Genomic DNA, 144,179 nt, shown 5'->3' on the forward strand with positions numbered 1-144,179 from the left:
ATAAATATAAAAAAAAATATTGTACTTGAAATAATAATTAACAATAATACCTTCTCTGTCGAAAAAAAAAAATTAATTTTACATAATATAAAACTAAGAATTATAATCTTATTAAAAATTTCTGCACAATATTTCCAAATAAGGATTTATAACATTACAATACATTTAATAATAAAACAATGTGAATTAAAAAGATAAATTAGGATTTTGTTTTCATTTTACTTGAAAATCTGATTTTCTGTATTAATTTTAAAAATTATTTACTAATAATTTTATATTTAAATAATTTCCTAATGTTTTTACATAAGATTATGTTATGCCCATATGTTTAGTAGTGACACAAAGTCATAGAAAACGATTCGATATGAAATCAGTTTTAAAGTATATTCTTCTGCAACCTCAAAATGTTAAACCTTGTTCAAAGTTTATAATCATGATCTCAGTAAGACAGGTAAGAGTACAGCCTGTTACTGGAATAAAAATTCATTTAACTTAATGTACAGAACCTTTTCACAGTTGTAAATGACATTTTTGTAATTTCATGAGCTGAATAAATATTTTAGAAGATGGTAAATCTGCGGTTATAAAATGTCTAATTGATAGTATTTGGAATGTAGAGTATGCCAACAAGTCTTTAAGTCTGCCTCATCAATTTCAGTGGATTTAAACATCCAACAAATCTTTTATTTTAAAGAAGTAATTTTCAATACATCAACAACAGTATTCAAAAGAATCAATATTTTAAATATAAATAATATTACTGTAATACAACTCACTTGAATTTACACTGTATTCTTAAATTAATGCATCTTCTTAAGTTAGTTAATTTGCAAATGATTTTTATATTAAGTACCTTGCAGCTTTTTAGTTAATCTTTAATACCATTGATATTTACAAACTGATGAAGATAACAAATATAATTATAATTCGATGAAATTTGCGATTGTCATATGAATCAACTAAACACATGTTATTCGACGATTTGGTTCCTTAATTTCTGAACCCGATTATCATATAATGAAATCTTAACTATAACTCACTCTGACATGATTATCTTATATTTGATGAAATCTGCAAACATATATAAATAGTCTTTTAAATACTTGTGTTAGAATCAAAATTGATAAAATAAACGTAATGGATAATGTATCCATCATTTCCCTGAGAAATGGAGCGGTTATGGAGGTTCAGATTCCTCGCCACCAAGATCACCTGATCTAACACCTTTTAGATTTTTGCGTTTCAGGATGCATGAAAAATATTGCATATAAAACAAAAATACATTCTAATGAGGAATTAATTGTTCGCATTATGGATGCTGCCTAATAACTTAAGGATAGCACTGAAGAACTATGAAGAGCAGCTACAAAAGCAGTACAGAAGCAAGCCAAGAAATGTTTTGAAACTGGCAGGCTTGTTTTTGAATGTTTATTATAAACTGATAGGTATGATCTTCTGTATTGCTTCTAAATAAAATTCTAATTTTTCTAAACTTTCTTTGTTTTATTCGAATTATCTTACACCATTTTGTTCATAATTAAGTTCTCTACAAGTTTTATTTAAAGGTTTTAGATGTTTATTACACATTTAACAAAGTTATTGTACGTCAAACATAAAAACGGGGTTTTTACCCTAATTTATTGAATTTCATCCCAAATTCCTTAAAAACTACTGCACATACAGTTGTGGTAGGTATTTTATTTAATTTTTAAGATAAAAAACCATTGAAATCACTAATTCTGCCCCGTAATCAATGTCCAAAAAATTTCAATATGACCTGTTTCACCGGGGTTGCTGAAGTCTGAGTGAAATCTGTCATTAGCCGTTACTCACAAACGAAGCATTTTAGGGCATACATTTATATGAAATTTTCCATAAATTTAAGGTGTAGAATATGTTATGAAAATCCCGGGAGAACTTTTTTATACACTCTGTATACAACATGATTTCAATTCCTTTTTTCTTCTTTTTATCAAATTTAGCTTCTGGGAATCACAGTCGGGTATTACTTCTGAGGATGATATGTGAGTATAGTCCAGTTCAGTTTTAGGTCGACCATTTCTGAGATGTGTGGTTAATTAAAATCCAACCACCAAAGAACGCCGGTATCCGCGATCTAGTATTCAAATCTGTATTAAACTAACCGTCTTTACTAGGATTTGAATGTTGGAACTCGTGGCTTCGAAATCAGCTGATTTGTGAAGATCGCCACTACAACAACCCCGTGGGTGTAATGTCAATTTCAAAAAAAAAAAAAAGGCAAGTTGGCTATAGTTTCAAACGTGTAAACCTCCTTCTTGAATATATTGTTATGACCAACCATTATTTTTCTATTGGAGCTAAAGAACATATTAATAATATAAAGAAAGGCTGTTTCGATAAATCCAATTATGCTAATCACATTTTATAAAATAAACATAATTACAAATAATTATTATAAAAATAATTACAAATAATTTTATTAAAATATTAGATTTTTCCACCGATTATTATAAAACAAGCAATCTCAAAACATTATTGTAATAACAATAAATTAATAAAGGAACATATCAAATTTGAAGATGATTTTCTATTTAAATTAATAATTATCAAGTTGCCTAACTTATTTCCCTATACAATGACCCGCGTAGGTAGGTGATTGTAGTGTATAATTTTTTATTTACGTTTTTAATTTTAACGTTTTAAATTACAAAAAAATATGTCTCCTGAGGATTGTTGAATAACCCAAAGCCCTAGGGATATAATATGAATTGTTGGTAAGGGTGATTTTTTTATTATAACAAATTATTTAACCTAACTTGCTACTTTATAAATAAATGTTTTTTTTCTGATCTGAATAAATATAAAATTTGAAAAAAATTATAGTTGTATTTCAAGTTCATTTTAATTATTTAATCAAACAAATGAAATAATATTAATGTAAATACATCAATAATATGTTACTACAAAATAATTAACTGAAAATTATTTCGAGCATATACTTATATCTGTACATGTTGAAATGATCGCAGATAAATCATATGTTTGTCCTTTTTTTAATTCATCAACAGAACAATATTGTTTTTGTAAAAGTAAATCTTTTAATTGTAAAATAAACTTATTGTACAGTTACCTTTCTCATAAAGTATGCATCGCTAATGATCTAAAAGCCCATTTTATTTTCTCTTAAAAGCTCATGTTTTAGGAAGTCCAAAAACTGGACATTACACATTATACGCGAAAATATTTAATCATAATATGTATTCATAATGATTACAAGCTTAGTTTTTTGTGAAGGTTCTTCAGAGTAAAACGGTTCACTCCATTTTGTTAAACAAAACCAATTTTATCATCCCACAAGAATTTATCAAATAAAGAACCCAGACATTTTGCTTTACGGACAACAAAAATAGTATCTGTTTCATTAATGGGAATTCTGGACATTCTATCTGCAATGTTATGTTAGATGGTTACAATCCATCTAGTGAATAATTTTTTTATTAAAACATAATTTTAAGTTAAGGCAGAAACTACATGTAAGTGCAAATACACAAATTTTTAGTGGATAAAGTAAATTATTTACTACCGTAATTTGCAGGTAAGTTGCAATTAAAAATCACACCTGAAAGTGAATTAATGATTTAAAGGGTTTTCGTCTGTGTGAGCTTTATTCTCTTAACACTTTGTTCTAGCAAATTTCTCTGAATGCTCTAGCAAATTTTGTAAATTCTGCATAAGAATATCGGTGGTTATAAATATCATTTCCCAACAGTGAAAGTGGAGATGTCACTCTTACCCCAAAAAACATAAAAAACTTTCTCATGAAAATTAAACAGATCGTTAATCTCTTTGGTAGATACATTAAAACCTGCCACAATATGCTTCACCTCTTATATGAAGTAATTTGAAAGAGTTAACCTGGAACTTTAGATGTTATCCAAATTAATCGCTTCATTACTAATATTGTATTGATTTTAAAGACAAATTGTTATTCATACAATGGAATTTAATTACATTCATAAGCCTCTACATAGAGCTAAGCCTTAAATATTATAATAAAATAAATAAAGATTAGTAGAATCAAGAATCGATGAGTTAATCCCAAGTTTTCCTAATTCTTTTAAGTGTTTTCTTCAACTTAAAAAACCTAGAAACTTTTTTTTTTTCTTTTTGCTATAGGCCATCTAATCCTTCCTTACACATGTCTTCCCTTCCATAAGAGCTGATGGACATTCTTAAATGTACATTGATGTTACCGCTTTACTTATTGCATGTTTTATACATTGTAATAATTAAATTGAAAACTCACCCTATAGTTTCCTCCCCAATCTAATTTGATGAAAATGAAAATTCTTTTATGATTAAATTCTGGGATAAAAGTCCTCCATCTGACATTGCTGAAAAAGAAAACTTACCAGTTTAGTTATGATTAAATTACAAATAAGTAACAAAGTCTGTAAGTTGTATTAGTATAATTTTTTGTTTACCAATATTTAGTTAACACATAATTTAATCCGCCTTAAAATGATAAAATTTAACTTTATGCTTTTTGTTATGAAGAAATTTGGTGAATTAAATTATAAGAAGTGTAAAAAATTTCATCAAGACATCTAAGTTTAGTCTGTTGTGCTTTTAATATAATAATTTGCCTCCGATATAAGTCTCATAAGCAGACAGATATCACTCTGTTAAGGGGCCATTAAGAAAGTAGCTATTGCCTCAGCCTAAGAGATAAATCCAGAATTTTATCAAAGACAAAGCTCAAAGATGTAATCGATATTCGTGGAATCTATTTGGGGTATAAGGGATTCTAATAGAGTCAAGGAATCTAGTTGACCAGATAACCTGACATGACATATCTATTTCCAAAAAAACGCTGAACAATCTTAATAAAAACTGAACATCAATAGGCTTTCTGAGGAAAATGGATATTTTAATGGTTTTCCTGATGCCTTTCCCACAAAAATTATTGCATACCAGCACGAAGCTGACTTAACTACAGCTGATATTCAGCCCTGAAATTGGTCCTTTCACTCTGTTCATCACATTGACTGGTTGTATAGTGTCATCATAAATTTAAAGAAATCAACTTTATATGGTATGACTTGTATAGCCCAGAAGTCGCAGATCAGGAATTTCCAATGTAATGACTTGTTCAACCACTTATCCATTCTGTTTAGTGGTAAAGGAGCAATTGATGAAAGACATGATGATATTGCAGTTTCCAACTGTGAGATGTGTTTTGTGATAATTTTTTGTGACCAAGCATACAGTGAAACTAAAATCTGTAGATTATAATCTCATGTTAATACTAATATTATGAGCGACGTAGTCATGATTTTTTTACTAAAGTGAAACTTGGGAGTTTTTATTAATTTGCCCTAACATTGCAGAAGAACAGCTAAACAATGGTTTGTAATCAATAATTACTTAAACCGGATTGATATTTAGATATTTATTTTAAAACATGAAGGCAGGAAATCTTTCAGCTCTACAAGCAACACCTTCGCTCCATTCACCACTAGGACTGGTCGCGTATGAAAATCATTATTCTTAATGAAATAGAAAGCAATTGTACCTCTTACCTCTTTTGCGCTTTATATTCATCACTGCATTGTGATGATGACAGATTATGTAATTCAGTAACCGAAGTTACAACTTCTGCTACGTCACAGAAGATGATTCGCGAAATGTACCTCACAGTTGGGAACAGTAACATCATGTGTTTCATCGATTACTCTTTTACTAGCATTAAATGAAGGTACATGTAATTAGATCATGCATAGCTGATTGGTGTTAGCGCATTATATTCTTTGCTTCTACTTACTAAAAATGTAATTAATTCTTATAATCTAATATCATTGCAGATGTAAAATAGTTAATAAAAATTATTTGTTTTAAATAATTAAATTTAAATAAAACATTGTTTAAATTTAAACATATTGTCAAACGTTGAAATAACACTGTCGATGCAAAATTTGTATCTAACATGTTACACAACTTTCCTCACTGTAATTTGGGTGCTCATCTCCAATATGCCATTGAAATTGTCTTACTATGTAAAGGTTTGACATAAATCATAAATTTGTAATGTTTTTTTATAATAAATTCATTTTGATGGACTACTCGTTACAATTAAGAATAGTTTCTGTATTTTTACTTTTAAACAGTACGCACACATGCCTAATAAAGAAAAAATAAATAAATTATGTTTACATTGTATCATGGAAGTAGATATATATGATATCATACAGACATCTGTTGTTGTCTATTACAGAGCTTAAAATTTTATTCAGTCTAGCTTCTATTGTCTATACTGTTTGTTGTGTTCACACAGTTATTAGTGTTTTGCTATATTTTCATAAATTCTTTATAATACTGAAGAGATTTTTTTCTCATTTTTATTTGCTACATGGCCTCTGTAAAAGTTGGTGAATGCTCAAATCATCAAGACAATTATTGTTACATTAGAGGTAAATGTACGCATAAATCTCAAAGAAAAACTTTTTTATGAATCAATAAAAACTGCCTGTTAATTTTGATTTCGCACTCAGCGATCAAGATAAAATCTGGGTTCCTAATGTTATTTTTATATCGTGCTCAGTAACTGAACGGTTGAACAGGAAATGACGAGCCCTGCTATTTATCATGCATTAGCTGCATGGAAGTCCTTCAGAGACAGTTTGTATTTTTTAGGCAACAGAAAACATGAATACTATGTTTATAGTTAATAAACTGTTTAAAAACTACAAACATTTCGTACATAGGATGTCATTAGAAATTCATTTCCTACAGTCTCACCTAGACTTTTTTCCTGAAAATTTGTGCTTTGTCAGTGATGAGCAGGGAGACTGTTTCTTTCAGCATCACTACCAAGGAAGATGGGATGCTAGAATGATTGATGACTGTTGTTGGTTTTTATTTAGAGAAAGTGATAAAACATGGTAAAGTGAGAAAACAATTGTCAACTTATTTTAAAAATTTAGTTCCAATGATTTAATCGTTTAAAAACTGTATTGAATATATTACAATTCATCTGTATTTGAATAACAAAAACTTAGCTAATTTAAACAAATTATAAATGAATACACAAAAATATTAACTTTTTTGAAATATTGGTATGACACTGATTTTGCATTTATTGGTAAATAAATGGTATGTATCTAAATTATAGTAGTTTTTTTTTTTTAATTTGCTGCATTTTAAAAATTATGTTAGACATTTATGGTACTTACTTTTTATTCAATCCAGATTTGAAACTAGGTTGATAGTCAGTTTAACTAAAATTTTCTTTATCTTCCATAATCATTTTCCGCTTTCAATATTACATTTGAGAATCGGTAACCATTCTTTTTGTCACAGCTTCCATGAATTTAAAAATACTCAGTACAGCACCTACAACTCAAAATCACTTTGCAAAAAGATTAGTAATGCACATAATATGAACTGTTAATTTTTTTTTTTTTTTTTTTTGTTTTGCGTAGGAGGAGGAAAAAGCTGTATCAGCCACCGTCTGCGCCCGCAACAGACGGTAGTGTCGGGCTCTCACCGACTAAAAAACCTCCCCCTTAGGGAGGAGGACCCTATTAGGGATTGGGATCGCAGACGCGACCTAATAATAAAATAATATCACATTGTACCTGAAAAAACATACACAGCATATACAAAATTTATATCTATTTTCATAAAACTTAATTTACACTGCTTATCTAAGTAATTTTAATGTAAAATTTACGTTAAACCTGAAACAGAAACATACACATACACAAAAATAGACATAAAAAATTCCCTACAGGAAAGTTCCTATCAGGGGACCCTACTGGGACTAGGCATTGGGATCGCGGACGCGACTTAACTAACTAATAATAAAATAATATGTACATTGTACCTGAAAAAAAATACACAGCATATACAAAATCTAAATCTATTTTCATAAAACTTAATTTACATTGCTTATCTAAGTAATTTTAATGTAAAATTTACGTTGAACCTGAAACAAAAACATACACAAAAGTAGACATAAAAAATTCCCTACAGGAAAGTTCCTATCAGGGGACCCTACTGGGACAAGGCACCTACCGCGATTTTATAAGAATATTATACTATCAACTTAAAAACTACACAACTTATTTTTAACATGAAAATTTATAATATTAAACAATAATAACAAAAGTAAGTACCTTTAGTAGAAAATTAAACTACAATAAAAGGGGGTACCACAATGTAAGGAGGGCCACTTACATGGCAGCTCTCCCTTAGAATATTAAATGAACCGTTGAGTTACCTGAAACAAAAGAAAGTAAGACAAATTCAATTAGCGGTTGTGAAATTAATATAGATTTGTTTTAGTTATTAAATTTAGTTCATGTATGGTAGCATTGAACTTTTTCTAACAAAAATATTTATTAGGAATGATTACAGGGTCCATTTTTACTCCTTAAATATTTAACCTGAGGTAGAAGTATTTATATAGGCATTTTTTACAGAAATAGAATCGCTAGCTAAGTAGGTACACAAGAAAAGCTATACCCTCTTCCAGACTAGATAGATACAAAGAACACTGAATTTTTTACGGACCCCGCATCGTTAGATATCCATTGAGAAATCATTGAAAAACACCCGTTTAATGGAAGAAAATAAAGGAAAAAAGTGGAGGTTAGAAAGGAGTAATCTACAGAAGATTGTTCTGACAAGACAACTCGTTCAAAAAAATTATAAGCGCCTTTTAACGCAGCAAGGATTCCTCTCGTACAAGATCAGAGCGCTTTACCAAGAATAGATGCAAAAACATTATTCTGAATTAAGGTTCACCGATATAGATGGTAACAGATCTACATCGCATCCAGGAATGTGTGTTATATGAACTTACGTGGCTGAGCTAAAATTTTCAGCTAAGAATAATGTTGAATGGTAACAAAAATCGATACAGGATATTGGTATACTACCTGATTCTTTTACTAATATTTATATATAAATTTTCTTTTAAATCATACGTAATATTTTTATAGAATGAAATGCATCATTTATTTTCTTATTATTTTTTACAATTTTATATAGGTTTCCACTTGCTTTGATTGCTCTGGTATTTAAAATTCATGAAATATTTATGTACCATCTACTTTATAAGTATATTCTACAAATTTTGAGAAAGAGGTGCAAGCATGGTTTCATTCAATTTTCAAACCGCTGTCAGGCAAGAGATTCATTGCCAAAGCAAGCAAAACAATAAAGGACTCAACAGAATTTCCATGTCAAAAAAGAAATAACTTGTGAAACCACTTGTAAATTTTTACACAGTATATCTTCTATTAAAATAATACGTTAAATGAAGATATTGCTTTGTTTCATCTATCAAAACCCATTCTCTATCTGTAAACATACATAAAATTCATTTTTATTATGATTAAAAGTTTGGGGGTATCTAAGTGAAAAGATGACTGTCACGAAAATAATTTGATTCTTATTTAATTTATTTTACACTATGAAACAAAATCAGTTGCTTTTCATGGCTATTCTTTACATTATAAAAGAATAATTGAGTTAAATTATAAGTAATTGTTGCATTTCAATTTTATTAACAATGATGAAAAAAAATCAAATGATGTACTGTTAACTGATAAATACTCAAAATACTATTAGAAAGGTTAAAAAATATGAACAGCCATCTTGAAATATCGTAAGCCAAGAAATGTACATAATAAGCTTATGAATTTTCATTGCTGTAATTAACAAAATTCATAAAAATTTGTATAAATATATATATATATATAAATAACATTATATGAAATATAAACCACCTAAACACAGTAATTAGATTATTTATACTTACCTTATTTATTTCCAATAACCAGTTTGTGCAGTATCTTGCACCTTCACTTGCTATTAAATTCTATCTTATCCTTTTTAATTTATTTGTATTATTTTTGTGTAAATTATAAATATTTTCACGAGTACATTTATGTTCATTTTTTTGTCTTCTGTCATTTGACTGGTTTTTGATGGAGCTCTCCAAGATTCCCTACCTAGTGCTTGTCGTTTCATTTTGGTATACGTTGTACCTGTAGAATAGGATACGTTGTATACCCTATTTATGTTCATATCATCATTTAAAATTTCACAATAGATAACATTATAATTTATCATAAAAAAGAGATATCATTAAAACGAATAACTTTTAATGTAATAAAAATAGAATTTAATACATACTGGAGATGCAGGGTACTGCAAAAAACAGTCGGTGGAAATTAATATGGCAAGTTTAACTTATCTAATTACTGTGTTTTGGTGGTTTATATTTCAAATAAAATATTTAAAAAATAAAAGTAACTGCCGTATCAAAAGAGAAAGTTACCTATCAATGATGTAAACTGGAGTCTAAACTAATGGCCTGACCCTCTTTTTCTGTTTAGCCTCTGGAACCACCATTAGGTATTACTTCAGAGGATGATATGTATGAATGCAAATTAAGTGTAGTTTTGTTCAGCGTCACGTCGACCACTCCTGAAGTGTGTGGTTAATTGAAACCCTACCATGAAACAACACTAATATCCACAATCTAGTATTCAAATCCATTTAAACGTCTTTACTAGGATTTGAACCTTAGAACTCTTGACTTGAAATGACGAGTTAACCACTAGACTAGCCACAGTGGGCTAATGCCGTGATAATGGCTGTTTGAATTCACAGAGCGAGTAGCTCCATTACTTGGTTGCTCTAACTGAAGCTAAACATTACATAAACTGATGGACTCTTAATAAATACTAGTATTATCATGAAATTATATGGTGTAGTAAAGAATTAGTAGTACCTTAATATTTTACCATTTGGCAACACAGCTTTACATTTATCGCCACGACTAATCCAAAGATCAAATCCATCGAGCAGCTGAAAAAATCGGTCGATCTGGTACTCTGAAGAAATAGGATGCAGCATGAAGTGAAGAGTTGATGAGATGTGGAATGTAATCTGGTAATCTGTATTATTTCTAGTCTCATTTTTATTTATAGTTTGTAAATTTTTGTAGTGAGGAAGATAACGTTAATTTCACACTTTGATCTTGATCGCACTTTAATTTCACACTTTATTTACACCAATCACTTATTTCCCCCACAATTTCAAAATATATTAAAGATAGAATAATTACACACTAAAAACCAGGGTCAGTTCATGCCTTTTTAATATGCAAGGCAAATATATTACATATAAAAATGATTAAATCTTGAAGTAATTTGGATTACAGTGTTATGCTAGATGAATTTTTTCACATTCTACTTAAGATTTTACCACAAAAAAATGGTTAATTTTGCAAGTAAGTTAATTTTTTTAATAAAAAAATTAGCGAATAAAGTGAAATAATTTATTATGGCACCTCTAAAATCAGCTGACCCTGGTTTGAAAAAATTAAACTAACATGCAAGCATGCATCTTCTTTGAAGCAGGTGGCTGGCTGAACGTTGATTGGGGAAAGCAAAGGGATATTCAAAATTTAAAATATTTCAAATAAGAGAAAAAAAAAATTTTTTAAACTGTAATTAGATATAAAAATGCTCTAACCTTCAATTTGATTAACACCTACCAAAACAATTTAAGAAAAAACTTATGTAAAATAATAAATATCAAATAAAATAAATATATATATAAAAATAAACATATATCCTACATGAACCAGATTTAAAAGCTGCATTTAATTTAGGAAATTTAAAAACCCACCCATTAATATTTCAAATAAAATTTTATAAAGCAATTTAAACTATACAAAGGAATTTTTATGTGATTAAATTTAAAATTAAATAATAAATTTAAATTATAACATTTAATTTTTTATGAATTTAAATTGATTTAGAAGGAGGACTTCAGCCACTGGTAGCGAAGCGATGAGCTGAAAACATAAAGAAACATAATAAACATAGAATAATTATAAATATTATGAATAAATTTTTCTAACATTATCATATTTATATATCACCCCCCAAATATATAGACACATTTATATACACAGCAACCCCCAACCGAAACCCGATGAACGATATCGGGATGATGAAATACGGTCGCGACGCGGTTGACGCGGTACGAATGCTTTCTGTACCCGGCTATCGCGAAAACTATTCATTGCACACAACATAGATATTTACAATTTCAATATGTAATCAAGAACTATAATTAAAAATAATTGTGCATCTTATTTGGTACCTAATAAGCTAAAATGTGAATAATACACCCTGATCTGTGTAAGAGCACATCGAATTTCGTATCCGTTAAGGAAAAAATTGTAATATACCATGAACTGTGTCACAGCAATTTGCTTTGTGTGAAGAAAAATCTTAAATAATACACCCTGAACTGTTTCAGAGCATATCATTTTTGCTATGTGTTGATAAAAAATCTAAAATAATACACCCTAAACTGTTTCAGAGCATATCAGATTTTCTATCTGTTGAGCAAAAATCTAAAACAATACACCCTGAACTGCTTCAGAGCATATCAGATTTGCTATGTGTTGATTAAAATTTTAAAACAATTCATACACCCTGAACTGTCAGAGCATATCAGATTTGCCACATGTTGAACAAAAATCTAAAATGATACACCTTGAACTGCGTCGGAGAATATCAAAAATTTTCTGTCTGTATAATACTGTGTAATCTGTGTGTTTCTACAGTTACATAATTTGTATTTCTAAAAAAAATTAGTAGACTGAACTAGGAAATATTAACCAGAAGATTTTTGTCTTATAATTTTAATAGAAAAATATTATGGATTTGAAGAAACATAACTTAAGGGATTTTTCTATTATTTTCAATATTAAAAATATAAGATTTTTCAAAGAAATCAATTACTCAGAGAGTATTTAATAATAATGAATTTACTTGTATTTTACATATTTCTTTTTTTCCCTTTTGTACTTGTGTAGGTGTATGCATTACTATCCAGACCTCTTAATTACCCCTTTCAAGATTCTCTTAAGTTCGCATTTTCACAGCATAATATGACCAATCCTGGTTGGAATTAAAAAAAAAGTCTATAATTTATATTATTGAAAAAAAGGTAAGTTGCTAATGATAGCAAATGAAATCAAGTTGTGATTGATGACAATGCAAGTGAAAAGGGGGTATTAAATAATGCAACTACTAAATGTAATGTTGAAGCTACCTTTATCTGTAGGATTATAGAAAAAAATTTAATTTTATTATTCAGTAATCCATAAGGAGGTCTTTTTTCATCAGCAATATGAAATATAATTACAAAGAAATTCTATATGTGAACAGTGGGAGGTGCAGAGTGATTAATAGCAGGCGACAGGTACCGATTACATTTCCAATTCTAATCTCGTATAAGAAAGAGAATGTGCTCGATTTCAGTTTTACATGGTTTTGGAAAATGGTTTATAAAAAATATACATTTATAGAAATAAACTAATAATTTCAGTGGATAACCACCAGGCAGCATATGGCATATACTACTCTAGAAGACTAAAACCAGGGGGTTTATATATATACTTTGCTCGTACGAAAGGTTTAATGTAGTGTATTTTTAGGTTGTAAAAATGATCAAAGGTAATACTGACGGATTCCTGATGGATATACTGTAATAGTTCCTTGATGGTTCTCTGCAGAAGTCCAGTATACTTTCAAATACTGTTTGATGGTGTCAGAAATAGATTTATGTAATGTTAGATGGTTAGGGTGAAAAGTTTTTTTTTAATGAATGCCAAAAAATTGATGATGTGTTGTATTCCTAAATTTGTTTATATGTAGATAATCAATGGGGCATTTTAGAATTAATTTTGTTGTTAAATATGGTTATTTATTTAAGAAATTACTTAGGATAATTATAAAATAAAAGCAAATCCACAAAGAAAATAAGATGTGAGGCTATTTTACATAAACAGATCAAATACGATTGAAAAAAGCCAATACTAGGAATTAGTAAATCACAAATTTCTCCTTATTTAAAAATAATAAATTTTAACAAAACTGGAGAAATTGTATAAACAGCCTTTAAGTGGTTTATGTCCCCTTTTCCTTAAAATCAATTATATTATAATTTAACCTCTTTGAAGAAACAGTTATAATTTAATAATTGATAATCGATTTATATTACATTTAAATTTAGATATTCAACTCAAATACAGCAGAATGAATGATATACATAAAATACCCATCAACTAAACTTAAACTAGTGTAATTAATGTTAGTAAGTTACTCAATGTTAGTAAAACAATTTTTTATGATAAAACAGTTATATTTCTAAGCTACATAAAAAGAACATGCAATTACAAGCCGCATGAAATTACTAGCTACATAACAAGGACATGCAATTACAAGCTACCTAATTATTTTATGTATATTGTTAAAATTACTGTATTTGAGGCAACAAAACCGTGTAAACATAATTTATATACAAAATATACATAGTAAAAACATTTATCTCTCTCCAAAGAGGTTAAATTTAAATATTTAATTAAAAGGTTAGGAAACTAATTCTTATTAATATTTTTGAAAAAATTGTATTGTTTGCATTACATTAAAAAACAGAATTCACATAAAGAACAAGATTATATTGTACTACTTGTTATTATGAAAATAAATGGAACCTTTACAGTATGTGGTCATTTGACTAGTTAAATCCATAAAGGTATGAATATAAACTGGGATTGTATTTTTCTTCCTGTATGAAGTTTTACAAACGGCTATACATAATTAAATAAATTCAGTAAAATAATTGTAACTGAAAAGAAAATACAGAGTAAAAAATTGTAAATGATTTCAATGAAGAAATTATTTGAAATAATTGGCTAACTTTTTGATATGAATGTAGCGACAAAGGAGGTATAGCACATCAGTACCTTAACCACCAAAGTACCTAATCAAACAAAGTTAAGAATTACATAAAAAATATATTAAAGCGTAGACTAAAATTCATTTAGAAGAAAAATGAGTAATTAAAAAAATTATGTGCTTATTTTTTTTCTACCTAGTCATCTGTATAATCAGAATAAATAAAAAAATTGCACCTGCTTGAAAATAATTAAAAAATACGATAAAACCTTTTTGATTGTATTACAGTATTCAGAAATTTGTGTGTCGGTTGGCAAATCACTACAAATGGTAATGGATCAAATGAAAATGGATTAGAACAAGTATTGAATATTCAGTTTTTATTTATTACAGAGCTGAAAAACATTAAAATAAATTTAGCTAAAACAGGTTTGGTTGATTACACAATAAAACACCTTTACAAAAGATTTCTTTTCCAGGTTACAATCGAGAGACCCAGAAATGAATGCAGTTAACTACAACTGATGTCCAGGAAAAATTTAGAAATATGGGAAACAAAAATAAATTTTAAATTATCTTTAATTAAGATAAAAGATAATTTCTTATTATTATAAACTCTTGAGAAATAAAGGAAGAATACCTCTGCAATAATGGAAAATATTTGTACAAGTGATAATTGGCTTTTATTTCTAGAACTTTCTAGAGAATTACTGAAAAAAGAAATTGATAACATAGATGTGAAAATGTGAGGATGTCCAATAAGATTTGGTTCAATGATTTTGTATGAAAGAAGATTAAGATTGTTCAAGCGGGGAAATAACACAATTATTATGATCTGAAAAAAACTAAAAAAGAATAAGAGTATTTTAAATATGATACATAACTGCTCATTATTGTTTTTTAATTCAAACTACAATCTTATCTTAATACAGTTTCTAAAAAATATTTCCTAATAATTAAAGTGTTCGATACATCAAACAATAAAATTTGATAGTTCCTGCAAGGTATTCATCGTACCAAGGTATTGTACTTGTTTTCAGTAGACATTAAAGGTAGCCAAGCGCAAGAAAAAACATGTCTATTCAGTACATATAAATTACACATAACTATTTGTACAAGTATCCAGATGTAATATAAAAATTTGGCAATTCCTATAAAATTATTGAAAATATTAATACATTTTATAGCATTTTCTTGAATAAAATTCATTTTAGTTCCTACATAAAATTCATCGGTAATTAATTTTATAAAAATTTTGCCATGTTGATGTATCCATTTCAAAAAAAGATTACATCACCCCTCTTTTTTTTTGAATAAAACAAATTTTGTAAAATGGAAGATTATTATTTATCTAGAATAGATTTTAAATTAAAAAACAAAATTTCATAAAAAAAGAAAATCTTTTTTCGTAAAAAAGATCATCATATAAACTGTAGTAACGTGCTTTAAAAAATTTAGGTTATATTTTAATTTTCATTAAACTATAATTAAGAAAAAAATGTTTAATTTAAAACCGATATATTAAAAAAAAATAAAACTATGTTGTATGCAATAAAATAAATGTCCCTCACTTTAAAATAATGTCCTAAATTATGTGGTTATCCAGTCTAGAAGATTGTTCAAGTTACCACATGTACACTGTCCAACGATTTCGGCGATACTGCCTTTTACTTCGTATGAGGTTACAAGATATTGAAAAACAAGTTAATTACCGTACTGCGTTTCTGATTGGTCAATCATATCGGAGAGTTTCGTTACAGACCCGAGCGACTCCCTCGTGACATATCTTATCCGTCCAACGTTAAAATTTTGACAAACAACTTTGTTTGTTATTAGAATAGAAAAACAAGTTAATTACCTTTCTGTGTTTCTGATTGATCAATTGTATTACAGTTGTTTAATTGTTCTAATGAATCCCTCCTGACGTAACTTAGTAATCTTCAATATATATAATCGCTTTAAAATATATATTTGAACTTAAAATAAAAGAAGGAAGAATTTCAAAACGTTTTTTTTTTACTTTTACCTGTTTCAAAATATTACTTAATAAAAACAAATTACGTCATCACAATTGCCGATGTAGTCGAAAATTAACAGACATTTTTTTTCAATAGTAATTTACAAAACTGAACTTTTGTTTTTTGCACCGATATATTTTTTTTCAGTTAAGAAAAAAAAATTTGTAATATTATGTTCTCTAAGACAGAATAAGGTATTAATTTGTTAATTAATATCAGTGAAAATTACTAAATATAAAATGAATTTTGTTATAAATTAATTTCCAGACATAATATTTTTTATTAAATGGGATATATTTGGTCCCGCCTTTGCTAACAGCGAAGGTTTCAAACAAAAATTCTTCCTATACCTAACTTCAATAAGACGATGCACTCAAATCATCGCTCGTTTCGCCTGCGCTATTCGGAATTTTATATCGCTCCTGCTTCATCCATCTTTAGTAATTCTACTTCCCAAATAACAGAATTCTTCTACCTCCATAATCTTTTCTCTTCCTATTTTTTAAATTCAGTGGTCCATCTTCGTTATTTCTACTACATTTCATTACTTTCGTTTTGTTCTTGTTTATTTTCACGCAGTAGTTCTTGCGTAGGACTTCATCCATGCTGTTCATTGTTTCTTCTAAATATTTGTTACTCTCGGCTAGAATTACTATATCATCAGCAAATCGTAGCATCTTTATCTTTTCACCTTGCACTGTTACTTCAGATCTAAATCGTTCTTTAACATCATTAAGTGCTAGTTCTGTGTAAAGATTAAAAAGTAACGGAGATAGGGAACATCCTTGTCGGACTCCCTTTCTTATTACGGCTTCTTTCTTATGTTCTTCAATTATTACTGTTGCAGTTTGGTTCCTGTAAATGTCAGCAATTGTTCTTCTCTACACTTCAACCGTAAACTTTTTAAAATGCTGAACATTGCATTTATACCTTTGTTTTTCCTGTTTAGCCTCCGGTAACTACCGTTCCAATAATACTTCAGAACATGAATGAGGATGATATGTATGAGTGTAAATAAAGTGTAGTCTTGTACATTCTCAGTTCGACCATTCCTGAGATGTGTGGTTAATTGAAACCCAACCCACCACAGAATATTCAAATCCGTGTAAACATATCTGGCTCTACAAGGACTTGAACGCTGAAACTCTCCACTTCCAAATCAGCTGATTTGGGAAGACGCGTTCACCACTAGACCAACCCGGTGGGTTTGCATTTGTCCCTTTCTTTCTTTTTTCCTGTTTAGCCTCCGGTAACTACCGTTTAGATAATACTTCAGAGGATGATATGTATGAGTGTAGTCTTGTACATTCTCAGTTCGACCATACCTGAGATGTGTGATTAATTGAAACCCAACCACCAAAGAACACCGGTATCCACGATCTAGTATTCAAGTCCGTGTAAAAAGTTACTAGGCGTTTATACCTGGCGATTATGTTCGGTACTTTCATTATATGCCACCCAAAAATTCTTTACCAAATCACTCAAAAATAATTATCATGTTAAAAACCAATTTTAAGTCTAGAAAAAATGGAAAAAATTTTGTCAACAATTTTTTTCGATTTTTTCTATATATTTTTTTTTTAAATTATCGGAAGGTAAAATTATAATTTTACATTTAGACCTTATATTGTAACAATCGGAGGGGCTCTACCCCCATCCCAAACCTCCTGAACAATCATTATATTTCCTTGATTTTGGGCATAAAAATAATTTAAAATGAAAAAATATTATTTTACTCGCTAATCAAGTTTGAACATCTTAGTAACTCACTCAATATAACAATTTATATTTTATAAATATAATTTAATCAAACTTAACGTACACTCGCTTCGCTCGCTAACCTTGTCTAATTAACACAGTAATGTTTTGAGTATTTAAATAATAAATTCAGTAATTATGGCAATTATTTATTATTTAAATAATGAAAAAATTTAATGAGAAAATGACAGATGATATAATTTGTTGTTTCATTGTTAATTATTACTAATATTACAGCATTGCTATTGTCTGCATTATGAATGGAAAATGCAATAAAATTGATCATGCATCCATCGTGTTTTATTATTAACACTACTTATCCATCGTTCCAAATTTGAGTGCTCCACAACGAAGGCGTTAACAGAAAAACGGCGTTCAACACTCTTTTTCTTGTAAAATTTTAAAGCGAAATGATGTGTCATACGTCAACCTTCCTATTTAAAAAATTAAGTTTGATTCAATATAGCGGAAAAATTTAAAAACCCACCATAATGCAGATTTTTTTAACTGTGATGAACCCCATTTCATTCTCCCTCCAAAGACCTCTCAGATATGCAGTATAAGCTGTTTCCATACTTAAATATAACTCTGTATATAACACTTATAACTGCATTTCACATGCTCTTTCAATCTTGTACAGGAACCGTAATATTGATCTATACATGTGTGCGTGCGTGCGGACACGCTTTTTTTCGAACTATAATATATTTACACATTTTTTTTTTTTGTAATAAGGATTCGGTGATTATATTTCTTCTTCGCTTCCGTCGCCCCAATTTTGCGAATATACTAGATGCAGAGGCGTGCCTATGGCACGCCTTCCACATCTAGACCCTCCAAACGGGTTGCCCTGGCGTACGGCGTCTCGGAATTGGATTATTAGGTGTCCAAAATTGATTACCTCTTGGGTAAAAATATTTTTTTTGAATGATGAATATTGATATAATGAAAGTTAAATAAGAAATCTAACTCTAGAAATTGATACTAACGAATCAGGATTTTCCGCTAGTGATCGGTACATTCCGGTGCCTACATTTTGGTTAGAGTTCATTACTTTATGAACATAAATAAATAAAAAGTATGTAAAAAAAATGTTTAAATTACCACTCTTAAATTAAACGCACTAAAATATAAAAAATTATTTTTGGACGGTATCTTAGAATGGATTTGACAACAAGATTTGATGCAAATATCTAAGATTAAAAACCGGGTTGGTCTAGTGGTGAACGCGTCTTCCCAAATCAGCTGATTTGGAAGTCGAAAGTTCCAGCGTTCAAGTCCTAGTAAAGTCAGTTATTTTTACACGAATTTGAATACTAGATCGTGGATACCGGTGTTCTTTGGTAATTGGGTTTCAATTAACCACACATCTGGAATGGTCGAACTGAGAATGTACAAAACTACACTTCATTCACACTCATACATATCATCCTCTGAAGTATTATCTAAACGGTAGTTACCGGAGGCTAAACAGGAAAAAGAAAGAAGATATCTAAGATTATGTGAAAGTCATAGCTTCCAATCAAAAATTTGGTGTTTTTGCCAATCTTTTCTTACGCGTGTTTTAATCCCACTCTTTAGGCTATAAATGTAAAACCATCTTGCAAGTTACCCACTGCATTAAAATGCAGTCTTAATTTTTTGATAGCTCTTACGGTAGTATCTCTTGAAAAAAAAAACAGTGGAAAATGTTCATCTTCTTCCTTTCTTTTTCCTGTTTAGCCTCCGGCAATTACCTTTCAGATAATACTTCAGAGTATGATATGTATGAGTGTAAATGAATTGTAGTCTTGTACATTCTCTGTTCGACCATTCCTGAGATGTGTGGTTAATTGAAACCCAACCACCAAAGAACACCGGTATCCACGATCTAGTATTCAAACCCGTATAAAAGTGTAACTGCCTTTACTAGGACTTGAACGCTGGAACTCTCGACTTCCAAATTAGCTGATTTGGGAAGACGCCTTCATCACTAGACCAACCCAGTGGGTTTTTCATCTTCTTCCTAGAAAATTACAACTTTACTCATTTAGAATTATGGCTGTAACTAATTGTTTGCACAATTTAAAAAAATACTTTTTTAAATTTATTATCACCACATAGGAATTATTTTCTTAAAAATTAATTTTACCCGAATGCTTCCTCTTGCAGGTGCCCCGAAAATGAAAAAAAATCTTTTGTTTAACAAAATACATTTTGAGCGTTAAAAGATTTGAATTATATAAAGAAGATTTTTTTTGAAAATTACTTAATACCTCTGCCTGATGGGGAGATCCAAAATAATTTTTTTTTTTTTAATTTCGGTTTTAATTCATTTAAAATCAATTTTATTCAATATTATAATCATGAAAGTATTTATAACGAATAACTATTTTTGAAGTCGGTGTCAGCCAGCACAAGTTAAACATAAAATTATGTAAAGTTAGTACCTCAACCGACCGCTAGGCAGCTAAACAGGATTCCCACATGTAAAGTGGGATCTCAAGAGCATATAAAAGAGAGCATCTTACGACCATACCTCATCTTGAGTTCGCTAAGGCAAATGTACTTGCTGACAATATAAGAGGTGCGACAATAAAGTAATGAGACTGACGTGAAATAAAAAATGTTGCTTACCGTTTTAGTCATGTTTAGTGTTGTCTCCTTCAAAGTAGTTCCCCTCTGATTGCACACATTTATTCCAGCGCTTCTGCCATTGATGGTAACATTCCTGGAACTCATCTTCTTTAATATCCTGCAAGACCCTCGTCACAGCTTTTTGGACATCTTGTATTGTTTGAAAATGGTGTCCCTTGACCGCCATTTTGACTCTTGGAAATAGAAAAAAGTCGCACGGAGCGATATCTGGTGAATAAGGTGGCTGTGGTAGTACTGAAATTTGTTTTGAGGTTAAATATCGCTGTACTGACAGAGCAGTATGGGATGGCGCATTATCGTGATGCAGAATCCAATTATCAGCAATGTTGGCACGGACACGAAGAACTCGTTTACGAAGTCTTTCTAAAATTTATTTGCAGAAATATCGGTTAACTGTTTGTCCAGGAGACACCCACTCTTTATGAACAATTCCCTTGGAATCGAAGAAGCACACAAGCGTGCGTTTCACTTTTGACTTTGACATGCGAACTTTTTTTGGTCTGGTTGATCCCTTTGAGCACCGTTGCGAACTTTGGCGTTTTGTCTTCTTCTTCTTTTTCCTGTTTAGCCTCCGGTAACTACCGTTTAGATAATTCTTCAGAGGATGAATGAGGATGATATGTATGAGTGTAAATGAAGTGTTAGTCTTGTACATTCCCAGTTCGACCATTCCTGAGATGTGTGGTTAATTGAAACCCAACCACCAAAGAACACCGGTAGCCACGATATAGTATTCAAATCCATGTAAAAATATCTGGCTTTACTAGGACTTGAACGCTGTAACTTTCGACTTCCAAATCAGCTGATTTGGGAAGACGCGTTAACCACTAGACCAACCCGGTGAGTTTTGTTTTTGAGTTTGGCGTTTTGTCTCTGGATCGTATTTAAAAAACCAACCTTCATTACCAGTGATAACACGGCTCAACAAATCTGGATCGATTTCCGTTTGTTCTAACAAATCGGCTGCCACATTTTTCCGTGTTTCTCGCTGTTGTTGTGTGAGATTTTTGGGGACCGTTTTTGTACAAATCTTTCTCGTACCAAGATCTTCAGTTAATATTAGACGAACCGTTTCTCGATCGATGTTGAGTTCTTCTGCGATCATTTTCACGGATAATCTTCGATCAGATCGTACGATTTCACGCACCCTGGTCAAGTTGACATCTGTCCGTGAGGTTGATGGTCGTCCACTGCGGCCTTCATCTTCAACATTCGTTCTGCCTTCACTAAAAATTTTATGCCGCCGAAAAACTTGAGCTCTTGACATAACCTCCTCTCCAAAAGCCTTCTGAAGCTTACCGTAAGTTGTCGTCGCGTTTTCATTTTCACCCGATTTAACGCAAAAAGAAACGGCATACCGTCGCGCAATATTTTGCGGTTTCATTTCTGTGACGAGAGAGATACAAACACGTGTTCATTTATTACAGCATAACTCACGACCGAGCAGTTGCATCAATGTGCCGCTTGGACTAGAAGTAGCTTATAGACCAAGGTCAAAGATGGTGTGCCTACGCAAGCTGCAAGGTTGCCACATCTTGCAAAGAAAAATCAGTCTCATTACTTTATTGTCACACCTCGTATGTACCTAAGCATCTATAAAGTATTCTTATAGCATATATTTGTATTGCACATATTTTTTGTTACATTTCTGTAGATCTCATTTTATTATAGTAAAACTTATAATACCAATTTTGCACTGTTTCAAGTAGTACTTGTATAATATAGATCATATGTTGTTTTTTTTTATTTAACTAGCGTTAGCTGGCACCGACTTCAAAAATAGTTATTTGTTGTAAATACTTTTTACTTTAGTTAATAAATAAAAATATAATTATTTGTAACATTTTAGTACTATTGTTTTTTAAAGTCAGCTTTTATTTTTACTTTTTTATAAATTATTCTACTTCACAATTTTTAGTGGTATCTAGTACATATATGTATTATACTAGTTCCCTGTCACAGCTTTGCCTGCGCTATGTAGTTATTTGCGTTTCCTGTGGCGGTCAATCTTCTTGTTTTGTTTTTTAGTCAAGCAAGTGCAGCCAATCACACATACATTAACGGTGGCAGTGGCTGTGTTGTTTGAGCCACAGCACCATATACCTACGCACCCCTGAAAAGAAATGAAATTCAAAAAAACACAAAAACGGTTTTTAAATATTTATCTGAAGAGTATTTCCAAGCCCAAATGTACTGAATATCTCATTTAATATGGTCACGATTGGGAAAATTTACAATCATTGTTCAAACATTTTTTTACATTTCTTCACTCCTTTCAAGGTCGAATTTAAAAAATCTAGTAATGTTTTATTCACATGAAGATTATACACTCATTCAAAAATTAGGTTGATTTATCCATTTGTTACAGAGATATTAAAAAATAGCCAAGGTTTAACAAAAATTCAAAAAACCATTTTAACCCTTGAAACTCAGAATTTAAAAAATCTAGAAATTGGTTTTTAGATATTCACATGAAGATTACGCAAAAAAAAATTAAAGCTGATATCTTCATTTTTTACTGAGAAATTAAAAAAAATTGTAAATTTCATTGTTACTCCATATCCCCTTAAATTCAGAATAATTAAACCTCAGATTGTAAAAAAACTTTTAAAATAATTAATAATTCATTAATAAAAAATCAGATTAATAAAATAAAATTTTATGTACTTCTTTTAAAAAAAAAAATGTGAATATGTAATTTAATAGGCATACAAAGAATTCATGTAGTGCCCACATCAGATTTTTATTCGGTTACCGAGTGATGCAAATATTATAAATTTGAATTATATTGAATTCATATTATTAAACGCTTTATTCGTGGTCACTACATGAAGAATTTACTAATATTAAAAATTATTCTACAATAAGCATAAACTGTACAATAAATAATATTTTTTACATTTTTCTTTGCATGGAATATTTGACCATTAAGATTTATAATAATGTCACACGCATCCTTCTGGTATTTATTTAACGACGAGAATTTATAAATAGGCGAGCCAAAAATGGATGTATTCGTTAAAAACTCAACTTCTTCTTGTTTTAAAACAGCTAGCGATTGTGAAGAAAAAGATACAAAAAAATAATTCCAAACGTCACTTAAAAAAGAAAAAAGGCCTGCGAAGAACTGAAAGCCGTCTTATATTAAAAATAAGTATCATTTTGAAAAGGATATAAATGAAAATTTACAACTGGATATTAAAAAACTGAAATGATTAATCATGTCTAAAAGATGTTTAACTTTGAATCTCACCGCAAGTCTGAAAATGAGAAACTAAGGAAAAAGTCAGGAAGCCTAAAAAAGTAGTCGAAGTTAATAAAAGTAATTCTCAGCTAATAAAAAAAGTAGAGAAGTTAAGTTCCGATTTATTGGCTAGCAATAAAAGGTCGGATGAATTACAGGAGCAAGTATCATTATACAGAACTGTTACGCCTGACTTACACGCTTGAATCTTATCACGTGAAAAACTAATTGATGAAATGAAAGCTGAACGAAAAAAGATATCTTGAGTTTTTCACTGTGCACAAAAACTGTGATGAAATAAAATACAGGTTAGAAGAATTACGAAAAATAATATAATTCTAAACCAGGAAAATGGAATTATAAAGAATTATATTAATAATTCACATAAAGAGATTGCTACCGGTGAAAAGTTCTTTTTCAATTTAAGAAGACTTAACTATAATGGAAATAAATCATGAATAAGTTCAAAATACAAGAAGATTTAGAGTTAAGCTTTCAGCTGCACGATCAGGTTTTCCATCCAGGCTATCCTGACCTCAAAAAAGTTAAAAATACTGTTACAGATTCATTTACCTTTGAAGAAGATAAATCTTCTGATTCAGGCTTCGAAGAAGATATTCATTTTGATGCAAGCACACCTAACTTCAAAGAAAATAATAATTCTGATCCAGGCTCACCATTCGTCATGTATTAATTTTTGTAAATAGTTTCATTTTGTTTTCTTATTTTAAAATGAATAAAAGAATACTTTCCTGATGTTTCTCAAAACAAAAAAATAAAAAAATAGATTTAAATAAATTGTAAATACAGAGGAAGAGGCTGAACACCAGATAGAATCATTGGCCTCTATCGCAGCGAAAATTGGACTTCAGATCTCGTACAAGAAGACAGAAGCAATGTTCACTAGAAAGACACAGCAGAAACATTTGGAAATCAATGGTCGCAGAATTAAAATAGTATGAAAATTTAAATATTTAGATGAATCCATCACATGGAATCTAAACGAGAAAATAAAGAAAGGCAAGAAAGAGCACACAGACTAGTAATGGCACAAGTGGTCACACGAAACACCTATAACAAGAAATGAATCTCCAAACAAGCCAAGATAAGACACGATAATACGGTGATCAAACCGGTAGTAATGTATGGAAGTGAAACACTGGGACAAATCAAGATAGCATCGAGAACTGAAAAATTAGCCAAAATAGAAAGAAGAAGGATTGTAAGGTCCTGTATTGGCGGGGTAAACTTGCTGGAAGGAAAGTGGAGATTACTCCCAAACCATAAAATCTATGAGGTCGTTACACCAATTACAGAAGAAATAAGAAAGAAGAGAAAAAATTCTTTAGCCACCTGTTGCATTTGGAGGAATCAAAGAAAAGTAAACTCTTGGAAAGATTGCTAAAGCTAAAAACACAACCAGTGTGGCTCACTGAGGTGCTTGAAGACATCAAAGAAGCATGCATTGCACTGCAAGATCTCAGAACAGGATCTGGAAATTATAACAACTTGCCCGGTGTTAAAATTTGCAGAAAAGCCTAAAAAGAGAACGGGGACGGTTTGGACAGAGGAATGGAAAAATCTTTATTTTCCTGGAAAAATCCCGACTATTGGAAGATAAGAAAGACTAAACATAAATGACTAATTGGTCCTTCTGGCAGCAAAAAAAAAAAAAAAAAAATTGTAAATCTGTGAAAAGAGTAACCAAAAATCAATGCTCTAAAATCCAAAAAATAATTTTTGTCAGACGGATGTATGGTATGTATGTATGTTGGCCTGTAACATATATCTTTTAACTCTGAAGCCGTGTTGACAGATTTTCTTTATAATTTGTAAACAGGTTTTATCCCCTGGAGGCAAATATTAAATTTTTGCAAAAATTGGGAAAAGAGGTGGGGGTGGGGATTGGTGTTTTGACCAAAATGTTTATTGTTTTCCAAAAATATTCATGTAATATGAATAAAAAAAAAAATAAATGACTAGATAAATCATATTTCAGAAAAACGTTTTTTGCATCTATTATATCGTAATCCTTCAAACCACTATAAAACATTTTTTCTCAACCCATCTCTAGTGGTCGATGGATTTAAATTTAAAAAAAAATTATCTTGCATGTTACACACTGCATTTAAAATTCAAAATTTTATTAGTCAAAACTTATCAACACTTTTTTATTTAAAATTATGGTTGTATCTTTGTATAAAAATCTTTTCTTAATTTATTATCATCACTTAGGTATTACCTTAAAAATTATGTTGAGTATGGTGGCCCCTAAAAGAAAAAATGTCTTCGCAATTTCAGATTTTTTTTAATCCTGACTTTTTTATTTTGTTTCAGCTTACTACGGAATGACATTTAACACTTTTTCTAATGTCCTATACTCTTTCCTTTTCCTGTTAAGTTTTTAACTGGTCTTTTCCTTGAATTATTCTGTTACTACTTTTATTTTGTTTTCTTCTTCATAGAAAACTTCTTACAGAAATTTATAATTTTTCTTGATTAATTCCTGATTTTTTAATTCCAGAATTTCTAGTTTTTTTTTTTTTGTTTAAATTGTGTTGACTGGCACAGACTTCAAAAATAAATATTTGTTGCAAATACTTTTACTTTAGTTATATATTTTATTTAATATATTTAAGTTACAATATGTTTTAGTGGCATCTAGTACTTTATATTACACACACACATTATGTTTTTATATATATATAATTAAAATAAGGGTAAGCCTACTAAATATGCTACTCAAATGAGACGACGTTTAAACAAAAGTTGCCAAGAAGGAATGATAGTTTAAGGAAAAATAGAGAAAGAAATGCCGTGAATATTTCCGCACAAACTTCTCAACAACAAAAATGTAGATTCTCACAAATGAGAACGTACAACAGTCGATTCTTATGAAATTAAAATCTAGAAAATTGTGCTTATCATGTCAGTTTAACACAAACGTTTGTCAAATGAAACGCAAGAGAAATGTTCTCACTGCCTTAGCTTTATATAAGAGGAAGGAGAGTTAGTCATAAAAGAACCCATTCAGTTCACTTCTGATATTCAATTGTAAGTAGGGTGGCGGCCCATCCTGCTGAAAAATTAAACCTCGTGTACCCTGTTCCAGATGATGGATTTCTGTGGACTTGTACAAAAATTTTGCATACACTCTACACTTTTCACTTATTGGTAAATGGCTGGTTGACTTTCGCTTATAGATGTATCCCCTTGCTTTAAAGATAGAATATCACTCTTACGGATACGCAGCTCACTGGATGCATCTTCACCAAACTTCCTTCTAAAATTGTTGCAGAGTGATAACAGACTAGTAGATGTGAAAATCCAGTACACAATCTTCCTGTATTCATTGGCAGCTATTTTCTTTCTTATCATCCTAGTAATGAAATTGATAACTACACTACAACTGTACCAACCACTGGAAATTTTTGACTTTTCCTTTCCATTGATGCTACTTTCATGTGTCAAGTGTTATTAAATGTAAATAATTCAAGTTTGTTATCGGAAATATCATTTGTAATAATCCTGTACTAAAATTAAAAACTTTGTTTGGTTATTCCTTGCTTTTGTTGAGCATCTTGGCTTTAAAATTTAAATTTAAAAGGTTTAAGAATAATCAAACAAGTAATTTTAATTTAATAAAGATTTATTTTTAAAAAACCAATAACATTAAAATTTCTTACAATAACTTTTATAGCTCTTGAAAAAGAACAAAAACATAAAACAGTCTCAACGTTAAACTTTTCACATGTATAAGCAATCAGTTTTTTGTATTTAACTATAAAAAATACTTTTATATAAACATATGAAAAAAAATTCATAATTCTGGTTATGTTTATCAATAAAAAAAAATAATTTATTGTAAAAGTATAAAAAATAGAGCTTAAAATAATCAAATTGACTAATGTAGCTAGGAAAGTTATGAAATTAAGCTGGGAAATATTTTTATTAAGAAAGTTCAAAAAATTTTCATATTATTTTAAAATTGATGTTAACAGCTGGTATTCACATATGACTTTGAATTATGTTAGAATTCAAATTTCTAAAAAAAGAAAAGTCAATAAAAGGTTGTAATATTGTTTAGATGTTTGCATAAATGTTCAACGGAATATATTTAATTTTTAAAACTGTGATTTTTCATGTGATATTCATTTGAATGATATTTCACACTTGCAATCATAAAATTACACTTGAAATATGGAGTATCTTTTTATGAATTAATGATTCACTATTTTTAGAACTGATTTAAACAAGCGTGTGTAATAAAATTTACATTTGAGACTTACTTTTTAATTAATTTTGTTCTTTTCTAAGAAAGTTATTGATCGGGAAATAATATCATTTACACTTATTAAACATAAATGAGGTCTGTAAATAAAGTAATGAGACTATTTTTTTTTTTGCAGCCAAAATAATAACACTGTCAAGTGTTATCATTAAACAAATGGTTATATTTACAGCTGATTTATTTTTGGTTTATTGTTGCCACATGAAGATGTAAACAAACTTTTTGTGAAACAAGGTTTTGCTGTGTGTTACAAAAATGATTGACACTAATTATGAGCAACGTTGTGCAATTAAGTTTTGTGTTAAACTCTGTGAGAATGCTACTGAAACTTTTTCAAAATTGAAAAGTACGTATGGAGATGACGCTTCGTTAGGAGCCCAAGTTTTTATGTGGTTTAAAGTATTTTCAGATGGCTAGGAATCAGTTGCGGACGATAGATGCTCTGCAAGACCATTAATGTCAAAAAGTGATGACAATGTTAAGCGAATCAGAGACTTGATACGGTATGACCGGCGATTAACTATCAGAATTATTACAGAACAACTGAATTTGTTTCTTAAGTACTTATGTACAAGTACTTAAATAAGTACTTACTTATAGTACTATGTACTTATAGTACTATGTAAGTACGTATGTACTTACAAGTACATAAGTAACGAGTACAGGTTACTTACTAACAAGTAGAACAAAACTAAATAAGTAATTCTTAAAAACAAAATTTAATAATACTGTACATCAAATAATACACTAACTTCATACAAACATTTAAAAAACAATACAAACACTTCTTCTAAATTTTATACTGCATACCATTAGTAAATCTTATAAGTTATATAAGTATAAACTATTATGAAGAAAATTTTACAGAAATTTCTTCTTTATGAACAATAACATGTTTTTCTAATCTATCTTTTCTATTAAAAGACTTTTGACAAAAATCACATGTAAATTTCTTCTGTCCAGTATGAATAGAAAGATGTGACTTCAGATGACAACTCTGGTTAAAAGACAATTGACAAAAATTACACGCAAATTTTTTCTCACCGGTATGAATGGAAAGATGTGCCTTTAAAACATGATTCTGATTAAACGACTTTAAACAAATATTACATGTAAATTTTTTCTCCCCAGTATGAATTATAAGATGTTTTGTCAAATTGCTACTGTTATTAAAAGATTTTAAACAAATATTACATATAAATTTTTTCTCTCCAGTATGAACTGTAAGGTGTTTCTTCAAATTACTAATATTATTAAAAGCCTTTAAACAAATATTACACGTAAATTTCTTCTCACCTGTATGAATTATAAGGTGTTTCTTTAAATTACCATTATTATTAAAAGATTTTTCACAAGTGTTACATTTAAATCTTTTTTCACTGATATGAATAGAAAAATGTCTGTTTAAATCACCGCTTCAATAAAATGACTTTTGACATAATGTACGATGGTAACTTTTTTCCCGATATGAATATTATTGTGATGCATCAGATTATATTTTGATTTGAATGTTTTTTCACAATGATTACACGTATATTTCTTAGCGTCATTAATATTTTGTTTATTACACTCCACTAATCTATCGCTTACATCATTATTATTAATTCTTATATCGTGTTCAAATTCTAATGTTTTATCATTATTAAATCCATCACTACTAACGCTGTCGATTTTATTGAATATTTTACGTAGGCGATTACGTAAAACGTTATCTTTACACTTCCTGAGTCATATATTTCGTATTCTGAATATTATCCTCAACATTTTCTAGAACTGAATCGTCAATTGTCTTATCAGCAAGATCCTAAAATAAAAGATATATATTATATTCAAGAGAAAAAAAAAGTAAAAATAAGCAATGAATAACACAGAATAAGATGAATCAATCTAAATTAAACTTACTGTAAACACCAAAAATAAACAGAAAAAGGACATCAAAAACTTTTATAAACAGTACCAAAAAGACTGTTAAGATGATAAAATTCTCCATTAATCATCTAAAAAGGAGATACAAACTTAATTTATGCACATAATGTGTGTGTATTATATATATATATATACTACACACACATTATGAGAACAAAAAAATTAAATTATATTTCTTAAAATATTAAATTTATCTGTTATGCACAAAAACTTAAATAACAATGCTTAATTAACTTATAATTCCACAAAGTAATACAAAACATAAGATTTTCCAATAAATTATGCTTGTATTATTTTTGTTCGATACAAGGTTGGGGAGGAAAAATCAATTCAATTTGTTAATCTTCAATGTCCAACAACATTCCTAAATATAGACAAAACCCACCACTCTTGCCAACTTACTACTCTCTTCTCAAATTTATATTAAAAATTTTACATCAATCCACATAATTTTCAGCACTTCATATTTATAGGAGTGCAGCATTGTACTCCACATCAGATTTTTAAGAATAATTTTTCAGTTATTATAAAATTAGTAGCTTATAGTATTATATACATTAATTAGAATAAATATGTGATTTTTATGGATGCTACCTTTTCAGGAGACGCTGTAGTTTGTTTGATATCAGAAATTAATTCCCAAACCGATACACTAAAAAATATTACATCCACAAAAATGTTCGCTGCAATTCCCAAAGAGGAGGGCGGCATTAAATTTAATAACTTTGCGATTAAAAATGCAGAGAAAAAACTTGCCGAAATTAATTCCCAAACTGATAAACATAAAAGTATTACAATCACAACAATGTTCGCTGCAATTCCCAAAGAGGAGGGCTTAAAATACAATTACTTCGCGATTAAAAATGCAGAGTTAAAACTTGCCGAAATCAGTTCCCTAACCGATACACATAAAAGTATTATATCCACAAAAATGTTCGCTGCAATTCCCAAAGAGGAGGGCTTAAAATACAATTACTTCGCGATTGGTAATTGCAAAATTACCGAAAAAAAAGTTGCAGAGATGTATTTGAAATCCGAGTCCAAAATATATGTTATTAAACATTTGGCCGAGCAGAGAAAACGTTGTCCATTTTTTCTTTAATAAATCGTATTCGTTTTGTAGCAACTTCAAATATACCTTCATGAATGCTTTTACCTACATCAATAGCAAAAATGATATGCTAAATAGAATTTTACGTAGACCTCTTCCGCCCAACTTGGCTCTTAATAAAACTTTTAAATTAGATCTTCTCCCTCCACCAATACCTGTGACTCTACCTCCACCCCTCTCAAAAACCCCCTCGACCCACCTCTATACACAATATTCTCCTCCAGCCGCTCCTCCTCTCTACCCGCCTATCACTCCTATTATTCAAATTATTAATATAGACCCAGAAGAGGAAGACATTCATCCGCACAAGAATCCAGATTTTACATCGATTTTCATACCGCAACAGCCAAACTTACCAGACACATCTCATTACATCGACATTCATGACCCCGCTAAATTTTATAAGAAGGTAAGAAATTTATTAATATTCTACTAATTTAATATTTATTCCATAGTATTTTTCGTTTTACACTTTATTTCTTTCTGTAAATGTGTAATTTTGGATAATATCCCAAGAATATTTTATACATCTCTCCAACGCGCATAAAAGTATGTTGTGCGCTGACCTTTTTATTAATTTTATTAAAACAGTAGGTAAATAGGGGGGTCAAATTTCGACCTCCCTATTCAAGTTGTGTCTTTTGAATGTCGATTGACATATATCCTCCCTTTCTAATGTTCAAGGTACATGTTGGTAAATACTGGTTCTTCTGACTCAGAATGAATTAAAAGAGAAAGTATTACTTGTATATTGAACAGAGAGGACTGGACTAAATGAGTTAATTTGTCCAGGTTGCATTAAAATTAGGTGGCAGTAGAACGAGAAGTTTAAATGTTTAATTAGTAAAACGTAATATTTTTGAGTAGCCTGTCTTTGGTTTACGAATTTCGGAGAAAACTAATAATGTTGAACATTATTTAAGATTAACTTAATTCTTTTATCCTTGCGTTCATTAAGCCAACTTGGCAAACCCGCTCAAGGTCTTGGAAAACGTGCGGTAGTATTTGTAAGTGAATTTTTATACGTTAAGTTTGTTACAATTCTAGTTTTTATGGATAAACGCAAATTATTTTACTTTTAATCGTGTTATTCTGTTTCTTTTACAGGGCAAAAAGAATCGCCGTTATCAAATGCCAAGGAAATTCTCTGCTATGGACTATTCAGATTATATGTTCTTATGCTTCGTTATAATATACATAATTGCATTTATAACACTGACATTTTTTCTTTAGAATCGGCTAGGTTTAAAGATCAGGGGTGAAGTCACAAGTCAGGGTCAGGTCACAGGTCGGGGTCAGGTCAAACCGGTGACACGAAAATTTGACCTGACCCCAATGGAGCGTAAATTACGGTTTTCGGATAGATGACAGCTTATATAATCGGTTTCCGAGGCCGTGAGGTCGCGAGGGGTGGTGGTTTAGTCGGTAGGGCGCAGGAATACATACGCACAGTCTGTTACAGCTTGCGGAACCTGTTAGCGAGCCCGACACTGCTTTGGCGCCCGTAAATGGGGTTCCCCACCTCTATAAAAAAAAAAAAAAAAAAAAAAAAAAATGCATGATAGGTAGACTACATAAATTACCATTAAAGAAATTAGCATATTAAAAATGTTACACAAAATGTTTCATATCGCAGAAAATAACCGGTAAAAAAAGGAATAAAATGGAAATAAATGAAATTAAAACTACAAACTATAAAGAAACCTTTAAATGGAGTAAATTAACATTTACTGGGAACGAAATTTACCTGATTAAACAATTCTTTAGTAAATATAATATAAAAATGGCTATAAATTCAAAAAATACGCTAAAAATATTTTTAATAGTAATAATCCCTCTATGAAAAATGAATGAGACCTTGCCGTCGGTGAGGGAGCTTGAGTGCTCAGTGAAACAGAGTAGCTGGACCAAAGGTGCAACCATATCGGAAAGGTATCTATTGAGAGCCAGACTAAGGAACGATTCCTGAAACAGGGCAGCAGCTGCAGCTGTGCACCATCTGCTCTTTGACTGTCCAATCTTTGAAACCATCCGACAAAACTTAGACCCGGGTTCAGAATGAAATTTCTAATAAACCCGAACGAAGGGGTAAAACGTCTGTTGCGTTTCCTCTCCTACAGTAAAATGAAGAATACGATTTAGTGAGTTTTGTGTTTTATGTATTTATTGTTGTTACCTGTCTATGTTTATTCCTTATTGTTCCTGTTTTTTTATAGTTTTATATAATACTAGACGATAGTGTTACTTTATTCGCTAATGACTATAGTTGTTGATGCGCCTGTAAAACAAAAAAAAATTATAATTAAAACATATTTTATCAATTTGTTTATCTAATTTTAATTTCCGTTTACTAAAAATGATTAATTCATAATAAAAGTAGTACTTAATATAATAATATTTATTTAATATAATATTATATTAAAAAATAAAGATAAAATAATTGATTACATTACATCACAATAATAATTACTAATTTGTGGAGGGATATCTTACATAATAATAATTTTGTATATTATACAATCATTGTTATTGGGTGGTTAAAACTACTTTTTCTTTATAATTTATAAATATTTTAGAATACTTTGGGCCACATTACATAAACTGCCACGTATGTAATAATAAATATTTTTTATAAAACTTACAAGACTAGATAATATAATAATTATTGAAAATTTCATAATTTAAAACTAATTATCATTAATTTAATAGATTACTTTCAATTATCACAATGGAAAATGCTATTTTTAAGTATTTATTCACGTTTACAAACTGTACTTGAATGAGAAAATGATTTTTACTTCTCTATTTTCTATGTAACTGTTACCAGTAAGAACTAAGTGAATTTAGTTGTTTAGTAATTAGTATTTATGGTATTGTTTACGCCGTTTAGCGTAAAGTTTCTGTTATTTTCAATGAATTCCAAGCTAGGGTGGGTCCCGTTGTTTTGTTACAGGAATGTTAAATTTCACTTTGTTTCGTATTTTGGGCTAGTCATTTGTACCTGTTTTATTATTTGTTCTCGTGTTCGACACTCCCTCCGTCATCCTTAGTGACCGCGTCCATTCTTCTATCGAATTATTTTTGACTACCCTTATCATACACCCGTTATTCTTTCGTTCCCAAACTACTACATGCACACATCTCTTGTTTTTTACACACACTCTCTCCTGTCCACTACCTGGATCTGGTTTCCCCCTTTTTTCTTTCACGCTATCTTTTCGGCAGAGTAGATCCAACATCTCACCAGTGCAGTCGCCTATGGCCATACTCTCCTGCAAACTTTGTGGTAATATTCTCATCCAAGCAGAATCTCAAAACTCGTCACTACACATCTGAGATTCTACGCATCATTCTACCACTAAACCACATCACACCTCTGTATTCCTGATACACCAGTGCGGACTACGCCCAGGATTACTGTATGTATTCATGTATCTGCATTCACGAGTTCGTCTCTTGATATTATTTATGTGCTACAGGCAAGTTCAATTTTCATTATTACGTTAAACAGTGATTTTATCATTGAAATTTGTGGAACATTCAGTTCATCATACCTTATGCCTTACGATTTCAAGTTTAGTTAAAAGAACTAAGTTGCATTCATGATAGGTGGCTTACCTATTTTACATGTTTAATTATTACGATTTGTTATTGTAATTAACTCTTAATTTATTTCTGCAACTTGTTGATTGCCGAGATTAGTTCTTTGCTACTTATGCCCTGTATTCATCATACTTTTCGCAAATCAACCTAAAGCAACTTACTCCTGTATTATAGGTATTACACACACACGTGTGCAAACACAATCAGTTATTACTAAGGTGTCTAAGGCATAAATTATAATGTGTAAACATCTTACTACAAAAATGTTTAAATGCTACCTCATAATATTTAAATATCATATATATCAATATGTTACTGCGATTTTTTTTTCTCAAGATACCAAGTAAAAAATCAATATCTGTATAGCCCTAATATTTTCTATAAATTTTTATTTCTGTAATTCCCAAAATACAACTAGCATTAGAAGACCAATCTTGGGAGGAATCTAATATGATAATTGAAACAGATAATACAATGAACAAACTAGAAAAAATTTAAATAACTTTAACTGGAAAATAAAACTTCAAAATATGTTACATACTTAATAACACAAAAATAATAATTCAAAAATTTAAAATTAGATAAAAATAAAAATCTAAATTGCACAAAACTCTACTAACCTATCACTGGACACAATTATTAAAATTCAAATAATGTTGCAAATATTTTAATACCAAACAAAAAATAATTTAAAAGAACTATTTATATATATTTTAATAAATAAATTTATATATTTTCAATACATTTTGTTAACATTAAATTCATCTGCTAAGTTTGTAACAAAAGTTAAAACACAAGACATAATTAAACTTCAACTTTTATATACACAAAAATATGATCCATTAACTATTAATAAAAACCCTTAACGTTTTTTTTTTAATTTAACTTAAAAAAAAACTATATTTTAACTTCTTTGACATAAAAACTTGAAGATACTGTTTTGAAGTCTTTGTATTGATGAAAAAATGCAACAACTTACATTATTCGAAGTGTCTGTCATAGTTTACATGCCATATTTTCAGAGTTATTTTTAATTATTATTATAATATTCTTAAAAAATTGTTTTAATTATATTACTTTAATCAGAGTATATTATGAATAACCTATAGAAAAGTTTTGATATTCAAATTGAGTTTCCTTTACGGTTTATATCAACTGTGTAGTCAATTAAAGGTAAATGATATTTTAATCAATATTCTGCTACATAACAGAATATTACAATGTAAAACATGTTATGCAGTATTAATAATACAGATTATTTATTTTAAAAAGGTTGTGCATCAAATACTGATAATGTTATCAAAAAGCTGAGCAATAAAAGTAAACCTAACCACTGAAGAGAATCCATAACATATTAAACAAATTATTATTTTAATAACAGTACCGCACAAAGTATAATTGCAGTCTTAGTTAATGTTACGTTATAATAGACGCATCAATGCGATTAAATGAAATAAAATAAACAAATATTGTTTAAAAGGTGCAAGTTTTAAACAATAACACGAATACATATATAATTCCATAGCTAACTAATCTCATCTAATTTTCAAACATTTAAATTTAAAACAAATCCTTAATGCAATACTGAATACAACTATAATGCAATATAATAAAAAACTTATATTTTTAATTTATAATTATTCTTTAATATCAGAATACGTAAACAAAAAACTGCAAAAATATCTAACCAATATAAACAAAGTATTTCAACCAAACTTACTTGACATCCCTTTTTATGATGAAAACCGACCACTAACACGTGCAGAACTGGGTTTTCTACTTTATTATAACCGTTTTCACCCATTTGAATGATTATATTTAATGAAATTCAAATACTATTTGGTATAACATACTTCGCAACCACTTTTTCTCCGCCATTACCGTATGTGAACTGTAATCAGATAAAGAAACGGAACACTTGGTATTCGGTAACAAAACATCTGATATGATCGGTCATATAGCAGGTGTACAAACATTATAGATTTTATGGACAGGTGGTTTAAAATAAAAAATATACAATAATGTATATTTTTGTAACATTAACAAAGTAATAAATAATTGTCGGCGTTTAAATTTAGCATTTCAAAGAAAAAAGTTATAATGTTTAACTCACTTGATTGTAATATAATTCAGCAATGTATTAAAAGGCAGTCATTTCAAAATATTAATGAAATATTTAATTTTGTTTTATAATAATTATACAATGTAACAAATAATTTATAATAGGCTACTCCCGAATTCTTCGTGCATGTTTTTTTATTATACCAAAAACTAACACATATGTTCAACAAAAACATACGTTTTTTTTTTTAACTAAACGTATCCAAACGATTTAATTCTAAGCAGTTGTGTATTGTATTAGCAATCAAATAAAATTCGATAAAGGGTCCTGAGAAATTGTTCATTTAAAAATTGGAGAATTTAATGTACATTAAATGACATAATGTAATTGTTGTAAATTACCTTGATTACCAAAAAAGTTGGTAATCAATTAAAATAATTACTTGTCAAACCCACTTATTTGCAGATTTTGTTTAATGCAACATCTGATACCATAACTCTCAACAAAAAAAAAAATTCGACTACTTCTGCTTCTATCTTAGATACTTCACAAGTACCATATACTACACGTAATGTAAAGTAGCAAATTGATGTACTTATCTGTTTGGGAAATAATGAATTACAGAAGCGTGCAAATTAGACTGAATACAGATGTTATTTAATAAAAAGTAATTTTATTTAGAAAAAAACATACCTATACAAATTGTAATATCTAGTAACTATTATATCCTCCTTTATTTTTTTTATCACTTCACATACAAAATTTGATATTGATTCAACAAGTGTACTACACATTTCATCACAAAAAAATACCAGTATAATTGCTTTAATAAGATCAATTTTTGTGATACAATTCATTTTTGGGTATTTTTAAAATTATCCAAAAATTTTCAGCTGGATTTAAGTCTAGGGAGTTGCCTGGCCATAAAAGTACTTTTAATAGTTTCATTCTTCAATAAAATTTTCCACTCTTAAAAACTTGAGGTGTCTTCAAATCTTCTTCAACACTACATTGCATTGTGGGAATTAACGGTGAAGTTTCATCACAATCCTTTACTTCAGAAAATTGACATATACATCAATTTTCAACAAATCATCTATTGGAAGTAATAAACAAGGGGTTTCAAATGTGACAACCCCAGAACATTTTTTTCTGGGGAGATTCAACTGATTGTTGAAAATGAGGTGATGTATTTTCATCTGATACTTTTGTGATATGTAGAACGCTTTGCCCCTGAACATAAAAATGTAGTCATCAAAAAACGACATTTTTCCTGTTTTATTTTCCAGATAAGATGTGCCTTGGATCATATGAGCCTTTTTTTGCACATTGCTGTGTTAGAAGCTGCTTTTTAGCTGGCCAACAAGCTTTCAAACTGCAAGAAGTTGTCATCTATTACCATTATTATAAATTCAAGACCCACAGAACAAAAAAATATGATTTTGTAATAATAAATGAAATAAACTTTTACAAAACACTATTTAAAACATGAAAATTGTTCAATAACCAAAGGAAAATAATCTCATATTACATGGACAACTTAAAGAATGATATGGTCAAGCATTATAGCCACAACATAGAAATAAACAAAAAATTCTCTGAATTCAGATTAATTTGTATGCTACTATACATTGTTTCCATTCAGTTATAATACTGCTTATTATATTTAAATTGGCCCTATCCACTGATCCATTTTATTTTTGCAGGTTTATACAAGGGTTATTTTTTTTTTCAAGGTCTGGTCGGTCGCGAAGTAAAAACCAGTGCAAAAATCAGATGAACCTTTGCACAGCGTCTCTAGTATGGCCTTCAATCACGCCACATCACTTCGTTTAGTTCTGAACACGCAGCTAGCACGTAAACATGTCTACAAAAATAGGATCTCCTGCCAAGTGTGAAGTGCCGGAATGGAGTTCTCTTGGTGGAATTCATGGAATGTGGCACGACCATCACTGCAGCCTCATACTGCGTGACTCTTCAACGTCTACGAAGGGCAATTCAGAATAAGAGGAGAGGAATGTTGTCATCAGGCATTGTCTTTCTCCATGACAATGCTCGGCTGCACACTACAGCTGTAACAAAGAAGCTCCTGCAGCGTTTTCGTTGGGAACTGTTTGATCACCTACCATACAGCCTGGACTTGGCTCCATCCGATTTTCACCTCTTTGCTCACATGAAACGCTGGCTAGGAGGACAACATTTTGGCACAGAGATTGAGCTGCAGACCGGCGTAGAAACATGGCTGAAAACACAACTATGTAACTATGTATGTACTTGTTACAAATAAAATTTTTTTTATTTTCACTGTGGTTTTAATTTCGTGACTGATTGGACCTTGAAAAAAACCCTCGTATTATTGCTAGTTTCATAATTACAATTTTTATTTATATAAATTTCTTGATAAGGTATTAAATTTACACTGCTTAATGGATCAACAGATATTCTTAATAAATTAAAACAAAGATTCTGTTCATTTTTATTGGTATTAACAACTGCGTTGTTTGTTTTAACTTCATGTTATAGTGTGTTATTTGTTTTAAAATAAAGCATTGATTTTGGAACTGTTTAATATTTAATTTGTTTAATCTCAATTTGAAATTGATATAAAGTTCAATATTTTTCTTGAAAATTGTTAAATTGCAATTCAAGCTGTGTTGCAACAATGACATGTCTTCAATACAGCACCTATTTCATATTTTAAATCTGATTGATGTGAATATCTTTTTACCTTTTTATAATCAATTGAGATAGTTTCAATAAAACTTATATCTTTATTGAAAACTGAAAATAACCTGGCAAAAAATCTTGTAGTATGCATTAGGTTTATTTGATTTTAGATCATTGCTGTGTAACCCATAAAATGAATGTGATTATTCAAATGTTAATAAATAATTATTTGGCATACTCGTGTACAAATGATAGCTTTAACTCAAAAGATCATAAACAAATTTTATTACTAGATCAGGATTATACTTGTTCAGATCCATTTCTTAACTTAATGGTCTTTATCATTAATTATTGACCTTATTGTTAATTCATTATAACTTTTCTTTTGCCCATACTGAATTTCCAAAGAATGATTTTCTTTATTGTTATCTAACTAAGTAAGCAGACCTATATTGCTACTCTTAAGACATCATTCTTAAATACTTCATAGGCAAAACTTGTTATGCTTTAAATTAAATTTTAAAGCTCATGAATGATTATTTTCTTTAATGTTTCTATCATTCTTCATAATCAGTTGAAAATTATCTGGATTCAAACAAAATGGTAAATTCAACAGAAACCTTACATTAATATTTGTTACATAATTGTAAATATATAAGGACACAAAATAATATTTCATCATAAGAGGTATTTATAAATTTAATAAAATAGATTTTTGTTTTGTGATCTCAAAAGGAAAATGTAATTTATATTTATTGTTAATAAATAGAAGGCATTTAAAAGTTCCATAATACCGGTGATTTTTTAGTCCTGTTACCTAATTGTTAAAGTCTGGTAATTTTTTTCTAAGAAAGGGAAATTGTTTTTTGACACGAAGTTGGTAGCGCTACTCAACCGGTATAGATACGGCAGTGTGAGTTGATTCTCCTTGAGCTGTGTAAACTCTTGTGCCATTTCCGGTCGTGTTACGAACAGAATGTCTTTTACCATAGAACGAGTTTTCATTCTTGAACAATATTTTGCTACAAAATCGTATGCGAGTGTAAAAGAATCAATTCAAATTAAATTTGTTGGAGTTCCTCCGCCAGAAAAAATGTAAATATCTAGGCTAGCAAACCGATTTCGAGAGACAGGTGGTGTTTGTGACAGAAAACGTAGAGGTCGACCGACTCGCTTGACAGATGACGTTTTAGAGAATGTGAAAACAAGATTGCTCAATTCTCCAGGGAAAAGTTTATGAAAACTTTCCACGCAAGTCGGTTTGTCATATTTAAGTGTTCAGAAAGCTGCTAAAAAATTGAAATCATATCTGTATCGTGTACGATTAATCCAACAGCTTCAGCCTCCATATTTAAACAAGCGATTGTAATATTACCATCGGTTTAGGTCTCTTGTAAATGATAACGGAATCAAATTTTTAAATACCATGTTCTTTAGTGATGAAGCTTGGATCTATCTCGACGGTTATGTGAACAGTCAAAACTGTCAAATTTGGGCGGTTGAAAATCCTAACACTTTACAAGACAAATCTTTGCATCCTGAAAAAATTGGTATGTGGTGTGCGATAGATATCTCATCATATAGTCGGACCCGTATTCTTTGAATAGACAGTAAATGGTGAAGTATACAGGAATACCGTGCGCAAATTTGTGTCCCTCCTGAAACCTCAAGAACGGTATTGCCGGTTCCAGCAAGACGCCACACGTCTTGAGAAACCGTGGATTTTCTGCAAGAGTTCTTTGATGATCAAATAATAAGCAAGGGCTTATGGCCTCCAAGGTCCCCAGACCTTGATCAAATCTCCTGACTACTTTTTGTGGGGCTATATTAAGTCCGAGGCCTTCAAAAACAATCCTCACACTATTAATGAACTTAAAATCAATATTACAGACTTAATCACGAATATTACCAATGCGACTCTTAAAAAGGTTTCTGCTAATATGCTGAAATGAGTCCGTGTGTGTATAACCGCAAGGGGTGGGCATTTTGAGCATATTCTTTAACAATTATGTAAGTAATAGCTTTTTATTAAATTGCTTTTGTAAGTAACAAATTCATTTTTTATTCCACCTAAATTTCCCTTTCGTAAAAAATTACATTTAAAATTGGGTAACAGGACTAAAAAATCACTCAGTAGTTTTCCTTGAAATCAATGGAATTCGATAGTAATTTCAGCCAAACTCCGCCATTTCTGTCAATATCAAACACATGATTGCGCTCACTACCCAGATTAGACAAATTATATGTACAAATCAGTGAATCAACATTAACATTTTTAGATATCTCCTCTGTAATTGATTTTTTCTACCTTGAACAAAACATCTAATTTCTAAACTGTTCTCTTTATTTAAACCCATGTTTTTAATTCTGAAATAGGTGTATGATTCTAATATGTAATATTTGAAAAGAAAATAAACTTGTCTGAAGAAAACTTGTTTGAAAATAATATCCGAGGACCTTGTATTAGGTCCATTCTCAATACAAATGGTTTCATTTTAATTTTAACTCTTTTCTGTTTCACGCAAGAAAACCTGCCTCGATAAATTACAATTAATATGTTTTGAATCGCTGTTTAATGCGATTATAAAGAGAAATATTTGTTTCTCAATTACAATGTTTGACATAAATTACTACTGTAAAAAGGACAGTTAATTTAAAATATCCCTTTGATGGTATCATTAATCCTATATTGTTATAAACTAGTTGATTAATATTATTTCTACCATACCCGACAAACACTTAGATAAAATAGTTGAAATAATGTTTATTATCTTAAATATGGTTATTTGTCTGGTACGCGAGTTTAAATTTATTACTATCATAAGTATTTGTGATATGTTAACTATTTTATCAGTATATACATATTTTAAATATAGACTGTCAACTTTTTGTGTGCTGTTTAATGTTATTAAATGTGTATTACTTTTAATTTTTAACATTATTTATTATATATATTATCTACTAAAAAATTATCATAACCATTATATACGGCAATTTGTTTTATAACACCTATTTCTTTATTTAATTTACTTTTATTTTCATTATACTTTGCAAAATTAATTGCTCTATTCACCATGCTTGAGTAAGTACTAATTTTGTGTGACCATGGCTGATTTGAAGATTTATGTATAGTGGTTTTGTTAGATATGGGTTTCCTATATGCTGAAGTTATACATTGATTATTTTCATTATTAATTTCAATATTAAAATCTAAATAATTTATTTTTTTATTATCAATTTTAAAGGTAAATTTCAATCCACTATAATAGGAATTTAATTTGTTCAATATGAATAAATGCTCGTTACATATAACTGGATTATACACTACAAAAATATCATCAGTATATCTAGTCCATAATAAAATATCACTCATATGAGTTATCCTGTAAACAACTTTACTTTCAAACGCCTGTAAATAAACCTCAGATAAAATAGATGACAAAGGAAAACCCATCAGTAGCGTTTTCCTGGGTGTAATATTTGTCATCAAATTTAAAATAATTCTGTTTGCATATATTTCTTGTAATAACAATAATATTTTCAACAAATAAGGGATCCTCATGATTTTGTATTAATTTATTTTTTATTATGATAATAGTGTTTTCTATGGGTACACTAGGATACATATTACAAATATCACAGCTAACCATCTTAGTTTTATCACTAATTATTAAGTTTTTTAATTTATTTACTAATTTGTATCCATTTTTTACATTATATTTAAAACCTAAATTTATTTGGTTTCAAAGTATTCTATAAATTATTTTTGAGACAATGTAAGAAGCAGCGGTTTTGAAGTTAATTAAAGGTTACATAGGTGGTACACCTGGTTTGTACCTGTACCTGTAATTTTTCGTAGTCCAGTTAATATAGGAGGTGCACATGGTTCATAAGGGTACAACATAGTGTGATATGTTAAATTATTTTTACGATTGAAAATGTTACATGAGGTATTATTTTATCATTAAACGTTTAGTAATTTTTAGAAATTTTTTAGTAGGGTCCTTTCCTTTCTTTCCTTTTCCTGTTTAGCCTCCGATAATTACTTTTCAGATAATACTTCAGAGGAGGAATGATGATGATATATATGAGTGTAAATGAAGTGTAGTCTAGTACAGTCTCAGTTCGACCATTCCTGAGATGTGTGGTTAATTGAAACCCAACAACCAAAGAACACTGGTGTCTAGTATTCAAATAGTGGAATAAGCTAAGTTATCCTACTTCATTTATTCTGTACTTTGGTGATCTAATAAAATAAATAAATAAATATATATATATATATATATATATACTATGATGATCTAGTATTCAAATCCGTGTAAAAATAACTGACTTTACTAGGACTTGAATGCTGGAAGTATCGACTTTCAAATCAGCTGATTTGGGAAGAAATGTTCACCGCTAGACCAAACCGGTGGGTTAGTAGGGTCCTTTATTACCTTGAAATCATTCTCCATTATATATTGTTCCATCAAATTTTTATGTTTATCAAAATATATGGTGATCGGCATATTAGTTTTATCTGATTTCAAAATGATATTATTATTATTATTAATTTTTCATATTTTAAAATTTTGTTTTAATTTTGAATTTAACTGAATAAAAGTTTAAAATAAAATAAATAAATGCATGATGATATTACATTTTATGAAGTTTGTAATGCAATCTGAAATGAACATATAATACAGCTGATGATGCGAGTAAATTGTGAAAGCGCTCCTGAATATATAGTGGAATAAGCTAAGTCATCCTAGTTTATTTATTCTGTACTTTGGTGAACTAATAAAATAAATAAATAAATAAATATATATATATATATATATATATATATATATATATACTCAAACTAAGAAAATATTATTTATAATAAATAATAATATAATTTTTCTCCCTATATGAATCATGAGACCTTGCCAATGGTGAGTGCTCCGTGATACAGAGTAGCTGCACCAAAGGTGCAACCATATTGGAGAGGTATCTGTTGAGAAGCAGACAAAGGAATGATTCGTGAAAGAGGGTAGCAGCTCTTTCAGTAGTTACGAACATAGGTCAGGAGGACTTAAACGGCCATAACAACATTACTCAATCTTTTGAGTACTGCGTAGCTTAAAGCAATGAAAAACTACAGCTGCTTTTTTTCTAAGAAAATATAATTCTCTACATTTTCATGTAACAAAGATGGAGGTGCCTTCCTAGGTAAAATATCCCAGAGATAAACTAGTCCCCCATTCGGATCTCCAGGTGGGGACTACGAAGGAAGGGGTCACCAGAAAATTAAAAAATAACATTCTACGAGTCTGAGTGTGAAATGTTACAGGTCTAAAAAAGGTTGTTAGATTATAAAATTTACAGAGGGAAATGGATAGGTTAAATGTAGATGCAGTAGGAATTAGCGAGGTTCAATGAGAAGAGGAAAACGACTTTTGGTCAGGTGATTTTAGAATAATTAACTCAGCTTCAAATAAAGGGCAGGCAGGAGTAAATTTTGTAATGAACAAGAAGATAAAGAAGAGAGTAGAGTATTTCAAAATGCATAGTGATAGAATCATTGCAGTAAGGATAAAATCAAAACCTAAGCCGATTATTGTTAACGTCTACATGCCTACAAGTGCCCATGATGATGATAAGGTACAGTATGTATACAAAGAAATTGACGAAGCAATTAAACATATAAAAGGGGATGAAAATTTAATAATAGTTGGAGATTGGAATGCAAGCATTGGAAAAGGCAAGGAAGGAAATATTGTGAGTGAATACAGGCTGGGGAAAAGGAATGAAGAGGGGGACTGACTTATAGAGTTTTGCACAAAGTATAATTTAGTAATTGCCAACACCCAGTTTAAAAATCATAGAAGAATATATACATGGAAAAAGCCAGGTGATTCTGCAACGTATCAATCAGATAGATTATATCATGGTTAAGCAAGGATTTAGAAATCAACTCGTCGACTGCAAAGCTTATCCTGTAGCAGACATTGATAGCAACCATACTTTAGTGGTAATAAGATGTAGACTGTGGTTTAAAAACTTGAAGAAAAGGTGCCAGATGAATCGGTAGAATTTAGAGAAACTTGAGGAAGAGGAGGTAAAGAAGATTATTGAGGAGGATATCGCAAGAGGTCTGAGTAAAAAGATAAGGTAGAAAATAAAGAAGAATGGGAGAATGTTAAAAAGGAAATTCTTAAATCAGCAGAAGCAAACTTAGGCAGAACAAAGAGAACTGGTAGAAAACCTTGGATATCAGAGGATATATTGCAGCTGATGCATGAACATAGAGAATATAAGGATGCTAGTGATGAAGAAAGTAAAAGGAACTATTGACAATTAAGAAATACTATAAACAGAAAGTGCAAACTAGTGAAAGAGTGGAAAGAGAAATGATCATTGGTAAGATAGACGGAGCATACAGGAAAGTTAGGAAACTTTTAGGGCACATAAAAACTAAAGAGAGGATACTGGTGTACTTTGGTTGTTTGGATTCAGTCAACCACATGTCTCAGGAACGGTTGGTCCAAGCCTGTACAAGACTACTCTTTGTTTACATATCATCGTAATTTAATTGAGCCATGGTGAACTAAATTACTATGATGATAACAGAAGGATGTAAATATGCATATCTATTTATATTTTTCTCAAAATAATAAAATAGATATCAAAAAACATAAAAAAATGTCTGCAGAAGACATGTGTATTTCTGCTAAACCAATACATCTTATTTCTGCTACAATTATATATAGCAGAGTGAACAAAAAACTCCTTACTGAAATATATGAGTGGATAATGACAAATAATGTATATGAATTACTATTCTAAACATGTTTTTTTCATCCTGTGTAAATTACACATAATTAGTTAATTTTGTCTAATCCAATCATAATGTTTTGGTTTTTTATATAAAATTCTGTAACAGAGTTAATCAACACTAAGGAAGGCAAAGTTATTAAGGGTAAATTTATAATTATAGTCACAATATTAATATTACTAAGATTATTTTGCATTTTTTTTGTATTATTTAAGTTGTTACAAAATAGTGTTAACAACAAAACAGATATAACACTATTCATTTTACTCCAATTTATGCAATATACTAAGCATAAAAGCATACAAGAATATAAACATTATTTACATCACCTTCATATTCTTGTATCTTCTACATTATTACTAAAACTAGAATGTTGAATTTTAATGCAAGATTTCAGGTATTATTATGTTTAATTATTTTGTCATTTTTCTAAGTTAATAAGTTTAAATTTTAACTGATCTCTGTCTTTAACAATTAATTTTTATTTGTTTTTAAGAACTTGCATTTATTTATTTAGAAATACTTAGTGACTACTGTTTATTTAAAAATAATTTTGATTTTTATATTCCCTTTGTAGAAATATTGTATGAAGTGTTTCATGCTTGGACATAAGTTATCCTTTGCATATTACGTTTCCTAATTATATACTGTAATTCTTTTTTTTTTATTTTACATTTTGTACAAGGGAAATAAAGGTTTACTCATTCATTCATATACGATACAAATAATCACATTACCCTAAAAATCACTAGCAAATAATTTTTTATGAAAACAGTTTATACGTATTTATGAATTTAGGCAATCAGATCAAAATCACACAATAACAACATACATTCCTATTTGCCAATTCACAGAGATGTTACTATATTTCAATTTAAAACTAAAAATTTTTAGGAAATATTTTTTTTTTATTTCTTCTTAGTGTAAAAATTTCTAAAAGAAGGGGTAGCACAAAGATCAAAATCACATTCATAGCAATAATATTGCACAATTCCTTTCCTATGTATTTGTTATACAAACATCTTCTTGTTTTGTATAGGTTTTTCTGTATCTGGAAATATTATTACATAATGATCTGGAGGATCATCTTCTACAGAGGGCCTATGTTTTTTGGGAATGACTTTATGATGAATTTCAACAATCTACTTTCTGAATTAAAGAGCATTGTAAAACAATGCTCTTTTTCATTTCATTTAGCAAAAACATATGTATCTTGTGGCCTTTGTAAAACTATTTATAAATACAAACATCTACATAATGTATTTTTTTAACCATATTGCTGAATTTCTTTTTTGTTAAATTGTAAATACAAGTATGTTCCAAATTTATTTTTAATTTTACTAACATACATTCACTTCTTTTCATATATATATTTTTTTTTACTTAGTATTTTACTCATTAAATATAGAATGATATGTGCATTATATATGATAAACCTCTTTTACATTATTCTTTTCAATTATCCAGATTTGGCCTTGTAAGGTCCATCTGTATAATTGGAGTTTTACTGTACATAAAATCTAACACTCTTACCACTTCATTTTCAACTTGTAAATTTTCTGATTTAACTATGTTGGTCTCTTCGATTGCTAAGGGATCTTTCTCGATATCGTCATTCATAATGTCAAGCGGTTCCTCTTTCAATTGTATAAAATTTATCTGCTGTAATAAAAAAAAGTAAAACGTAGTAAAAAGTAAAAATGTTTATATTTTTGTATAATTTACAAAATAAAAATAAATTGTATCTCTTATTCTATACCACACACATAAATACTCAGCCACAATTAAATTATTACTATTATTATTAGGAGACTTTAATATGGCATGTTTTGCTAAATGTTATCAAAAAATGCTGCTACTCTCCTTACAGATTTTTCTACAAATTGCAGTCTTTTACAATCAAATAGTTGTTAGAACACTGCGGTAATTCTCATGATTTTGATTTTCTAATCTTATGACATTGGTGTTAATACTGCTTATGGTGCTTTTTGTTGTGATAACTATCATTTACCTTACTTACACATAATGTTACCTAAGATTTTGAATTCTAATCTTATATTTCATAAATTCTTACCAGATATAAAAATATTAATTTTGTAACATTCAACATTTATTAAACAAGAGTTTCGGTGAAGTTGTGAATTAAAAGATATTCATTACAGAAAAAATAGGTTAATCCTTTTACTTTATTATTATTTTTCTGCCACCACTGCAAAGAAATAAGTTATGAATTTTTCATGGTCAAAGGTGTGTGTAATTTAGTTACCGTAATTCCTGTTATTCTATCTTTTGTAATTTAGTTTCTGCTTCAGGTTTCTGTAAAGCCTGAACACTACAACTATTTCTTATCGCTATTATTCTCACAACCATGAGGATAATGTACAGTGCAAGGGTCCAGGAGGTGGAGTCCTCTGGATAGATAGGAATGGCAACTGAAGTGAACTCTGTGGTTATCCAAGGCACTAGGAAAACATTCTGCATCAGGTGATTCTGAGTATGATTACTTTAACATTGCTGCATCAGCTCTGCAGGGTGCTAACTTCAAATATCGTTTGTAATAATATGGTAATGATGTTAACTTTTCCTAATGTAAATATGTAATTAAAATTTATTTTATTTTCGTTTCATTAATAAGATAACATCTCACAACCGTGATTTATCTGTATCGGGTCACTAACCTGACAAATATGCAAATATGACAAGTGAATACAATTAAAAACCCATTACCCAGAAATTATTAAAATTTGAGAACTCGATCAAGTTAAAATACACACATTTTAGATATCATTGAAGTTAAAAACAACACATTTGCCCTCACACATTAACCATTTATCATTCACACACAACTTAACATGTCGGTATTAATTAAACAGAATTTAAAAAAATTATAACAGAACACACTGAAATAGCGAAATAAATATATAAAACACACACACACACACACACACACACACAGAGAGAGAGAGAGAGAGAGAGTGAGAGAGAGAGAAAAACCATGTTTGTTACAATATCCATAATTATAAATGCTTACATGACATGGATATAATTCCATCTCTTCTTCTGTCTTCACAGTGTGTAAATCATTTATTTCAAGTTCATTGGTTTTCATGTTAAGATTAAGCTGTGGTGAAACATCATTTAATGAGATCTCAGATTCCTTTAAAAGTAAGACAAAAAAAGAAAAAACTATACAAAAACATGAAAACTGCATAAAATAAATTATTAATAGACAAACGAATTATAAGAAAAAAAAAAAAAAGACGGGATTAAAGTCTATATAAATTATTTATATAAAACGTATGAAATAATATTAAGGAAAATATCTGAACAAAAAAATCACAAAAATATAATACACAATTCTGAGGGTGCTTCTGAAAATTATTTTGAGCACATATTTAAATACATGTTGATCAGAATGGAGATAAGTTGTGTTTTTTTTTGTAATTCGTATTATTTAAAAATTCATAAACAGAGAAATATTGTTTCCATAAAAGTGAATATTTAATTGTATTTTAAATAAACTGGTGGGAAGAGTTTTTAAATGATTCAGCATACTAAGCACTTTCTTGTAAGCTGTAGTATTGTGTCAAGTTATGCGAACCATCTAAACTGAAACAGACGACAATACTGTTTTCGTATAACTTGACACAATACTTGAGCTTACATGAAAGGGCCTTACTGTGCTTATGAACTGCTGAATAATCAGAAAAATCTTTCCACAAATGTATTCAAAATAAAATTAAAAATTCTTTTACAAAAAAAACATTCCTCTCTTGATGAATTTTTAAATAACAATACTGTTGTCCGGTTCAGTTTAGATGGATATTATTTTTTAAGAATAAGTGATAATTGTTTTTAGTAAAGATTGCACATTCATAAATGTAAACACAAGAATAGACTAAGATATTTAATTTTTTTGAATAGAGATCTACACAGTTCACTTATAAACAGCAAATAATAATGTGACAGCCCAGTTTTCTATCTTAAATACTCAATCGGACTTTGAGGGAGCGCCATGATTTGATGTTAACTTTATACAGGAATGTAGACATAATAAACATTTCCTACAAAGTGCATACTTCTTATTGACTGTAAAAAAAAATCAATCTTTACATGTCGGCAAACAGGTCAAGAATAAATGAAAATGATGTTAAATGTTTTATTGTTCTAGTCATCGTTTCATGCCGATCTCCGTGGCTGAGTTAACATCTAAGACTTTCATCAGGAGGTCTTCGGTTCAAATCCTGATAATGCATGTCATTTTCCGCATGCTACAAAATTCATTATCATCCATCAGTAAATGTAAGCGGGCGTAAACCTGCGGCTACTGTAGAAATAAAGATTAATAAATAGTATGTCAATACAACGCCGTCAAATATTTTTGTATTTTGCATAATTTTTTGACTTAAACTGTGCATAAAATATGAACATTTTTTCAATATAACTAATATAAACCATAATTTTTGAAATTTTCCTTATATTATTACTACATTATAAAGTAAACTCTACAAAAAATCTTATAGTGATATTTAATCAGCTGTTTAAAAAACTAATAACAACATACAGGAAATTAATGAAACTGAAAAATTCAAATACCCAGGGGTATTGAAGTCAACATCTCTGAAAAAGTAGCCATTAGGTCCAAAATCAGTAAAATGGCTAGCCTATCGATTAACTAGGAACACCTGCAGTAAAAAATTAATATCACTAAATGCTAATATGTCACTACTGTAAAGTGCTTTGATTGGAAACGCGATATCCAACTGAACATATGACATTTGACAACAGACTTCTAATCGACAAAAAAATGAATACTAAAAAAAGGTTATTCAGCCTGTCAAAGACAGAAAAGAAGACACAATAATGAAGTTTACATGAAAATGGAGAAAATATCAGATTTTATCAGAAAAAAAAATCGCCTTTTATGGTCATCTACAAAGAATGAACCCTAACAGGCTATTTATACACTTTAAAAATTAATAACAACTGAAACAGAGAAACTGAAAGACATAGAAGAAATGAAACTAACACATGAAGCCATCAAAGAACATTTACTATGAGAAAGAACTGCATAATATTTCAGGTTTCTAAGAGAAAAAAAACCATAGAAGAAATATTTCTAACCTGGACAGATGAAAAAAGTAAAATACTAGAAAATAATAGAGATATGGAAGAAAAAGAAACTGAAAAAGGGAAATAACATGTACATAAAAGTAATTTGATTAAACCACAATTCAACCAAACATAAAATCGTGTAAACTTATGACACCAAATATTGATATTAATAGTCAGTTATTTACCCTACCCCTTAATGGTTTTTGAAGAAATAACTTTTTGCTTAAAAGTGCCACGACAAAATAATTCGTAATTGTGAATTGACCAGTTTTATTCCTGTTCGTTGATGGGTTACTCGAACATGTGCGAGTCTAGTTCTATTTTTATTTTAATTTAATGCTGAAGCAATAGCATATTGTTTCTCTATTCTATATGTCTTGTTTCTAGATCCAAGAACTGGATCTAGAAAAATTTTATCTAAAAGTGTCAAACTTCTATCGCATCCATTTTTCTGATGATAATACTAATCCATTAAAAAAAATAAATAAAACCGATTGACTACCTTGTTAACAGATTCAGAGAAGTATACACACCAGAAAAAAAATTTAGCAACTGATGAAAGTTTACTGTTAAGGAAGGCTTAACTTCATTCAGTTTATTAGAATAAAAAGGGCATTAAGACAAGACGTAAGTTATTTCAGTATGAAACTGGTTATATACAAGGGTTTTTTTTTTTCAAGGTCCGATCGGTCACGAAATTAAAACCACAGTGAAAATAAAAAATTTTTTATTTGTAACAAGTACTTAGATACTTACGCTATTTCTCTACATAGTTGCCACTCTGATTTAGACATTTGTCATAGCGTGGTACCAACTTTCCAATACCTTCGTCATAAAACAGAGCCACCTGTGTTTTCAGCCATGTCTCTACACTGGTCTGCAGGTCGATGTCTGTGCCAAAATGTTGTCCGAAGTTGTCTCCTAGCCAGTGAAACACTGGCTAGTGTTTTCACGAAGACAACTTCGTGAAAAAGCCACAATTCAGAATAAGCGGAGAGGAATGTTGTCATCAGGCATTGTCTTTCTCCATGACAAAGTTCGGCCGCACACTGCAGCTGTAACAAAGAAGCTCCTGCAGCATTTTCGTTGGGAAGTGTTTGATCACCCACCGTACAGCCCGGACTTGGCTCCATCCGATTTTTACACACACATGAAACGCACAGACATCGACTGCAAACCAGCGTAGAAACATGGCTGAAAACACAGGTGGCTCTGTTCTATGATAAGGGTATTGGAAAGTTGGTACCACGCTACGATAAATGTCTAAATCGGAATGGCAACTATGTAGAGAAATAGTAGCTATATAAATACTTTTTACAAATAAATTTTTTTTTATTTTCACTGTGGTTTTAATTTCGTGACTGATCGAACCTTGAAAAAAAATAACCCTCATATATAACTTGAAAGTTTATGTAGGTACAGACACAAAATTGTAAAACCCCTAATCATGGCTACACCACTAAGCATTGTCATGAGTCTTTTAGAAACTAGTAATCTGTTAAAAGAATGGTTACTGTATTTGCATTTATAATTATTATTGCCCCTAAGCTTACTCTGGGTTTGAGTGAGCGAAATATTGACTTATGGGTAATTCAGCAAATACAAATGTAATATTCAAACAAAAAATAAAATAAAAATGAAATTCATGCAGTATGTGGTAAGGTAGGAAAAATGATGTTGGAAGTAGCAAGATACAAAAGATGTCTTTTGTTTAACTAAACAAAAATTAGACTGCAGTTTGTTAAACTAGTGAACAATAAAGCTACCCCACCACGGTCCAATGAGATGAGGATGATATGTATGACATATAAATAATGTGAAGTCTTGTACACTCAGAGGAACCATTCCTGAGACGTATGCTTAACTGAACCCCAACCACCGAAGTATATCGGTATCCTCGGTTTAGTTATGAAATTTGTATAAAAGCAACTAATTTTTACTAGGATTTGAATCTGAGAACCTTTGACATTGAAAATCAGCAGTTAAACCACTGATTTATCATAAGTTAACCACTAGACCAGCCTGGTGGGCTAAATATATGAGTTGAAAAGTGAACTGTATGTATGTAATCCAAAATTTACATATTAGATAATTATAATGAAAAGATAATACAGTGGGACGCCAATTTTCCAGATGTCCAACTAACTGGACTGCTTAAATCCAGACTACGCAAGTTAAAAAAAGCTAGTACATTATTTGAAAAATTTAAACTATTCAAACAAATCTTTGCTTCAATAGGAATTTTTTTTATCAATCTTTATTATACTGGGGTTTTTAACTGCCTGTTTTGCAATTTGTTTGTATATAATAATTTCATTTATTTATCATAATTATAAAAGCAAATTTCTACAAACTGTATTTTTTGTACCACATTACTACATCTCATTTTTCTTACATTGTACATATGTTCCAAATTTCTTCTTAATTTCACTGAAATGCATTTACTTTTTTTCAATTTTAATTTTTTCCTTAGTGTTACGCACTAAATATAGAATGATATGTGCAGTATATATGATAAACCTCTTTTAAATTATCCAGATTTGGTTTTGTAAGGTCCATCTGGATAATTAGTGTTCCACTGTATACAAAATCTAACGCTCTTACCACATTATTTTCAACTTGTAAATTTTCTGATTTAACTAAGTTCGTCTGTTCAATTGCTAAAGAATCTTTTTCGATATCACCATTCATAATGTCAAGTGGTTCTTCTTTCAGTTGTACAAAATATACTTGCTGTAATAAAAAACAATAATTTAATGTTACAAAGTAAATATGTTTATGATTTTTTTTGTATAATTTATAAAATAAATTGTAACTCTAATTCTTTTACCACATACATTAACAGTGCAGCCACAGTCAAATTATTATTATTAGGTGACTAATGAACCAGGTTTTATATGGTAAAACCTAGAAAATGTTTTACACCAAATTTTATCATCCAAATTTAAATATTAACATTGCTGCTACTCACCTTACAGATTTTTCAACAAATTGCAATATTTTCAACCAAATAATTTGTTAAACTGTTGCAATAATTCTCCTGATTCAGTTTTTTCTAATCTTACAAATATTAATGTTAATATTATTTATGGTGAAATTTTTCAGTGATAAATATAATTTATTTTTAGAGGTAATGTTACCTAAGATTAATTATAATCTTATATCTAATAAATACATACCAGATTATAAATATATACATTTTGTAAGATTCAACATTTTATGAATGAGATTTTGATTCTAAATTTTATTTATTTATTTTTTATGTCGCCATGTAAGCTTGAAACTTTTATCTGGAATGTGGAAATGCAATTTTATAGCATAAGAAAAATACCATGTCTGATCGAAATCTGATAATGATCATGATATAGAAATTTTTGCAGAGGAATTAAACTATGTATTACAGTGGTCACATATGGCGCTTGTGTTATTGCATCTCAGTTGCAAAAACAAAAACCACACAGTAAAAATGAAGGTATTATCAAAAACTGCAATTATTTTTGTGCTAACTGGATTCAGCCGATTTTACTTACAATCATTTGTTTGAAAATTAGTGGCATGAAAAGTGGATGTTTTGCAATTTTTTTTGAGAATGTCAACTTTGAATTGCTATAAAATTAAAACCAATAGAGATAAAAATTTTCTTTGGAAGTAGATAAAACGATTGTTTCTCAATAATTGTAATTAAGATTTAGCCCAAAACTACTACTATTTAAGCATACAGGTCGTTTAAGTAAAAACATCATATTTTGGTTAACATTAAATGAAAAAAAAAAGAAATCTCCATTAATATCAGGCATTAATTTTGTAAAATTTTTATTTGTAGAGTTGTATTAATTTGCATTTTATGGTGAGGATCATAATAACAGATTTAAAATTGTGGCAATATATGAAGAATGAAGAAACAGTTTCAGTGAGCAGGTACAATCTCAATATTGATTACAGTATATTGATAGTATGTCATTGTCTATTAGTATAAATTAATTGCAATGCCAATCTTCAGTCTGATGAGTTCATTAAGCCCTTAGTTACTAGTCATTATAGCAACAAACAGGTTACACGCTCAACTACTAGTTGCGGCTGTACTTTTGAATGATCTTTTTATACCTTTCTGATTTCCAATAAAAGCTTGATATTACATACTTTATTTTCAAAAGTTTGTCATCTTATTCAAATTGTTTCAACGATAAGTTTTTTCCCCATAAAATATTCATTGAAACTAAAGATAGGCTGTCCCATACATAAACACTCTGCAGGCTTAAATAATACTAGTTTTGGGCTAAATCTTAATTAAAATTATTCAGAGACATCGTTTAATCTACCTCCAAATGTAGAAAATTTTTATCTAAACCGGTTTTGATTTTATAGCAATTTAAAGCTGACCTGAAATTTTTTTTTTAATTTGTTAATAAAAACGACAACAATATATCTTACCCATCTTGTATGCTTTTTTAAATGAATATGCTAATAAAGGTGCTGAAATTGTAGAACTTTTTTGCTAAAAAATTTGGGAATGTCTATACTAACAATGATTTTTCCTTAACTAAAATTACATTAACTGTAATGATCGCTGCAGTTAAACATTATTTTAACTGATAATGATGTTGAAGAGACCATTTGACATAATTATAACTCTTTGGCCCAGAATATATTCATCCTCTTTTAGTGAAGAAATGCTCTTATGTAATCCTTTTTGTACAGTTTTTAACTAAGCTCTTCAATCATTTTTTAAACACTCTTCTTTTTCTTAGTGTTCGAAAAATTTGTTACATACACCCATTATTTAAAAATTGTGACATTCAGATATCAATAATTATTGCCATCAGCAAATGCAAGTTTTTCGCCAAGCTCTTAGATAAGTTAATTTGTATGAAAATCACACTGCATAAAGAAATTTATATAGTTCTTGAACAACATGTTTTTTTTTTTGAAGGTAAATCTATGCAAACAAACTTGTATGTATATATGGAATATACTGTTGATACACTAAATGGTGATATAATTATCTTGATGCAATTTATATCGATTTTCGTTGTGCGTTTGGTACAGTTAATACCAAATTACTTATTAAAAAACTTGCTGTGTGTGGATTTAATAAATAGTTGTCTTGGATACATTAATTTCGTTCAAACAGAATTCCCTACGCTAAAATTGATAATTTTATCTCTAAGCCTATTTATGTTAGATGTGAAGTAAGACAAGGAATGCGCATTTGGGTTCTCCAATTTTCATAGTATTTATAAATGACATTAGTTTATTCATATGCTATTCACTTTTTTTTTTATTTTTTGCAGATGATATGAAATTGCCTAAGCCTATTACAAATCTAATTGATATTCAATTACTTCCAATCGACTTGAACTTTGTGCAAAATATGATGCGTTTAGTTTTTAAATGGTATTTCTTCTTATTTAAAAAAGTTGATTTCATATTCAATTTGGAAGGTTTGTAAATATTGATATAATTGTGTAACTGAATAATATAAAATAATACTGCAATACAAAACATATCTCCTATTAAAGACTTAAGCTATATGTTTTGACAGTAAGTTATCTTTCAATGAATAACTTGTTATACTGTATCTATGTCACTAAAGTTGGTAAATTTTATTAAGATTCTCTTCAAATTTTAGAAATATTAACTGTACAGAATTTTACGTCGTGCATTTATATAGTACTAAATTATGGCTCTGTTGTCTGATGACCTTTTGCTGAGTTGCAATTAAAATTACTAGAAATACCACATAGAATCTTTCTTAGATATGCTGCCTATAAAAATCTGTGAATCTGTGGACATTACCAATCATAACTTTATTCATAATTTAAATTTGTTAAAAATAACAAGAATTGAATCATCTCTGATAAGGAAATTGCTACTAAAATTTTTGGTAGTTATTTTGACTATTCTAATTTATTGCAGCTTTTGGATTTACATATATTAATAACTAGATCGCTTAGGCAAAATTTTCAATATTTCCATGGTTCAATTGTTTCTCATAGATTACCTATTACTAGGCTACCCTTACTATGTAAGGTACACTTAATAGCATCAAACGCTATTTTAACTTATGAATCATCATTTAGTTAGGTACTTATGTTTTGTTTTTTTTTAATATGATTTTGTATTCATGGGTTTAATGAAAGTTTGTTTTAATTAAATAAATAAATACAGTTTAAAATTTACACTTCACAAAATTTAAAAGCTTACTAAATACCAATCACCCAGCCTTTGCTTTAGGGTAAAAATAGAAAATTAGGCCATAACAACAAAGACAATTGCAAAATTCTAGCAAGTACTTTGAAAAATTATTAAACTACCAAGAACCCAACGTAAGATTTCAATCCCAAAATCTAGTAACTTGAAATGAAAAATCCAAACAACATAATTAAATAAAAATAGACAAAATCAGCCAGAAATTAAATAACAAGGTAACATGTGATACTTGACTGCAGCAAAATTACAGAAAGAATTGTGAAAACAACAAAGAAAAAACTGAAGGCCTTGCTAGAAGAGATATGGAAAACTGGAAAAAATCCCACAAGATTGGAAAAATGCATTTAATATATCTACTACTACACAAATAAGATGAAACAAAAGTAAATTACGACAAAGGGATTTCCCCCTTACCTTTGACAAGCAAAATCCTTTCAAAATAGATTTGAATTATTCAGACTTAACAACTGGGAGAATATGAAGGATTCAGAAAAGTAAGATCACGTGCAGAAAAATGACAAGGCATAAAAACTACGTAACTCTTTATAGATTTCAAAAAGGCATATAACTCAATCTATAGCTTTGTTATTTAACATCCTAGAAGAATTTGGTGTGACCCCAGAACAATTAACATTACCAAACCAGTCTCTTCCAAACAGAAAATCAGAAGTAAAATTCATATGAGAAATGTAAGAAGAATAAGAAATTAAAACAGAAGTAAGTCAAGGGAGTGGTTTAGCATCAATTGTTTTTATCTGTGTCCTAGAGAAAGCAATAAAAGAATGGGAAAAGAAGGTGAAAAGGTTGGAACACACCAATAAAAAAAATTGGTTCTGACACGGAAAGGAACTGAAAATTAACTGCTTAGCCTTTGCTGACAATATTACAATTTTTTTGGAGAACCTCGAAAAGACAGTAGAACAAGTAAACCGCCTGAAATAATTTGCAGGGTAAATAAGGCTAAAGATTTCTTTAAAAAAGGTAAAATTACCAACCAAGATTCCCCCAAGTAAAAATAAAATATGGAAAAATCAATAACAAATTTAAATATATGGCAGAAATAATCCAAATTAATTATTTAGATAAATAAACCAAACACGAACTAGAAAAATAAAATTTGCCAACCAACTAACAAATTTATTTTCAACAAAAAGAACATCTCAGTAGATGCCAAAATCAGGCGCTAAAATACAGTAATGAAACCAGAGGATTTGCATCAGATGCATCTGCTGTTTGAAATCAATAAATAAATTCAATAGAAAAATACAAAGTAAAAACTAGAAAGATTCTAAAACCAGTAATAATACAACAAAATGGATGCAAATTAAGAAGTAATAAAGGCATTTACAACAAAAGAAAATTTAATTTAAAACCAAGAAAATGTCAATTCCATCAGAAAAATTACAGCCAAATCTTTTTTCAATCTCATAAAACAGATTTACAACCACATTTACAGAAAAAAATGTAAATCAACGGATTTCAGTGGTTGTAAATGAAATGAAAATATCTGAAGCAGATGGTATATTATAGAACAATATTTAGAAAACCAGCACAGATTTCAAAGAAAAGTAGAAAAAAGTAAAAAAACGGTACTTACGTATTAACGCCACCACAGATACAGCTTTGGGTTATGTTGACTTCGTGTACTGACAAATCGTACGTATATCAAAATACTATATCAAAACTAAATATAACCTACGCTCGCTAACCTCTTATAATTAACATTTAATAAGCATAATATATACAACATTATGATTATTAATAATATAACCTTAATGTTATAGCACCGAAATCCGATAACTACTTTGTTTTTAAATAAAGCTGTAGCCGCGGTGGCGTTAATACGTAAGTACCAAAAAAACATTTGGTCAGCAAAATTTGGCAAAAATAAAGCAAAAGAATGAAGAACTGTTGAAAAACCAGGAAAGAAAATACACAGAAGAAAGAGGAATAAATGAAAAATATTGCTTCATTTTCCAAAGCTGACCAAATATACAAAAAAAAAATTTACATGCTCATGTGATTGTTTCAGTTATGTGATGTGGTAAAGAAAAGTATATCATTTTTGCTACATTATCCTATTCAATCTCTAATTTAATATTTTTAATAAGAGGCAGAGCTTCATAAAAGTAATACAGGCCCATTCAACAAAAAAATTAAAATAAATATCCATAATAAAAAAAAAATGTAAGTATAAAAATACTGTTGAGTCTTTCACACCTCTCACAAAAAGCTTTCTTATAATTCCTTAATGATTGTTCTTTATTTATGTTTTGTGATTGCTTGAATGAGTTTATATTTGATATTATGCAAGCAAGTTTTCCCAGTGGAAAAGATAAGAACACAAGAACAGGAAAATAATATGAACTCATGACTCCATATTATGTGACTCACATTAAATCTCTATGTGAGGCCATGTGAATAACCCTTGGTTCACTGATTCTTTGAATCGTAGCAATGTATTTGATTTTTATTTTTTTAATTCCTTGTAAAAGTAAAGGAAGAATTGTGATTGCAAAAAATTTCGGTTTTCAGATTTCAATGGAAATATCCATTTTGACTAGTTTCAGCATGCCATCTGTACATACGTATGTGTACACATGTGTCTCACATAACTCAAAAACGTTTAGCCATAGAATGTTGAAATTTTGGATTTAGGACTGTTGTAACATCTAGTTGTGCACTCCCCTTTTGATTGCAATCGACTGGATCACCTGTCCAAAAAAAGCTCAAAATCCAAAAAAAAAAAGATTTTGGACTTTCTTTACTGCAGTAATAAGCCCTCATTGAGAGCTTTTCAACGATATATCATAAGAATGGTACTTATTGTCATTGGTTCAAGAGTTATAGACAAATAACATTTTAATTAATTAAATATCTGGGCCTTACAAGGAGAAAGCACATCAGTTTGAATCAGACTTCATCTCAGACTTTTTTTTTGAAATTTAAATACATTGCTTTATTAATAATTATTAACCTCTGATTGTAAAGAAAAAGTTACAATAAATAATAATTCAATAGCAATAAAAAAAAAATGAATCAGTTGTTAGTGAAATAGAATTTTATGTACTTTCAAAAATGTGTATATGTAATTTAACAGGCATACAAGTGTAATTTAATGTGTAATTTAATAGTCATGCGGTGCCTCCATCAGATATGGTGAGATATCTGATTATTTAATATTAATTGAAAATTATAATTTAAATCGTATCATCTTTATTTATGCATTTGTTAGAGTCTACTTGATAATAGATATTGCTATAAAATTTAGCAACCTTCTCCTGTCTCGTTTTTGTTGATGGGTACATCATAATAAGTTTTCAAAAATCATAGTATTAGATACATATAGAACTTATATTTATTTAAAGAGTAATAAGAAGAGAAAAGAATTATTCTTTCTCTAAACAAATTTTTTTAGGGTGGCTAGTTGCATCACTGCCCACGAAGTATGGTTGAAATTAAAAGAAATCTGACATTCCTCTTGCCATGTACAATGAACTTCAAATGAAATGACACTCTTAGGCAAAACAATATGTGTGTAGAGCTTTTACAAATATTGCCTCAAGAATTTTACCCCATTTACATCACATGGCATGACTTGCCAACAGAAAATAAGACATGGTCTAAACTGCAGGAACAACTTTTAAATTATGAACTGAGATTAAAAGGCCATGAAACATCTTTAACTCAAGGTCGATTCTCAACCCAGGAAGCGTACTTCTAGATCTAATTCTAGAAAGGAAGTCATGCTAAGGCTAATCACAATGACAAGAAATATTTTTCTTGTGAAAAATTAGGCCACCTCTCTAAAAACTTTTAAGTGGGGACTTATTTGTGGCAAATATAAATTAAAGGGCCATAAATCAAATGAATGACCATCTAATAACAAACACTGTGCTGCAGTTGAATCAGGCTTGGAAAAACTAATGGAAGTGTTAACATTTTACGATGGTATCTTATACTCCACAACAATCCGGAGTAACTGAGAGAGAAAACATAATAGTTTGTGAGGTGGCAAGATTGTGGTTCCATTCCGCACTCCACTTACGGGTGAAGTATGAAGCAGTCCTTTCTGCTACATATACATTAAATAGAACAGCACCGACGAAAGGAAAGGCCTCTGTTAAATTGTTTCTAAAAAGGGAAGTGAATACCAATCACAGAAATGTTGGAACTGAATGTTTTGCTAGGATTCTGGACAACAAAAGAAGAAAATTTGATACAAAATTATTAAAGGTTGGATATCCAGACTGCGGTTATAAAGTTTATTTTCCAGACAAGTAAAAGGTTGTCTGCAGGAATCTTAAATTCAGACTGGAAACATTACAAGAATTTAAAATTCATAATTTTTCTTACATACTAAGTAAAGACTTTACTGATATACCAGAAGCTAGAAGATGAGTTGATTCCTTTAGAGAAATCAACAGATGAAAATTTTATTCCTCATCCATCAGCAACAGATAACAAGTACAGATACCATTTAATTAACCAGGTATCAGGAGGAGGAATATTTTTTTCTTCTCCATCTAACATTTTCAAACTATCAAGAGGGTACAGAGAGCGACAGAGCTTCTGAATGGAAGAAAGTGAAAAATAAATTCTCAGCAAAATCAAATGCGACAGCTAGAGAAACCTCAAGATTGTGGAGTGGTGGATAAACAATGGGTATGTAATGTCAAGACAGATTTGAATGCATCATAAAGTATAAAGCAAGACTAGCTGCTAAGTGCTATAGTCAACATCCAGAGATTATTTTGACAATTTCAGCCCTGTTTCCCACTTAGACAGTCAGGAAAAATTTTAGCTTGCTCATGATGTGAAGACTGCTTTCCTCAACGGACAACTAAACACGAATGGGTACTTACGTATTAACGCCAACACAAAATGGGTATAAATTATTAAAAAGTTTATATACTCTTAAACAAGTTTATAAGTGTTTGTATAAATGCTTAACACATTTCTTATAGCAGTGTGATCAAGAAGGTAGATCTTTGCATGAACCACAGTAAAGAAATTGTGGTGTTTTTTATGTTGATGATTTATTACAGGTTCTTCCTCAACGATCATGAGCCTAATCACAAAGTTAAATTCTTGATTTGAATTAAAATCAGATGAAGTGTAAAATTATCTTGGGATAAATATTACTAACAGGCAAATTTATAGAGATGGACCAGCCAAAGACTGGCTTTTGTAGCATTATGGGTTTAGCAACTGTAAACCTTAATCTTTCCAAATGAGAACCCAGAAACTCTCCTCTAATTTCCAATGGTGAACATTACACAATTGAGGCATAAGTGATGCCGATTATATTGGTGACAGTCATTCGAAGACTGACTAATGAAACTCTCCTTAAATACTGTGGTAGATTAGTCGTGAGAAAAAGTAAATTGCAGAAATTTCTATGGAAGCTGCATATGTTGCTACAACAGAGGCAAACAAATAGTCGGTTTGGCTTGACATATGATTAAAGGAAGTTGGTACACCTGATGTCACTTAAAAGCCAACTCTCTTAACAGATAATCAGAGTGCCATTTAACTTAAAAATAAACCAATGTTTCACAATAAATCAAAACTAGATGCCATTACGTGAGGAAGGTGGTGAAAGCAACGAAGCATTCAATCTCAAAAACAGGCAACAGATACATTTGCAAAAGGTCTATCATCTGTTTAAAGGAATAAAAACACTCTTGCCTATGAAAATCCAATATAGACTTCTGAGAGCTTGAATAAGGTTAAGGAGTACAATATTTTTGTACAATGTTAATGTATTATTTGTTTCACAAACTATTTATAATTATTATTTTTGTGAGATGTTAATTTCAGAGATTTTTTAATAGAATCGATAGTTTGCGTGATTATTAAGATGGTATATATGTACTTAATTGTGAAGATTGGTTTCTTCCTTTGTTCAGTCACAATAGTTATTTGTAACCTATCTCCGTTTATTTTAGCGAGTTTTTACATGACACTAATAAAACGACTGACACTTGCTAGGAATTATCATATCATTTAACTGATCTGCTTTCCACTAATTGTAACATAATTGAAAGCTTCAAAAGTCTATTACAAAACTGTCAACTATCAATTGTTCTTTTTCATTAGTATCAGAAAATAAATATAATTTTCAATAAATAGAAAGAAAATTACTAATTAAAAACCGACATATGAATTTTTTAACATGTTTAAATAAACGATTTTACAACGAACTCAAATGAATTTACGTCACCTGTTAAAGCCCACAATATCATCAATACAAAAAACTGAAACTTAAATATGATATAAAATTACTTACTTACTCAGATAAACAAAAATGAACACCAACAAATTAATATTGAAATATAGACCTGTCCTTAACAACGGTTTCACATTAATCACACACTTGGCATCGTTGATCAATGATGACGCCAACAAATGCAGTTGTAAACTTCAGTACATACGATATATCGTCATAACTTCAATATATGTATATATATCGATATATCGTTAAAAAATATTATTACATATGATATTGCTCTACAGATTAATTATATAATTTTTAATTCACGGAACAGCTAAACTGGTTTAAAATTAAAATAAAAAAATTACTGAGAAATTCATAAAATTCTTAGAAGTGATAGTTATTTATAAAAAAATTAATAATAAGCCGGAATTTAATAATGATAATTCTTTTGTTAAACATAAAGGTTTACACAACGTAAACTTAAAGTTTACGTCACACAAAATCGTAGTAGTTACACATAAAAATTCAAATAAAATTTTCGTTAATAAATTAAACAACCCGTAATCATTTTTAATTACTTTATATATGTTTTATATGTTTGCCCATGACGGTCGGAGATGATATTAATTTGAAAATACATACTTCTGTAACAACAAACCGAAATATATATTCGAATATATATATATATATATATATATTTTAAAAACATACTTTTAATATTTTATAAGAAATTAGTTGTCTAGCAGGAGTTCACCACTAAACCATCTCTCTCTTTTTCTGATCTTTCTTTTTTCTGTTAAGTCTCCGGAACCATCGTAAGATATTACTTCAGAGAATAATTGAAGATGATATGTATGAATGTAAATGAAGCGTAGTCTCGTATAGTCTCAGGTCGAGCATTCCTGAGATGTGCGGTTAATTGAAACCCAAACGTCAAATAGCACTGGTGAACACGATCTGGTATTCAAATCCGTATAAAAGTAACTACTTTTACTAGGATTTGAACCTTAGAACTCTCGACTTCGAAATCAGCTGATTTGCGATGACTAGTTAACCACTAGCCCATCCCGATTCTTTTTTTGGTCTAACCTAACCTAACTGATGCAGATGGACGCCCACTAATCCAACAGGCTTTTTTTTAAAGAGGTGGAGGAACCCCATTTACGGGCGCCTGAGCAGTGTCGGGCTCGCTAACAGGTTCCGCAAGACGTTATTAAATGCGTATGTGTTTCTGCGCACTACTAACTAAACCTCCACCCCTGGCTAACCACCCTTCCTGATACAGCTGGTGTGCATTATATCTGGAAGGGGGAATACAGCCTCACACACATTCAGACACCACAGTCAACAGACACGGACCTCACACCCACAAAAGATACCAAATATGAGACTAAATGTCACCACACAGTCCACAACATCCAATCATTACTCAGAAAACATACCTCACATACAAGCCAGCCACATACAATCAAATCATCACCTCACAGACAACTGAACACTATGGTATACGTACCTCACAGGTCACCATCCAACTTAGGAGCAGAGTGCCCACAACCTTATCATTCCCAGGCGATCCCCACACGTACGAGGAATCCCCTAGGCTCTCTGCCGCGTGCCTACTACTACTACTACAGCAGGCTGGCCGACATCTTATTCCCCAACCCCCTTACGTGCAATTATGCTCCGCATAATGCACAAAAAGAACCTTAAAAGTTTACGACTTATCATGTTGTTCCTCAGTAAAGTTTGAGGTTAGGCCATTATTATTTTTTTTTTTCAAGTAATACTGAAACAGTGTGTATTTCTGCATTAAGAGATATTAAAAAGATGTTAAAAAACAATTAAAACTTTATTAATATTAAATAATTTTAATTCACACTATTCATGCAAGTAATAATCGGCAATTTTTTTATTAAGTGGTTCATAATATATATATGACTTGATTTTTATACGATAAAAACTATAATTTAATAACAAAAATTAGATTATCCAAAAAATCTAAATTAAAGAAATACAGTAAAAAAAAATTTAACTACAATATTAAAGAATTAAATGGTACAGATCTAAAAAAAAAATTATTTATTTTTCATAAAGAATCTCAATAAAAAATGAAAAATAATAATAACAGGTTTTTCAGAAGGTAAAGATTATGTTTGTTATAAAGTTGAATAGTAATCAAACATGCATTATTTGGTCTTACAGTGCAATATCAAATTTTTCACCTGGATTCTATTTCATTAAGGTGTTCAGAAATGACTGAAACAGGTACTTATATTTTTTATTTTTAAAACTGATAAAACATCTTTACCAACCAATCACTAAAAAAATTAAAAAGTAATTTATTCATTACTATAAAAGTTATTAATTATGAAAATGTATAAGTATTCAACAAAGAGACAGCCGATTTGTCTACAAAGAAAAAAACAAAGGTTGTACAGCCTTCCTTATAAAAACCATTATCATTTTTACATCAACTTTTCTAAACCTATCAGATACAGATGAGCCATTTAATTTTTTCTCTTTTCGCATTAATTTTCCCTTTCCCAGTCTCACAGTGTTATTGATTTGAAAACAGTGATCGAATATGAAAACGTTTTTACACTGGAGTCTAAAACATTTCCAGTAAAAAATCACAGAAATGATATTGTCTCGTTTGTCTCCTTTTTTGCTTTAGATTCATTATTGTACACACAGATCGTTAAATCTTCTCTTTTTACTGAATAACACTGATTAAATACCCACAATTGTCGGCTATAAAATATTTCTACAACCGGTAGAACAGGTAAACGAAGATTCTGTATATGGAAAGTTTTAGTGTGAAACCTTTGATGTTATGGTGCGGGGGTCGCACTTTCACAAATCGGTTAATTTAATAGTTACGGGTTGTAAGTTACAGTAGCTGGTTGTGGTTGGAAAAGAACATATTAAGGCGATAGTATACTGTGTAAATATACTGATGGAAATGTCTGCCAAGGTATCTGCCAAACTGATCACTGTGTTGTATTATCAAGTTTAGAGGGTCTAAAAGATGACCTCCAGTAAATCAACCTATGGCTAGGAATGGAGGGGATGGATGGTGTGGTGACCGGAATCATCGGGTGTCTTCTCCTTCGAGGGTCAGGATGTTGAAAGTGCATAATATTGCCGATGTAGCATTTCAACAATGGTACTATTAATTACATAAGATGTCTTCTACATAAAATAAAATATACTGCGCACTACAGCTTATTAATAATTTTTCATTAAGAGGTTAACAACATTAAATTTTCTTCTTAATTTTTATCTTCAGTTTTTTACTTAGAACAAAAGAATTTTCCATAATAACTTTACTTTAAAATAAAAGAGAATAATGAAAATACAAGATATATTGTAATTCCATGAGTGATGTTAGAGATTGTGATTTACTGTTTATACAAATATATGTTATTTTGTTTCTTAAAATTGCCTTAAAATTTTCAATTTTATCAATTCACTAATTAAAATAAAACATTTCAGAAGCATTATGGAACTTCCTTTTAAACATTATTTTTTTGTTAAATCTTTTTTTCTAATTACAAATTAGGAGGCTGTTATGATTATAGTAGACATCTTTCATGTCTTTCTTTTTTCAACTTAGTAAATTACACTGATAAACATAATTTTTGTTCCCTAACATGCAATACATGATTTTAATCTGATTTTTTCACAGCACATCTTTGATTTGGAATCGATAGACACAAATAGTAGAGATCAATGTGTCCCTTCAGGGAATATTGTCACCATCAACCTTAACCGTGTAGTGACATTTTCTAGCTTCTGGACTACAGTTCCGAGTCTCTACATCGGTTTGCCAGCAGAGGGGTACCACCTTCCTTGTACTTGATTTCCTACGCTTAGCTGATGCACACAGGAGTGATGTTGGAAGGTGAAGGTGTATGTGATGGTGTCAATTTCAAGTCTAATTTAATATGTAATCTTTATTTTATTTATAATTCTGATGGAGATTTACCAGATGAGACAGGTGTAGATCTATAATATATTAAGATTTCTTGAATTTTCTCTTGATTGGGTAGTTTAGATAAAGTCACTGCCTGTATTCTTTGCTTTAAAGTATGTATATTGCATTCAGTGAGCTCATTGGTAGCAGGATGATCTGGTGCTATAAACATTTGGTGTATATCAATATAAGCAAACAATGTATCAAGAATGGGAGTGATGATGTGGACAGTTTTTATCAATATGCATTTCAATGTTCCTTTGTAACTGTTCGTTATATTATAATAAATAAATATTGTTCATCATTTGAAAACACGTGTGTTTATTTAAGTAGAGACATAACAATTGGTGATGAGGATGAGATACAACAGGAAGGGTGAGTGAAGCAAACTCTTATCAGGTAGTTAGTAATTGATAAAACTGGTAACCATTGAAAAATAATTTTTTTTTTAACGTAATATTATGTAGACTACAAGCAAAGAATCTTATAAGTCCATTTTTTGTTTTTTCTTTCATTTTATTTATGGAATTCATTGCCATGTAATGGTAAAACAATATAGGGATAAAACTTTGTAAATCACAATATATGCGATGTTTTAAAGTTAGTATATAGGGAAAGACCTTATATGTCCATTCTGAACAAGGGAGGATCCTTTACAGGCCCATATGTTGACAATCCAATGATTTGAGTGTATTGGTTTTATTAATTCACTGGCTACTTTTATCCTGTCTTGCTTTTACAATATAAAAATGGCTATATTAGTCTATTTTAACCTATTTAATAGAAACTTCAATATAATTTTTGATATCCATGTACTGATATGTGCAGTTACTGTGATGCTTACAAAGCTAAAGAAAAGATTCCACAGGTTTACATAGCTGAAACTTTGAAAATTGAAACCAAAAACCAGTTAATTGAAACTTTACTCAGAGGAGATTGGCCTTTAAATATTAAAATCTTTAAATTAGATTTTTAACAGGTTTTAAAGTAAACCTATACACTTTAAATACAACAATAACTACATTTAAAAAAACAAAAGGCATTTTATAAAAGAAAAACCCATTCAAAAAATTCTGTCAGGAAAAGTGAAAACAGAAATAAAGAAGCTATTTGTATGGATTTCAGCAAAAACTTTAATTGTTCTAATATATTTACGAATGATGTATATTACAGACATCAGTTTTTGCTTTTTATTTTTAATATTCGTGTCTTACCTGATAGCTCAAGCTATTTTTACATGAACCCTGAAATGTCAGGAAAGAAAAGAAGTGATGAAATATGCTCATTCATTCATCATTTCGTTAATAATGTACTTGAACCATCCATCGGAGAATTAGAAATATTTTTGACTCAAGTGGAGGACAAAATGAAAACGTCTGTAATCAGAATGTGTCACACCATCTTATTCATATTGTAAAAAGATTCAAAGTGGTGAAGATCATATTTCCTAAAAGAGGATACTCCTATTTAGCGTGTGACAAAGACATTGGTTCAGTGAATCGGAAAACAAGAACTGAAGTACCAGAAGAGTGGTATGAAGTTTGAAGTTTTTCATACAGCTTGTCACTAACCATCGCTATATGAAGTAATTGGATTACATCAGAATATAATTACTTTAACAAACAGTACGAGTCTTAGAAACTCATATCGTTCAAGGCCTATTAAGGAGTTAAAAGTACCTGAAGACCATTCAGTATTGATATCATTCAGAAATACATACAGTGGACCGTGGTTTACAGCTCCAGTACTCCCATCACCCCACAGATGTGAACTAATAGCAAAAAGAGGTAGGCAAAGAAATGAATTTTCAGCTGAAGAAATTCAAAAACCAAAAGAAGAAAACGAAAAAATCCTGGTAGAAATTGTTATTTCCAGAAATTTACCTAGAGAAATATATGAAGGAGAACAACTGCAACCTGGCTGCTTTATGTTACCTGAACTATGCTATGAAGATAAGCAAGCATAATGCACAAAAAGAACCTTAAAAGTCTTGGACTTATCATGTTGTTCCTTAGTAAAGTATGAGGTTAGGCCATAATTTTTTTTTTTCGATTATCATACTGAAATAGTGTATATTTCTGCACTAAGAGATATAAAAAAAAAAAAAAACAACAGTTAAAACTTTATTATTATTAAATCAAAAATGAATATTATCGGTTGATTTTTATTAGAAAATCTAACCACAAAAATGCTCTCCTGAAAAATTAGCAAAATTAGATTATCTGAAAAATCTAAATTAAAGAAATTCAGTAAAAAGACTAAAATTTAATTACAATATTAAAGAATTAAATTGTACAGATCTAAAAAAAAAAATTATTTTCATAAAGTATCTCAACAAAAATATGAAAAATAATAATAACTTTGAAATTTTTAGAAAGTAAAGATTATGTTTGTTATAATGTTGGATAGTAATAAAAAATGCACTATTTTGTCTTTCAATGTAATATCAAATGTTTTACCTGGATTTTATTTCATTAAGGTGTTCAGAAACGACTGGAACAGGGACTTATTATTTTTTACTTTTAAAACTGATAAAACATCTTCACCAACCAGTCACTGAAAAAATTAAAAAGTAATTTATTCATTACTATAAAAGTTATTAATTATGGAAATGTATATGCATTTAAAAAAGAGATGGCTGATTTGACTACAAAGAAAGAAACAAAGGTTGCCTTTCTTAAAAAAAACCATTATCATTTTTATATCAACTATTCTAAACCTATCAGATTCAGGAGAGCCATTTAATTTTTTCTCTTTTCCCATTTATTTTTCCTTTCTCAGTTTCACAGTGTTATCGATTTGAAAACAGTGATTGAATATGAAAACAGTTTTTAGACTGGAGTCTAAAACATTTTCAGTAAAAAGTAGCAGAAATGATGTTGTCTCGTTTGTCTCCTTTTTTGCTTTAGATTAATTGTACATATATGTTGCTGAATCTTCACTTTTTGTGGAATAAAAACACTGATTAAATACCCACAATTGTCGGCTATAAAATATTTCTACAACCGGTAGAACATGCAAACAAATTCTGTTTATGGAAAGTTTTAATATGAAACCTTCGATGTTAGATGATGGCACGGGGGTTGCACTTTCACAAATCGGTTAGTTTTATAGTTGTGGGTTGTAAGTTACACTAATGTGGTTGGAAGAGGACATATTAAGGTGATAGTAGATTGTGTAAATACACTGATCAAAATGTCTGCCAAGACATTTGCATCGGTAGCATCCTGACAGAAGCCAAACTGATGACTGTGTGTTGTTATCAAGTTTAGAGGGTTTAAAAGATGACCTCCAGTAAATCAACCTATGGCTAGGAATGGAGGGGGTGGTGTGGTGACCGGGATCGTTGGGTGTCTTGTCCTTCGAGGGTCATGATGTTGAAAGTACATAATATTGCCAATGCAGAATTTCAACAATGATACTGTTAATTACGTAAGATGTCATCTACGTAAAATAAAGTATACTGCACACTATGGTTTATTAATAGTTTTTCATTAAGAGCTTGACAACATCAATTACCAATCTGCTTTTTTATTGATAAATCTATTTTAATTGATTTTATATAAAATAAATTATGATTATATGCATACTCTAGGCCAAAAATGTTTGTCGAATAACAAAACTGCCCTGGTTCCATTATACTAATACTAATTCATTGGTTCAAACAGATTAATATAGTCAATGAATCTTTAACACCTTTACCATCATTCTTGTTTTTATATTAACTGATGTAGCTGTATAATTTTTAGAAGCAGCGAGAGAATTGATAATCAGGTAGTTAATCAAAATTAGGAAAGCTATTAAACAAATTCCAATCTAAAAATGTGCAAATGATAAACGTTTAGTTCATTAAATTCCCAAATTAGTGCTTACCAAACCTAACTTTGTAATTAATATTAACATCCATGCAAATCACATTATTTACTTGCGTACTACTTTTCTTAATAACAAAAGCAACTCTTGAGTGAACTGACAGAATTATAATCAGGTGATATATGAAAAGATGATTCTTCTTCTGTTATTTATAGATGTTACTAATATTTTACTAATGCCATCAAACAACTGGTGTAAGCTTTCTTTCAATATTTCTGATATGCCTCAATTATTACCAAACCATTTTGTCTTGTAATAAATGTTACAACTGGAAATTATATTAAGAAATCTTTCGATAGCATTTTTTACAATAGGATGGCTTTCAAATGTAGCATTAAGAAACTGTTTACATTCATCAAACTTCAACTGAACATATTTAGTAATTAATTCTAATACATCTACTCCAAATAGTTTAAGTTGATTGATGTAGTCACTCAACGTTTGGTTTTTAAACCGATCAAAATATTGTGCTAATAGTTTTATTAATGATTCCAGTTTGTTTATTGTTGATAGTTTGTTTATTTATCCTACTTATACTGTTGACTAATCTATTTGAGTATTAACATTAAAATTGGAGTACAAATGATTTATATATAAATCCAACCTGATGTTTCTACTATATTATTTTTGTAATTCAACTTATCCTTTTTATTGCTATTATTTTCAGAAGTACTATTATAATTCTGTCAAATAAATTCTGTATAATTAATTTCATGGGTTTTTTATCATCATAAATAACAGAATAATTTTTTGTTTTTTAATTAAATATGATCTAATCAAATTAGGTGAAGTAAAGTTAGGTAGGTGAAGAAAGTATTATTTCAATATGTTTTATTTGTTTTAAAATAATTTATCATTTCTTATTGTTTAAATTAGTCTAAAACTATTAGGGAATGACTTAAGACTCAAACTGTAACAAAGCATGACTAAATTTCAATTAGCACTTACAATAGCATTTTAAAGTGTATTAGTTAAAAAGAAAATTGTTCTAGTGATTTCTTGACACAATGTCAAAAGGTCACTCATGTAAAATGAAGTTTGATAATTTTATAAGACTATGTAAACTTTTTTAACTTTATAAGAGACTTTTTTAAAAAAGAAGGAATAAAAGCCAAAACAATAAATGGAAGCGGCTTATCATTTTAAAGAAACAGTTACAATAAAACATCCTTATCCAAAAAATCAAAAATTAAGACATTAAAAAGCAATAGCTTTGCCTGAAGTCTTAAGCAGTTAAGAAGGCCTAAAAAATTTCTTAGGAAAATCTAGTAAAAGAAAAAAATTACTTTATGAAAAATCCAAAATAAGCTAGTTCAAAGAAATTGAAAAAGTTCTAAAATTATAAAATATTTCCAATGAAATAATTTTTGACAAATAAAACTAGTAGATAAATCTAAACTTTCAAAGAAACAGAAAAGGAAACAATGGAAGAACCTAAGAAGGAGAGAGAAATTAAAGGAAAGAACGAAAGAATTTTATAAAAGAAAGAGGTCAGGACAGGATGCGAGATCCTTAGGAGGTCCAATCACAAGCAAAAAAAATAAGAAAAGAAAAAGATTTTCATGAAGAAAATTATTTAGTAAAAGAAGGAAGTTACACTGTTAGAAATGTTTAAATATACATTCTGATCTTAAAATGGATAGCAACTATATCTATGTGCAGTTTCAATTATGATGTGTTTTCTGGGTGGAGGGACAGAATAGTTGCTTTTATTACATATAAATATGTAGGCTGCTTTTAATTACATACAGACGCACTCAGAAACATTTATTGTGTGTTTATAATGTGCATGCATGGGCACACACACACACACACACACAAACACAATAAATATATTACATATGTTCATAAATTATAATAAAACTTTAAATAAATTTTCATAAACCACATCTCTACCCACAATGGGGATAATTGAAAAAAGTTTAATGTAAAGAAAAAGGGTTATGACACACCATTTTAAAGAGCATCGAAAAACAAAAGTTTTGACATAAAAATGATCATACAACTCTCACCAAAATGGAGGCTATTTAATACCTTTCACAGCTAGTTTCAATAGTAGCTTATAAACATAATAAGCGGTGGTTTCATACCACAGAAATAGATTATACTGTAGGCCACTTTTGAAAAACATTAAATGGCTGCCATTTTGATTAGAATTGCTCTAGCCTTATGATTTTATGGCCATTTTTTTAATTATTTTTTTAATGCTCTTTAAAATGAGGCATTATAACCCTACCCTTCCCATTAAAGTTTTTTGATTAAATCATATGCCCCTTGAGTGCTTCAAAGTGTGGTGGTCTTATTCTGAATTGTTTTGAGGAAAAGCAATAACTAAATCTTATTTTTCTCTGTTTAAGGAGTAAAAATTTAATTAAGAGTTGTCATACTTGTGAACACTAAATAAATGTGTATATATAGTTGTATACAATCATTTGTCATTTTAGATAAGAATGCAAAATTCAGTATTCTAGGTTGCATAGTTTTTCAAGTTAAATGTGTAAATTTTATTCATAAGATATTTTACTTGTTTTTAATATCTAAATGTTATAAAACAAAAAAAGGAAAGAAAAAGAATTAAATAGTTACAATAACAAGTGTAATTTTCTTAAATTAAGTGATTTCGGTCTTTAAATGGAAGGAGGGATTAAAATACTCAATAAGAAAAGTTTTATCCAGTATCCAATTAAAAGAAATTTCATAATAACACAGAATTGTAAAAAAACCCAAGAAAAGAAAGAGCAGAAGAAAGACAGATGAGTAAAGGAAATGGAAATATATAATATTCTTATTTGAGTGAGGATTGTAAGAGAAGTGGATATTTGTTGAATATATTCTGTCATGTGAAAAATTTTAAATGAACTGCATTTAGAAGAATATGAAGAGGATACATGAAAAAATCGCTGACATATATATATATATATATATATATATATATATATATATATATATATGTAATAATGAAAATTTTCAGTTTAAAAAAAAAAATTACATGTAATGAAAAAACACATGAAACATTATTATACATAATAATATATCCAAAAGGGGGAATTTATACTCAGGCTATGAATAGAAAACATATTTTCACATTAGAAAGTCTTTTTAAGCTCTACTGCTATAAAATATTAACTTAATACTATAAAAAATATTACAATCAAATATTCAGCAATTCAAATCTACAAATGAATCAGCAATCCCTCTTCTAGTGGTTGGTACTTACTTGAAAGCAAATTATTTTTATTGTGTATTTTTATAAAGTAATTATATAAATTTTATTTTATTTAAATTAAAATAAGAATTAAAAAATATTAGTTGAAGCTAAAAATAATAATACATACATGCAAATCACATTATTTACTTGCGTACTACTTGTCTTAATATAAAATATTATTATTGAAAGAACTTACCTAGTTTACATGTAGAATTCTTTTCTAAAGGGTTGTTTAGATTCATATAAAATACTTCTGAAAACGCTAATTATAAATAATCAAGTAACAATATTACTACTGATTCGACAACGTTAATGATTAATAATACTTAGATTAAGTTACCAGAAAAAATATTACTATGTAAGTTTTGTTTATTTTCATTACATCGCTTTATATAATGGAATAAGCTAATAATATTATAAAAAGTATAATTTTTCATCAATATAATACACATTTTGATACTCGTAGTTGTTTTGACGAATTCGGCGCGAACCAGGTAGATGGACGAGTTAATCGAATACATACAGCAACTACGCTATCTCTTCCATTCACTGTACACAATCACTATTACATTCAGCTATTTTTTTATTTTATACTGTTAGGTTTTTTTTTACTAATATTTCCTTATTAATCTGAATTAATTAGTTTTAATTTTCAAGTTAATAGTTTTTATATTAAAACTATTTTTAATATAATGTATTTTTTAAATGTAATTAATAATTTTATCACACAAAAACAAAAAAAAATAATAGGATTTAAAACTAACAGTTCGATTTGGTTCGCTTTTAATCTTCAATTAGAATTGGATTATCTTAAATAAATTTTAATGGTTTTCTGAGGAAAAGAAATTATGACTATTAAAAAAATAATCAGGTATACTTAACTTTGTTGCTTTACAAGTTTACAAGCTGTTAACTGCCACCTTGACTGGAATTAAGTACCGTTTAATGATTTTGTAGTCTAGGAACTCTTTAGAACCTTATTTGAAAATATATAATTTCACATAATAAGTAAATATCCTCGATGAATCGGGAACTAAAAAAAAAAAAAAAAATTAATTGGTTCTGAAACTTCTTCAAAATTTGTTGAAAAACAAAATATTAAATTTCTCAGTAAACAAAACCTATCCATATTTAATTTATTCTGTAGTAAAAAGATTACTTAAATAATGACAATCTACCATCGTTTACGCTGTACTAAATATTTTACGATTCCATTTCAGTGTTTCCGATATGTATGTCCGCTATAGACTAAAAAAGCTACTGGACCGATTTAAGCGCGGGGAAAAAGGAAGAAAGAGAAGAATAGGAAAAGGGAAACAGGGAAAAATCGGAAAAGGAAAAAATCAAAAAAAGGGGACAACGGGAAAAGAAAATTGAAAGGAGTAAAAGAAAAGTAGAAAGAGGAATGGGAGGGAAATAAGGGAAAGATAAACGGGGTAAATGGAAAAACAACGTGATAAAATGAAAATGGGGAAAAGGAAATGGGGAAGGGAAGGGGAAAAGGATAAAATGGAAAGGTTAAATTTTGTGAAGTTCCGTAATGGTCATTTTATTAATGCTTTAATCTAACTTTCAATTGTGTTCAATTTAATCTATATTTACTCAAATCTAGCATAGTGAAGCATGCGAGTCTGCTAGTTCAAATTATTAAATTATTTAAGATAAAATACATAAAGAATATTTGTTTTAATAATACGTGATGAAAATAAAAGTTGTTGCCGTGTTGTCTAGCCAGCGTGTCGTTGCTGACACAGTTATTTTGTAAACATTCTCACTCCAACGGACTACGACGTTCAAGGTTAACAGAGTCTATCACTTTTATAGATCCCTTACGCAATAGCAGGATTGACTGTTATCTTATAAAACAAATTAAATAAAGTCAAAAATATAAAATAAAACATGCAACTTTACACTGTACTTTCACTTTTAACCGTCTGATGGTTTTTATTTATTTTTGAATTTGTTGTCGCCTTAAGAATTATTTTTATGTGCAAACTAAGAATGAAATATTAAAAAAACCATCTAATTCAAAGCGGAACCCAGTATCTTCAGTTTTTTTTTAATCTGATTAACCTTTTTATTTTTTTTTGTTTAACCTCCGGGACTACCGTCAGGTATTGCTTTAGAGGATGAAACGAATTATTTGTAGCGTGTGTTAAAACGGCATGCCTGACCGGGATTCGAACCCGGGACCTCCAGATGAAAGGCGGAGACGCTACCACTCGCGCCACGGAGGCCGACAATGAGGCTGGTTAACCTTTTTTTTTTTTGTAGCGTGTGTGAAAAATGCCATGCCTGACCGGGATTCGAACCCGGGACCTCCGGGTGAAAGGCCGAGACGCTACCACTCGCGCCTCGGAGGCCGGTAGACTGGTTAACCTGTAGATTTATAAGATTACGTCTAAATTGAAAAACGAGCCCCAGACTTCCAGCGTGGTTCTTTTTACAATTTTTTTATTATCAAATTATTTACAGATGATTCTTACGTAAGTAAAATTTAACTGTGTGAGGAATAAATCGAGTCCGTTTCTAGTATTTATATGAATATAAGCGATCTGAAACAGAAGCATTACGCAAGTAATTCTGTGCGTCAATTTCTTAGTTGACGCAGTCAACCGTTATGAACAATGTTTTTTTTTCTAAAATGATACTCGCGTAACCATATTATGCTACGAAGCTGCGACCTTTCTCCAAGCTGAGTAAAACTCTTCAGACTATGATTAACGTTTTTTAATTGACAATACCCAAATAAGCATTTAACATATGAGCTAGCGTCCAAGCCAAGAATCGAACCCAAAACTCTCAGTATATGATTCGGTTGTTCTATTACGGAGGTGACAAAATAGATTAAAAAAACCCCAACAAAATCCGAGATCCGACAAAATTTAATTCCATGTCACTTAATGACTTTCAATATAATTTTTGGATTAAATTGTTTCATTCATTGAGAGCCAAGTATTATTTAAAAACAACGAAATATATTGTAAAAGATCTAAATAAAATTAAATTAGGCTTTACATCTATAATAAAGTGTATTAATAAATAGATCTGTGAGTGTATGTATGCGCGTACAACATACATTTATTTGAAAATTGTAGACGGGCTTAACCTAAAATATGGAGGTCGACTAGATATAACTTTGAAATTTAGATATAATACTAATCATTACCTCCTTACGTACCATTCCTGGTTTCTATAATCTATATCATAAAAAATGTGGGTGGCTCTGTTATTTACCTTTTTCAACTGATGACTATTAAAGTCATAAGGGACTACGTTGTTACAAAATTTTCCAGATCCTAACCGGGTAGCGAATTCGAAACTTTTAGTCTGGCAGGTAAGAAGCTACCTCTGTAACAGCGTGGAGGTGATGTTACATCTAAAAAAATTAATATATAACTTTTTAATCCCTGATTTGATCTTTAAACAAATAGAGTAATAATTACACAATTGTATATGCGCGCGCATATATAATATAATTTGTGCAAAATTAATAATAAATTTAAAAAATCTGATGTTGACACCACATGATTTCCTTGTACGCCTATTAAATTACATATACATATTTTTTGCTGCACTTCATATAAACTTATTTCATTTGAAAGTGAGTACGATCCTCTAATTTATTAATAAAGTGTTACACAATTGCTGAAATATTCGTTTTTATTCACATAAAATATTTATACAATTATTAATTCAACAATCTTACATGAAATAATAGAACAGAGTAAAATTCCTTTTATTATTCGTATTACTAGATCAGTATTATTCGTATCTTCGTGAGTTGCTGATTAACAAAAGTTTTAGATTTCTGTTGTGTCGTATAAACAAAAGTTAATAATAATTAAACTATTCCGTTTAGTGAACTCCTGTATACTGGTTACAAATGTTAATTTCGACCTAGCTGTGTAAATTATTCACATTTTATTATTGGATTATTTGCTGAATAATCAAAAATAAAAAAGAAATAATCATACAGGAAAAAGAAAGATAACATGAAGAAATATATTTCAAAAAAAGAGGAAGAAAATGAATATGAAGGGGAAGAAAATGTTTAGAATACGGGAAGAATAACAAAAATTAGAAGATGAAAGATATAAAGAGGAAGAAAATGTTAAAACTAAAGAAACAATAAAAAAAAAAAAGATTGAGAGATGGTAAATATGAAGAGGAAGAAAATGTTAAGACAAGGAAAGAATAAAATTATTAAGAGGGATGATGAATATAGAGAAAATTTGAAAAATAGAGAACGTGTACGCTAATTAAGAGCGGAAAAATGATATAAAACGAAAGCAAGATTAAATGATTGGCAACAAAAAACAATTAAACGAAATGATGATCAACTCCGACTTAAGGAGAATATTGTCCGATAATATAAGAGTAATGAATGAATGAATGATTTATATTAATGTACATGTATCATTTACAATTTTTAGCTATATCTACGTATACCTCTCTCTCTCTCTCTCTCTCTCTCTCTCTCACTCTCTCTCTCTCTAAAAATCTAAAAATGTGTATATGTAATTTAATAGACGTGAAAGGAAGTCATGTTGTGTCCACATCAGATTTCTTTTTTAAATTGACAGTGAGGTGGTTTAATATTTTCGTACGTAAAAATTAACTGGATTCGGATCCAGAACCTTTAGGATATAAGTCAATTTCGTGATACATTTAATCTGATAAAGTAAAATGAAATGTACATTGTTTTGTCAACCAGAACGGTAGTAATAAAAAAACCCAGAAAATTGAGTCCTGCAGCCATTTCAATATGTATTATGCATTGACTGTTAGGTAAGCATGTCAATTGACCTGACAATTTCTAATGCAGTAAATTTTCTCCAAAAAAAGTACTCTTCCCGTACATTTTTTGGGTCGGTGAAATCAAAGAATGGATCTGTGATGTACAACAAGTATTTTGTTAAGTTTTGAGTCTGTTGTGTAATTAAGGAATAATGGAGTTAAATAAAAATATTGTGTGTGTGCGCACGCGCGCACACACAATATTTTTATGTAACACTTACTCGTATTTATTGTTAAAATGGGTGACGTTGCATCTGATGTTCGTCTGAATTCCGTTCTTTTTATACAGTAAATAATTCTAGGTTCGATTTCCGGTTACGCTTGGCATTTATTATCAAAATTCATAACATGAAAAAATAAAAAAAAAAAAACAATGTAAAAAATGCGTGATAGTAACTGACGTTTGTCGGCCTCCGTAGTGACCGTGTCTCGGCCTTTTATCCTGAGGTCCCGGGTTCGAATCCCGGTTAGGCATGTCATTTTCACACGCTACAAAATTGCCATTTGATCTCATCCTGTGAAGCAATACATAACGGATGCCCTGAGTAAACGAAAAAAAAAATGTATACTTTGTATGTTGTCAATACGAGTAAAATAAATTAATTAAAAAAAAAAAAAAACTAGTTGTAAATATTCTTTTAATTTAGTGTGAGATAACTTTTAAAATCATACTGCATCATAGACAGAACTGCTCGCCGACGCGCTGCTACAATTCCCGCCTTGTTATGACACGTACAAGGTTAAACTGAGTTCAAGGTTAAACAACAATGCCGTCCCTTACACCACTGCGTAAAGCACATTTTAACTATAATAATTATTTACGAGTTTATAACGCTGAATAAAATAAACCGTTCGATTCATTTCTTTCTCATACACCGACTTTTTATTTATTTTTTTAAATTTTTATTTATTTTTATTTTTAATTAATTTTTATTTATTTATTTTATATTTTAAATACACGTATAAGCAGCATGGATGTAAGATGATGGGTCGAAGCCGATAATATCGAACCTAGGTTCTTAAATTTTTTTTTAAGTAGGTTTAAATAAATTTAACTGTTTGGAGACCAAATTGATTCTAAACGAAGTATTTTATAAATATTACAAATGCAATTGTGTTTTGAAATGTGATCATGTTATGAAAGTCGAACCCAGGATCTTCCACTTAAGCTGTTTTTAATAGTGATACTCGGATATTCATTACGAATAGAACTACAGCTTCTGTAGATCTAATACAGCCTTCGCTGCGGTGAAAGAAGTGAAGGTGTCATTTATACGACTGAACTTCATTTCCGTTTCGACGCAATATTTTGTATTTATCTGGCCGTCTGATACTTTTATTTACTAGAACCTTAAATGTAATCGAATTAATTACGAATTTTCAGATTTTTTTTTTTTATCCTTATTGCTTTATTTCATTTTATATAAATTAGTTTACAACATTCTATCATATTAAAAACTGGCCTATCAGTCCATATAGTTAGCTTCTAAATCTCCTGGTCTCGGGTTTGATTCTGGGTAAGAATTTGGCTTTTTTTAAAGTATCTCACTAATATTATCTACCTCATATTTCTCGCTCGTTAAAATACACGTGTAGGATAATACGAGGTCGTATTGTAAATAAAGTTGGAAAAAATAGATCTGTTATTATTGTTTGTTTATATATTACTTTACAAAACGGATAAACGTTATCGTAATATTTTTATTATACCTATTGAAATTAAATAGTATTTTAATAAAATGTAATTCGTATAAAATAATGGACTAATCTTTATTTAATTTAATTATGTCAGATGTATATATAAGAAAAGGACTATAATTTTTACCTCGCATACCAATAATGACCGTTATGTTTAGGGTTATATTTGAATTGTATCACGCGTGATGTCCGACGCTAGCCACCAGCCAGATGCGAAGAAAGACAGCTGGCCGTTCTGTTCACCATCATCCCCCCTCTCTAGACTCACACCATCTTCGCATTAGTCATCGACTGACAAATCTTTTCACTTGACATTCCACAAAAAATTAAACAAAAAAAAAAATAATCACCTCTAAAATTCGTCTTTACAAAATACTCCTCCCATCAGCGTATGATCTATACAATTTTATAAATTATAATATTTATCATCGGCTATTGAACTATTTTTTTTTGTATTTATTAAATTATTTATTACTATAAAAAAATATTTTATTACATTTATTTATCATCAAACAATTTGTTTTAATCACAATCTTATTATTTTTTTTTTAAATTAGCGCAAATAATGTATTTTCAATAAATTAAATAAAATTCTACCTTCAAAACTAGATTAAACTAATAATACCGACTGTACACGAGTGATGAAGCTTTCTATTATTTAATCAAATGTAATGTTTCATCTGGATAGAACTATACGTGTACTGTCTTCATCAGTAATCCAAGAATTCACACGTCCACGTACACGCACGCGCAAAGGGAGAAATCTGTTACCAGATAATTACAATTTTTAATTTTTATTAAAATAAAGTTTACTTCTTAACAAATGTTATATATTCATAAATAAATGCATGGAAACATCAGAATATTTAATTTACTAAACAATTTACACGAATCTCATTTACCGGTACAAAACAAAGTTCTGGTAGCCCATTTTAGTATATTTTTTTACTTTTTCAAGTAATCACAAAACATACTGTAGTATTATATTTTAGACAAGGTATACATAAACGTAATAAATGATAACGATGATACAAGATTAGCATTTTATTAAAACACTTGAAAGAGCAATACAGTGTGATTTGACTCGATTGTAAATGAAATCGGTTTAGTCATCTCATGAAAATTTGCTACGTAATTAGACGGTCCAAACATTTTACATAATGTACAACAGAAAATGTTACTATTAAAAGGAATAATATTTATGTAATTAGCATATTATTTCTTACTGAGAAGTGGATCGCACAAACTTTAACCTTATTTAAAGCTAAAGTTAGGATTTGCATGGCGGATCGGTAACTTTATGTAAGAATTCAATTTCCACGATGAGGTTTACAAAGTTTTATTCTGTTTTGCTCGATCTATCTGAAAATTGTCCGGAGTGCGAGGTGGAAGAGACCACCCAACATGTGTTGTTTTTTGTCCACGATTCGCCATAGAGCGTAGAGAGATGCTCGGCAACCTGAGACGTGAGCGCATGTTCTGCCCTGAAGATACCCTACGAATCTTATTAGAAGGTGAGGCACAGTGAAAGACTGTGGAAAGATTCGTCAGGACGGTCATGAGGAAGCTGCAATTATATGAAGAGTTCCGCAGAGGAGAATGGCGCCGGAGGGCGCAGGGGCGGAAAAGTTCTCGGCTGAGTGCCTAGGGGGTCGCCTGGGTGGGATGAGGCCACTGATAAGTGGTGTGACTATTTGAGATATTTGTCTTGACTGCTGTGGGTGTTAGAAGCTTTGTCCTGTTTTCTGCAGGGTTCTTGTGTGATGTTGTCGGTGTTTGTAGCTGACGTGCTGTATGTGTTGCTTCAAGTAGTGTTGTTTGTGTGGTGTGTGACATTTGTCGATTTGTTACGACTGTGTTTGTGGACTATTCCCCTTTCTTTTGTTGAAATGTTTCTATAAGCAGTCCCAGGAAGGGGGAAGCCAGGAGTGGAGGTTTAGTCGGTAGTGCGCAGGTATACATACGCCCTTGGTTACAACTGGCGGAACCTAAAAGCGAGCCCGACACTGCTTAGGCGTCCGTAAATGGGGTTCCTCCACGACTAAACATTAATTAGTCGTGGAGTTAGTGCGTAGGGTAAGTTGGTTAATTTGTATTTATAATTATAAGTGGCAAACGTTTTTGTTATTATTAATATCACCCGATATTACCATTTAGATTTATTTATTATACAAATATACTCATAATTTAACCAAATTTAACCTACGCTCGCTTTGATCGCTAAACTTGACTAATTAACAGAGTAATGTTTTGAGTATTTAAACAAAAATTATAGTATAGGTTATTATTACCCACCGGGTTGGTCTAGTGGTGAACGCGTCTTCCCAAATCAGCTGATTTGGAAGTCGAGAGTTCCAGCGTTCAAGTCCTAGTAAAGCCGGTTATTTTTACACGGATTTGAATACTAGATCGTGGATATCGGTGTTCTTTGGTGGTTGGGTTTTAATTAACCACACATCTCTCAGGAATGGTCGAACTGAGAATGTACAAGACTACACTTCATTTACACTCATATACATATCATCCTCTGAAGAATTATCTAAACGGTAGTTACCGGAGGCTAAACAGGAAAAAGAAAGAAAAGAAAAAGAGTATAAGTTATATTGGTTTTTAATATCTGAATAGATTTTAAATACATTCAAATGTTAAAATAGATCTAGATTCTAATCTAGGTATAGATTTGAAAATTTTTCAAACTGCGGTACTACCGAAAGAAAGTGTGCAAGTGCCAATTTACTTTTGTAATTTTTTAAGTTACAATGAAATACTTACTTTTAGTAATACTTTACAATGTTACTGATCATATTAAAGACCGTTTAATTTTTTCTCTTACAGATGCGAAAGGACTGCCACGATTTCCTACATGTAATCGCAGCACGATGCCTTTCAATGCACGATTATTGGTAAAGATAATGTTCGGAAATTTCAGGATTTATTCTATTTTTCTAAATTCTATTCTTCCCTTAAAAAGGCGAAGGCTTAAGAATTAACAGTACCAAGGTAAACAGTTTACAGTTAAAATCTCATTCAGACAGCTAAAAAGTTAATGATACGTCAACAAAGATTTTTAGATGTGGTTACGAATTACTAAATTCTTGTAAATAACTTTTTAAAAACGTGAAGAAATCTTAGAAAACAAAGGCGGAGATAGAAAAATGTGAAACACCAGTAAAAGAAGTATTATTCGTTTTTCGGGTTCTTTTTCGTTTCTCCCCCTCCCCAAAAAAAGTTTCCACATTTTTCACCTGGAAATAACTCAAAATAAAAGGAAATATTGATATTAACAACCTGGTAGAAGAAAAAAACCCAATATAACCATTTATTTTATAAATATAATCTAACAAAGTTAACCTACGCGTGCTTCACTTGCTAACCTTGACTAATTAACAGTAATGTTTTGTGTATTTAAATAATAAATTCTGTAAATATTGGAATTATTTATGATAATCAAAACATTACTGTTAATTAGTCAAGGTTAGCGTGCAAAGCGAGCGTTCGTTAAGTTTGTAGTATGTTAAGTTGAAATATCGATCCTTTTTCGGTAAGGGGGTACCACATTTTTCCTTTTTTTATTTCCTTGTACAAAGTAAAGGTAGTATTGTGATCGCGAAAAATTTCGGTTTTCAGATTTTAACGGAAATATCTATTTTGATCATCCTTGAATCCATTTTGACTAGTTACCGCGTGACGTCTGTACGTATGTATGTATCTCGCATAACTCAAAAACGATTAGTCGTAGGATGTTGAAATTTTGGATTTAGGACTGTTGTAACATCTAGTTGTGCACCTTTCCTTTTGATTGCAATCGACTGAACCAGTAATAAGCCCTCATTGAGAGCCTTTCAACGATATATCATAAGTGGTACTTATTTTTATTGGTTCTACAGTTATAGTCAAATAAATTTTTTATTAATGACATATTTGGATCTTACAAGGGGAAGGCAGATCGGGACGAATTCCACTTTACACACACATATATATATATTTAAACTTTTTTTTAATTTAAATATTTTGATTTATAATAATTATTAACCTCTGATTGTAAAAAAATTACGATAAATAATAATTCAATAATAGTAATAAAAAAAGATATTAGCAGTTATGAATGAAATAAAAATTAATGTACTTTTATTTTTAAAAAAAAATGTGCACGTACAAGGAAGTCATGTGGTGCACAGATCAGATTCAAATGACTGAAGACAAAAAAAAAAAAATTCTGATAGAACTACTCCAAATAGTTCAAGTTGATTGACGTATTCACTCAACCTTTGGTTTTTAAACCGATCAAAATATTGAGCTAATAGTTTTATTAATAATTCCAGTTTGTTTATTGTTAATGGTTTGTTTATTTATCCTGTTGACGAATCCATTTGAGTATTAACATTAAAAAATGTAGTACAAATGATTAATATATAAATCCAACCTAATGTTTCTACTATATTATTTTAGTAATTCAACTTATCCTTTTCATCGCTACTATTATCAGGAGTACTATTATAATTCTCCCATTAAAATTCTGTATAATTAATTTCATGAGTTTTTTATATCATAAATAACAGAAAATTTTTTGTTTTTTAAGTAAATATGATTTAATAAAATTAGGTATAGTAAAGTATTATTTAAATATGTTTTTAAATAATTCATCATTTCTTATTGCTTAAATTAGTCTAAAACTATTAGGGAATGACTTAAGACTAAAACTGTAACAAAACATCACTAAATTTCAATTACCACTTACAACAGCATTTCAAAAGTGTATTAATTAAAAAGAAAACTGTTCTAGTGATTTCTTGACACAATGTCAAAAAGCCACTCATACATAAAGAAGTATGATAATTTTATAAGACTATGTAAACTTTTTTTTAAAAAGAAGGAATAAAAGCCAAAACAAAAAATGGAAGCGGCTTATCATTTTAAAGAAACAGTTACAATAAAACATCCTTATCCAAAAAATCAAAATTAACACAATAAAAAGCAATAGCTTTGCCTGAAGTCTTATGCAGTTTGGAAGGCCTACAGAATTTCTTAGGAAAAATCTAGTAAAAGTAAAAAAATAACTTTAAGAAAAGTACAAAATAAGCTAGTTCAAAGAAATTGGAAAAGATCTAAAATTATTAAATATTTACAATGAAATAATTTTTGACAAATAAAATTAGTAGATGAATCTAAATTTTCAAAGAAACAGAAAAGGAAAAGTGAATGAACCTAACAAGGAAAGAGAAGGTAAAGGAAAGAATTTTAGAAAAGAAAGAAGTCAGGACTGGATGCGTGATCTTTAGGAGGTCAATCACAAGCAAAAAAATAAGAAAAGAAAAAGATTTTCATGAAGAAAACTATTTAGTAATAAAAGACAATTATACTGGTAGAAATGTTTAAATAGACAATCTCATTTTAAAATAGCTAGCAATTATATCATGTGCAGCTTCAATTACGATGTGTTATTTTGGTGGGGGGGAGAGAATACTTGCTTTTATTACATTTAAATATGTATGTGATATAAACATTACATATTTATATGAATGTATAGGCTGCTTTTAATTACATACATACACTCACAAAAATGTATTGTGTGTTCAAAATGCACATGCATGGGCACACACACACACACACACACAAACGCAATAAATATATTACATATGTTCTTAAATTATAACAAACTTTAAATAACTTTTCATAAACCATATCTCTACCCACATTAGGGATAATTGAAAAATATTTAATGAAAAGGGTTATGATACATCATTTTAAAGAGCATCGAAAAACAAAAGTTTTGATATAAAAATGATCCTACAACTCTGATTAAAATGAAGGCCATTTAATACCTTTGTGTACTACTTTTGTTAATATAAAATATTATTATTGAAAGAACATACCTAGTTTATATGCCAAAATTCTTTTCTAAACGATTGTTTATATTCATATAAAATACTCCTATATATACTGAATACGGTAATTACAAATCTATAAACGAAATTTGATACTGTTTTAAAAACGCCACTACAGTTCGCAAAGAAATAAATATTATTTACTGATTTGACAACGTTAATAATACTTAGATTAATAAGTTATCAGAAAGAAAATATTACAATGTCAGTTTTGTTTATTTTCACTACATCGCTTTATACATTGGAAGCAGCTAATAATATTATAAAGTGATATAATTTTTCATCAATGTAACACATAGTTTGACACTGTTGACAAAACACATTCATATTTTGACACTGTTGTCAAGTTGTTTTGACGAATAAGGCGCCAACCCCGGACACTGTTGTCAAGTTGTTTTGACGAATAAGGCGCCAACCCCGGGATGGACGTGTGAAGAATACACTTAGCAGTTACGTAATCATCACTACTACAAAGTTACCATAATTTTAATTTTTTTCCACTATATCGTTCAGAAGCGACCTTTTTATTTTATACTGTTAGATTTTTTTTTTACTATTATTTCCTTATTAATCTGCATTAATTAGTTTTTTTTAATTTATTTATTTTATTTATTTACAATTTAAAACTTACATGGTCATCCGTCAGACCTAAGTCTGTCGACAGATATACTAAAGAGTATTATTACATTATTAAGTGGTTAATGTAATAACCAATTTTATGTAACAACTAAAGATATTATTAGTTTTATAATACTTATAATAGTAGTACAATTATAAAATTAATTTTACAAAATTAGACTAAATATTTAAAAACTAATGAACAAATTATTTCTTTAATAATTGTAATGTATTAGATTTAGTAACTAAAATTATATTCAAGAAACAAAATATACTTATACAAAATATATACTTAATTACAACAACGAATTACACAATTAATATCTTGTTGCAACAATTACTTAAAGAAAATAAATAACTAAGCTTTAACCATTCAACAATACATTATTTATTGATTTACAATAATTATCAACATTAAAATAATAACTATAATCATGTTATAATTGTCTGGACTGCCAGTATAAATCCAACATGAATCCTGTTAGTACCTATTACGTTATAAGTAATGCCCACTCAATGAGAAGTTTTTTTAAATCATTTTTTTTTATTTTTACATTATTGAGGTGATTCGGTAAAGAATTAAGTAATGCAGGAACAACGTACTTCTTTAATCGTTTACCGTAAGTATTATTATATCTATCTGTGATAAAGCTCATTGCTCTCAAATTGTATCCACTTTCTATATTTACCCTGTATTCACTGTTGTAAAAGTTCTTAAAAATAATTAAGAATTTAAATAGACCTCTAACTGACAGAAACCTTGTAAGATTATTTAAATTAGTGTCATAATTGTTATCAGAATCATAAAGAGCAATATCTTTGAGGACCCTATTTTGTATTAAATTTATTTTATTTATGAGATAGTCTGCGGCTGATCCCCATGTTGTCAAGCCGTATCGAATAACAGATTCAAACAAGGATGAATAGAGTAAGCGTTTACAGTGAATTGGTAATAGGGGTGAGATGTGGTGGAATTTCATAGCAACCACTCTTAAATTTTTACATATATGTTTTATATGGTGATCCCATCTAAAAAAAGAGTCAAAATGTACACCCAAATATTTGTATTTGTCAGCATTCTGGAGATGTTCACAATTACAATTTATGTGGTAATTTTTTATACAGTCACATGTATGACAAATAATTTTTATCGGTCTTTGGGATTGAAGATAAGGAGATCTTACATGTAAAACAGTAGTTTTTTTAGCGTTAATAATTAGGCCTTTGTCATGAAGCCACTTTAATAGATTATTAAAATCTTCTTGCATTAAAAACTCTGCTTCTTCCAATCGCTTATGTCCAAATGCTAAAACACTATCATCAGCGTATTGCAACAGACATGAATTAGAGATCGCGCTAGACATATCATTAACGTACAGATTAAAAAGTGTTGGGCCCAAGATAGACCCTTGAGGCACGCCACTATCCGTTTCGTATCTATCACTATATTTATCTTTAATTTTAACAATAAGTTTTCTGTTACTTAAATAGTTTTGTAGCATATTATTAAAAGGGCCGTTAAACCCTAGCTTATTTAGGGCATCTAAAAGTTTATGATGGTCTAATGTATCAAAAGCTTTACGAAAATCTAAAAAAAGTAAGATTACATGGTTACATTTATTTAATGTTCGAGTTAATAGTTTTTATATTAAAATACTTTTAAACTATTATCAATATAATAAATTTAAAAATGTATTTTTTAAATGTGTAATTAATAATTTTTTTTACAAAAAAAACAAAAAAAAACAAGGATTTGTAACTGACAGTTCGATTTGGTTCGCTTTTAATTTAAAAAACTTTTAACTAGAATTCTATACAGAAGAATTGAGAGGAGAGTGGAAAGAAGTGTTAGGAGAAGACCAATTGGTTTTAAGAAAAGTATAGGGACAAGGGAAGCAATTTTAGGGCTCAGATTAATAGTAGAAGGAAGATTAAAGAAAAACAAACCGACATACTTGGCATTTATAGACCTAGAAAAGGCATTCGATAACGTAGACTGGAATAAAATGTTCAGCATTTTAAAAAAATTAGAGTTCAAATACAGAGGTAGAAGAACGATTGCTAACATTTACAGGAACAAAACAGCAACAGTAATAATTGAAAAACATAAGAAAGAAGCCGTAATAAGAAAGGCAGTCCGACAAGGATGTTCCCTATCGCCGTTACTTTCTAATCTTTACATAGAACTAGCAGTTAACGATGTTAAAGAACAATTTAGATTCGGAGTAACAGTACAAGGTGAAAAGATAAAGATGATACGATACAGGGAAAAATCGGAAAAGTAAAAAATCAAAAAAGGAAAGAAGGAGAAAACGGGAAAGGAAGAGGGCGGGAGATAAAAGGAAAGAGAAACTGGGAAAAGGAAAAGGGAACGTGATAAAATTAAAATTGGGAAGCGGGAAGGGAAAAGTTAAAGAGAGAAAGGGTAAAAAGGAAAGGTTAAATTTTGTATTTTTCCGTAATGATCATTTTGTTAATGCTTCTAACTACAATTGTGTTCTTATATATATATATATATATATAGATTTCAGTATATATATATACATATATATATATGTATATATATATACTGAAATCTAGCGTAGTGAAGCATAGTCTGCTAGTTAAAATTAATAAATTATTTAAAACAGATAAGAATATTTGTTTTAATAATGCGTGATGAAGAGATAAAAAAAAGTTGTTTGCTGCGGTGTCTAGCCGGCTTTTGTTGTTTTAAAAACACAAAAAAACGTTCGTTGTTAAAAAACAAAAAACGTATAATTTATTCGGATAAAAATTCTAAACATAATCGACCGCAAATCACATCATCGTCGGAATGATATCTATTGTAATTGTACGTTACGTTGGAGTTTCTGAAATAATTCATCAGTTCTGGAGGCGGATGCGCATCGCCTATGCTATCAAAATAATCTACATTTTTATCGATTTTTCGGAAACAAACCCAATGCGTACCGCGGCCCTTTGAAGCGTCTAAATTCACTATCGAGCATTCATTTTCCTAAATCTTTTTCGGGAAAGAGTCCAACATAAAAAACACCGCGGATCGTTTCGCGATCGTACAAAGCGCGATTTGGTATTGAATTGATTATTTTTTTTCTTAGCCGTACCGTCGCATTTCTTCAATCTCAATCGATCGCCAAATTTGGATTTAAGTTTCATCGCGTTAGTTACTGCGTAGGCGGCCGCTCTTTCAGTCAAACTGCTATCCGGCGCGAGCACACGTTTCCACGCCCGTTCGGCAAGCGCTTTATCGGCTTGAGATCTTGTTTTATTATCTGAATATTTCGAATAAGCTATATCGCGCAGTTTACACGCCTCATCTAATTTATTTATGCCTCTACTGCATTTTATATCACTCCTTCTTCGTCCGTTTTTAGTAATTCTACTTCCCAAATAACAAAATTCTTCTACCTCCATAATCTTTTCTGTTCCTATTTTCACATACAGTGGTCTATCTTCGTTACATTTTTTTTTTCTTCGTATTTCTTCGTTATTTTTTCATCTTCGTTACATTTTGTTACTTTCGTTTTGTTCTTGTTTATTTTCATGCGGTAGTTCTTGCGTAGGACTTCATCCATGCCGTTCATTGTTTCTTCTAAATCCTTTTTACTCTCGGCTAGAATTACTATATCATCAGCAAATCGTATCATCTTTATCTTTTCACCTTGTACTGTTACTCCAAATCTAAATTGCCCTTTCATTAACAGCTAGTTCCATGTAAAGATTAAGTAACTAGGATTAAAAAGGGAGTCCGACAAGGATTGTCGGACTCCCTTTTTTATTACGGCTTCTTTCTTATGTTCTTCAATTATTACTGTTGCTGTTTGGTTCCTGTACATGTTAGCAATCGTTCTTCTATCTCTGTATTTGAACCCTAATTTTTTTTAAAATGATGAACATTTTATTCCAGTCTACGTTATCGAAAGCCTTTTCTAGGTCTATAAATGCCAAGTATGTTGGTTTGTTTTTCTTTAAACAAACAGTTTTTGGTTCAAATATATATTTTGAATATGAATCGTACAAAATTATTTCGCGCTACGTATTGCTCACAGAAATCTAATTCTGGCTTTCTATATAACAAGTTACCTTTCAAATTACTACGTGAAAACCTTGAAAATCTTTGAAAACGTATCCAAAAACCAATTTTGTTTCCTCTAACTCCGGTTTCTGATAACCGATTCATTTGAAATTCATTAGGGATGTATTTTCAACAGGTTTACATCTCCCCCATCAATTTTCTTCAAAATCGGTTAAAATTTGCGTCCGGTAGAGCGGGTGAAAAAATCTTTTAAATGTATATATATGTATATAAACGTTGCAGAATCGTTTTCAGGAGACACCAAATCGTACAGAAAAGTTTGTTTCCCTCCTTCTCTCAGCGACATGCTCTTAGAAAATCTGACCAGTAGCAATAGCGATTTCTATAAATTCTTGGTAAATCCGCTACTTTCAAGTTCTCCATATTAGGGTTTGTAATAGTAGATGCGGGATGCGTTTTTCCATTATTATACAATCGTTAGTGGTAAAGCAAAAATTAATAATTGTACTAATTAGTATAAAAACACATAACCGAAAACATTAAATTGTAATTAAAATAAAAAATTAATTCCAAGATACTTTTTTGATATGTGTAGATTAATAAATGCACGTATTAAATTAATAATATATTCAAGGATACGTATACACGCTACAATTTGTTTCCAGGCGAACAGTTTTTTTATAAAAATACGGTAGCATTCTCTCTCTCTCTCTCTCTCTCTCTGTGTGTGTGTGTGTGTGTGTGTATATTGTATCTGAGAGGGATAAAAACAAAAAAAGAAAGGCAGCTGAAGTATAGTTGTTAATTTTACTTTTATAAATACAGAAAAATACATCTTATCCTATTGTCAAGAGTATAGAATAAAATCTGTGTTGTTTTGATGGTAATATTTAAAACAAAAAATGCCGTTTAGTTAATGTTCAAGGACAAAAATGAGTACGTGCTATAACAAATAAAATACATACCACTACAGCTTACAATAAAAAACATATAGAAAGAGTGGAGAGGGTAAAATGAGAAACGAATAAGTGGGAGACAGACGTGACTCAATAGACAGACACGCGTTTTATCTTTTTAACTGTTTTACAGTAGCAAATGTTCAGCTTTGTAAGGAAGAAATAAATCAATCTCGTTTTATATTATTTTAAAAGTTAGCGTACACGAGTACATGTATTATTAAATAAATTCAAAACTGTACCATTACAATAAAAAAAAAGGTTATCAGTAAATCAAATAAATATTTACGCACGGATTTAACTTATCTTTCAACAACCGACTGCTAAAACCATACTAAGCGAATTTGAAATTTTCGAATTTCAACACAAATGTTTTAATAAAATGTATTTTATGAATAATATATTCTAAGGTATTCAATTAAAATAAAATAAAAAATATATATGTCTAGAAAATAATTTATAACCAAATACATTTTATATTTACCAATTTTAATTGATCAAATAATACCGTTTTCAGTCTTAGAGAACATAAAATATTCTCTTTATTAAATTTTCTTTCTTACTTTTCCTAATTGAAAATATAATTATCGGTGTATAAAACGAAAGTTCAGTTCTGTAAATTACTATTCAGAAAACAAATTTGTTAATTTTCAACTAGATTAGCAATTCTGATAACGAATGTTTTTATTAAATAATATTTTAATGCAGGTAAAAAATAAATAAAATCATATTGAAATTAGATTCTAATTTTTATTTTAAAGTATATATTTAAAATTCAAATATATATTTTAAACAGGGGGGTTTCAGTCACGAGGGGATTGTTAGTGCGAGTAAACAATTGTAACATTCATTCAGAAACACCGAAAAGTAATTAAGTTCTTTTTGAATTCTTTTAAACTCGTACCAAATCCCTCAAACGAGTCGCTCGAGTCTGAGCGAGTAAACTCCTCTAATATCACCGACCGATCAGAAACACAGAAAAGTAAGAAAGTTGTTTGTAAATCTTATAACGTCGTGCCGATTAAGAGACATCTCAAAGTCTCGTCAAATCGCTTACCTTTATGCGTGTCGTTTGTATAACTGAAGAATTTTCTAGAAAGGAAAAACCACACAGTCTAGGACATTATTTTAAAGTGAGGAACATTTGATTTATTTTATTGTATACAACATAGTTTTTTTTTAATATATCGGTTTAAAGTTAAATATTTATTTTTTCATTTATTGCTTGATGAAAACTAAATTAAAATTTCAACATGGTTTTTAATAGCTCATTGCTAGAATTTATACGATCCACTTTTTTAAATGAAATCTCGTTTTTAAATTTAAAATCTATTCTATTTAAATAATAAACTTCCAATTTACAAAATTTGTTCTATTCAAAAAAAAAGGGTGATTTGATTTTTTTTTTTTTTGATGTGATACATTAATATGGAGAAATTTTTGTATAAAAATAATTGATCAATTTTATGTATGAACTAAAATGAATTTTATAAAGGAAAGGAATATAAAATGTCTTTCATGTTTTCTATAATTTTATAGGAATTGCCTAATTTTTATATTACATCTAAGATACATTAGTTGTATAAATAGTAAATATAATTTATGTATATTGAACAGATCTGTTTTTTCTTTTGGCTACCATTAATGGCCTACTGAAAATAAGTACAAATATCTTTATATAATGAATATCTTACAGGAACTATCTTAATTTTACTGTTTTATGGATTGAATACTTTTATTATTCCTGAAATAGGAAATATTTTTTTAAAAACTGTATTAAAAGAGAAAAATGTATTTTAATTCGTTTTGAATTAGGAAAACAACAGTAATGTGCAGTTTTATATCGTATTTAAAGTACACTCATTCTTTTTTAGTTAGTATACTTTATTTACATTTTATTTTACACAGTAAAAAAAGGTAAATAAGTTTAGAAATGCCTTTAGTAACTGCCTTTACTAGGATTCAAACGCTGGAACTCTCGACTTCAAAATCAGCTGATTTGTGAAGTCGCGTTCATCACTAGACCATCCGGTGGGTTAAATTAATCATTCTGCACCTACCTCATTCTACACCTACCACTGACCACACATACAATTTCTTTGTAATTATATTTCATATCTTTGTTGAAACAGTACCTTTTCATGTATAACTAAATAAAAATAAGACTTAATTCTTTTTTATAATTCTGCAGATAAAGGTAATATCAATATTAAATTTAGTATTTGTATTATTTAATACCGCATTTTAATTTGGATTTTCATCAATCACCAGTCGATTCTATTTGCTGTTCATCATCAGTATCTTGTCTTATTTGTAACTTAAAATGTTCCAGTTAAGATTTAAAATCATATTCATCAAAGATGTTTTTCTTTCTTTGTTTCAGTAATATAATTTATAAATCTCTTTTTTTTAATTCCTGACTGGACTGGCCATATTATGGTGTGAAAATGCATTCTTAAGAGAATCACAAATGGGGTAAAATAAAAAGGCTTGAATAGTAATGCATACCGCTGCACAAGTACAAAAGGGAAAAATTAAACGTGGAAAATAGAAGTAAATTCATTATGATAAATCTTTCTTGAATATTTATTCCGTTGAAAAATCTTTTTATTTTAATATTCTTCAATACCAGAATAATAGAAAAATCGTTTGGAAGTTATATCTCTTAAAATTCCTTAACATTTTTCTGTTGTCATTTTAAAATAATAAAATCTTCCGAATTAATAAATACATTCCGCTGGATCGATGTTCTAATTAGGTTTAATTTTTAAGATAATACTTTAAAATTATATATTGTAAAAACAACACAGCTTAAGGTGCTACACATAGCAAATTTGATATGCTCAGATGCAGTTCAAGGTGTATTTTTCAGATTCTTGCTTAACAGGTAATACATTTGATTTGCTCTGACATATTTCAGTGTGTATCGCTTAGAATCTTGCTTAAGAGATAGCAAATTTGATAAGCTCTGACACAGTTAAGTACATTATTTTAATTCTTAGTTAACAGGTAGAATATTTGATATGCTCTTGCAAATTTCAGGTTCTGTTATTTAGATTCTTGATTAACAGGTAGAAAATTTAATAAGCGCTGACCTAGTTCAAAGTGTATTCAGAATCTCGCTTTATATGTTGTAAATTCTAACAGGTACCAAATTTTATATGCTGCAGTACAGTTCTGGGTATTTTATTCATATATTTACTTACCAGGTACCAAATGTACAAATTGCACAATTTGTAATTTGATAATGATATTTTAAATGTCCATATTATTTAGACAACTTAGAAATGTATTTTTTAGTTTAAATTGTTTTTATAAAATTTTATTTAAAATATTAATGATTGGGTTTTTAAAGTTACCTCTGTCTAAATTATTTAAATTTTATTTATTTCATTAAAGTTTTTTTTTGTTTTCAGTCATTTGACTGGTTTGATGCAGCTCTCCAAGATTCCCTATCTAGTGGTAGTCGTTTTATTTCGGTATACCGCCTACCACCTACATCCCTAACAATTTGTTTTACATATATCAAACGTAGCCTGCCTGCACAATTTTTTCCTTCTGCCTGTCCCTCCAATATTAAAGCGACTATTCCAGGATGCCTTAATGTATGGTCTATAAGTCTGTCTCTTCTTTTAAGTATATTTTTCCAAATGCTTTTTTCTTCATCTATTTGCCGCAATACCTCTTCATTTGTCACTTTATCCACCCATCTGATTTTTAACATTCTCCTATATCACCGCATTTCAAAAGCTTCTAATCTTTTCTTCTCAGATACTCCGATCGTCCAAGTTTCACTTCCATATAAAGCGACACTCCAAACATACACTTTTAAAAATCTTTTCCTGGCATTTAAGTTAATTTTTGATGTAAACAAATTATATTTCTTACTGAAGGCTCGTTTAGCTTGTGCTATTCGGCATTTTATATCGCTCCTACTTCGTCCATCTTTAGTAATTCTACTTCCCAAATAACAAAATTCTTCTACCTCCAAAATCTTTTCTACTCCTATTTTCACATTCAGCGGTCCATCTTTGTTATTTCTACTACATTTCATTACTTTTGTTTTGTTCTTGTTTATTTTCACGCGATAGTTCTTGCGTAGGACTTCATCTATGCCGTTCATTGTTTCTTCTAAATCCTTTTTACTCTCGGCTGAATTATTAAATCATCAGCAAATCGTAGCATCTTTATCTTTTCACCTTGTACTGCTACTCCGAATCTAAATTGTTCTTTAACATCATTAACTGCTAGTTCCATGTAAAGATTAAAAAGTAACGGAGATAGGGAACATCCTTGTCGGACTCCCTTTCTTATTACGGCTTCTTTCTTATGTTCTTCAATTGTTACTGTTGCTGTTTGGTTCCTGTACATGTTAGCAATCGTTCTTCTATCTCTGTATTTGAACCCGAATTTTTTTAAAATGCTGAAAATTTTATTCCAGTCTACGTTATCGAATGCCTTTTCTAGGTCTATAAACGCCAAGTATGTCGGTTTGTTTTTCTTTAATGTTCCTTCTACTATTAATCTGAGGCCTAAAATTGCTTCCCTTGTCCCTATACTTTTCCTGAAACCAAATCGGTCTTCTCCTAACACTTCTTCCACTCTCCTCTCAATTCTTCTGTATAGAATTCTAGTTAAGATTTTTGATGCGTGACTATTTAAACTAATTGTTCTGTATTCTTCACATTTATCTGCTCCTGCTTTCTTTGGTATCATGACTATAACACTTTTTTTGAAGTCTGACGGAAATTCCCCTTTTTCATAAATATTACACACCAGTTTGTATAATCTATCAATCGCTTCCTCACCTGCACTGCGCAGTAATTCTACAGGTATTCCGTCTATTCCAGGAGCCTTTCTGCCATTTAAATCTTTTAATGCTCTCTTAAATTTAGATCTCAGTATTGTTTCTCCCATTTCATCCTCCTCTTCTTCCTCTATAACACCGTTTTCTAATTCATTTCCTCCGTATAACTCTTCAATATATTCCACCCATCTATCGACTTTACCTTTCGTATTATATATTTGTGTACCATCTTTGTTTAACACATTATTAGATTTTAATTTATGTACCTTAATACTATAAAAGAATTAACTTTTTTTTCAAAAAGAAAGCGATAAAAAAATAATAACCAAAGAAAATCCAAAAATTTTATTTTCAAAATAACATAATTAAATAATTAATTTTTTATCTTCATAACGTAATTTTCAAAATAACAGTAATTACAGTAAATTAATCTAGGAAGATATTCGATCGATAATATTCATTCGAATAATAATCGTTTAAAGCGGTCGTCTAAATCTTATAAACATAAGATTTTAATAATTTAGTTCGGAAATTAATTAAAACGGTAGCACCGTTTACAAATAACATCATTTACAAATAACAGTGTTTACGTTCAACACAGGCCGGTTTTCAAAGTAGGTGACACGGGGACACAATATAATCAACGGTGTTAATATCGGACACCATAACATCAGCGGACAAACAGTATCGCATAAAAGAAGTTACAATTTAACCGACGCAACAAATAATACTATTTGAAAGCGATAGTCGGGGTAAAGATCGAGCGAGAAGAAATAAATCTTAACTTACAAAAGGAAAATACATTATCAGTCGGTCAGACGGTCGGTATAGCCGACTTAAAATATGAAATACGGTCGAATAGAACGTTGAAGTAAAGAGAAGAGTAGAGAAATGTCTGAAAAGCAACAGCAGTTTAGAACTTCCTTCCCTTAATAATGTTAATATAGACCTGACCGAACCTGGAACCGTCAGTCGGTGTATTATTTAAGAAAGAGCTGCCGCGTCGGTACCGTCGTCTCATGTCCTTTATTCACACCTCTTCTACAAGTAGTGTAGCGTTTCAACCCCGCCTTCTTTCATTACACTTCTTGTTTGTTTCATTACAGACATTGTTAATCTGTACCCTCTTATTACCCCTGAACTCATATTTTTCTCTTTAATTTTGAGTTTCATTTATTTTCTCGTTTAATAACAGCGCATTTCAAATCGTGTTAAAATATTTGTATTTAATTATTGAAATGAAATGTCTACCTGTACTAGAAAAAAATAATAAAGTTTACACATTCCTTCTCTAGTTGTATAACTGGAAAAAAATAAATATATTTCTAAACAAATGTAGTTTTTTCTGCGGTATTGAAATATATAAAAAAATATATGTTATGAATATTATAATAGAAAACTAAAAATAAATTTAGCTATTTAATTCGTTTAAAATACTAATCGCTAATTAAACAGCGCATATAATATTAAATGAAGTACCGATACATTTCGATTAGAACTGAAATTTATTTTTGTCTTACCAACAACTAACGGTTGTTCAGTTAGATTGAAAGATCATTTTATAGCTTTAAAAGTATATTTGTCGCCGGGCAAAGTCGTTTAATAAAGATCGCACGGGATGTGTTGTGAATACTGCTACCGATACATGTCACGTCTCATTATCGTAACATAATATAATTACAAATTAGCGTAAATGTAATCGGCGAGAAATCGATGTATTAAAAATATAAAATAACGGGTAACTTACCGATAACATTAATTTCAACGGATGTAACACGATATTAAATAATAATACTTACGATTATTAAATTATAATATTTTCTCTAACAGAAATATTACCTTATTCTGTAATACTGTGTCGGTTACTCAAAACTTAGGTATACTAGAAGGTATTGGTTAACTGGCATTTCTCCCGCCATCGCCCCATTCGGTCGCCCTAGAGCATAGACCAAATGTCAGTGCCAAGATACGGCTGCTGTGCCTCTAAAACAGTTTAGCGACCTCGTTACCTAAAAGCTCCTAGTGAGCTACTTATCAGCGTGAGCGGATTAAGTAGGGTGCTATTCACCACCCGCTTATGTGTCCCAACCGCTCACTTGTCAAAATAAATCTAGATCGGGGAGGCGCACCCCGAATTGTGGAATTATTTTATTTCTTCAATTTAACGCAGTAAATGAAAACAAATCAAAAAATTTTTCTGAGAGGTGATTTTGGTGTGGGAAAGCAGAAAATGTAATAAAATACTAATTTTTTACACTTTTTCTTCGATCATTATTTTTTTCACTATATAAGAATAAGTAACCAGAATCAGGAAAGCATTAAAACAGCTTTACACCGAATGTCGGTTCTTGTACCTCATTTGTTTTAAATGCGTTCAATTTCACAAGAAATACTGTAATAGATTATAAAAATCTAAAATATTCAGTAATTTAAATCGCAACTGAAAGTAATCAAATGCAATAATAACCACGACTGTAAAGGTTTTTTTCTTGATTATAAAATTAATTTTCCTTTTTCAATATTTGTTTTATATAAATATGTATTCGGATATAACAAAAAATAGAAGTAGTATGTAAAAATATTCAAAATTTATTTATTTATTCCACAATTTCTTTTCTGCTTACAGCTTTACAAAGGAAAAAATGTAATTATTATTCATAAAGTTAACAAAGATTCATTCCAGAATAATACAATTTACATTTATTACTCAAAAGTGATACCGGCAAGAAGTTACGCGTTTTTTTATGAAATTTAGCAATTAATTAAATAATCTTGGGACTTATATATTATTTATACTAATAATTTATTTATTACTTATCATCTAAAAAATAACTCTCTTGCTAGGAAGATTTTTGTGCTGTAAGTGCATTACATTATTTATATTTCTTAAGAAATATGTTTCTTTTATAAGTATAAATAGCAAACATAGATATTTTTTCTTAATTAAAATCACTGTTATTTAACTTGAGATTTAAAAAAATCAGATTTACTATGAAAAAATAATATTTACAGTAAATAATAAATGTAAATTTCCATATTCCACGCACAAGCTTCAAGTTTATATGATGATTCAAGGAAAAAAAAAATAATACACAACTGCGCTGTAGCAGGGACAGTTTAAAACTGATAAAAGTAGACAGTAATATCAGTGTTAAACGTGATGCTAAAATAACTGCAGTTCGAGACGATTAGTTTCGATTTTAAGTTGCTCACCCGGTATTGCAATAATAAAAAGCTGCTTCAGAAGACCTTGTACTTTTCTCAAAAATCTGTATAAGTGTATATTTATTTATACATCTATTCAAATATTAATCCTTTAAGGCCGATTTTTGAAAAATTCAGATTACGATAAAAGCGAAGTGTTTAATAAAAAAAAAAATAAATGAAAATGTAAATATAAATAAAATAAATTTAATAAATAAATTCTTTATAGTAATAAATGTTTTAATAAAAAAAACGGTAGTTCCATAGCCAATGATAAAATAAAACGATTATTTATAAAATTGTATAGCTCATACAATAACATACATAACAGGAATTTTAGAGGTAATTCTTTTTTTATTTAATTTATTTGGGATGACGCATCTCAAGTAAAAACATCTGTCAGTCTGACTAATGCGATGATGGAGCGGGGCGAGAGGGGTGTTGAAGAAACACAGGTGGCTTCCTTCGTTCTGATTGGCTACCGTCGGACAGTAATGATCACGCGATTTAAACTTGCGTACATGTGTGCGTAAGTGTGTGTATTGCAGTCCAGCAACAATATTAATATCTCTATTTCTTATATAGACGTTCGATATAATTAAATTAAATCAAGAGTTGTAGATTATTTTATATTTATTACATTTTATTTAAAATAATAATTAATCTCCCTTAATTTTAATAAACTTATTAAAAATATTACGATAAGGTTTATCCGTTTTGTAATTTACAAAAAAAAAAAATTCTAATATTACATAACAGATAAAATTTTTCGGGAAATCGAGTAACAGGAGGCAAAAAATTAATAATTTCAAAAGTTAAGGATTTAGGTAAATTTTTTTTCCGGTTTACCAGAAAAATTACACTCGAGAAAAGGTTTCGAACAAAAGAAAATATTAAAATCGGTCCGGGTAAACTTTACAAAAAAAACATTTTATTTACAAAAATCTTCGTCTTTTAATGGATCGTATACAGAACTAGACTCGCAAAGGAACGCAAAGAATTTCAGGACGCGTTCTAAAAGCGAAAAATAAACAAAAAAATTCATATAACTTAAATCTGGAAACTTCAAGTTTTCGAGCACACCTTACAAAAAGCTAGATAAAATGGAGCCAACAGATCTTATGTTAATTGATAAATAATGAATGTTTTCCTAAATAATTGAATAAATTTGCTCCTACAACTGCATCTACAATAATATTTTAGAAAATAGCCGTAAAAAAAAAAAACAAGAAAAAATTGGCGTAAAAACGTTATTTTAGTTTGACATATTTTTTAAATTTCCATTAAGAAAATGTGTAAAGAATTAAATTCTGAGAAAATCTACGCAGTAACATCAACTGAACGTAAAAAATAATTTATGAAATTTTATTTTGATTTATTTAAACAAAACAGATCGAAACATGACAGAAAAACTCTGTTATATAACGAAATTATATTGAAACAAGAATTATTATCAATATTGCAAAATATTAAGAAACAAAGTCATTTTTTATTAAAAATTCATAAACCGAAAGAAAAAATTAATTAACTTTTCAAACGAATATTATTTGTTTACGATATTGTAATACATCTTTAATACCGACAAATTTACAATAAAAAAATTTTTAATACGCTATTTTTCTGCCGTTTTTTGTTTAAATGAATAAAATTCAAATTTTTCAAAACTTCTCTATTCGAAGTTGTTTATGCGTACACGGATTCCTCAGAATTATATTTTACACAAATTTTATTTCTAAATGTCAATTTAACGTCAAATCTAAAAACTTGTTCTTAAAAAAGGAAATAAATATAAAAAATTAAAAATACACTACCGCCTTAAAAAACTGCTGACAAACTCGCTATTTAATATAGGAGAATTAAAGGGCGTGCGGTTCACAATATTACATATAGTATATTTCTTCAAATCTTTTTTTTTAGTGCGTAAAACTATTTTCCAATAAAAAAAATATTCTAAAAACTTGATGCCATCGGTCGATATCATCGCGTAGCGTTTACGGGACAAAAATATTTGTCGGATATAAAAATTTAAATAGAAATTTTTTTTTAGTTAGAATTTATACTTAAGAGTTTAAATACATCTTTCAATATCTATTTGAAGCGTTCATAAAAATTTTTATATTTTTACGAAAATATGTGACGTCAAATAAAGTATTCAAATATTTCCTTAAATATGAACGGTATTTTCATCTGAAAACGTTTATTTTTTGAAGTACGAATAAAGAAACGAGTAAAAAAATAAAATCGATATGTTTGATAGTACATAAAACCCGTATCAAAACATTTTTTTATTTGTAAATATACGCATCGTACGCCGGGTAAGTAATACGTATAAGTTGCTTAATAAACTAACATTTTACAAATATTAATTTTTTTATAAAAAAAAAAGTAACAATTATTTTTGTTTAAATTAATATAAATTTTAAATAGATAAATATTTATTTAAATTTTTAATACTGATCCTTTTAAAAGTCAATAATAATTAAAAAAATAATATTTCTTTCTTTATTAATGTAAGCTGTTTCAATTTCTTTTATAAATTATCGTTATGTTTTTTAATCTTTAAACGGTTTTTAAACTTTAAATATTCCCGTTTTTAAAATAACATTCTAAATAAAATTAAAGCGTTACTTTTTTCTTTGTACGTGACTTACGCGTATTTGTAGTATATTGTTGTATATTATATAATAAACTTAATCGGGTCAAATTTTTACACGTAAGGCATTGTATAGATCTTTACGATTAAAAAAAAAAAACAAAAAAAAAATTACAATTTTAAGATAGAAAAATTCCAACAGAGTATACATCATCCGTCTGGAATTTTTTACGGCGGACTTGTTTATTTTTTAAAAATTTTATTGATATCTCCAGACCGGATGAATCGATTAGCGGGAAATTTTGCACCGCTTCTGTATAGGGGCATTGAAGTCATTTAATTTTGGCTGCAATCTATCAGAAGGACAGACAGAAACCCTTTTTACGTAGTTTTTACGACTTCATAGGTAATTTGGTTAGCTGGCATTTCTCCCGCCACCACCCCATTCGGTCGCCCTAGAGCATAGACCAAATGTACTGTGCCAATAAACGGCTACTGAGCCTCGAAACAGATTTGCGACCTCGTTATCCTAATTGCTCCTAATGAGCTCCTATCTTGCGTGAGCGGTTAAGCTGGGCGCCGTACAGCACCCGCCTATGTGTCCCTACCGCTCACTTGTCACATTAAAACTAAATCGGGGAGGCACACCCCTTGTTACAATTAAAACAATAAAAGTTACAAAATAAAAGACGGCAATTTAAGCCGCCACGCCTCGGTCGCTGTTTGCCAGCTAGTGTCTGTCCACCATTTAAGCGCTTGGAGCTTTATTGGCTGATGGCAGCCATTATTTCCAGGAAGGTTTTCACCGACACGCCACAGGAATCAATTATTCCCCATTAAAATTAACTTATACTACCGATGACGGTTGAACATCGCAACCTCATCGAGGAACTCCCACACGGTCCGACAATGCGGCTCACGCCACATTGACTCGCCGTTTATGAGCGGCCAGTTTTCCCCCTGACCTCTAAGTTCCAGGGTGGCCCGGTCTCTGGCCCCCCCAAGAGCAGGGCAGTCGAACATTAGGTGTTCGTTCGACTGGACCTCCCCACAGACGCACAACTCATCAGCCGCTAGGCGAAACCTGAACAGATATTGCATCAAATTCACGTGGTTGGTGAGCACTTGGGCACCCGCCGCCCTTAAAAATGAACTTGAGGCATACCATCCCCCCAGATCCTGTATAAATCTATACAGAGATCTTCCCTTAGACGTGGTGTGCCATTCATGCTGCCATGCCTCCATCACGAGGCCCCAAAGCCTCTTCCGCAGGCGGGAAATGGGCAACTGTTCGAAATTTAGACCCGGTGCATTGTGATCACCGTTCCGTTCCGGTTCTAGCCCGGCCCGAAACCGTATCCCAAATACCTCGGTTTCCCGACCTCTTCGCAACTTCCACATGGCTGCTCGAACTTTCACCACTAAATCGATTGGGAGAGCCTTTCCCAATACGGTAGTAGCCTCGTAGGAGGTTGTTTTAAAAACACCAGTGCATACAATTAAGGCTCTGCGCTGGGCACTCCTTAAATTTAGAAGCAGTGCTCTATTTCTATCCAACCTATGCGCCCAAACTGGCGCCGCGTATGCAATCATAGACTCGAAGACACCTCGGTACACTAAGTACATTTGGCGACCAGAAAGCCCGTAGTCTTTCCGAGCAATCCTTCTAAGTTTGTGCATCACAGAGACGGCGTCCGCCGCAACTTGTCTAATGTGGTTGCTAAAAAGCAACTTATCATCAAACAAAACACCTAGGTACTTATGAACCCTTACTCGGCTGATTACACAGCCTTTATACTTAATGTGGGGGTTTCGACTGCATGATAATTTGTCTGCGCCCTTTAGAAGCATAAACTTCGTCTTGGGCACAGAAATCTTTAAATTTTGCATGTCCATCCAGCCTTCGGCGGTTGACAAAGCCGCCTGCGCGACTTCATAGGTAAGTAAAATATTTTCAGATCTCATTCAAACCCCCGCAAACAAAAAACTCATTACTATTTTTTGTAATTTCAAGACGCAAAGTTTCGCATACTTGTATTAAATAAACGATTTCAACTTTTAAATTAATATATATCAGTTTGGTTATTTATTTTTGCTATTCCGTTTTACCGGTGCGTAAATCGAGTAAATTAAAAATACTTTTTCTTGTTTTGGTTTTTTCCAAAGAAAGAGAAAATTATGAAATTTTTATGGAATATCGGTTAACTGTTTGTCCAGGAGGCACCCACTCTTTATGAACAATTCCCTTGGAATCGAAGAAGCACACAAGCGTGCGTTTCACTTTTGACTTTGACATGCGAGCTTTTTTTGGTCTGGGTGATCCCTTTGAGGGCCTTTGCGGTTTGTCTCTGGATCGTATTGAAAAAACCAACCTTCATCACCAGTGATAACACGGCTCAACAAATCTGGATCGATTTCCGTTTGCTCTAACAGATCGGCTGCCACATTTTTCCGTGTTTCTCGCTGTTGTGTGAGATTTTTGGGGACTATTTTTGCACAAATCTTTCTCATTCCAAGATCTTCAGTTAATCTTCAGTTAATATTAGACGAACCGTTTCTCGATCGATGTTGAGTTCTTCTGCGATCATTTTCACGGATAATCTTCGATCAGATCGTACGATTTCACGCACGCTGATCAAGTTGACATCTGTCCGTGAGTTTGACGGTCGTCCACTGCGGTCTTCCTTTTCAACATTCGTTCTGCCTTCACTAAAAATTTAATGCCGCCGAAAAACTTGAGCTCTTGACAAAACCTCCTGTCCAAAAGTCTTCTGAAACTTACCGTAAGTTGTCGTCGCGTTTTCACCCGATTTAACGCAAAAAGAAATGGCATACCGTTGCGCGATATTTTGCGGTTTCATTTTTGTGACGAGAGACACAAACACGTGTTCACTTATTACAGCACAACTCACGACCGAGCAGTTGCATCAGTGTTCCGCTTGGACTAGAAGTAGCTTATAGACCAAGGTCAAAGATGGTGTGCCTACGCAAGCTGCAGGGTTGCCACATCTTGCAAAGAAAAATCAGTCTCATTACTTTATTGTCGCACCTCGTATACGTACTTATTTATTCATCTACTGTTCTGGCCTTTTTTGTAAGCTTCTTATAAAATAAATAACTACAATAGATTTGCCTTTTTTCTTTTTGTTCCTCTCATTCTCTCCCTCTTCCCCCTCTCTCTCTTTTTCACACACACACACACACATAAACAAACAAACAAGGGGTTGTGGACCAGAGATTGTTGTTTGGAGAGACAAAAAATTATAGATGGAAAAGAAAATCAGTGTTTCGTTCGGTCGTTACACAAATTCAAAATTATTTAAATTCAATTAAAATGATTATATAATAAATATATAAGAAACTAAACTTCACATATTATTCGATAAGACTGTGTACTATCCCTATATGTACTAATCCCACCCGATTTGGATTCACCTTTGATAAACATGTGCATATTATCCATTAAAAAAGTAAAAACCTACTTTTTACTAGGAGAGTTTTACACATCTAGTCCTGAGTTCGATTCCCGGTTTCGTTTTACTATAGTTTTGTATATATAACATTTTGTTACTTTAATCTCATTTACTATATCTAGTGAAGGGTCATGCTACTATCTTAAAATATAAAAAAGAAAGAAATAAATAAATATAAAAGAAACGTTTACAGAAGAACTAGAATCACTGAAGAGAGAATATTACAATATAGAAATATAATAAATTACAAAATACCTGAATTTGAAGTAAAAAAAAATTAATTATTTTCGTGAAATAAGTGACGTAATATATAAACTGACAGGCATAACCACCGATTAAACGATCTATGAACGTTGGGATAATCGAAATTACAGATATTCATTTTAAAACACCTACTTCAGTTTTTTTGTTTTTTTTTTTATCTTCAGTCATTTGACTGGTTTGATGCAGCTCTCCAAGATTCCCTATGTAGTGCTAGTCGTTTCATTTCAGTATACCCTCTACATCCTACATCCCTAACAATTTGTTTTACATATTCCAAACGTGGTCTGCCTACACAATTTTTTCCTTCTACCTGTCCTTCCAATATTAAAGCGACTATTCCAGGATGCCTTAGTATGTGGCCTATAAGTCTATCTCTTCTTTTAACTATATTTTTCCAAATGCTTCTTTCTTCATCTATTTGCCGCAATACCTCTTCATTTATCACTTTATCCACCCATCTGATTTTTAACATTCTCCTATAGCACCGCATTTCAAAAGCTTCTAATCTTTTCTTCTCAGATACTCCGATCGTCCAAGTTTCATTTCCATATAAAGCGACACTCCAAACATACACTTTCAAAAATCTTTTCCTGACATTTAAATTAATTTTTGATGTAAACAAATTATATTTCTTACTGAAGGCTCGTTTAGCTTGTGCTATTCGGCATTTTATATCGCTCCTGCTTCGTCCATCTTTAGTAATTGTACTTCCCAAATAACAAAATTCTTCTACCTCCGTAATCTTTTCTCCTCCTATTTTCACAATCAGCGGACCATCTTTGTTATTTCTACTACATTTCATTACTTTTGTTTTGTTCTTGTTTATTTTCATGCGATAGTTCTTGCGTAGGACTTCATCTATGCCGTTCATTGTTTCTTCTAAATCCTTTTTACTCTCGGCTAGAATTACTATATCATCAGCAAATCGTAGCATCTTTATCTTTTCACCTTGTACTGTTACTCCGAATCTAAATTGTTCTTTAACATCATTAACTGCTAGTTCCATGTAAAGATTAAAAAGTAACGGAGATAGGGAACATCCTTGTCGGACTCCCTTTCTTATTACGGCTTCTTTCTTATCTTCTTCAAGTATTACTGTTGTGTTTGGTACATGTACATGTTAGCAATTGTTCTTCTATCTCTGTATTTGAACCCTAATTTTTTTTAAATGCTGAACATTTTATTCCAGTCTACGTTATCGAATGCCTTTTCTAGGTCTATAAACGCCAAGTATGTTGGTTTGTTTTTCTTTAATCTTCCTTCTACTATTAATCTGAGGCCTAAAATTGCTTCCCTTGTCCCTATAGTTTTCCTGAAACCAAATTGGTCTTCTCCAAACACTTCTTCCACTCTCCTCTCAATTCTTCTGTATAGAATTCTAGTTAAGATTTTTGATGCATGACTAGTTAAACTAATTGTTCTGTATTCTTCACACATTTATCTGCCCCTGCTTTCTTTGGTATCATGACTATAACACTTTTTTTGAAGTCTGACGGAAACTTGTTAGCTATATTTATATAATAAACATTAAAAAGGTTATAAGTAGTAATTTCATTTTCAATTAATAACATAATAGTTGCCATTGCTCTACGTTGTTGTCCAATTAGTTCATTAATTATTTTCTATTCAGCTTTTGTATTTACTTGACATTTTTTAAAAGTGTTATGATAAATATAGTTTTTTCCTATTTTTAATTTCAGCTTGTAAAACGTGCTTAAATGATTAAAACTATATTTTCAGTTTTTTTCCGATCAATGTATAACACTTATTTAGGTTTAAATTTTAAAAATATTGGTCTATTAATTTTATCCCACAATTCTAATATATTTAAAAAGAAAAATTGGAAAAACTTACGACGATTATGGATGTGTTTAAAATTAAAGCCTTTTTTTTGTAGATTAACAGCATTAAAATAATGTTCCAAAAAATTAAATAATTTTGGTTAATTAATTAACGATATTGTACATTAATTAATGTAATAATAATTTTATTAATTAAAAATATAGCCACATCCTTTTCCTTAAAGGATATAATAATCTTATAGGATGAGGTAAATATTGCGTGCTTTTAAATTGGATTTCCTTCCAAAGGGTAGATTTTTTCAATTTAATACATAGTTATTTCTGAATTAGTAAAAGAACGATTATTATTGTCAATGAGATCGTCGATAATTCTCTTGTTTGCTCTTGTAGTAATCTACGCTGTAATTACGACCGATACTGCGTATTCTCTAACATTTTTGTATATATATATAAATATATAAATATATCTATATATACAAAAATGTTAAGTTCGTTTGTGTACGCTTCAAAAACTCAAAATGTTCTGCACCGATTGAGCTCAAATTTTACCACGATATAAAACCCGCATCAAAGATTGTTTTCATCTATTTTTAATAAATCTATCTATCTATTTTTAATTTGTACAGTTTTTTAATAAATAAGAGGCTAATAAATCAGATGGAAATGTAAACAAAGGAAAACCAATCAGATCAATGCAAGATGGCCGCTGTCAAACACAACGACCAATCACAAAGAGCCCGTATGGCCGTTGTCAATGTTAACAAAATCACAACAACAACAAATGTCAAATACAACAACAATAACAAATTTCTTTGAATTATATTTAACAGCCAAAACATTATTTTATTAAAAAAAACAAACAAACACCAAAACAAAAAGAAAAGCCACCAAGAAGGATTTTTTAACTGTGCGTTAGCAACGGGTATGAAAATTCATATGTACAAAAACGTACAAAACAAGTGTTTTGTACAAAAATGTACAAAAAAGTGTACAAAAACGGGCAATTTACATGTTCCAACTTGATGCGAACATGCGTTTTGTAATTTAGTTTGCATGCATAATATTTTCTGTGAGAACGTCATGAACTATGCACATTATACGTTTGAACACAACATGCTCTCATTAGTATGAAACAAGCATAAGCGATTGTAGAATGTCATTTCACTTTCGAATGCGATGGGTGCGTCTTTCACCTTTATTTAAGTTTTTAAAAGTGTAGATTTATTAAAAAAATATTAATTGAGGTTTCGGTTTCGATTGGTAAAAATATGTTGAATGACAATTATTTAAATTATGTTTTTATTTTATATGGTGAAAAGCCACTTGTGTTGTTTTTATAACAAGTCCTCTCTGATGAAAGCATGAAGCCATTAAAATTAATTCAACTTTTGATTCTAAACACTTGGATCATAAGAACAAACAATTTGAAATATTTGCAAGAAAATTACATACTTTGTTTCGATTTTTAAATCAATAAAAACTGATAAAAGTACACTTGAAGCAACTTATTTCGTAGCATTGAGTAGCTAAGATGGGCAAACCCTATACAATTGATGAAAATCTCACATTCCCTGCAGCAATCGATATGGTCAGTGTTTAAATAGGCGATATATTATCAGGTTTTTTGATAATTTTATCAGAAAACCTAATTATTACTTAAGTTAATAATAATTAAGAAAAACAATATTATTATTATTATAAATTAAAAGTATTTTTGGATACTTGATTTCAAATGTTATTAGTTATTCATAATTAGCTGTTAGTAATTTTGATTACCCAATTGAAAGGCATTTTTTCTTATTTAACTTGTGAATATCAGACTTTGTGTGATTATTTACAACATAGAGTGATCAATAAATAATCCTACTCTACTAAAGGTCATTTGTATGTGTGTCTGTGAGTGTGTCCGTCGCTCTTAGCTTAGCACCTAAATGTACCGATTTTTATCGGAAAATTCCGATTCGTTATTACATGCTATTTTATTATTATATATCGATTTATCGCATATATATCGATATACATACGAAATTTACATTAATAATACAATTTTTACTTTCTTGTACGAAGTAAAGGAAGTATCAAAACTCAAAACAATAAAATTGTTAAGGTTTCGGCGAGAGTTTGCCCTCAATTGACATAAAATTAAAAATCGAAATTCAGCAATTTATTATTAACTTATACGTACTTCTTCAAAAAGTTATAGTCCGAATAAAAAAATTACGGATTTGTATGTTTAAGGCGAGATAATAATTGTTTTTTTATACAGTACATCTTGAGATATATACTAATAACACAGCTCAGTATTGACTGTATGCTGATGTAATTGTTCCTGATCTAAGAGCTACTTCTTCATCCTTTTTCCTGTTTAGTCTATGGGAATTACCGTTTAGATATTACTTCAGAGGATGAATGAGGATATTAAGTATGAGAGTAAATTAAGTGTACAGTCTCAGTTCGACCATTCCTGAGATGTGTGGTTAATTGAAACCCAACCACCAAAGAACACCGGTATCCACGATCTATTATTTAATATAAATAAATATAACATCCTTTAAGGCTCGATCTCTTGACTTACAAATCAGCTTTTTTGGACTTTCAAATTTGCATTTGGGAAGACGAGTTCTTAAGTAGACCATCCCGGTGGGTTGGTAATCTAACAACTATATAATCCGATCTCACTGAGGGAACGGTTTCCTTTGATCTGGAGTTTCTAGGTTCGAATTTCGGTCAGGCATGGCATTATTTCACAACTAAAACAGATGAAACTTATCATTATAATCAATCGGCAGACAGGTTCCCAGAAGGATTTGTTAACTTTTCTTTTCTTAAAATATTAGAGTAATTTAATACATCAATTCCTTTCCTTAATTCAAGGAAACAGACTGAAGATATTTTATTATGTATAAAAAAACTAAAGATAAGTCTAGTTAAAAAAATTCTATTTAAAAAAAACTGTATTCAATGTTTTTATATTTTCCTGATAAATTATTTATTCTTATAAAATAGAAAAATAATGATACATGAATAAAATTAAAAAAATTCAATAACCGATTTTTTTTTTGCTCCACCACTACCAAATTAACATCAAAAAAAAAATGTTGATTTTCCTTCGTTTACTATGTTATATGGAAGAAAGTGAATTAAGTTCCACAAAAAAATGTACAACCAATAAGAACTAACCTAAGATTACTTTTTTGGGGGCGTGGGAATAATTTATTACGAAATTTATAGTAATATTACTTGGAACATTAAATAATTAAATAGAATAAAAAAATATTTAAAAATTTAAAGAAAACAGTATTTTTAAACTTTGATCAGCCACTTCATCCAATATGTTGTCCCCAGAGTATTTATACTGACCGTTTCAGCTTTTTTTATGATTATAAAGATACAAAAAATATTTGTTATAAAACATGCAATATACTCATGAAAGATGATTTTTCGAGAACGAGGAATATTTGGGAGTCAATTTTTTTTTTTAATATAGTAACATAAACATGTAATGAGCTTAATACAATGTAAGATTAGTTTGCAAAATTTTAAGAAAATTAACCACTAGGAGAAGATCTTCTCCATCCCCGGGAGACATTGACTCCACAATATATACGCGAGTGTTTGTACAAAATTTCATCTAAATCGGTTTACCCAATCAAACGTTATTAATTATCAAAAATACCAAAATTTACGTACGTACGCACGAATATTACCATATTACATTTTTTTAAATTTTATTTGGGGGGTTCCTGAGTCCCGAAACGACGAGAAATACGAAAAAAGTCATGCTCTAAATGTTTATTAATAACCATACTTTATATGTTGCAGCACAGCTGTAGTATATAATTAACAAAATTGTATTCCTCTTTCGATTGTCTTTTGTACGGTTTTAATTGATTTAACTCGATGATAATTAATGGAATTTTAAAATCAAATCTTAACTAGCCACAATGTAAATAATATTTTAATTATAGCAGATATAAAACCGCATATTTTTTCTTAAAGGATATCCTTAACATCCGGGATTATCTCTATACGAATAAAATTTGGTTATATTTCCTTTTTCAAAATGATATAAAAGTGAACAGATCTTTCTCTTATTTAAACAGTGTGACTTTGAATTATTATAAAAAAGTTGTAGTTTGGTATAAATAATGAGAATATATAAAATTTACTTGATTGCTTTTGTAGCAATCTTTGCTATGATTACGACCGCAACTGCACAATATATAGATTATGACGATTACGAGACATATGGTAATGTAAATCAAAGTTGATTCTTATTTATTTTTAAAAATATATCTATAAATACAAAATATCATTAATTCAAATATAATATATTCAATTTACTTAATTATTAAGCAATAGTTACATAGAGAATTTTGTGATTTGAAGGACTTATTGAAATATGATTAGCATCATAGTTTCTACTTTTAAGTACAGGCTATACCAGTTTTTGGTTGTTTTTTTCTTCTATATGATCGTTCATTTTACTTTAATACCTTCGTAATATCATCTAAATGATTATTACGTTATGCGCCACTTGGAAAATGTTGTGCTTAATTTTTATTAAACAAAATGTAAAAAAATCTGATGCGAACACCACGTACCTTCTTTGTACATCTATTAAATTTCATATACCCATTTTTGCTGCACTTCAGTTAAACTTATTTCGTTAGAATCGATCTTCCAACTCTTTAATAAAAGTCAATAGTTACACAATTGGCAAAATGTTAGTTTTTATTAACATCAAACCTTTATTCAATCGATTTCTCAAACATGTTACCGCTGATGTTTTAGACAAATAAATTAATATAATCAAACCTATCAGCACATAGTTACGTTCTCTATATATCTCGGCTTACTTGGAAGCCATTGTTAGGAATTAAAATTAACACATTAGGTTACACTAAAACACCCTTTATTACTCTCTAAATCGATGTAAGTCTTACATCTAACTAATTATATGGTTTTTAAACTATTATGATGTAACCATCAACAAAATGAAAATAAAAAAATCCCTTTCGGCGCGCCGGAAGGAGAAGATAGATTTCACCGGTGGTAAGTAGGGTAAAAATAGATTTAACATCTGTAGAAAAACAAGTAAAAAAATGTTTAGCATACGATAAGCCCCATCTTCTAACAATTCCGGCAACAGTTTGGTCATCCCTTGTCGTAAGGGTTGCTCATAACAAATGTTGTTTTAGACAAAGTATTATGGAATGTTTAGAGGACTAACGACTACTTTCAACCTATACTGTATCTATTAAGGGAGGTATGATAATTTTTGCCTTCGTAACCCGATTTTTTCCACCCCGTAAGCCAACGGTTGGTGATATTAAAAAACTTTAGAAAAATTTTACGCCCTTATCCAACGGTCGTAGGAACTTAGACGAATTAGATATTTTACATAATAATATAGTTATAGCGATATATTTTTTCGATAATGTCCCCTTCATTTCTACTCCCATCGTCCGATTATGCCCATAAACGAATTCGGCCGAGATTTTTTGTCGTTATATTTTAAGGAATGTGTACGGAAACATTTACCAGGACGATTTTCGTAATTCTGTCCCAAAACGCACCACGCCTAAAAAGAAATTGGGTCAAGTACTTATTAGGATGTACCCAATAGGCGTTCCAGAAACCAAGATTTGAAAAGAGATCATGCATATAATGCCCACCCCTATGCCTCCTCAAATGTGGTTGTCACAAGGCATCGCCGTGTTGTTCAATTTCTGAAATTTTTCCTGCGGTCAGTTCACCGGACATCTGTACATCATAACCCGCTCTGTCGCAATCGTATTTATTGGTTTCACGTTTGCAATCAGCAAGATAGCAGGCGAAGAAAAACGTTGGATTTTAGGAGTTCCCTTATTCCATTGGGAGTAATCGGGTTTAATTAATATTATAAAAGTATCCCGGCAATAATAAATTTAAAAAACCTGATGTGGGCAGCACAAGACATCCTTTACCTATTTTTAATTACAGATACATATTTTTTTTTTAAAAATAAATGTACATAAAACTTTATTTCATTAATAACATCTGGTATTTTTTAATTTTTTTTAGTTATTATTGAATAAAAAGTTTATTCATCCAGAGCTTAATAATTATTATAAAATCAATTTATTTAAATTTAATAAAGAAAGAAATGTGAAGTCTGATTCCAAATGATGTGCCTTCCCCTAAAATCCAAATATTACAACAATTAAAATTTTATTTATTTTTAACTCTGGAACCAATGTAAATAAATACCATTTATGATATATTATATATATATAAGGGCAGTAATAAGCTCTTATTGAGAGATTTTCAACGATATATCATAAGTAGTAGTTATTTTCATTGGTTCCAGAGTTATAGCCAAATAAAGATTAATTAATGAAATATTTGGATATTACAAGGGGAAGACTTTTTTTAACCTTTTTTTTTTTAATTGAAATATATTTATTTATTAATAATTAATTACTGACCTCAGATTTTAAGAAAATTTTTACGATGAATAAAATTCAATAATAACAAAAAATATGAAAAAATGACATATAATTTTCTGTCTGTTGAAAAAATTCCCGATTGGGACTCGAATTCATATCCTTCGGATGGAAAGCAGAGACGCTTATACTGCGCTACGAGAATAAGATAATAATATATTATTATGTAATTTTTTCACTGTACTATGTCTAATTCTTTTCATAAAATAATAAAATTTATTTTATTTTTTTCAGGTGGGACACATGGTCCACCAATTTGGGGTTGTAGACACATGGGGGGTTGCGCCTTAAGACAGTTTGGCTAATGGAGATCTCAATGGGTAATACGTTTACATCACAGCTGGAGTTATACGAGGAAAATTGTATATTTATTATAACTTGTTAATAAAACTAAACGATCAAACTGTATTTATTTTATTCAATTTTAATATTGAAAATCCATTTTCAGGCTCCCCAAACTATTTCATCTCTTTAAATGCATCATCCTGAAATTTTTCTCCTCTTCTATGCTTCCTAACATCTCCTGATTTCGTATTTTATCAACTTCCTTGGTATATGAAGGTATTATGGTCTCATACGGAAAAATTGATCGTTTATTAGCAAAATTTGCTAAATATCGTATTTATTTCTTTAACCATTGAAAAATTACAATAGTGAAATCGGAATTTGTTAAGATTTTCTCCTTGGTTACCTGTATAAATAAATCTATATACGAGGTAGGGCTATTAAATAACGTCTTTAAATATCCCCTTCAAAATTTTCCATTTTTCGAAACAGTGCCCGAAGTATATTTCGTTGAGTATCTTTTATGACGCGTGCCGATTTTTTTTTCACAGCTTCAACGGTCTGAAATCTTATTCCTTTTAATGCAAACTTGATTTTTGGGAACAGATAAAAGTCACATGGTGACTGTTGATACGAATAAGGAGTACGGTTCAACATTGGGATGTTATACTTGACTAGAGACATCTTGCCAGGCGATGCGGTGTGAGCTGGTGCGTTGTCACGATGAAGAAACCAATGACTTGTTCTTCCATAATTCGGGTAGTTTTTTTCTTATTTTTTCACGAAGTTGAGCAAGGACCTTGAATAAAGGCAAGAATAATCGATGGTCAGATCGGATTAAATTACCAATTTTTTCAATATTTTTATCCGTTTTTGACGTGGAAGGATGAACAACATCTTCAACGTCTTCTCCGCCATTTTGGAAACACTGCAACCACTCAAAAAATCGAGCAGGTGATAAATCTTCGCCATATACTTTTTTTTTATAAAAGATAAGTTTCAGTAGCGAAGAATTGTCGTGAAATTTCATATGAAATTTCACTACAATTATTTTTTCTAATAAAACACTCCAAACGAAGCATACGGGCAGAATATTATACCTTTTTCTTTTCCTGTTTAGCCTCCGGTAACTACCGTTTAGATAATACTTCAGAGGATGAATGAGGATGATATGTATGAGTGTGAATGAAGTATAGTCTTGTACATTCTCAGTTCGACCATACCTGAGATGTGTGGTTAATTGAAACCCAACCACCAAAGAACACCGGTATCCACGATCTAGTATTCAAGTCCGTGTAAAAATAGCTGGCTTTACTAGGACTTGAACGCTGTAACTCTCGACTTCCAAATCAGCTGATTTGGAAAGACGCGTTAACCACTAGACCAACTCGGTGGGTTAGAATATTATGCCTACAGAAACTGGAGCGGCAACAATCGAAAGAGGAGGCTTTAGTCTACACAGCTGTCAGTCGTACGAATTTTGTCCATGCGCAGTTTTGTAGCAGCATTAGTCTCGTTATTTAATAGCCACATCTCGTAGATATACAAGAATAATCAGAACATAATGAAAATTCATTAATCAGAGCTGTATATATTTTAGTCTAGATTAATCGCTTTCGCCGGCTATAACTTACTTTCTTTTTCCTGTTTAGCCTCCGGTAACTACCGTTTAGATAATTCTTCAGAGGATGAATGAGGATATGTATGAGTGTAAATGAAGTATAGTCTTGTACATTCTCAGTTCGACCATTCCTGAGATGTGTGGTTAATTGAAACCCAACCACCAAAGAACATCGGTATCCACGATCTAGTATTCAAATCCGTGTAAAAATAACTGGCTTTACTAGGACTTGAACGCTGTAACTCTCGACTCCCAAATCAGCTGATTTGGGAAGACGCGTTAACCACTAGACCAACCCGGTGGGTTTCGCCGGCTATAACTGCTCTCACAAAAACGCTATTAAATTTATACATAGCGCTGAAATGTCAATATTGCGTTTTTCTCAGCTGTATCACATAAGTATTTCAAAATTTACAGCCGGGGTATTAGGATTTATTTTACTTGCACTGGCAATTTATTTTATTTCAAAATTACAGGATAAACTATTTAGATTTTCTTTTGCGTTGAAAATGAATATTGTGCGATTAATTGATTAATTTAGAAAGGGTAGAAAGAAATATTTTAGTTAATTTTCAAGAAATTGGATCAGTGAATATTGAGGTACAAGGACCAATGCAGGGTGACATACTTACACCCATAGCTGTTTCCATATGTTTTTTGTGTTGTTCATTCTCAATTTCTTTAGCCCGAAAACCCCGCAAAAATTTAAAAAAAATGTTATAAATAACATATTTCTACCACGAACCAAAAGTTCATTAAACCTAGTTAAAACTTTTTGCCTGTGTTGTTAGCAACGTGTATGAAAGTAAATATGTTAAGTGTACAAAAACGAGCGATTTACACTTTCCAACTTGATGCGTACATGCGTTTTGTAATTTAGTTTGCATGCATAATATTCGCTGTGAAAGCATCATGTTCATGCATATTATACGTTTGAACACGTCGTCCTTTCAATAGTATGAAACAAGCATAAGCGATTGTAGAATGTCAGTTCAATTTCGAATTCGAAGCGTGTGTCAGTCCCCTTATTACAGTTTTTAAAAGCGTAGATTTATTAAAAAATAAGAATTTAAGTTTCGGTTTCGATCGGTGAAAAGATTGTAGAATGAGAATTATTTAAATTGTGTTTTTATTTTATATGGAGAGAAGCCACGTTCTTTGTTTTTATTACAAGTCCTCTCTGATGAAATTAGAAATTTGTAAGCTAATTTCTGGATCTTACTTTCAAATCACCGCCACCCCCTTCGTTGAGAAATGCTGGTCTAGATGAAACAGTTGGGCTCAAAAAAGTAAAGATTTACAAAATTCCTTTTCTACATGATCACCACAGTCTAATTGTAAAATGGAAAGTAAAATTTCCATTTTACTTGGAAAAGCTGGCAAAGTAAAATTCTGATAATCTTGCATTACAAATGACGCGTTAAGCTATAAGCTAAAAGTTTAACATCTTAAACGAATGTATTTTTTTTTCTCTTAAAATAATTTTATCACAAGACAAATTATTACCTAAGGTAATAATAACAGGGGAAAACAGTATTGTTATTTTTTTAAGGTTTTTGATTTTAAGTTTTACTTTGATACACGTACTTAGCTGTTGGTAATTTTCATTAACCAGTTATAAGGTTTTTTATCTGATTTAATTTGTGAATATCTGACTTTCAGTGATTATTTATAACAGAGTGATCAATAAATAATCCTACCCTACTAAAAGTCATTTGTATGTGTGTCCATCTCTCTTAACTTACCACCGGAGTGTTCCGATCACTAGCGGAAATTCCCGATTCGTTGTTACATATTATTTTATTGTTATATATCGATATACATGCGAAATATATATTAATAATATATTTTTTACTTTCTCGTACGAATTAAAGAAGTATCAAACTACCAAAAAATGAAATTTTTAAGGATTGGGCGAGAAATTTTCGTCAATTGAAGAAATCAAAATTTGAAATTCGGAATTTAACAATTTATTTACTTATAGTTCTTCAAAAAGACATTTCCGAATCAAAAAATTGTATGAAAAAAGAGATAATAATTTTTATACTATATTTTCTCAAACACAAAATATATTTGTGTAAAAAATAAATTATATATTTTTATGGTGATGAGGAATATTTGTAAAAACAATTTACGGTTAAAAATAAAAACAAGAAATTGTAAAATAAAAATAAATAAATGAAATTACGTAATTACATTTTTTTTTATGAATGAGTAAGATTGGAAATATCGATTTCTTTAATTTTTTATATATTTTTTTTATTCTATTCAATTATTTAATGTTAAAAATAATATTACTATAAAATTTCGTAATAAATCATTCTTTCGCCCAAAATTTTTCCTTAGGTGAGATCTTATTGGTTGTACATTTTTCATTGGAACTTTATATAACTACTTCCATATAACGTAGTAAATAGTAATTATGACGTGAATTTGGTTAAATTCTGCCGACTGATGATAATGATAAATTAAATCTGTTGTAGTTGTGAAAAAATACCATTTCTGACCGAAATTGGAACCGAGAACCTCAAGATCAAAGGCAGAGTCGCTACCACTCCCTCAGTGAGATCGGATTATATAATTGTTAGATCAGAAACCCATCGGGATGGTCTACTTGTGAACTCGTCTACCCAAATCAGCTGATTTGGAATTCATGATTTCCATCCTATTGAAGTCAGTTACTTTTATACGGATTTGAATACAATATCGTAGATATCGTACACATGTAATAAACTTAAAATAATGTAAGGTTAGTTTGCAAAACATTTTAGAAAATTGACTACAAGTAACTATCTACTCCATCCCCTGGAGATATTGACCCAACATTTTTACAAATAAATTGCACCAAATACTCGAGTGTTTTTACTAAATTTCATCAAAATCGGTTAATTCAATCAAACAATATTAAGCATCAAACATATCGAACACTACATACGTACGTACGACTATTACAGCATTTAATTTTTTTACGTTATTTGGGGATTTCGTGAGTCGTGAAACGTTGACAAATACGAAAAAAATTATACCCCATATTTTGATTAATGTTGCAAACATAAGATGTAATTAACAATTTTTTTTTTTACGGTTTTAGTTGACTTATATCGAGGATAATTAATGGAATTTTAAAATCAAATCTTAACTAACCAGAAAATAATAATATTTTAATTAAGGGAGATATAAAACCGCATTTTTTCAAAAAGGATATCCTTTACGTACCGGATTATCTGTATAAAAAAAAAAATTTGGTTATATTTCCTTTTCCAAAATAATATAAAAGTGGGCAGATCTTTGTCTTGTTTAAGCAGTGTGAATTCTGAATTATTATAAGGAAATCGTCGTTTAATATTAACAATGAGATCTTCTAAACTTTTCTTCATTGCTTTTGTAGCAATCTTCTCCATGCTTACGACCGCAACTGCATATCCTAGAAAATATAACAATTATGTCAGAAGAGGTAATGTATACCAAATTTAATTCTTACTTATTCTTATAAATATATCTATATATATCATTAATTTCAAAAATAATACATTCCAATTACTTAATTGTATAGCAACAGTTTATCGAAAATTTTTTGATTTGGTGAACTCATTAAAATATGATTGCAATCATAGTTTTATTTTTTTTTAATTCAATGTGTACCGGTTTTTGGTTGGATTTTTTCTATATTTTTTGCTTTACTGCCTCATATCATTAGAAATGATTATTTCGTTATGCGCCAGTTGAAAAAGTTGTGCTTAAATTTTTATTAAACAAAATATTAAAAAAACTTATGTAACACAACATTAATTCCTTGTACGTCTATTAAATTACATATACACATTTTGCTGCACTTCAGTTAAAGTTATTTCGTTAGAAATTGAGATTCAATCACCTAATACTTTAATAAAAAAGAACAGTTATACAATTGGCAAAATGTTAGTTTTTATTAACATAAAACATTTTACTCAATTAATTACTCTAATATAATATCGCTGATGTGTTAAATAAATTAATATAATCTACCTACCACCACGAAGTTACGTTCTGTGTATCTTTACTTGGAAGCCATTATCAGGAGTTAACATTAATGCATTAAAGTCAAAGTCAGTATATTAGGAAAACCGGTACATTTATGATTATTTTTATATGTCTTCATGTTTTCATACTATACAATAGTATGAAACAAGCATAAGCGATTGTAGAACGTCAGTTCAATTTCGAATTCGAAGCGTGTGTCAATCGCTTTTATTAAAGTTTTTTTAAGCTTAAGTTTATTAAAAAATAAGAATTGAGGTTTCGGTTTCGTCTGGTAAAAAGAATGTAGAATGACAATTATTTAAATTATGTTTTTATTTTATATGGTGAAAAGCCACTTGCGTTGTTTTTATTACAAGTCCTCTCTGATGAAAGCATGAAGCCAACAAAATTAATTCCATTCTTGTGTTTTTCCAATGGAAAGTGTGTTTCACACACTTTCGATTATGTGGAAAACAATTTGCATGAAGAAGAGACTAGTATTCATCACAGTTTGGATAACATGAAGATGCACTTCCGTGTGCTAAAAATTCAGTTGGCGATGAATTTCCCGGAAGAAAAAAATGATTTTTCGAAGAGACGGGTACTGACCCTTTTAGTGATAACATTTATTCACCTGCTAAGTTGCAAGTTTAGATTCACCAACAGCTAATCGAAATATCTGTCGATAAATCGTTAGCACTACAATTCACATTTGCAGGCTTGCTCGTCCGAGTGAATATCCTTCGTCCGAGTAAATTTAGACACAAAAGTATTGAAAATACCTTTCCACGTTTTCCTCTGTGAAAAGGGATTTTCGTTTTTGGTTGCGTTAAAAACTAAATATAGAAATCCTTTTTTTACCGCTTTAAAACAATTTGCTTTTTTACCACTCTTCTGTTAACTCGCTTTTGGACTATGTATATGAGATTCATCAAGGTAATACGGAACCTTTCAGCTGAATTTTGAAGCGCTTACCCTCATCCATTCGCTCTGAAATTTTGCATTCAAGTTTGTTTTTGATGACAACACACTTTAGCAACATTTTCAAGTCACTAAGATACCTCTAAGTTGCTTAGTTGCTAATTGAAAAAAAAATGCCCCTTAAACTTATGCAACCACGAATAAATGTTTCCATAACTATGTAAACGTACATATTATTAATGAACAAGAAATATTTTCTTAGTGAATGAATTCCATGTTTGTGTAATTGTCATTTCAATCGATTAAATTGAACGAAAGTATTTTTCTAGAAAAAATATTATGCAAAAATTTAAATTTCATATAACCTGCATTCAATATTTATGTCTCATGATTCATGGTACTTATTGCATAGAAAATAAGTCATTACTCCTCTTCGATCATAAGGAAGGTGTGCGTATTTTCCCCCAGTAGATTACAAACTAAGATCAAAATCACCTTAAAATTAAAAAAAAAACATTAAAAAGGTTAATAAAAATACCAAAAAAGTAATTTTGCTGCCAACAGTACTTTACCCGTGACCACACAAGATGAAAAATAAAATTTCCCGTAACTTTTGTTCAATTACAGCTGGAGTTTGGAAATCCAGAACTCCCTTTGGTATATTAAGTAACATTTTGACTTGTTCAGTATATGAATGCATGAGATATTATAATATGTGAGACTAGGGACCTAAGATTTGTGTTGTTTGAGGTGGATATGAGCATATACAGTAATAATTTATGATACAGAAACTTTCAAAGCTGTCTGCTGTATTGGAAATTGGAGGCATGAAAACTTCGAAAGATTGCACAAACGTGTGCGCTAACGGAGATGTAAAGTATAAACTTATAAAGAACTACAATGTAAAAAATTAAATACATACACCACGGAAGTAGATAAAATACGAAATCAGGAGATTTTGGGAAGCTAGAATAGGAGAGAAATTTCAGGATGATGAATTTAAAGAGAAGAAATAAATTGGGGAGCCTGAAAATGGATTTTCAATATAAATATTTAATAAAATAAATACAGTTTGATCGTTTAGTTTTATTAACAACAAGTTACAAGTTATAATAAATATACAATTTTCCTCGTATAACCCCAGCTGTTATATAAATGAAGTTGTGTAATGGTTATTCCTAAAGATATCTAATAGGAAAATTATCGTGTGAGTTGCAAGCCCCCATGTGTGTACAACCCCAAAGTTGTAGCCCTGGTTTTCCGCCTGAGAAAAATAAAATAAATTTTGTTATTTTATGAAAAGAATTAGACATAGTAGTCAAAAAATTACATAATAATATATTATTGTCTTATCCTCGTAGCGCAGTATTAGCGTTTCTGCTTTCCATCCAGAGGATATGAATTCGAGCCCCCATCGGGAATTTTTTCGACAGACAGAAAAAATGCATTTTATGATATTTTGTCATATTTTTTGTTCTTATTGAATTTTATACAACGTAAAAATTTGCTTAAAATCTCTGGTCAGTAATTAATTATTAATAAATCAATATGTTTAAATTAAAAAAAAAGGTTAAAATTAATATATCTGTACGAAGTCGGATTCGAACGGCTGTGTCTTGCCCTTGTAATATTCAAATATTTCATTAATTATTTTTTATTTTATCTATAACACTGGAACCAATGAAAATAAGTACCACTTATGATACATCGTTGAAAAGCTCTCAATGAGGGCTTATTACTGCAGTTAAAAAAAAGTTTCTAAAACCAAATTTGTTTGATATTGTGCTTTTTGGTCGTACAGATGTCACGCCGAAATTATTGATTTCAGCGATAGTCAAAATTGATATTTCCATTGAAATCTGAAAAACGAAATCTTTCGCTAAACACAATACTTTCGTAACATAGAAAAGTAATTAAATATCCATAATTTGTATTTAAATCGAAGTAAAGGAAGTACTATGATTGTGAATAATTTTGGTGTCGAGACGTCTGTACGTATGTATGTCGCATAATTCAAAAACGATTACACGCAGAATGATGAAATTTTGGATTTACTAATGTTGTAACATCTAGGTGTGCATTTCCCATTTTGATTGAAACCACCTGAACAAAAATTGTCAAAAAAACCCCAAAATAAAAAAAAATTGGATTTTCGACTTTTCCTTAACTACAGTAATAAGCCTTAATTGATAGGTTTTCAACAATATATCATAAATGGTATTTATTTACATTGATTCCAGAGTTATAGCCAAATAAAATTTTCATTATTGAAATATTGGATTTTAGGGGAAGGTACATCAGTTGGAATCAGACTTCACACTTCTTTATTTTTTAAATTAAAATAAAATGATCTTATAATAATTATTAAGCTCTCATTATAAAACAAATTTTACGATGAATAAACTTTTTATTCAATAATAACTAAAAAAAATTAAAAAATACCAGATGTTATTAACGAAATTTTTTTATTGCAACCACCTAAAGTGTCCAAAAAAGCCCAAAATAAAAAAAAAAAATTGTATTTCGACTTTTCCTTAACTGCAGTAGCCTTTATTCATAGGTTTTCAACAATATATCATAAGTGGTATTTATTTAAATTGGTACCAGAGATATAGCCAAATAAAATTTTAATTGTTGAAATATTTGGATTTTAGGGGAAGACACATCAGTTGGAATCAGACTTCACATTTCTTTCTTTTTTAAATTTAAATAAATTGATTTATTAATAATTATTAAACTCTCATCGTAAAACAAATTTTACGATGAATAAAGTTTTTATTCAATAATAACGAAAAAAATATAGAAAAAATACCGGAAATTATTAATTAAATAAAATTTTATGAGCATTTATTTAAAAAAAAAAAAATATGTATCTGTAATTAAATAGAGGTAAAAGATGTGTATTCATAGGTTTTCAACAATATATCATAAGTGGTATTTATTTAAATTGGTACCAGAGATATAGCCAAATAAAATTTTAATTGTTGAAATATTTGGATTTTAGGGGAAGACACATCAGTTGGAATCAGACTTCACATTTCTTTCTTTTTTAAATTTAAATAAATTGATTTATTAATAATTATTAAACTCTCATCGTAAAACAAATTTTACGATGAATAAAGTTTTTATTCAATAATAACGAAAAAAATATAGAAAAAATACCGGAAATTATTAATTAAATAAAATTTTATGAGCATTTATTTAAAAAAAAAAAAATATGTATCTGTAATTAAATATAGGTAAAGGATGTGCTGTCCACATCAGGTTTTTTTAAAATTTATTATTGCCGGGGCTGTTTTTATAACATTAAGTTTACACAATTACTCTAAATGGAATAAGGGAGCTCCTAAACTTCAACGTTTTCTTCGTCCCCTATCTTGGTGATTGCTGACGTAAAATCGATAAATTTGACTGCGTCAGAACGGGTTTTGATGTACAAATGTTCGATGAGCTGACCGCAGGAAATATTCCAGAGATTGAACAATACGGCGATGCCTTGTGACAATGAGATTGGATGAGGCAGCGGGTGGGCGTTATATGGATGATCTCTTCCCAAATCTTGGTATCCGGAACGCCTGTTGGGTATACCCTAATAAGAACGTGACGAACTTTCTTTTTGGTCATGGAGCTTTTCGGGACAGAATTTCGAAAATCGGCCTGGTAGATTTCGGCATGTTTCCGTACACATTCTTTAAAATATAACGACCAAAAATCTAGGTCAAATTCGTTTATGGGCAAAATCGGACGACGGGAGTAGAAATGAAGGGGCTCTAACGAAAAAAAATATCGCTATAACTTTCTTATTAAGTAAAATAACAAATTCGTCTACGTTCCTACCACCGTTGGATAAGGGCGTAAAAACTGTTTAAGTAAAAATTCTTAAATCACCAACCGTTGGCTTACGGGTTGGAAAAAATCGGGTTTCGATGGCAGAAAAGATCATACCACCCTTAAGAGATTCAGTATTGGTTGAAAGTAGTCGTTAGTCCTCTAAACATTCCATAAAATTTTGTCTGAAACAATATTTGTTATGAGCAACCCTTACGGCAAGGGATGACAAAACTGTTGCTGGAATTTTTAGAAGATGGGACTTGTCGTATGCTAAACATATGAAACTTTATTCACAGGTTTTTTCACCTTATTAAGGGGGAAATCTGTTTTAACCGTACTTACCACCGGTGAAATCTACTTCTCCTTCCGGCGTGCCGAAAGGGATATTTTTTTTATTTTCATTTTGTTTATGGTTACATCATAATAATTTGAAAAACATACTATTAGATAGATGTAAGATTTACATCGACTTACAGAGTGACATCAGGTAAGATACTTTTTAATCTTTACATGGAACTAGCAGTTAATGATGTTAAAGAACAATTTAGATTCGGAGTAACAGTACAAGGTGAAAAGATAAAGATGCTACGATTTGCTGATGATATAGTAATTCTAGCCGAGAATAAAAAGGATTTAGAAGAAACAATGAACGGCATAGATGAAGTCCTACGCAAGAACTATCGCATGAAAATAAACAAGAACAAAACAAAAGTAATGAAATGTAGTAGAAATAACAAAGATGGACCACTGAATGTGAAAAGATTATGGAGGTAGAAGAATTTTGTTATTTGGGAAGTAGAATTACTAAAGATGGACGAAGCACGAGTGATATAAAATGCCGAATAGCACAAGCTAAACGAGCCTTCAGTAAGAAATATAAGTTGTTTACATCAAAAATTAATTTAAATGTCAGGAAAAGATTTTTGAAAGTGTATGTTTGGAGTGTCGCTTTATATGGAAGTGAAACTTGGACGATCGGAGTATCTGAGAAGAAAAGGTTAGAAGCTTTTGAAATGCGGTGCTATAGGAGAATGTTAAAAATCAGATGGGTGGATAAACTGACAAATGAGGAGGTATTGCGGCAAATAGATGAAGAAAGAAGCATTTGGAAAAATATAGTTAAAAGAAGAGACAGACTTATAGGCCACATACTAACGCATCCTGGAATAGTCGCTTTAATTTTGGAAGGACAGGTAGAAGGGAAAAATTGTGTAGGCGGGCCACTTTTGGAGTATGTAAAACAAATTGTTAGGGATGTAGGGTGTAGAGGGTATACTGAAATGAAACGACTAGCACTAGATAGGGAATCTTGGAGAGCTGCATCAAACCAGTCAAATGACTGAAGACAAAAAAAAAAAAAGGGGGAAATCTGTTTTAACCCTACTTACCACCGGTGAAATCTACTTCTCCTTCCGGCGTGCCGAAAGGGATATTTTTTTTATTTTCATTTTGTTTATGGTTACATCATAATAATTTGAAAAACATACTATTAGATAGATGTAAGATTTACATCGACTTACAGAGTGATATCAGGTAAGATTGTTGAATTAATAATTGTATAAATTAACAATTAATATAATCCACCTTACCAGCACGTTGATACGTTCTCTAGATTTTTCGGTTTACTTGGAAGCCATCATCAGAAGTTAAAATTAATGCATTAAAGTCAAAGTTTAAAAATCATAGTTAAAATTTAAAAACTCTCATAAATGTACCGGTCTTCCTAGTATACTGACTTTGACGCATTAATTTTAATTCCTGATAATGGCTTCCAAGTAAGCCGAGAGATATAGAGAACGAATCTATGTGCTGATAGGTTTGATTATATTAATTTATTTGTTTAAAACATCAGCGGTAACATGTTTGAGAAATTATTTGAATAAACGTTAATAAAATGTTAATAAAAACTAACATTTTACCAATTGTGTAACTGTTCACTTTTATTAAAGAATTGGGGATCGTATCTCAATTTCTAACGAAATAAGATTAACTGAAGTGCAGCAAAAGTGTGTATATGAAATTTAATAGACGTACAAGGAATTACGTAGGGTTTACATCAGATTTTTTCACATTTGTTTAATAAAAATTAAGCACACATTATCCAACTGGCGCATAACGTAATAATCATTTTGATGATATTACGGAGGCATTAAAGTAAAAATGAGCGATCATATAGAAAAAAACCAACCAAAAACTGGTATAGCCCGGACTAAAACTAAAAACTATGATGCCAATCATAATTCAATAAGTCCTTCAAATCACAAAATTCTCTATGAAACTATTGCTTAACAATTAAGTAAATTGAATATATATTTTTTTTGAAATTAATGATATTTTGTATTTATAGATATATTTTTAAAAATAAATAAGAAACAACTTTGATTTACATTACCATTTGTATAGTAATTGTTATATCTTCTAGGATATGCAGTTGCGGTCGTAATCATAGCAAAGATTGCTACAAAAGCAATCAAGTAAATTTTATATATTCTCATTACTTATACCAAACTACAACTTTTTTATAATAATTCAAAGTCACACTGTTTAGATAAGAGAAAGATCTGCTCACTTTTATATCATTTTGAAAAAAGGAAATATAACCAAAATTTTATCTGTATAAAGATAATCCGGTATGTTAAGGATATCCTTTCAGAAAAAAATATGCGGTTATATATCTCTATAATATCTCTCTAATATGCGTATCATTATTTTTCTATTATGTAAGAATTATTTATCAGGAACGTATAAAAATATTGAATACAATCTTTTTTTTTTAAATAGAAATATTAGTCTGTCGTTAACCGTCGTTTGGATTTCCTCTGTTTATTCGATTGCCGAAAATTAATACAGTTTTGAACGTTTATCACGTGCGGGGGTTGAGCGCACGTGATAAACGTGCGCTCACCATTTACATTGAGCGTGTGTGCCAATATGAGTAGTAGTTTAAGCGTTTCCAAGATGGCCGGGAAGACGTTGAAGATGATGTTCGCTCGGGTCGTCCTTCCACATCAAAAATGAATAAAATATTGAAAAAAATTGATAAACTGATCCGATCTGACCATAGATTATTCTTATCTTTATTCAAGGTCCATGCTCACTTCCGTGAAAAAGTAAGAAAAAACGTCCCGAATTGTTGAAAAACAAGTCAAGGGTTCTTCTTCATCATGACAACACACCAGTTTATACTCTATTAACTGTCAAGTTGTTTCTAGCCATGTATAACAGCCCAGTGTTAGACCATCCACCTATTACGCCTGACCAGGCATAATGTAACTTTTTTCTGTTCCCCAAACTTAAATTTGCATTAAAAGAAACAAGATTTCAACCGCTGAAGCTGTGTGAAATAAATAGCGGCACGCGTCATGAAAGAACTCACAGAAGAATACTTCTAGCACAGTTTTGAACAATGGAAAATTCGCTTGGAACGTTGTAGGGAAAGAGGAGGGGTGTATATTGAAGGAGATAATAAATAAATATGTATAAATTTAAAATAAAATATTTTACACCATTAGTCTCATTATTTAATAACCAAACTTTGTATAGATAAGTATTTATTGAAAGAATGAAAGTGTGAATATTAACAAATTCCGACTTCTCTTATGTAATTTTACAGTGGTTAAACAAATAAAAACGCTATTTTGCAAATGTTGCTACAAATAAACGATCAGTTTTTTTTTATATGAGACCACAACCACCTTCATACACCACGGAAGTTGATAGAATACGAAATCAGGAGATTTTGGGAAGCATAGAAGAGGAAAGAATGTTTAGGAAGATTCATTTAGAGAGATGAAATAGATTGGGATCATGAAAATGGAATTCCAATATTAAAATTTAATAAAATAAATACAGATTGATCGTTAAGTTTTATTTAAAACAAATTATTATAAATAAACACTTGCTTCGTATTATTCCAACTGTGATATTAACGAAGGTATCAAACATCTTCCTGATTACCTTCCACGTTATCCATTAAGATCTCCATTAGCCAAACTATCTACCGATACGTGTACACCCCAAAATTTGTGAATGTTGTCTCATGTCTGAGAAACATAAAATAAATTTGATTACTTATGAAAACAATTAAATATAGTACAGCAAAAAAAAAAACATCAAACATATATAATATATATATATATATAAAATTGTCCCATGCTCGTAGAGCAGTATTAGCGTCTCTGCTTTCTATCCTAAGGATATGAATTCGAGCCCCAATCGGGCTTTTATTCACTAGATAAAAAAATGAATTTTATTATCAATCAGCAGCAGCCATTACAGTGTGCCAGTCAAAAATATGATGTGGACAACACATGACTTCCTTTTACGTATATTAAAATAAATATATATAGTTTTTTAAAATGAAAGTACATAATATTTTATTTCATTATTACTTCTGATATATTTTTTTTTTTTGTTATTGAATTATTTAATTCATTGTAAAAATGTTCTTAAAATCTGAGGTAAATAATTATTAATAAATCAATTTATTTAAATTAAATAATTTCTGTTTTAAATATATGTAAATGAAATCGGATTCGTACCGATGTGCCTTCTCTTTGTAACATCCAAAAATTTCATTAATTAAAATTTGTTTGGCTATAATTCTGAAACCAATGAAACAAATACTACTTATGATATATAGTTGAAAAGCTCTCAATGAGGGCTTATTACTGAAGTTATGAAAAATTTCAAAAACCAAATTTGTTTGACTTTGGGCTCTTTGGTAAGCACAGACATCAATCGATAATTCCGTTGAAATCTAAAAAATGAATTTTTTCGCGAACACAACACCTCCATTACTTAAAAAGGAATTAAATATCCGTTGTTTTTTTCTAATTTCGTGTACGAACTAAAGGAAGTACTGAGATTGCGAATAATTTTGGTTTCCCAATTACTACAGAAATATCCATTTTGACTCTCCCTGAAGCCATTTTGACTAGTTTCGTTGTGACGTCTGTACGTATGAATCTCGCACAATTCAAAAACGATTACACGTAGCGAGATGAAATTTCGGATTTACGTATGTTGTAACATCTAGGTGTGCACCTCCCCTTTTGATTGCAACCGACTGAATAAAAAGTGTCCAAAAAAGCCCAAAATCAAAATAATTTTACGTTCGACTTTTTCTTAAGTGCAGTAATATTCCTTCATTGCTCGATTTTCAACAATATATCATTTTTTTTTTGTCTTCAGTCATTTGACTGGTTTGATGCAGCTCTCCAAGATTCCCTATCTAGTGCTAGTCGTTTCATTTCAGTATACCCTCTACATCCTACATCCCTAACAATTTGTTTTACATATTCCAAACGTGGCCTGCCTACACAATTTTTCCCTTCAACCTGTCCTTCCAAAATTAAAGCGACTATTCCAGGATGCCTTAGTATGTGGCCTATAAGTCTGTCTCTTCTTTTAAGTATATTTTTCCAAATGCTTCTTTCTTCATCTATTTGCCGCAATACCTCCTCATTTGTCACTTTATCCATCCATCTGATTTTTAACATTCTCCTATAGCACCACATTTCAAAAGCTTCTAACCTTTTCTTCTCAGATACTCCGATTGTCCAAGTTTCACTTCCATATAAAGCGACACTCCAAACATACACTTTCAAAAATCTTTTCCTGACATTTAAATTAATTTTTGATGTAACAACTTATATTTCTTACTGAAGGCTCGTTTAGCTTGTGCTATTCGGCATTTTATATCGCTCCTGCTTCGTCCATCTTTAGTAATTCTACTTCCCAAATAACAAAATTCTTCTACCTCCATAATCTTTTCTCCTCCTATTTTCACATTCAGAGATCCATCTTTGTTATTTCTACTACATTTCATTACTTTTCTTTTGTTCTTGTTTATTTTCATGCGATAGTGCTTGCGTAGGACTTCATCTATGCCGTTCATTGTTTCTTCTAAATCCTTTTTACTCTCGGCTGAATTACTAAATCATCAGCAAATCGTAGCATCTTTATCTTTTCACCTTGTACTGCTACTCCGAATCTAAATTGTTCTTTAACATCATTAACTGCTAGTTCCATGTAAAGATTAAAAAGTAACGGATATAGGGAACATCCTTGTCGGACTCCCTTTCTTATTATGGCTTCTTTCTTATGTTCTTCAATTGCTACTGTTGCTGTTTGGTTCCTGTACATGTTAGCAATTGTTCTTCTATCTCTGTATTTGAACCCTAATTTTTTTAAAATGCTGAACATTTAATTCCAGTCTACGTTATCGAATGCCTTTTCTAGGTCTATAAACGCCAAGTATGTTGGTTTGTTTTTCTTTAATCTTCCTTCTACTATTAATCTGAGGCCTAAAATTGCTTCCCTTGTCCCTATACTTTTCCTGAAACCAAATTGGTCTTCTCCTAACACTTCCTCCACTCTCCTCTCAATTCTTCTGTATAGAATTCTAGTTAAGATTTTTGATGCATGACTAGTTAAACTAATTGTTCTGTATTCTTCACATTTATCTGCCCCTGATTTCTTTGGTATCATTACTATAACACTTTTTTTGAAGTCTGACGGAAATATATCATAAGTGGTACTTATTTACATTGGTTCCAGAGTTATAGACAAATAACATTTTAATTAATGAATATTTGTATTTTAGGGGAAGGCACATCTGTTTGAATCGCAGAAAAAATTCCAGAGATTGAACAATACGGAGATGCCTTGTGACATCCAGATTGGATGAGGCAGAGGGTGGGCGTTATATGCATGATCTCTTCCAAATTGTCCTTAGGCGCAACCCCCCATGTGGCTACAACCCCAAGATAGTGAACCAGGTCTCCCACCTGAGAAAAATAAAATAAATTTTTTTATTTTATAAAAAGAATTAGACGTAGTACAGTCAAAAAATTACATAATAATATATTATCGTCTTATCCTCGTAGTACAGTATTAGCGTCTCTGCTTTCCATCCGAAGGATATGAATTTGAACCCCAATCGGGAATTTTTTCAACAGACAAAAAATGCATTATATGTCATTTTTTCATATTTTTTGTTATTATTGAATTTTATTCATCGTAAAAATTTTCTTGAAATCTAAGGTCAGTAATTAATTATTAATAAATCAATATATTTAAATTAAAAATTAATCTTTATTTGGCTGTAACTCTGGAACCAATGAAAATAAGTAGCACTTATGATATAACGTTGAAAAGCTCTCAATGAGGGTTTATTAATGCAGTTAAAAAAATTACAAAAACCAATATTGTTTGATTTTTGGACTTTTTGGTCCAACAGATGTCACGCCGAAAATAGTCAAAATTGATCTCGGAGATGGTCAAAATGGATATTTCGGTTGAAAACTCAAAAACGAAATTTTTCGTGAACACAAACAATACTTCCTTGACTTAGAAAAGAAATTAAATTACCATAATTTTTTTTTTTTTACGTTTCTGTACGAAGTAAAGGAAGTATTATAATCGTGAATAATTATGGTTTCCAGATTTAAACTGAAATATCCATTTTGACTATCCCTGCTTCCATTTTTACTAGTTTCTTCGTGACGTCTGTACGTATGTATCTCGCATAATTTAAAAACGATTACACGTAGAATGATGAAATTTTGGATTTACGGGTTTTGTAACATCTAGTTATGCACCTCCGTTTTTGATTGGATCCGACTGAATAAAAAGTGTCCAAAAAAGCCCAAAATCCAAAAAATTTTGTTTTTCAACTTTTTCTTAACTGCAGTAATAAGCTTTCATTGATAGCTTTTCAACAATATACCATGTGATACTTATTTACAATGGTTTCAGAGTTACAGGCAGATAAAATTTTTTATTATGAAATATTTGGATTTTAGGGGAAGGCACATCTGTTTGAATCAGACTTCATATTTCCTTTCTTTTTTTAAATTTAAATACATTGATTTATCAATTATTATTAACCTCTCATAAAAAAAGTTTTTATTCAATAATAACGAAAAAAAAAGAAATAATACCAAAAGTTATTTATGAAATAAAATTTTATGTACTTTTTATTTAAAAAAAAAAAAAATATGTATGTGTAACTAAACAGAGGTAAAAGGATGGCATGTGCTATCCACATCAGAAATATTAATTTATTAATGCCGGGGCAACTTATGTAACACAATTACTCCTAATAGAATAAGGGAGCTCCTAAAATCCATAATTTTTCTTCGACTGCTATCTTGGTGCTTACAGACGTGAAACCGATAGATTTGACTGAGTATGAGCGGGTTTATGATGTACAGAAATCCGGTGAGTTGACCGCAGGAAAAATTCCAGAGATTGAACAACACGGCGATGACTTGTGACAACCAAATTGGATGAGGCAGAGGGTAGCGGCTATATGGATGATCTCTTTCCAAATCTTGGTTTCCGGAACACCTGTTGGGTACACCCTAATAATTACATGATGCAGTATCTTTCTGGCCATGGTGCTTTTCGGGACAGAGTTCCGAAATTCGACCCGGTAAATTTCGGAATGTTTCCATACACATTCCTTAAAATATAACGACCAAAAATCTCGGTAGATCGTTTATGGGAAAAATCGAAAGATGGGAGTAGAAATGAAGGGGGCTTTATCGAAAAAAAAAAAATTATTAATAAGTAAAATATCCAATTCGTCTACGTTCCTACCACCGTTGGATAAGGGGATAAAACTTGTCTAAAACATAGCGTAATCGTAGCAAAGTTGTTACAAATGCAATCAAGAAAACTATTTAAGGTTTCGTAAATCGTGAAACGTTGAGAAATACGAAAAAAAGTTATACCCCATATTTTGAGTAATGTTGCAACTTAAGATGTAATTAACAAATTATTTTTTTTTACGGTTTTACTGGACTTAAATCGAGGATAATTAATGGAATTTTAATATAAAATCTTAATAAGCCACAATATAATAATATTTTAAATATTGCAGACATAATACCGCACAATTTTCTAAAAGGATATCCTTAACACACGGGGTTATCTTTATATAAATAAAATTTTGTTTATATTTCCTTTTTCAAAATGATATAAAAGTGGGCAGATCTTTGTCCTATTTAAACAGTGTGACTTCTGAATTATTATAAGAAAATCGTAGGTTCGTATTAACAATGAGATTATCTAAAATTTTCTTCGTTGCTTTAGTAGCAATCTTTGCTTTGATTACGACCGTAACTGCATATCGTAGAAAATATAACAATTACGGTAGAAAAGGCAATGTAAATCAAAGTTGATTCTTATTTATTTTTATAAATATAACTATAAATACAAAATATCATTAATTTCAAAAATAACATATTCAATTTACTTAATTGTTAAACAATAGTTTCACAAAAAATTCTTTGACTTGGGAGCATAATTTTTTTATGAAGATAAAATAACCATGTACCGGTACGCATGTACTGAGCTTAATATAAATTGGGGTTACGTTTGCAAAGATTTCAGAGAATCGTTCTCGAAAAACGATCTACCCCATCACGTGAAAATTAACTCCAAAACTTTACTAAAAAATAATGACCGAATAGACACGATTCACTGGAAAAAATTCATAATAATTGGTTTTACTAGTCAAAAGTTATTAAGCATCAAACACGCCAACACACATACACAAACTCAAGCTTGTTTATGGGAGTCCCTGGGTCACGAAGTGTCGAGAAAAAAAAACCATATCCAATTTTTTTAACTGATTACTGTACTTTCCTTCTGGAAAAATTTATCTAGTGCCGTGATTCCAGGAAATAAAAATTTTCCAACCAGATAAATCTTATTCGGATAAACGTTTAGAATTTAATCACCGGGACGTTTAGATAACTGTCCCACAGCTATTTGTAGGGAATATCAAGTAATTTAGATTGTATGTCTTACATGTTATTTTATTTAACGTTATTATAGTCAATCGATATATAATTTTAATTTTCAGGAAAGAATGTAATCAGTAACTATGAAAAATTTCCATCTTGTTGGGGTCCGTATGGTTGTTTATGGCCACGCTAACCGCACGCCAGGACTCTTACACGATCGTTGTAATAATATATGGTTAACGCAGTGGATTACAAATGGACATTTGGACTTAACGTACGAAAAACATTTTAAAATAACCTTTTATTCACAATTTATTTATAAAATACATAAACTGATGTACTAGTTAAAAAATGGCCATAAATATAGAGCAAATTTTAATTCCATATCAAGTATTAATATTCCGTTTGTTAATCCTTTTATATTCTCTCACTCTCTCTCTCTCTTTCTATATATATATATAGGGTATATTTCTTTATATATACACTTATATTATTCTTTTAACTGCCACCGAAAAATGTGCAACCAATAAAAACGTACCTAAGATTTCTATTTTGAGTGTGGGGATGAATTATAATGAAATTTACAGTACTATTAATATTAATATTAAATAATTAAACCAAAAAAAGATTTAAAAATAAAGAAATCTCAGCTACTTCATCCAATATGTTGTTCCCAAAGTATTTTTACTGTCCGCTTGCAATACGTTTTTGCTTAGGAAGATACAAAAAAAAATTTGTAAAAATATGCAATAAAAATATGATTTTTAGGGATGGACGAATATCCCAAAATTCAGAACGGAATCCTGAATTTGGATAAACCTGCAGGAGTCGAGATCATTGCCTGTGCAGATGACCTGGTGATCCTTGCGAGATAGACATGCACTGGAAGTACAAAATAAGGCCAATTTGGCATTACAGATGATAGAAAACTGGCTATGTAATAAAAAATTTGTGCTGAACATTGATAAATGCAAATTTATCACTTTCACTGGAAGAAGGATCATTGATCGGCTGGATATCAGGATCAATGGTGAACCAAAAGCAGAAACTGATAAGCTGAAGTACCTAGGCGTTACCTTTCAGAGGAACGGTTCCTTCACCGAACATATAAACGAAGTTTGTAACAGGGCTGACAGAATGATAAAATCTTTAAATATCATTATGATGAACCAAAGAGCGCCTAAGGCGTCAAAGAGAAGGGTCATAGCGTCTTCGGTAATATCGTCCATGCTTTATGCGGTGCCGGTTTGGTGGATTTCAGTGCAAGTAAAGAAAAACCTGGCACGTATGATCAGGACCCATAGGAAACTATTGCTTGGAGTGATTTCTGCATTTAGAACGGGCTCCTATGAGGCTTTGTGTGTGCTCGCTGGAGTCCCACCGATTGATTTATTGGCACTTTTAAGAGTTGAAAGAGGCCAGGGAGTTGGAATTCACGAATCAAGGCAGCGGCTAATGGCAAAGTGGCAGGACAGGTGGAATGAGAATGGCCCTGGAGGTAGAACAAAGAGACTCATCCCCGATATTAAAAGCTGGATATATAGGAAGCATGGGGAAGTGAATTTTCACCTGTCACAATACTTTACAGGGCATGGCAACTTTAATATTTACTTGCACAGAATCGGTAGAAGAGCATCGACGGAATGTATGTATTGCGATCGCGAAGATGATGTCGAGCACACATTTACTGACAGCCATAAATGGAGAGAAGAATTAGTAGACATCGATCTATCATCTGATGGTAACGGCAGATTAATTAATCAGATGTTGCAGAGTGAAGATGCCTGGAAGAGGGTTGATTCAGCTATTAAGAAAATATTAACGCAGAAAAATGAGGACGAGAGGAGATTGGCGTTCTGATCTTAGTATAGGGAAGGGTGGATAGCCCCAGTGGTGAGGACTGGCATGCTGAGGTGTGCCAGTTTCGATGAATGTCATGAATGTCAGTCCCAAAAATCTATCGAATACCAGGTTACACAGCAAGGGACCAAGAACGGAGCACTGCGGGCTTCCTCTGGTGACGGACTCTTCCACAACTAGGTGCGCATCCGTAAATAGATCCGAGCGATCCGACAAGTAGTCACTTACTAGATGTGTGCAGGCCTACGGAAACATTGTGGTGTTCCAACTCATTCAGGAAAGAACTCCAACACAAGGAAGGAAATGCTGCTTCTATGACAACAAAAATTGTCAAAACATATTTACAGTTGGCGTTTTCCACCTGGGCAAGAGCATTTAATATGCAATCCTCGATCCAGAGCATTTCATGAAGCCATACTGATTTAGAAGTGAGTTCACATCGATGCTTTTCCAGAGCCGTTCCACAACCAGACTTTCAAGGAACTTCCCGGCAAGAGGCTGATAACTGCTGACCTCACTCGGATCCTTCCCTGATTTAAGAGCACCCTCACCAACAAATAGGAAAGCAACCCCAAATATTGTGCAAATATTTTCGCAGAGGGTCAAAACTCTGCAAAAATTCAGAGCGAATGGATTTCAAAATTCAAGTGAAATATTCCTCGTACCTTGATGAATCTCACTTGTGCGGATGGATGACGGTGATCAAGCATGGCGACTCCGTATAGCAGGACCCTGAAGGCACCTTCTGGGCTGCGCCATGCTTAACTGCAGAACCGGGTCCGGGAAAGGGGTACCCGGTGAGATAGGAGGTTTAGTTGGTAGGACGCAAGCATACATACCGCATTCAACATCTTGTTGAAACTCTTAACCAGCCCGGCACTTAGTTCGTAAATGGTATTTCTCCGACTCGTCGAAAAAAAAAAAATTGTTATACAATATATTTTCTTTGACTGATCTGCCTTTTTTTTCCTATTTAGCCTCCGGTAACTACCGTTTAGATAATTCTTCAGAGGATGAATGAGGATGATATGTATGAGTGTAAATGAAGTGTTAGTCTTGTACATTCTCAGTTCGACCATTCCTGAGATGTGTGGTTAATTGAAACCCAACCACCAAAGAACACCGGTATCCACGACCTAGTATTCAAATCCATGTAAAAATATCTGGCTTTACTAGGACTTGAACGCTGTAACTCTAGACTTCCAAATCAGCTGATTAGGGAAGACGCGTTAACCACTAGACCAACCCGGTGGGTTGACTGATCTGCCCCCATCTTATTCATATCTCACGAAACATAAGAACTGTGAAATTTTTTCCATAGATGTTGATTCATCAAATTGAATACTAAAAAAAATAACTTGAACCTTGTTGCTGAATTATCTGTATGCGAACAATGCTAAACATGCCAATGCATGGTTGCCTTGATTCTCTATCAGCAGCTATGCCTTGATACGCTGACGTTAGCAAACGGAATTTTTTTAATTATTTTGATTTTCCCACGCCTATTTAAACAATGATCAGATCAATTGCAGCAGGCAATGTGAGGTTTTTTGCAATTGTATGGGAATTGACCATCTTAGCTACTGAATGATTCAAAATAAGATGCTTCAAGTGCTCAAAACTATTATCAGTTTTGATCGATTTAAAAATCGAAACTTGTTGATTCCTCAAAGTATGTAATTTGCTTCCGAAAATTTCAAAGGGTTTGTTGTTATGATCAGGATGATTAGATTCAAGAGTAGAATTAATTTTGTTGGCTTCATGCTTTCATCAGAGAGGACTTAATAAAAACAACACTTGTGGCTTTTCACCGTATGAAATAAAAACATAATTTAAATAATTGTCATTCTACAATCTTTTACCAATCGAAACCGAAACCTCAATTATATTTTTTTTAATAAATATCCGCTTTTAAAAACTTAAATAAAGGCGACAGACGCACGCTTCGCATTCGAAACTGAACTGAAGTTCTACAATCGTTTATGCTTGTTTCATACTATTAAGAGCACGTTGTGTTCAAACGTATAATATGCATTGTCGAACATGACGCTCTCACAGTGAATATTATACATGCAAACTAAATTACAAAAGGCATGTAACATCAAGTTGGAACCTGTAAATGGGATCGTTTTTGTACACTTCACATATGCATTTTCATACTCGTTACTAACGATACAGTTAAAATGTTTTAACTAGGTTTCATGGACTTGTGGATGGGGGTTGCAAAATTTTCATTACAGTATTTTTTTTCGGGGGGGTGGGCGGTTTGAAGCTGAAAATGTTGAGAATGATCAAGACATAAAAAAAATATGTAAACATCTATGGGTGTAGGTGTGTCGCATTGCTTTGGGCCTGGTACCTCAAAATTCACTGATCCGATTTCTGAAAAACTGGCTCAAATATTTCTATATTCCAAAGGGAGAATATTAACAAATTCCGATTTTTCTATTGTAAATTTTCAATTGTTAAACAAATAAATACGAAATTTAGCAAATGTTGTTACAAATAAACGATCAATTTTTTCGTATGAGGCTATAAAAACTTCATTCACCAAGGAAGATTGTAAAATACGAAATCAGGGGATTTTGGTAAGTATAGAATATGAGAGAATTTTCAGGAAGACGCATTTAAAGAGGTGAAATAGATTTGGGAACCTAAAATGGATTTTCTACATTAATATTTAATGATATAAATACAGTTTGATTGTCTAGTTTTATTTAAAACAAATTATTATAAATAATCACTTTATTCGTATGACTCCACCTGTGGTATAAGCGAAGTTGTCTGATGGGTTATCCATTAACATCTCCATCAGCCATCGTTGCGGCAACTCCACATGTGATTACAAGGCCAAGGAGCTTGTCTCTTGTCTGAGAAAAATAAAATAAATTTTATTATTTTATGAATAGAATTAAACGTAATACAGGCAAAAAAATCATCAAATAATATATATATAATATTGTCTCATTCTCGTAGAGCAGTATTAGCGTCTCTGCTTTCTATCCTAAGGATATGAATTCGAGCCCCAATCGGGCTTTTTTTCACTAGATAAAAAAATGAATTTTATTATCAATCAGCAGCAGCCATTACAGTGTGCCAGTCAAAAATATGATGTGGACAACACATGACTTCCTTGTACGTATATTAAAATAAATATATATAGTTTTTTAAAATGAAAGTACATAATATTTTATTTCATTATTACTTCTGATATTATTTTTTTTTGTTATTGAATTATTTAATTCATTGTAAAAATGTTCTTAAAATCTGAGGTAAATAATTATTAATAAATCAATTTATTTAAATTAAATAATTTCTGTTTTAAATATATGTAAATGAAATCGGATTCGTACCGATGTGTCTTCTCTTTGTAACATCCAAAAATTTCATTAATTAAAATTTGTTTGGCTATAATTCGGGAACCAATGAAACAAATGCCACTTATGATATATAGTTGAAAAGCTCTCAATGAGGGCTTATTACTGAAGTTATGAAAAATTTCAAAAACCAAATTTGTTTGATTTTGGGCTCTTTGGTAAGCACAGACATCAATCGATAATTCCGTTGAAATCTAAAAAATGAATTTTTTCGCGAACACAACACCTCCATTACTTAAAAAGGAATTAAATATCCGTTGTTTTTTTCTAATTTCGTGTACGAACTAAAGGAAGTACTGAGATTGCGAATAATTTTGGTTTCCCAATTACTACAGAAATATCCATTTTGACTCTCCCTGAAGCCATTTTGACTAGTTTCGTTGTGACGTCTGTACGTATGAATCTCGCACAATTCAAAAACGATTACACGTAGCGAGATGAAATTTCGGATTTACGTATGTTGTAACATCTAGGTGTGCACCTCCCCTTTTGATTGCAACCGACTGAATAAAAAGTGTCCAAAAAAGCCCAAAATCAAAATAATTTTACGTTCGACTTTTTCTTAAGTGCAGTAATATTCCTTCATTGCTCGATTTTCAATAATATATCATTTTTTTTTTGTCTTCAGTCATTTGACTGGTTTGATGCAGCTCTCCAAGATTCCCTATCTAGTGCTAGTCGTTTCATTTCAGTATACCCTCTACATCCTACATCCCTAACAATTTGTTTTACATATTCCAAACGTGGCCTGTATTCACAATTTTTCCCTTCTACCTGTCCTTCCAATATTAAAGCGACTATTCCAGGATGCCTTAGTATGTGGCCTATAAGTCTGTCTCTTCTTTTAAGTATATTTTTCCAAATGCTTCTTTCTTCATCTATTTGCCGCAATACCTCCTCATTTGTCACTTTATCCATCCATCTGATTTTTAACATTTTCCTATAGCACCACATTTCAAAATCTTCTAACCTTTTCTTCTCAGATACTCCGATTGTCCAAGTTTCACTTCCATATAAAGCGATGCTTTCCACCATAAAGACATGAATTCGAACCCCAAACGGGCATTTCTTCACGAGATAGAAAAAGTAAATTTTATTACCATCCATTACCAGCCATTACAGTGTGCCAGTCTGACGCTGACAACACATGACTTCCTTGTACGACCTTTAAATTAAATATACATAGTTTTTTTAAAACGTAAGTATATAAAATTTTATTTAATTAATAACTTTTATGTTGTTATTGAATTATTATTAATTATAAAAATGTTCTTAAATTCTGAGGTCAACAATTAATAATAAATCAATATATTTAAATTAAATAATTTCCCTTCAATTTGTAATATCAAAAAATTTCACAAATTAAAATTTTATTTAGCTATAATTCTAGAACCAATAAATACAAATACCACATGTGATATATAAGCTCTCAATGATGGGTTATTACTGCAGTTAAGATAAATTCCAAAAACCCTATTTTTTTGACTGTGGGCTCTTTGGTACGTACAGACGTCAACACAAAACTAATCAAAATGGATTCAGTGATGATAAAAATGTATATTTCCGTTGAATTCTGAAAAAAATAAATTTTTCGCGAACACAAAACTTCCTTTACTTAAATAAGGTATTAAATATCCATAATTATATTACTTTTTTGTACGAAATAAAGGAAGTAGTGCTATTGCCAATAATTTTGATTTCCAAATTTCAACAGAATTATACATGTTGACTATCCTTGAATCCAATTTGACTAGTATCTCTATGTATCTCGCTTAATTCAAAAACGGTTACACGTAGCATGATGAAATTTTGGATTTACGTATGTTGTAAATTTTGGATTTACGTATGTTGTAACCAAACAGCAACAGTAGCAATTGAAGAACATAAGAAAGAAGCCATAATAAGAAAGGGAGTCCGACAAGGATGTTCTCTATCTCCGTTACTTTTTAATCTTTACATGGAACTAGCAGTTAATGATGTTAAAGAACAATTTAGATTCGGAGTAACAGTACAAGGTGAAAAGATAAAGATGCTACGATTTGCTGATGATATAGTAATTCTAGCCGAGAATAAAAAGGATTTAGAAGAAACAATGAACGGCATAGATGAAGTCCTACGCAAGAACTATCGCATGAAAATAAACAAGAACAAAACAAAAGTAATGAAATGTAGTAGAAATAACAAAGATGGACCACTGAATGTGAAAATAGGAGGAGAAAAGATTATGGAGGTAGAAGAATTTTGTTATTTGGGAAGTAGAATTACTAAAGATGGACGAAGCAGGAGCGATATAAAATGCCGAATAGCACAAGCTAAACGAGCCTTCAGTAAGAAATATAAGTTGTTTACATCAAAAATTAATTTAAATGTCAGGAAAAGATTTTTGAAAGTGTATGCTTGGAGTGTCGCTTTATATGGAAGTG

At 30.3% G+C, this 144,179-nt stretch overlaps 1 protein-coding gene across 5 annotated transcripts; it reads right to left on the bottom strand.

The window, feature by feature from the left end:
• Positions 1 to 23,163: 23,163 nt before the first annotated feature.
• LOC142333886 (uncharacterized) lies at positions 23,164 to 64,609 on the bottom strand. 5 transcript variants are annotated; one of them, XM_075381475.1, is made up of 8 exons: positions 64,497 to 64,609; positions 54,595 to 54,723; positions 49,907 to 50,032; positions 48,409 to 48,537; positions 37,065 to 37,235; positions 33,918 to 34,019; positions 30,001 to 30,508; positions 23,164 to 23,282 (listed from the first exon to the last, which is right to left on the bottom strand). In XM_075381475.1, the coding sequence occupies exons 2-5, from the start codon at positions 54,679 to 54,681 to the stop codon at positions 37,173 to 37,175; spliced, it is 405 nt and encodes a 134-aa protein (XP_075237590.1). In that variant the 5' UTR covers positions 54,682 to 54,723; positions 64,497 to 64,609; the 3' UTR covers positions 23,164 to 23,282; positions 30,001 to 30,508; positions 33,918 to 34,019; positions 37,065 to 37,172. The 5 variants fall into 5 exon arrangements, with proteins under 5 accessions (XP_075237590.1, XP_075237593.1, XP_075237589.1 ...); XM_075381478.1 differs by lacking the exon at positions 23,164 to 23,282 and having other exon boundaries at positions 29,408 to 30,508; positions 48,409 to 48,534; XM_075381474.1 differs by lacking the exon at positions 23,164 to 23,282 and having other exon boundaries at positions 29,408 to 30,508.
• Between the last annotated feature and the right edge of the window lie 79,570 nt (positions 64,610 to 144,179).

The sequence above is a fragment of the Lycorma delicatula genome, chromosome 13, assembly GCF_047948215.1.
Source record: "Lycorma delicatula isolate Av1 chromosome 13, ASM4794821v1, whole genome shotgun sequence".
Classification (NCBI taxonomy): domain Eukaryota; kingdom Metazoa; phylum Arthropoda; class Insecta; order Hemiptera; family Fulgoridae; genus Lycorma; species Lycorma delicatula.

Bases quoted from the DNA above. Each gene is read 5' to 3' on its own strand.
- LOC142333886 (XM_075381475.1), bottom strand. From the start codon at position 54,681: ATGAATGGTGATATCGAAAAAGATTCTTTAGCAATTGAACAGACGAAC. The intron at 48,538-49,906 runs GTAAGCATTTAT...TTTTTATTACAG, and splicing joins TGGAATTATATCCATGTCAT to CAGATAAATTTTATACAATT. The intron at 37,236-48,408 runs GTAAGAGTGTTA...ATCTGATTACAG, and splicing joins TACAAGTTGAAAATGAAGTG to TTCACATACGGTAATGGCGG.